The sequence below is a fragment of the Dendrobates tinctorius genome, unplaced genomic scaffold (genome assembly GCF_039654945.1).
Source record: "Dendrobates tinctorius isolate UK_male_01 unplaced genomic scaffold, ASM3965494v1 ptg000086l, whole genome shotgun sequence".
Lineage (NCBI taxonomy): Eukaryota > Metazoa > Chordata > Amphibia > Anura > Dendrobatidae > Dendrobates > Dendrobates tinctorius.
In genome coordinates, this window is record NW_027361754.1 from 68,748,447 (window position 1) to 68,892,625 (window position 144,179).

The following is a 144,179-nucleotide window of genomic DNA, read 5'->3' on the forward strand; positions in this document are numbered from 1 at the left end:
CCCCTTAACCCTTTAAATTTTTCACTCATTGTTTCATTGCAGCCATTTCGTAAACTCAAAAAAGCTCATTTTTTTTCTCATTAATGTATACTCTGCACCCCATCTTGACTTAAAAAAAAGAAATGAAGAAATTTTAGCAAATTTATTAATCCCTTCACGACCCAGCCTATTTTGACCTTAATGACCTGGCCATTTTTTGCAATTCTGACCAGTGTCCCTTTACGAGGTAATAACTCAGGAATGCTTCAACGCATCCTAGCGATTCTGAGATTGTTTTTCTGTGACATATTGGGCTTCATGTTAATGGTAAACTTAAGTCAATAATTTTTGCGTTTATTTGTGAAAAAATTGGAAATTTGGCAAAAATTTAGAAAATTTTGCAATTTTCAAATTTTTAATTTTTATTGTGTTAAACCAGAGAGTTATGTGACACAAAATAGTTACTAAATAACATTTCCCAAATGTCTACTTTACATCACCACAATTTTGGAAACAATTTTTCTTTTTACTAGGAAGTTATAAGGGTTAAAAGTTGACCAGCGTTTTCTCACTTTTACAGCAAAATTTACAAAACCATTTTTTTAAGGGACCACATCACATTTGGAGTGACTTTGAGGGGTCTATATGGCAGAAAATACCCAAAAATGATACCATTCTAAAAACTGCACCCCTCAAGCTACTCAAAACTACATTCAAGAAGATTATTAACCCTTCAGGTGCTTCACAGGAACTAAAGCAACATGGAAGGAAAAAAATGGACATTTTAATTTTTCCAACAAAAATGTTCTTTTAGCATCAATTTTTTCATTTTCACATGGGCAAGAGGATAAAATGGATCCCAAAATTTGTTGTGCATTTTCTCTTGAGTACACCTCATATACCTCATATGTGGTCATAAACCACTGTTTGAGCGCATGGCAGGACTCAGAAGGGAAGGAGCGCCATTTAACTTTTTGAATGGAAAATTGGCTCCAATCGTTAGCGGACACTATGCCGCGTATGGAGAGCCCCTGTGTGCCTAAAAATTGGAGCTCCTCCACAAGTAACCCCATTTTGGAAACTAGACCCCCCAAGGAACTTAACTAGATGCATAGTGAGCACTTTGAACCCCCAGGTGCTTCACAAATTGATCAGTAAAAATGAAAAAGTACTTTTTTTCTCAAAAATTTTCTTTCAGAATTAATTTTTTCATTTTCACATGAGCAAAAGGATAAAATGGATCCTAAAATTTGTTCGGCAATTTCTCCTGAGTACACCGATACCTCATATGTGGTCATAAACCACTGTTTCGGCACACGGCAGGGCTCGGAAGGGAAGGAGCGCCATTTGACTTTTTTAATGGAAAATTAGCTCCAATCATTAGAGGACACTATATCATGTATGGAGAGCCCCTGTGTGCCTAAACATTGGAGCTCCCCAACAAGTGACACCATTTTGGAAGCTAGACCCTCCAAGGACCTTATCTAGATGTATTGTGAGAACTTTCAACCCCAAAGTGTTTCTCTAAAGTTTATAGCGCAGAGCCGTGAAAATAAAAATCATTTTTTTTCCCACAAAACTGATTTTTTAGCCCACAATATTTTATTTTCACAAGGGTAACAGGAAAAATTGGATCCCAAAAGCTGTTGTCCAATTTGTCCATAAAAATGAAAAAGTACTTTCATTTTCACATGGGCAAAAGGATAAAATGGATCCTAAAAGTTGTTGTACAATTTGTTCTGAGTACCCTAGTACCCCAAATGTGAGGGGAACCACTGTTTGGGCACACGACGGGGCTCGAAAGGAAAGTAGTGCCATTTTGCAATGCAGACTTTGATGAATGGTCTGCGGGCATCATGTTGCGTTTGCAGAGCCCATGATGTGCCTAAACAGTAGAAACCCCCACAAGTGACACCATTTTGGAAAGTAGACGCCCAAGAGCTTATCTAGATGTGTGGTGATCACTTTGAACCCCTAAGTGCGTCACAGAATATAACGCAGAACCGTGAAAATAAAAAATCGTTTTTTTCCCACAAAAATGATTTTTAGCCCGCAAAGTTTGATTTTCACAAGGGTAACAGAACAAGTTGGATCCCAAAAGTTGTTGTCCAATTTGTCCAGAGTAACCTAGTACCCCAAATGTGGGGGGGAACCACTATTTGGTCACACGTCGGGGCTCGAAAGGGAAGTAGTGGCGGTTTGGAATGCAGACTTTGATGGAATCGTTTGCAGGCGTCATGTTGAGTTTGCAGAGCCCTTTATGTGCCTAAACAGTAGAAACCCCCCACAAGTGACCCTATTTTGGAAACTAGACCCCCCAAGGAGCTTATCTAGATGTGCAGTGAGCACTTTGAACCCCCTCACAGAAGTTTATAACTCAGAGCTGTGAAAATTAAAAATAATTTTTTTCCACAAAAATGATTTTTTTAGCCACCAGTTTTTTATTTTCCCAAGGGTAACAGGAGAAATTAGACCCCCAAAGTTGTTGTGCAATTTTTTCTGAGTACGCTGATGCACCATATGTTAGGGTAAACCACTGTTTGGGCACACGTCACGGCTCAGAAGGGAGGGAGCACCGTTTGACTTTTTGAAGGCAAAATTGGCTAGAATCAATGGTGGCGCCATGTCGCGTTTGGAGAGCCCCTGATGTGCCTAAACAGTGGAAACCCCTCAATTCCAACCCCAACCCCAACACACCCCTAACCCTAATCCCAACCCTAACCATAACCCTAACCACAAACCTAACCCCAACACACTCCTAACCCTAATCCCAACCCTAACCATAACCATAACCACAATACACCCTTAACTCTAATCCCAACCCTAGCCATAACCCTAACCACAAACCTGACCCCAACACACCCCTATCCACAATCTCAACCCTAACCCTAATTCCAACCCTAACCCTAATTCCAACCCTAACAATGATTCCAACCCTAACGCTAATTCTAACCCTATCCCTAGTGGAAAAATGAAAATAAATACATTTTATTTTTCCCTATTGAAGGGGGTGATAAAGGGAGGGTTTATTTTACTATTTTTTTTTTTCATTTTGATCACTGTGAAAGGGTCTATCACAGTGACCAAAATGAACCAATAGGAAAAATCTTCCTATTGTTGCCAGGTTCCGGCCGGCAGATCTCAGCGGGCACACTGCACATGTTCCCGCCATTTTTTAACCAGAAGAAGATGGCAGCACCCATGGGGGAAGACCTGGAGACGGAGGGACACCGGAAGTGACACCACGAGGTACCGGGGAGGGAGGGGGTGGAATCAGATGGCAGGGGGAGCAGAGGGCAGAAGAGGGGAGCAGAGGACAGGACAGAGGGGAGGAAATACTGACGGCGACAGCAGATCGCAGTCGTCAGTCATTGGTGGCAGCAGATCGCGGTCTCCAGCCATGGCCGATGATATTGCAGCATTGGCCATGGCTGGATTATAATATTTCACCAAGTTTCATTGGTGAAATATTACAATTGCATTCATTGGCTGTTTCACTTTCAACAGCCAATCAGAGCGATCATAGCCACGGGGGGCAAAGCCACCCCCCTGGGGTCAAGTACAGGTCTTCCTGTGCCTGCAGGTTGGGTGACATTTCAGTGACCCCAGTTACCCAACCCACAGGAACGCAATCTCGCCATGATGCCACATAGGCGTCACAGATCGGATTGGCACCAACTTTCATGACGCCTACATGGCGTCACAGGTCGAGAAGGGGTTAAAAAGGCTAAACTGAAATATCACATGGTCATAAGTATTCAGACCCTTTGCTCAGGAACTCATATTTAAGTCACATGCTGTCCATTTCCTTGTGATCCTCTGTCCTGAACTTGGGCTGTGTGGTTGCCCCCAGTTGTCATGGATTTATTATATCCCACCAATTGTCATAAATTTACTATTTACTAGTGGTCATGGGTCATATTACCACCCACAACTTTTGTTTCCACCTTCAGTTCTGGTTTTGGAACTTGTAGCTCTCTGGCACCCCCTTACCCTCAGGTCAGTCAGGGAACTACACCTAGGATAGGTAGTTGCCAGAAAGGCTGCCTCACCATGTACTGGCTATTTGGCACTCTGCAGGGAGGGCAGTATGTATGTCTCCAGATCCAGGGCAGGTAATACACACATGAAACCGTTTCTGTCAGTGCCAGAGTCTCCCAAATCCTCCGAACAGTGTGCTGCCACCAGCTCATCATTCTACGTTAAAATCAATATCAGGTCAGGTGTCAACCCACACAGTAGCGTAATTAGCGTGGAGTTCGTGGCTGTACGTTATAGAGCAACGAGAAACAAGACTAGTAAATTTATAGATTTACTCCAGAAAAGATAGGCAGTGTTTACAAAAATATAAAAGATGTTGCAAAAAGAGACAAGATACAGTATATATAGACAATTACAAAATAAAGTGGATAAAAGTAAGAACTTACACTTATCAGTCCATGGCATGCCATGTGGAGGAGGGGGAGGGGCGCCTTCCCGAAGGGAAAATGGTCTATCAGCACAGCTTCCTAGCTGGCACCCCGGGCAAATAACCCCCCTTTGTCTGGGCCTCTGAGCTTTACACCTTTTCCCAAAACCAAGGGTCTCCCCCTTTGATGACCTCACAGGGTGGGCTGAGCTAAGGAATGTACTCCTTTTTTCAAAAGTTAATAAAAACTTCTGCGGGCCATATCTCGGGTTGTGAGTCTCACACGTATCGGCAGGAGTGTTATAGTTTTTATGACAAAATTAGCTTTCATTTGAGTCTAAACATGCCGTGGTAGTGCGGCACGGTCGGGTAGAAATTTGTTTCTCAGATTCTAGTGGTCGCACAAACCCCACAACGTGGCTGTGAATAGCTTTCCTTATGGAAATTGCAAAAACATAGGTTTCCTGCCTCTATGATTATTTGGCATTATTATATTCAAGTTTGAATAGACAATGGAACATGTGCCTCAAGTCTTTACTTCTGGCTTGATCCGGTCATAGCATGGTCTCACATTACACCAGCTTGTATAGCATGTATAGCAGGAGGGAGGACATTCCACCAGGGAGAAAGAGGGTGGGAGGAAGATAGGGCTGCAGCTTGAGAGGCTCAGTGTTAGAATACATGAACCAACTTGAGATAGGAGCAACAGGGGGTCCTGTATGTGTAACTAGATCAATAGGAAATACTTCATATTTCCTGACACCTCCCCCTTTTGGACTGCTCTATGGAGGCACCTCTGCAGGCTTGCCCCGCCAGGATAACCCATCTGCATTGCCGTGCTTGCTGCCCTTTTTGTGTTTCACTGTAAAGTCGTATTGCTGGAGGGCAAGGCTCCAGTGCAGCAACCCTCTGTTGGTACCAGGCATGGTTTGCAGCCCACTCAGGGGGTTGTGGTCGGTCACCACGGTAAAGGTGCATCCATACAGGTAGGGCTACAAACGTTGCAGGACCTAAACCATGGCCAGGCTCTCCTCTTTGGTGGAATAGGTCACTTCCCTCGACAGAAGCTTCCGATTCAGGTACAACACGGGCTGCTCTTGGTCCCCCGAGTTGACCTGGCTAAGCACAGCACTAGAGATGAGCGACTTTTGGTTTTTTAGGGTTGCGTTTCGTTTCGTGAAACCCGACTTTTCCAAAAGTCGGGTCGAGCAAGATCGTCCGATTATAGGGAAAAGTCGGGGTCGTCCCGAAACACGAAACCCAATGTAAGTCAATGGGGAATAAAAGTCGGCAGTGAGAGGAGGACAGGAAACACACCTACAGTGCCCATTTGAATGCCAAAAGCATCAATTCTTCTTTCTTAAGCTTGTCAACCTTAATTAACTTCATAATACAAGTTACGCACTGAAAAATGGGGGTTATTTGGCTACAAACTGTGGGGGGGGAGGGCTGGCTCCAGGTTTTCATGTGCCCTGGGCGAAAGAGCGCCCCTTTAACACATACCACAACTCATCATGCTCCGATACGGCAGAGAAATAGCGGTATAGTACAATGAAAAATACCTCACTTTTTACATCTCATGACGAGGCCCATCTATTTCTCCATACAGAATCATTGGTCCCATATAATGTTTGAAACAGTATATGATGAGCTCCACATAATGCTACAGTATATGTTGGTCCCCATGGATGAAGCTCCACTGTCTTATGGGCCCAAATAATGCTCCAAACATAATGGGCCCCATTTCTAATGCTCTAGTGTATAATGGGCCCTGTAAATGCTGCTCCAGTGTCTGATGTCCACCTTTGGAATGTTCCAGTGTATGGTGGGCCCCATCTATCATTCTCCAGAGTATAGTGCTCCCCAAAAATTGCTGTCCCAACATTGAAAACAATCAAATAAGTCTCCTCGCTAGGGAATCCCTGTACTTGTCTGGACAGGTGCTGTAGCTTGCTTAACAGCTCGCCAGCCGTTCTCACGCCCAGTATGGATTGCACGTGATTGCACAAAGGTTAGAAAGGGTACCGTATCCCTGGATAACATGTATGGATAGCGTACACATTCAAAATATATGTCTATACAGCATGAGGCAGGCTCAGACGGTGTTAGGCCCAGTATGGATTGCACGTCATTGCACAAAGGTTAGAAAGGGTACCGTATCCCTGGATAACATGTATGGATAGCGTACACATTCAAAATATATGTCTATACAGCATGAGGCAGGCTCAGATGGTGTTAGGCCCAGTATGGATTGCACGTCATTGCACAAAGGTTAGAAAGGGTACCGTATCCCCGGATAACATGTATGGATAGCGTACACATTCAAAATATACACTCACTGGCCACTTTATTAGGTACACCATGCTAGTAACGGGTTGGACCCCCTTTTGCCTTCAGAACTGCCTCAATTCTTCGTGGCAGAGATTCAACAAGGTGCTGGAAGCATTCCTCAGAGATTTTGGACCATATTGACATGATGGCATCACACAGTTGGCGCAGATTTGTCGGCTGCACATCCCTGATGCGAATCTCCCGTTCCACCACATCCCAAAGATGCTCTATTGGATTGAGATCTGGTGACTGAGGAGGCCATTTGAGTACAGTGAACTCATTGTCATGTTCAAGAAACCAATCTGAGATGATTCGAGCTTTATGACATGGCGCATTATCCTGCTGAAAGTAGCCATCAGATGCCTGTTCTTAGCTGAGAGGAGTGGTACCCAGTGTGGTCTTCTGCTGCTGTAGCCCATCTGCCTCAAAGTTCGACGCACTGTGCGTTCAGAGATGCTCTTCTGCCTACCTTGGTTGTAACGGGTGGCAATTTGAGTCACTGTTGCCTTTCTATCAGCTCGAACCAGTATGCCCATTCTCCTCTGACCTCTGGCATCAACAAGGCATTTCCGGCCACAGAACTGCCGCTCACTGGATTTTTTTTCTCTTTCGGACCATTCTCTGTAAACCCTAGAGATGGTTGTGCGTGAAAATCCCAGTAGATCAGCAGTTTCTGAAATACTCAGACCAGCCCTTCTGGCACCAACAATCATGCCACATTCAAAGGCACTCAAATCACCTTTCTTCCCCATACTGATGCTCGGTTTGAACTGCAGGAGATTGTCTTGACCATGTCTACATGCCTAAATGCACTGAGCTGCCGCCATGTGATTGGCTGATTAGAAATTGTCTTAACACACAGTTGGACAGGTGTACCTAATAAAGTGGCCAGTGAGTGTATGTCTATACAGCATGAGGCAGGCTCAGACGGTGTTAGGCCCAGTATGGATTGCACGTCATTGCACAAAGGTTAGAAAGGGTACCGTATCCCTGGATAACATGTATGGATAGCGTACACATTCAAAATATATGTCTATACAGCATGAGGCAGGCTCAGACGGTGTTAGGCCCAGTATGGATTGCACGTCATTGCACAAAGGTTAGAAAGGGTACCGTATCCCCGGATAACATGTATGGATAGCGTACACATTCAAAATATATGTCTATACAGCATGATTCAGGCTCAGACGGTGTTAGGCCCAGTATGGATTGCACGTCATTGCACAAAGGTTAGAAAGGGTACCGTATCCCCGGATAACATGTATGGATAGCGTACACATTCAAAATATATGTCTATACAGCATGAGGCAGGCTCAGACGGTGTTAGGCCCAGTATGGATTGCACGTCATTGCACAAAGGTTAGAAAGGGTACCGTATCCCCGGATAACATGTATGGATAGCGTACACATTCAAAATATATGTCTATACAGCATGAGGCAGGCTCAGACGGTGTTAGGCCCAGTATGGATTGCACGTCATTGCACAAAGGTTAGAAAGGGTACCGTATCCCCGGATAACATGTATGGATAGCGTACACATTCAAAATATATGTCTATACAGCATGAGGCAGGCTCAGACGGTGTTAGGCCCAGTATGGATTGCACGTCATTGCACAAAGGTTAGAAAGGGTACCGTATCCCCGGATAACATGTATGGATAGCGTACACATTCAAAATATATGTCTATACAGCATGAGGCAGGCTCAGACGGTGTTAGGCCCAGTATGGATTGCACGTCATTGCACAAAGGTTAGAAAGGGTACCGTATCCCTGGATAACATGTATGGATAGCGTACACATTCAAAATATATGTCTATACAGCATGAGGCAGGCTCAGACGGTGTTAGGCCCAGTATGGATTGCACGTCATTGCACAAAGGTTAGAAAGGGTACCGTATCCCCGGATAACATGTATGGATAGCGTACACATTCAAAATATATGTCTATACAGCATGAGGCAGGCTCAGACGGTGTTAGGCCCAGTATAGATTGCACGTCATTGCACAAAGGTTAGAAAGGGTACCGTATCCCCGGATAACATGTATGGATAGCGTACACATTCAAAATATATGTCTATACAGCATGAGGCAGGCTCAGACGGTGTTAGGCCCAGTATGGATTGAACGTCATTGCACAAAGGTTAGAAAGGTTACCGTATCCCCGGATAACATGTATGGATAGCGTACACATTCAAAATATATGTCTATACAGCATGAGGCAGGCTCAGACGGTGTTAGGCCCAGTATGGATTGCACGTCATTGCACAAAGGTTAGAAAGGGTACCGTATCCCTGGATAACATGTATGGATAGCGTACACATTCAAAATATATGTCTATACAGCATGAGGTAGGCTCAGACGGTGTTAGGCCCAGTATGGATTGCACGTCATTGCACAAAGGTTAGAAAGGGTACCGTATCCCCGGATAACATGTATGGATAGCGTACACATTCAAAATATATGTCTATACAGCATGAGGCAGGCTCAGACGGTGTTAGACCCAGTATGGATTGCACGTCATTGCACAAAGGTTAGAAAGGGTACCGTATCCCCGGATAACATGTATGGATAGCGTACACATTCAAAATATATGTCTATACAGCATGAGGCAGGCTCAGACGGTGTTAGGCCCAGTATGGATTGCACGTCATTGCACAAAGGTTAGAAAGGGTACCGTATCCCTGGATAACATGTATGGATAGCGTACACATTCAAAATATATGTCTATACAGCATGAGGCAGGCTCAGACGGTGTAAGGCCCAGTATGGATTGCACGTCATTGCACAAAGGTTAGAAAGGGTACCGTATCCCCGGATAACATGTATGGATAGCGTACACATTCAAAATATATGTCTCAGGAGGCAGGCTCAGACGGTGTCAGGCACAGTATAGATTTGACGGCCCAGATTACACAGCGGAGGAGCAGGGAGAGGTAAAGATTGCAAATGCTGGGGCCCTGCCCAAGCAAGGGGGGCCCACTCGTGGGCGTCGGTACTGGCACTGGGCCCCTCATAGTACAGCGGTGTGTCTGACAGCGGGTGTGCACCACCGCCGTCAGAGACACTTGATTGCACTATGAGGGACCCTGTGCCAGTGCCCGCGCCCAAGAATCGGCCTACCCACCTGTCCAGGGCAACGGCACTCGCACGGTGTCATGCGGTAGGTGGTGACCCCGGCCATGGGGGGGGAGGCAGCACAGTTAGGGAGTTTTAGAAAGTGGCATATGTTGATGTTGAACATTCAGCTGATGCAAAAGGCGAAATAGGTGAAGTACCAGGAAGAGGTGGACCAAAGCAAGCCATTTTTCTGTCACCCTATGTGTCATCAGGGGAAGGTGGGACAAAATCCTTGGAAACCCATGCGTGGTTCATTTTAATGAAGGTTAGATCATCCACATTTTGGGTTGACAGACGGGTCCTTTTTTCTGTAAGGATTGATCCAGCTGCACTGAAGACTCTTTCCGATAGCACACTTGCAGCTGGGCAAGCGAGCTCCTGTAAGGCATATTGTGCCAATTCAGGCCAGGTGTCCAGTTTAGCGGCCCAATAGTCAAAGGGGAATGACCTGTGTGGGAGAACATCGATATGGGAGGAAAAGTAGTTTGTAACCATAGTTGACAACTGCTGTCTCCTGTCACTTTCCATCGATGCAGTATTACCAGTTGTGTGAGCGGTATTTGAAAAATCAGTCCACAACATTGTCATGAAACCCCTGTCTCCAACGCCACTTCTGCTGTGTGCACCACGAACACCTCTGCCAAGCTGCCCCCGGCCCGTACGGCTCGTGTGAGAACCATCACCGCTGCTGTGTGCTGGGAATGCCTCAAGCAACCGATTTACCAGAGTTGCTTGTTTATTAGCCAATATTAGGTCAAGGTTCTCCTGTGGCATGATGTTTTGTAATTTGCCTTTATAGCGTGGATCCAGGATGCTGGCCAACCAGTAGTCGTCATCGTTCATCATTTTGGCAATGCGGGGGTCCCTTTTTAGGATCCGCAAGGCATAATCTGACATGTGGGCCAATGTTCCCGGTGTCAATGATGCACTGCGAGTGCTGGGTGGAGGAGCACTTTCTGGCAAATCCACATCCCTCCAGTCACGCAAAAACCCTGTACCAGACCTTGCCACGCCAACATTTTCACTTGCCCCACGAGATGCATCCTCCTCCCCTAAGTAATCATCCCCATCATCCTCCTCCTCCTCCTCCTCTTCTTCCTCCACTTCGTCCAGGAGAGGTCCCTGAGCAGACAATGGCTGAATGTCATCAAGGATTCCCTCCTCCTCTTCCTCCTCATCAACATTGGCTGCAGACGCCTGCTCCTTAAGGTGCGTCAAAGTTTGCATGAGCAGACGCATAAGTGGGATGCTCATGCTTAGGATGGCGTCGTCTGCGCTTACCAGCCGTGTGCATTCCTCAAAACACTGAAGGACTTTACAAAGGTCTTTCAGCTTCGACCACTGCACGCCTGTCAACTCCATGTCTGCTCTCAAAGTGCCTGGCCGTGTATCCTCCCACAAATGCATTATGGCCTGCCTCTGCTCGCACAGCCGCTCCACCATGTGCAGGGTGGAATTCCACCTTGTTGCAATGTCGATAATGAGGCGGTGGTTGGGAAGGTGGAGCAATCGCTGCAGCTTCTGCATCCGAACGGAGTGTACAGGCGACCGGCGGATGTGCGCGCACAGTCTTCGCACCTTCTGGAGCAGGGCTGTTAACTCCGGATAATTTTTGAGGAAGCACTGCACCACCAGGTTCAATGTGTGAGCCAAGCAAGGTATGTGGCTGAGTTTTGAAAGGGCTATGGCTGCCACAAAATTACGGCTGTTATCACTAACTACCTTGCCTGCCTCAAGATGTACACTGCCCAGCCATGACTCAGTTTGTCGCTTCAAGTACTCGGCCAGCACCTCGGCGGTGTGTCTGTCGCCCAAACACATCATCTGCAACACAGCCTGCTGACGCTTTCCACTAGCTGCTCGATAGGGGGACACATCGTGTGCAACAGTGGCAGCTGCAGATGGAGTGCTCGTACGACTGCGCTCTGTGGACGAGCTTTCGCTTCTGGAGGAGGAGGAGGGTCGAACGCCTACAGCCAACTGTTTCCTATACCGTGGGCTAGGCAGCACTGTCCCACCACCGCTGTCCCCTGTGGACCCTGCATCCACCACATTAACCCAGTGCGCAGTGATGGACACGTAACGGCCCTGGCCATGCCGACTGGACCATGCATCAGTTGTGAGGTGCACCTTTCCGCTCACTGACTGCTTGAGTGCATGGACAATGCGGTCTTTCACATGATGGTGGAGGGCTGGGATGGCTTTGCGAGAGAAGAAGTGGCGACTGGGTAGGTCATAGCGTGGTACTGCATAGGCCATGAGTTCGCGGAAAGCTGTGCTTTCCACCAACCGAAAGGGCATCATCTCAAACGAGATTAGTTTGGCAATGTGGGCGTTCAAACCCAGTGTACGCGGATGAGAGACTGAGTACTTTCTTGACCTACTCATAGTGTCTGGGAGGGTGAGCTGGACTTGAGAGCTGCATATGGTGGAAGTAGCGGTGGACAGGGTGGACTGAGAGAGGGTTGATGATGGTGATGGAGTTGGTGTTCTTTCTGATGGCCTAGAATCAGTCTTTTGTTGATATAACAGTGGGATTCCCTGACTGCTGTGGCATTGCAACGACACCTCAACATTTGCTGCTGTGCTAACCGGTGGGCTTACAGTGGGGGAAACAATGTAGCGTTGCTGACTACCTTCGTTGTGATCAGTTGCACATGTGGCACTTGAGGTTTGGTGTTGTGTCCACGCTTGCAAGTGCATGCTGGTTAAATGTCTAAGCATGCAACTGGTATTCAAATTTTTCAGATTTTTCCCTCGGCTAAAGGTCTTTGCGCACTTCTTACAGATAACCTTGGCCTTATCATGAGGATTTTGTTCAAAAAAGTGCCACACTGCACTCTTCCTACTTTGGCAGACATTTTGCGGCCTAGCACGCTGTGATCTTTTGACCCTCTGGACAAGCTGTCCAGCAACTCTTTTGATGTTTGGAACCTGTCTTTGGAGTGCTCCGGGCCTGCCAGATAACAGCTGTTGCGATGTCGATGTCTGCTGTGGATGCTCCTCATCTGAGCTATTGGAAGCAGCACCCTCTTCCCCCAATGGATGCCAATCTGGGTCAACAACTGGGTCATCCATCACCTCCTCTTCTATGTCATGTGCACCTTTCTCTGTGTCACCGTGTATGGTGGTATAGTGTGCGGGAAGGGGCACCTGAGTCTCATCAGGGTCAAAATCTGGCTCTGTACACTGCGAGGACAATGTAGTGCTCTGAGTGAATGTACCAGCAGAATCATCCATCAGCGGCTGTGCATCAGTGCACTCCATGTCAGATTCGTCTTGGCCTGGGTAATTCACCATTTCACTTGATAATCCAGGCATGGTATGTGAAAACAGCTCCATGGAGTAATCAGTAGTATGGCCTGCGTCATCCTTCAATCTTGGTTGGGGTGAAGGACACAAAGGAAAGGTGTGGTTCATGAACATGAGCCTCCAATGACGACTCAGTGCTTTTACTTTTTACAACTGAAGAAGAGGAGGCGATAGAGCTGGAGGCTGAGTCAGCAATGTAAGACAAAACTTTTTCCTGATGCTCTGCCTTTAAAAGCGGTTTGCCAACTCCTAGAAAACTAAGCGTTCGAGGCCTTATGTAGCCAGACGATGACGCAGGGTCAGCACCTCCTGCATTCGGTCCTATTTTGCTCTTGCCACTACCATCAGATCCACCACCAACACCATCATTACCAGCTGCCAACCCCCGCCCAATTCCACTGCCTCTTCCACCAGCCTTCCTCATTTTTGGTAGAAATGTAGACAAAATCCAACAAACTATATAGTAATGTAAAACAAGGTAAAAGGTGTCTATAGGACAGGGGAGATTTAGAATTTCTGCACACACTTGTGGACAGTGGACACTTTTGGATTGTGTGAGGCCCACTGATATCTGAGCGCTATGTGACACGCTCGATGGCACAGCTGCCTGTGACCAAAGTGACGAGAGGATAATGGAGATTTTGAATCTCTGCGTACACTTTTGGACACTGGACACTTGTGGATTGTGTGAGGCCCACTGATATCTGAGCGCTATGTGACACGCTCGATGGCACAGCTGCCTGTGACCAAAGTGACGAGAGGATAATGGAGATTTTGAATCTCTGCGTACACTTTTGGACACTGGACACTTGTAGATTGTGTGAGGCCCACTGATATCTGAGCGCTATGTGACACGCTCGATGGCACAGCTGCCTGTGACCAAAGTGACGAGAGGATAATGGAGATTTTGAATCTCTGCGTACACTTTTGGACACTGGACACTTGTGGATTGTGTGAGGCCCACTGATATCTGAGCGCTATGTGACACGCTCGATGGCACAGCTGCCTGTGACCAAAGTGACGAGAGGATAATGGAGATTTTGATTCTCTGCGTACACTTTTGGACACTGAACACTTGTGGATTGTGTGAGGCCCACTGATATCTGAGCGCTATGTGATACGCTCGATGGCACAGCTGCCTGTGACCAAAGTGACGAGAGGATAATGGAGATTTTGAATCTCTGCGTACACTTTTGGACACTGGACACTTGTGGATTGTGTGAGGCCCACTGATATCTGAGCGCTATGTGACACGCTCGATGGCACAGCTGCCTGTGACCAAAGTGACGAGAGGATAATGGAGATTTTGAATCTCTGCGTACACTTTTGGACACTGGACACTTGTGGATTGTGTGAGGCCCACTGATATCTGAGCGCTATGTGACACGCTCGATGGCACAGCTGCCTGTGACCAAAGTGACGAGAGGATAATGGAGATTTTGAATCTCTGCGTACACTTTTGGACACTGGACACTTGTGGATTGTGTGAGGCCCACTGATATCTGAGCGCTATGTGACACGCTCGATGGCACAGCTGCCTGTGACCAAAGTGACGAGAGGATAATGGAGATTTTGATTCTCTGCGTACACTTTTGGACACTGGACACTTGTAGATTGTGTGAGGCCCACTGATATCTGAGCGCTATGTGACATGCTCGATGGCACAGCTGCCTGTGACCAAAGTGACGAGAGGATAATGGAGATTTTGAATCTCTGCGTACACTTTTGGACACTGGACACTTGTGGATTGTGTGAGGCCCACTGATATCTGAGCGCTATGTGACACGCTCGATGGCACAGCTGCCTGTGACCAAAGTGACGAGAGGATAATGAAGATTTTGAATCTCTGCGTACACTTTTGGACACTGGACACTTGTGGATTGTGTGAGGCCCACTGATATCTGAGCGCTATGTGACACGCTCGATGGCACAGCTGCCTGTGACCAAAGTGACGAGAGGATAATGGAGATTTTGAATTTCTGCGTACACTTTTGGACACTGGATACTTGTAGATTGTGTGAGGCCCACTGATATCTGAGCGCTATGTGACATGCTCGATGGCACAGTTGCCTGTGACCAAAGTGACGAGAGGATAATGGAGATTTTGAATCTCTGCGTACACTTTTGGACACTGGACACTTGTGGATTGTGTGAGGCCCACTGATATCTGAGCGCTATGTGACACGCTCGATGGCACAGCTGCCTGTGACCAAAGTGACGAGAGGATAATGGAGATTTTGAATCTCTGCGTACACTTTTGGACACTGGACACTTGTGGATTGTGTGAGGCCCACTGATATCTGAGCGCTATGTGACACGCTCGATGGCACAGCTGCCTGTGACCAAAGTGACGAGAGGATAATGGAGATTTTGAATCTCTGCATACACTTTTGGACACTGGACACTTGTGGATTGTGTGAGGCCCACTGATATCTGAGCGCTATGTGACACGCTCGATGGCACAGCTGCCTGTGACCAAAGTGACGAGAGGATAATGGAGATTTTGAATCTCTGCGTACACTTTTGGACACTGGACACTTGTAGATTGTGTGAGGCCCACTGATATCTGAGCGCTATGTGACACGCTCGATGGCACAGCTGCCTGTGACCAAAGTGACGAGAGGATAATGGAGATTTTGAATCTCTGCGTAGACTTTTGGACACTGGACACTTGTAGATTGTGTGAGGCCCACTGATATCTGAGCGCTATGTGACACGCTCGATGGCACAGCTGCCTGTGACCAAAGTGACGAGAGGATAATGGAGATTTTGAATCTCTGCGTACACTTTTGGACACTGGACACTTGTGGATTGTGTGAGGCCCACTGATATCTGAGCGCTATGTGACACGCTCGATGGCACAGCTGCCTGTGACCAAAGTGACGAGAGGATAATGGAGATTTTGATTCTCTGCGTACACTTTTGGACACTGGACACTTGTGGATTGTGTGAGGCCCACTGATATCTGAGCGCTATGTGACACGCTCGATGGCACAGCTGCCTGTGACCAAAGTGACGAGAGGATAATGGAGATTTTGATTCTCTGCGTACACTTTTGGACACTGGACACTTGTGGATTGTGTGAGGCCCACTGATATCTGAGCGCTATGTGACACGCTCGATGGCACAGCTGCCTGTGACCAAAGTGACGAGAGGATAATGGAGATTTTGAATCTCTGCGTACACTTTTGGACACTGGACACTTGTGGATTGTGTGAGGCCCACTGATATCTGAGCGCTATGTGACACGCTCGATGGCACAGCTGTGACAAAAGTGACTAGAGGATAAGGGAGATTGGATTGCTTTTAAAAAAGCAGTTTGCGGAGCAGTGGGTAAACAGCAATGCCAGCGTGTCAGGAAGCCTTAGAAGACAGCCCAACAACCAACACCACTGATACACCACAATATAGCCTCCCCTTGCACTGCACACACAGTGACTTGTGTGTTGTGCAGGCCAAATCGCTAGCAGCAGAAGCAGTTCTTTTGTCTTCTTCCCTGCCTAACGCTCTCCCTACAGAATCAGCAGCAACCTCTCCCTATACTAAGATCGGCAGAAGTAAGATGGCGGTCGGCGTGCACGCCCTTTTATACCCCCTGTGACGCCCACCAAAGCAAGTCAATCACTTGCATGCCCTTCTGAAAGATGGTGGTGACCCGTGCCTAGGTCATCACATTGCCCACAGTGTCCGTGGATCCTGATTGGCTGAAAAAGAGCGCAAAACAAACTTTTGAAACGCGACTTTGGCGCGTAAATCGCCGTCCTCGTGGCCGACCTCATCCTAGGGTCGGGTTTCGTTTCATGAAACCCGACTTTGCCAAAAGTCGGCGACTTTTGAATTTTTTCGACCCGTTTCGCTCAACTCTACACAGCACCAATGCCAAACTCACTTTCATCCGTCTGTGCCAAGAACATCTGGCTGCTGTCGACTGCCCTTACCACATGGGAGCTGCTCAGAGCTGTTTTAAAAGCCCTAAAAGCCACCTTATAGTCATCTGTCCAGTCGACTGTATTGGGTAGCTTTTTCCTGGTGAGGTCCGTCAAGGGCTTCGCAAGGCTGCTATAGTTTTGAACAAAGCACCTATAGTACCCTGCATTGCCCAGGAAGGATATCACCTGCTTCTTAGTCCTGGGGGTGGTCCAGGACAAGATAGCATCCACTTTTCCAGGCTCTGGCCTCATAGAACCCCCGCCTAGCCGGTGCTTCATGTAGTGGACCTCTGTCATGCCCATCTGGCACTTTCCCAGCTTGATAGTCAGGCCTGCTTGGTGGATGTGCCTGAGCACCACCTGGAGATGCTGAAGGTGTTCCTCCCAGGTGGAACCGAAGATGGCAATGTCATCCAGGTACGCCAACATGCACCTCTCCAGTCACTGAAGCAGGTGGTTGACCATCTGCTGGAATGTGGCAGGGACATTCTTCATGACAAAAGGCATGACCGTGGACTCGTATAGTCCAAACAGGGTGACAAAGGCGGACTTTTCCTGTGCCTCAGGGCTCAGGGGAATCAGCCGATATCCCCGACTCAGATCCATAATGGATAGCTAGCGCGCGCCAGCTAACCGCTCAAGCAGCTCCTCAATGCATGGCATTGGATGCGCATCACATTGTGATGGCATTGAGCCCCCTGTAGTCCACACAGAATCGGGAGGTCCGATTCTTCTTTGGCACCAGGACTACAGGTGAGGTCCACGCGCTCTTGAATCACCCCCAGCTGCAACATCTCATTGATCTCCTGGCACATGACATGCTGCACCTCGTCAGAGAGATTCGATAGGGTGTCCGCCGTAGATTGGCATGATTCCCGGTGTCCATTTCGTGGACCGCTACCTCAGTCCTTCCGTGTCAGTTGGTAAACACAGCCCGGAAGGGTTCCGGCGTGGCTCACAGCTGCGACCGCCGGGGTGCGGATAGCAAGGCGCTTACCACCACGTCCTCTATGGACCCACTGACCTTAACTTGGGACGGCATGTCCAGGAGGGGGTCTTCTCCCCCGTCCTCTGGCAGGTTGCAGACTGGTAGGACACAGGCTCCACGTTCTTGATGAGCCTTCATATTGACGTGGAAGGCCTTGCGCCTACCCCGAGTATGGTCAAAAGTGACCACGTAAGTGACTGGGTTGAGCTGTTGGTGTACGATGTACGGGCCTTCCCAGGCTGCCTGAAGCTTAACCTTTGGTACCAGCATCCACACCTGACCCATCTGGTAGGTCCATTCCCAGGTGTTCTGGTCATACCAGGGCTTCAGGTCAGCCTGAGCCTGTGCCATGTTTTCATGCACCAACTGTGTCAAGGTCTGCATCTTGTCACGGAAGCACATGATATACTCCATGATGGACAATTCTGAAGGGCTTGGCTCTTCTTCCCAGGATTCCCTTACCAACCCAAGGGGTCCCCGGACTCGCCTGCCATACAGGAGCTCGAAGGGAGAGAACGTCGCCAAGGCCTGCGGAACCTCTCGGTAATCGAATAGCAGGTGTGGGAGGTACCGCTCCCAGTCGCGTCCTTGGGTCTCAACCAGCATTCTTGGCACCTGTTTGAGGAAACAAGTGCTACTGTAAGCCGCTGTTCCCTGGCAGCTGGTGCTGAACGCAGCTGTCATTCTTCTCTCCTGCTCTGCCGGCATCAGCAAGCAGGAGAGAATGAATGAATGATAACCCTACGTGGGGTTCCCCTCTGTTTGTGAACCAATCCGGCGAAACTCACAGCTGGGGGCTGCTATTCTCAGGCTGGTAAAGGGCCATTGATCTTGGCCCCCCAGCCAAAAAACAGCAGCCCGCAGCTGCCCAGAAAAGGCGCATCTATTAGATGCGCCTATTCTGAAGCTTTGTCGGGTTCTTTCCACTTGCCTTGTAGCTTTGGCAAAAGAGGTTAATTAGGGGTTAATGTCACCTTGCTATCTCCAGTACCATTTTTTCCTGTACCGGAAATATCAGGACGTGTGAAACCGGCCTTATCCTAACTAACGGTCTTTCACCGTCTTAGAATATAGAGAGATTCCAGCAATTTTTTTTTTAATTACAATTTATTGATACATATTATTTAAAAATATACATAGAAAAAAGAGAAAAGACAAAACAGGCTAAAAAACATTGTGGGAATAAAACTCCAAAAAGAGGATGTGTAAAAATCAACAGTAAGGCTGAGCCTCTAATGCATTATATAGTAAATCTCATGTTAGTTTGATGCCAAAGAATCCTTTAGAACTAAGATGACATTTGAAAAACTATGATCTTCGTTGTATGTATACTTGTGAGCATACAGTTGTGGCCAAAAGTATTGACACCCCTGCAATTCTGTCAGATAATACTCAGTTTCTTCCTGAAAATGATAGCAAACACAAATTCTTTGGTATTATTATCTTCATTTAATTTGTCTTAAATGAAAAAACACAAAAGACAATGAAGCAAAAAGCAAAACATTGATCATTTCACACAAAACTCCAAAAATGGGCCAGACAAAAGTATTTGCACCCTCAGCCTAATACTTGGTTGCACAACCTTTAGCCAAAATAACTGCGACCAACCGCTTCCCGTAACCATCAATGAGTTTCTTACAATGCTCTGCTGGAATTTTAGACCATTCTTCTTTGGCAAACTGCTCCAGGTCCCTGATATTTGAAGGGTGCCTTCTCCAAACTGCCATTTTTAGATCTCTCCACAGGTATTCTATGGGATTCAGGTCTGGACTCATTGCTGGCCACCTTAGAAGTCTCCAGTGCTTTCTCGCAAACCATTTTCTAGTGCTTTTTGAAGTGTGTTTTGGGTCATTGTCCTGCTGGAAGACCCATGACCTCTGAGGGAGACCCAGCTTTCTCACACTGGGCCCTACATTATGCTGCAAAATTTGTTGGTAGTCTTCTGTCTTCATAATGCCATGCACACAGTCAAGCAGTCCAGTGCCAGAGGCAGCAAAGCAATCCCAAAACATCAGGGAACCTCCGCCATGTTTGACTGTAGGGACCGTGTTCTTTTCTTTGAATGCCTCTTTTTTTCTCCTGTAAACTCTTTGTTGATGCCTTTGCCCATAAAGCTCTACTTTTGTCTCATCTGACCAGAGAACATTCTTCCAAAATGTTTTAGGCTTTTTCAGGTAAGTTTTGGCAAACTCCAGCCTGGCTTTTTTATGTCTCGGGGTAAGAAGTGGGGTCTTCCTGGGTCTCCTACCATACAGTCCCTTTTCATTCAGACGCCGACGGATAGTACGGGTTGACACTGTTGTACCCTCTGACTGCAGGGCAGCTTGAACTTGTTTGGATGTTAGTCGAGGTTCTTTATCCAACATCCGCACAATCTTGCGTTGAAATCTCTTGTCAATTTTTCTTTTCCGACCACATCTAGGAAGGTTAGCCACAGTGCCATGGGCTTTAAACTTCTTGATGACACTGTGCACGGTTGACACAGGAACATTCAGGTCTTTGGAGATGGACTTGTAGCCTTGGGATTGCTCATGCTTCCTCACAATTTGGTTTCTCAAGTCCTCAGACAGTTCTTTGGTCTTCTTTCTTTTCTCCATGCTCAATGTGATACACACAAGGACACAGGACAGAGGTTGAGTCAACTTTAATCCATGTCAACTGGCTGCAAGTGTGATTTAGTTATTGCCAACACCTGTTAGGTGCCACAGGTAAGTTACAGGTGCTGTTAATTACACAAATTAGAGAAGCATCACATGATTTTTCGAACAGTGCCAATACTTTTGTCCACCCTCTTTTTTATGTTTGGTGTGGAATTATATCCAATTTAGCTTTAGGACAATTCTTTTTGTGTTTTTTTCATTTAAGACAAATTAAATGAAGATAATAATACCAAAGAATTTGTGTTTGCAATCATTTTCAGGAAGAAACTGAGTATTATCTGACAGAATTGCAGGGGTGTCAACACTTTTGGCCACAACTGTATATTGAACTATTTCCCTTCATGTATGCCAGTGCAAAAGGTTGTTCATAATTAATTGTCTTCAATCAGACTCCTTTCTTTTGCACTAAGCATTAGTTGCACTATGCACTTGTTACACTCTGCACTTTTCTGGAGCCTGTGATGAAACATATAAAAAAAATTTTCCTTTTTGAATGGACAAAAGTTTGCATTCTGGCACCAAAAAGGGGATATATTGAAGATCATTGGCTATGTCCTAGTATATTATTTTGGGACTCTTTGGCATCAAACTAACATGAGATTTACTATATAATGCATTAGAGGCTCAGCCTTACTGTTGATTTTTACACAACCTCTTTTTGGTGGTTTATTCCCACCCTGTTTTTTTTAGGTTTTTTTGGTCTCTCTTTTTGTCTTTTCTCTTTTTTCTATGTATATTTTTAAATAATATGTATCAATAAATTGTCATTTTAAAAAAAATTGCTGGAATCTCTCTGTATTCTAAGGGTCTGTGAACACGTTGCGGATTTTGCTTCGGTGAACAGTACCATTGTTTACAATGTAAAACAAAAAATGCTGTGCACATGCTGCAGATTTTTCCACGCAGATTTGCTGCAGATTTGAATCCGCAGCATGTCAATACTTTTTGCGGAATCCACAGCGTTTTTACAACTGCTTTATTACAGAAATACGCAGGTGTAAAAACGCAGGTGGAATCCACACAAAATCTGCAGAAAATCCACAGGAAATCTGCACTAAATCTGCAGGTAAAACGCAAGTCATTTTACCTGCGGATTTAGCAAAATCCATGCGGAAAAATCGGCAGCAGAATCCGCAACGTGTGCACATACCCTAAGGTAGTAAAAGACCATTAGTTAGGATAAATTTGAGGTGTGTATATATATATATATTGCTCAAAAAAATAAAGGGAACACGTCCTAGATATCACTGAATGTCAAATTCCAGTTGCAAATCTTTATTCATTACACATGTAATGCATTGAAAGCAATAAAACATAAAAATGACTTGTAAATTAAAATTAATATCCCATGAAGTGTGATTGACTTGGATTTACATTCTGTTGTTTAAGTTTTCCCTTTATTTTTTGAGCAGTATATATTGTAGGGATGTGACTCGCTCAAGTGCAGTGGGAGACAATCATGAGACAGGTTCTTCCCAAAGTTCATGAGGTTTATTTGCTCCATAAACCATATATCTGCATATCACCAAAATAGCCTCTAGCTTAGGCAAAAAAGAACATAAACGTCCGTGGCTTCAGACTCGGACCGAGAGTCTCAGCACATGCTGGGAGGTGTAGTCCTCCCCATATACAACTAATATACCCAGGCCAGGGCAATGTCTAGAGCAGCGCTCCATCTGCAGCCGCAGACACAGGAAGGCTTCTCCTTCCTTAGCACACAGGCCACTCTCTGTAGTGTCCCACCTGGACACAGGGAAGTCTGTCCACAATCTGACAGACTCCCTCTCACTCCCCACATGTGCTAAACACCTCAATTACATAGCCCTGTAACCACACCCACAGGTGATCACATGGGTATGACCTCACTAAAGGTTCTATTGCACACAGACACACACAGGCTTCCCTGACACACTGTAACAGAAATATCAGCAGTACCTCTGCTGATCAATACTCGAGCCTGCGTCCCAAGGCCACCCACCTTGAGACACATAATGGTCATTTGGGACCCTGCTCCTGTTACCACACTGAATGTGCCTGTACACCCGTCCTGGGACACGCACACAACGCCCCCTAGTGGACATGGTGGTCACTACACCACATACCTCCCCCCTCTGTTCAAACTTGTGGGGTTGAACACATGACATCACCCAGGAATCTTGAGACCGGGCACCCATGTCACCTTGCCCTACAAGTCGAGAGGACCATCTCCTTCTGTTTCGGTAGTCATACTGCATCATATTTACGTTAGGCCTCCCCCGCCCCCAGCGGTCAGTATCTCGGCCTTGGGCTTTGGCCTTCCCGTCAACGTCCATCAGTGTGACCAGACACTCTTTAGTCTCCACCTGTCTGCAGTGCGCTCCGTCACCTGACCTTTCTCTCACTGGCCGGCTCTCCCAGTTCGTACGGTCATGAGTCCCACGTCCAGTTGGGCTAACTGGCTGGTCTGAGTCTGACCCTCTGTCGCTATGTCCACCACCGGGTCTTGTGCCTATGTTACTACGATTAGAACGGCCACTTGCGGACTCTCGACGTTCTTGCCTTCGACTACCTGTCCTTTCATTCCTTGGAGGATCCCTTCGGGTCCTTACACCTTGGGTTGGAGGTGCATGCCACCTGACGTTCTGTATCTGCTTATTCATCTGCAGTCGATCCTGTCTTAGCTGCTCTATCTCCTTCAGGTACGCTACCCGATATTCCAGGAGCATGCGGAGGTTCCCAATGCTTTCCACTGAACCAACCAAAATGACAGGAACCATGTCATCTTCAACAGCGATTTGGTTTTCACCAGCAGGTGGGATCCTCATTCTCTTCACACTGGATCGATTCACCATCTCCTGCATCACCTTTCCAAGTCTGCCAACGACTTTCCCCACGAGATTTCCGGGTACCGGAATTATGTCTTCCACAAAGCCCAGCTGACTTTGAGCTTCCCTTGCAAGCTCCAGACGTCGAGCGGCTTTCCTATTACGCTGCACGAGCATCTGATCGTGCCGAGACATTGTAGGTGCATCTCCTTCAGGACAGCCACCCTTCTCTCTGTGTCTTCCGTTTCTGCCAGTATCACCAACTGGTCTGTTTCTGGTGCCCAGCTCACACTATAGGCCTTTACTGCCTTTTTAAAGGTCTCATGCACACCTTTGCTGGCACACGCTTCTCGCACGTCTTCGGGTACCTCCATCACGCCCTTGAAGGTCATGGACTTGCTCTCATCCTGGACAGATGGCTCTTGGTTCCCCACGGACACTTCCCTCAAGGTATCTGCCAAGACCGGGTGACTGTCTTGTGCAGCTCTTGGCTCACTATCTTCCTGAGATTTACAGTCCTCAGTACCCTTTTCCAAGATGGGCTTTGGCAGTTCTGCCTTGCTATCAGTCGGGCACGGCCGCTGTACATCTTCGCCCATCCACTTCTTCTCCTGTAGAAGACCTTTTACTACTCCACTGAGTTCTTGCAGAACTTTATCACGCTCCTCTGCCAGGTAGCGACGCTGATCCTCTCTCCTGAGAATCTCCTGTTGATGCTTCTCTTGGGCCTCTCTGAGCACCTCCATATCTTCTAACAGGGTCTTGTTCATGGTTTTACACGCTGACAGGTGACCTCTAAGCTCAGAGACTTCCTTCTCCAGCTCATCCACTCTGTGCTCAGCTGCTTGACTTAGGACTCTTTCCCTTTCGACATGTTCTGTTACAGTCTCCTTTATCAGCTGTATCTCATGATCTTGTTCTCTTTTGGACAGCACCTGTCTCACCACTACCTCTTTAATTATATCATCAAAGGGTACCACTGGGTCAGTCACACCAGTCGAGTGAACCCTCCAGTTACCGTCAAGCACCAATGTGTCTAGTCCAGTCGTCTCATCTCCCAGCCCACCATCTCTCTTATCACGAGACGTCAGGTCCGTAAGTTGGGCAGATGTCCTTCTTCCGGTCAGTTCTACCTCTGACCTGTCCACGTCAGGAGCCGTCACTATCTCAGTGTCTGCTGGCCCCACAGTCGAAGCATCTCCATCGTCCGACCAAACGTCATCAAATAAAACAAAGTCCCTGCCCCTCTCACAGGCATAGACTAAGTCCCGTGGTATCCCTCCCCCTTGGCACTCACCACCTTTGGTCCCCTCAAACACTACTGTCTACTGCGTAGTTCACCGTGACCCCGTGTTTGCAGGGAACCTTGACGTTTTTCTCGGACAGAGAGAAAACGAGAGGAGTTCCTGTCAGAGTCACCTGACTCTCTGAGTCCAGCCGACCAAAGGCTCCTTCCCGATGCAGCATCACTGTACACATCTGTGACCCGTCATTACTACCCGGAAAGGATATTCCACATTCTGATAAAGACCTGCACATACACTGTGGTACTCCAAACATACCCACTGAGTCACCCAGTGCTGTCATTTCTTCCAACTTGGCCCCTTTCGGGACCACCACCCCACTTTGGGTTGCCGCCCCCTCCCGGGACTCTACCCCTTTTTGGGTTACCACCCCAATTTGGGTCACTGCCCCCTTTTGGGACTCCGCCCCCTTTTGGGCTACCACCCCAATTTGGGCCACCGCCCCCTTTTGGGACTCCACCCCTTTTCGGGCTACCACCCCGATTTGGGCCACCGCCCCCTTTTGGGACTCCACCCCTTTTCGGGATCTCCCCATGTCTGTCCTGCAGAACCTCTTAGGCCACAGTTCACACAGTACAGTTTATGCCTTGTTCTGGTACTGGCCCTTTAAGCATGCTACCGCACCAATTCCTTCTGGCACTGCCTCAGCTCCTGCCGTCGCTCACAAGCAGCTGCTGGTGTCTCTGAAGCTCCTGCTGCGCCGTCTTCGTGGACGCGCCGATCCACTGGAAGTCGCTTGTCACCCTCAAAGATAAAAAAAACCACAAAAGCGCGCCCATAGGGCCTTACCAGTGCAGGTATAATGGGTATAACGACATAATACAGAGTACTCACCCTTAATAGTTGTGTAAAGCCACAACTACGGTATCCGCTTAGACATATGTAATAAAGCTGCAGCAGGATGGTGTAGACAGACAGCGTCTGCTACCAATGCTCAAAGAGGAAAAACACCAGGTTCCTGTGCTGCGAGACCTTCGTGACCCCACTGAGCCACAGCAAGCACCGTCTCCGCCTGAGACCGTCCAACACACAGGGCGCACCGGGTGCTATTCAGGGAGCAGCCCTCCTCCCAGGGTTTCCCAACACACCGGTCTCACCAGGTCCAGGGGCTCAGCGGGTGCTCTTCAGGACATCCGTCTCCGCCTGAGACTGCCCAACACACGCCTCACCAGGTCCAAGGTCATACCACGTGCTTCAGGGCTCTTCCCAACACTGACCCTCCAGGACCTTGCTCACTGAACCCTCCAGGTACACAGTCTCTCACTGACCCTGGTCAGTGCAACACAGACTCCTGTCTGTTACCTACTGGTGTCAGCCCCACAGGTTCCTGGACGCCTCTTCTCCTCAGAGGTATCCCACAAATATTAATAAGGTCACTTTCTCTGACCTTGGTCAGTATTACTCACAGTTGTCAGACCGTCTGCTCTCCTGGCTCAGAATCGCCAGCACTGCCACACGTGCTTCTGGGAATCACTGCCCGCAGTCTGTCACCAATTGTAGGGATGTGACTCGCTCAAGTGCAGCGGGAGACAATCATGAGACAGGTTCTTCCCAAAGTTCATGAGGTTTATTTGCTCCATAAAACATATATCTGCATATCACCAAAATAGCCTCTAGCTTAGGCAAAAAAGAACATAAACGTCCGTGGCTTCAGACTCGGACCAAGAGTCTCAGCACATGCTGGGAGGTGTAGTCCTCCCCATATACAACTAATATACCCAGGCCAGGGCAATGTCCAGAGCAGCGCTCCATCTGCAGCCGCAGACACAGGAAGGCTTCTCCTTCCTTAGCACACAGGCCACTCTCTGTAGTGTCCCACCTGGACACAGGGAAGTCTGTCCACAATCTGACAGACTCCCTCTCACTCCCCACATGTGCTAAACACCTCAATTACATAGCCCTGTAACCACACCCACAGGTGATCACATGGCTATGACCTCACTAAAGGTTCTATTGCACACAGACACACACAGGCTTCCCTGACACACTGTAACAGAAATATCAGCAGTACCTCTGCTGATCAATACTCGAGCCTGCATCCCAAGGCCACCCACCTTGAGACACATAATGGTCATTTAGGACCCTGCTCCTGTTACCACACTGAATGTGCCTGTACACCCGTCCTGGGACACCCACACAGCGCCCCCTAGCGGACATAGTGGTCACTACACCACAATATATATATTCACTCACAGGTGCCTCTCACAAAATTAGAATATCATCAAAAAGTTGATTTATTTCAGTTCTTCAATACAAAAAGTGAAACTCATATTATATATCATTACAAACACAAACAGAGTGATCTGTTTCAAGTGTTCATTTCTGCTAATGTTGATGATTATGGCTTACAGCCAATGAAAACCCAAAAGTCATTATCTCAGTAAATTAGAATACTTTATAACACCAGCTTGAAAAATGATTTGAAAATCCAAAATGTTGGCCTACTGAAATGTATGCTCAGTAAATGCACTCACTACTTGGTCGGGGCTCCTTTTGCATCAATTACTGCATCAATTCGGCGTGGCATGGAGGTGATCAGCCTGTGGCACTGCTGAGGTGTTATGGAAGCCTAGGTTGCTTTGTTAGCAGCCTTCAGCTCGTCTGCATTGTTGAGTCTGGTGTCTCTCATCTTCCTCTTGACAATACCCGATAGATTCTCTATGGAGTTAAGGTCAGGCGAGTTTGCTGGCCAATCAAACACAGTGATACTGTTGTTTTTAAACCAAGTATTGGTACTTTTGGCAGTGTGGACAGGTGCCAAGTCCTGCTGCAGAATGACATTTCCATCTCCAAAAATCTTGTCGGCAGAGGGAAGCATGAAGTGCTCTAAAACTTCCTGGTAGACGGCTGCGCTGACTTCGGTCTTGTTAAAACACAGTGGACCTACACCAGCAGATGACATGGCTCCCCAAACCATCACTGATTGTGGAAACTTCACATTAGACCTCAAACAGCTTGGATTGTGGCCTCTCCACTCTTCCTCCAGACTCTGGGGCCTTGGACCACTGAGCAGCAGTCCAGTTCTTTTTCTTCTTGGCCCAGGTAAGACGCTTCTGGCGTTGTCTATTGGTCATGAGAGGCTTGACTAAGAGACATTTTTAAATGCTTAGGAAGCCTTTGCAGGTCTTTTTTGTTAATTATTCTAATTTACTGTGATGCCAAAGGAGCCCCAACCAAGTATTGAGCACATTTACTGAAATTACATCTCAGTAGGCCAAAATTTCGGATTTTAAAATCATTTTTTCAAGCTGGGGTTATAAAGAATTCTAATTAACTGAGATAAAGACCTTTGGGTTTTAATTGTCTGTAAGCCATAATCATAATAATAATAATAATACATTTTATTTCTATAGCGCCGACATATTCCGCAGCACTTTACATTTCAGAGGAGATTTGTACAGACGATAGACATTACAGCATAACAATAATCACATAGATCATAACAGATACCAAGAGGAATGAGGGCGCTGCTCGCAAGCTTACAGTCTATGAGGGAAAAACGGGAGACACGAAAGTTGGGTGGTAACAATTGCCCTGATTGTTCCTACCAGCCATAATTTTAAGTGCTTAACAGTACAGACACAGAGGGCTAATGGATGCATAAAGCATGTGGGAACATGATACCGGGAACCTGGTTATGGTAAAACTTTTGACTGTGCCACACAGGGATAGATTAGGTTAAAGGGGTTGTCCAGGCTTTTAACATAATCTCAGTGCATATCTGGGCTGCAGAATGCTGACAATAAGTAATTTACCTTCTGTGGCCAGTTTGCAGGGTTTGCTAGATATCATCTCTTGCTTGTAAAAAACGTCCAGGGGGGGGTGTTCTGGCATTGAAATGAGAACTGGTCGTTTCCTCCTACTCTACTAAAAACATGCCCTCTATAGCAACAACCCAAACCCTCCATAGCAACAGGCCCTCCCCGACCACATGAACAAGCCTATCCCTCCTCACACAATAACAAATCCTGCCCCTCTAGCAGCCTCAGTGCAGAGAGCAGAACCACCCAGCTGCTCCACCCCCAGACACACACTGAACAGTGATCTATGGAAAGTGAAACTAGTGAAGAGGAAATGACCTGTTCTCATTTCAATGCCAGAACACACCCCCCCTGGACGTTTTTCTTACAAGTAAGAGATGATATCTTGGAAACCCTGTAAACTGTCCCTGAAAAAATCCCCCCCAAAGACAAAAAATGTTTTAATAATAATAATAAAAAAAAAAAATGTATCTGCAAACTGATGTATACAGTGTATGGGATAATAGTGCATTAGCAAAGGCAGTTGCAAATAAAGGGGGTAAGATATCAATCAGAACAGATACACAATCATTTAAATGTTCTTAAGCAGCATTAATGTACATTTCTCACATCACAAAATGCTGCTATTGCCTCTAATCCCCAACAACACATTTTTCATATTTCATCATGCCCAAAACAATGAGCCATTGATCGCTCAGGCTCAAAATTGCACTGTCCCAAAAAAAAAAAAAAAATCAGCAAATTAACAAATATGTAAGAACTTAGCTCATGGCCACTGAAAAATCACCTCAATATATATAGTAGGCGGGGTGATAGTACTTTGACAAAGGCAGTTTCAAATAACGGGGGTAAGGTATCAATCAAAACAGATATACAACTATCTGAGTATTCTTAAACAGCATTAATAAACATTTCTCAAATCACCAACCGCTGCTATTACCTCTAATCCCCCATAACAGCATATTTTCATATTGCTTCATGCCCAAAAACAATAAGCCATTGATCACCCGGCTCAAATTGCACTATCCCCAAGTATTAAATCAACAAAATTGACAAATATGTAAGAACTTAGCTCATGGCCAATGAAAAATCGCCTCGACGCGTTTCCCTCCCGTAAAAGGAGTTCATCAGGAGGCCCATGATGTATTATGAATGCTCCCTCCGAGCATCAGATGTCATGCCTGGTTGATTGATACCTGCAACCACGCATGACATCTGATGCTCGGAGGGAGCATTCATAATTAGTGTTGAGCATTCCGATACCGCAAGTATCGGGTATCGGCCGATACTTGCTGTATCGGAATTCCGATACCGACTTCCGATATTTTTTCAATATCGGAATTCGGCATCGGAATCGGAAGTTCAGTTGATTGACGGCCTGACGTCATCATGATGCGCGGTGTGTGCGCATCATGATGCGCCGTCATTTCGGGCCTTCCGGGGGTCTCTGCCGGCCTGCCGGGGGGCTGTGCCGGCCTGCCGGGGGGCTGTGTGGACTGCCCGGGGTCTGTACCGGCCTGCCGGGGGGCTGTGCCGGCCTGCCGGTGGTCTGTGCACCCTGTGGGGGTCTGTACCGGCCTGCCGGGGGGCTGTGCCGGCCTGCCGGGGGGCTGTGCTGATGTCCGGGGGTCTGTGCAAGCATCGTCCGATGGGACTACAAGTCCCATCGGGCGATGCCTGCTACCATGACAGTGATTGACACATTAGCCAATGATGGGACAGTAGTAGTCCCATCATCCGGCTAATGTGTTAAATGTTAAAAAAAAAAAAAAAATACTACATACATACTACATGCATGCTACATACATGCTACATGCATGCTACATACATACTACATATATACTACATACATACTACATACATACTACATGCATGCTACATACATACTACATATATACTACATACATACTACATACATGCTACATACATGCTGCATGCTACATACATACTACATACATACTACATGCATGCTACATACATACTACATGCATACTACATACATACTACATGCATGCTACATACATACTACATGCATGCTACATACATACTACATATATACTACATACATACATACATACTACATACATACTACATGCATGCTACATACATACTACATGCTACATACATACCACCTATATACTACATACATACTACATACATGCTACATACATACTGCATGCTACATACATACTACATGCATACTACATACATACTACATGCATGCTACATACATACTACATGCATGCTACATACATACTACATATATACTACATACATACTACATACATGCTACATACATACTGCATGCTACATACATACTACATGCTACATACATACTGCATGCTACATACATACTACATGCATACTACATACATACTACATGCATGCTACATACATACTACATGCATGCTACATACATACTACATATATACTACATACATACTACATACATGCTACATACATACTGCATGCTACATACATACTACATACATACTACATACATACTACATGCATGCTACATACATACTACATGCTACATACATACCACATATATACTACATTCATACAATACATACATAGACATACAGTACATATAACATAGAGTAACATACTTACCAATACTTGTCACATTGTTCCCCGAAGCCATTGTCTTTTCCGGGATAAATATTAACATAACAAACCACAAAAATACTCACCCACGATCCGAAGCAGTCCACGAGTGTGTCCCACGACGATCTTGGGTAGAGAACTGCAGCATCAGATGATGCTGCCGTTCTCTACGGGCTGCAGGAATCCAATGACGGAAGGTAGGTATCCTTCCGCACTGTATTCCTCCGCCACTTAAAAAAAAAAAGTCCCTAGTCTCACTTTATGCCATTGCTGTGTGGGAAATTCCCACACAGCAATGGCATAAAGTGAGACTAGGGACTTTTTTTTTTTAAGTGGCGGAGGAATACAGTGCGGAAGGATACCTACCTTCCGTCATTGGATTCCTGCAGCCCGTAGAGAACGGCAGCATCATCTGATGCTGCAGTTCTCTACCCAAGATCGTCGTGGGACACACTCGTGGACTGCTTCGGATCGTGGGTGAGTATTTTTGTGGTTTGTTATGTTAATATTTATCCCGGAAAAGACAATGGCTTCGGGGAACAATGTGACAAGTATTGGTAAGTATGTTACTCTATGTTATATGTACTGTATGTCTATGTATGTATTGTATGAATGTATTGTATGTATGTAGTATATATGTGGTATGTATGTAGCATGTAGTATGTATGTAGCATGCATGTAGTATGTATGTAGTATGTATGTAGCATGCATGTAGCATGCATGTAGTATGTATGTAGTATGTATGTAGTATATATGTAGTATGTATGTAGTATGTATGTAGTATATATGTAGCATGTATGTAGTATGTATGTAGCATGCATGTAGCATGCAGTATGTATGTAGCATGCATGTAGTATATATGTAGTATGTATGTAGTATGTAGCATGCATGTAGTATATATGTAGTATGTATGTAGTATATATGTAGTATGTATGTAGCATGTATGTAGTATGTATGTAGCATGCATGTAGCATGCAGTATGTATGTAGCATGCATGTAGTATATATGTAGTATGTATGTAGTATGTAGCATGCATGTAGTATATATGTAGCATGCATGTAGTATATATGTAGTATGTAGCATGTAGTATGTATGTAGCATGCAGTATGTATGTAGCATGCATGTAGTATATATGTAGCATGCATGTAGTATATATGTAGTATGTAGCATGTAGTATGTATGTAGCATGCAGTATGTATGTAGCATGCATGTAGTATATATGTAGTATGTATGTTGCATGTAGTATTTATGTAGCATGTATGTAGTATGTTGTATGTATGTAGCATGTAATTTTTTTTTTTTTTTTTTTTTTTTTACATTCAACACATTAGCCGGATGATGGGACTACTACTGTCCCATCATTGGCTAATGTGTCAATCACTGTCATGGTAGCAGGCATCGCCCGATGGGACTTGTAGTCCCATCGGACGATGCCTGCACAGACCCCCGGAGCCTGCACAGACCACCGGCAGGCCGGCACAGCCCCCCGGCAGGCCGGCACAGCCCCCCGGCAGGCCGGCACAGCCCCCCGGAGCCTGCACAGCCCCCCGGCAGGCCGGCACAGCCCCCCGGCAGGCCGGCACAGCCCCCCGGGGCCTGCACAGACCACCGGCAGGCCGGTACAGACCACCGGAGCCTGCACAGACCCCCTGGCAGGCCGGCACAGCCCCCCGAAAGGCCCGTACAGACCCCAGAGAGGCTGTACAAGGGCAGGAAAGGGTTTTTCTTATTCCGATACCGGAAGTCCCATAGACTTGAATGGGACTTCCGGTATCGGAATCGGCGATACCGATACTTTTTTTAAAGATCGGCCGATACCATCCGATACGATACTTTGAAGTATCGGACGGTATCGCTCAACTCTATTCATAATACATCGTGGGCCTCCTGATGAACTCCTTTTATGGGAGGGAAACGCGTTGAGGCGGTTTTTCATTGGCCATGAGCTAAGTTCTCACATATTTGTCAATTTTGTTGATTTAATACTTGGGGATAGTGCAATTTGAGCCGGGTGATCAATGGCTTATTGTTTTTGGGCATGAAGCAATATGAAAATATGCTGTTATGGGGGATTAGAGGTAATAGCAGCGGTTGGTGATTTGAGAAATGTTTATTAATGCTGTTTAAGAATACTCAGATGGTTGTATATCTGTTTTGATTGATACCTTACCCCCGTTATTTGAAACTGCCTTTGTCAAAGTACTATCACCCCGCCTACTATATATATTGAGGTGATTTTTCAGTGGCCATGAGCTAAGTTCTTACATATTTGTTAATTTGCTGATTTTTTTTTTTTTTTTTTTGGGACAGTGCAATTTTGAGCCTGAGCGATCAATGGCTCATTGTTTTGGGCATGATGCAATATGAAAAATGTGTTGTTGGGGATTAGAGGCAATAGCAGCATTTTGTGATGTGAGAAATGTACATTAATGCTGCTTAAGAACATTTAAATGATTGTGTATCTGTTCTGATTGATATCTTACCCCCTTTACTTGCAACTGCCTTTGCTACTGCACTATTATCCCATACACTGTATACATCAGTTTGCAGATACATTTTTTTTTTATTATTATTATTATTATTATTATTATTATTATTAAAACATTTTTTGTCTTTGGGGGGGATTTTTTCAGGGATAATTCTAAGTTATTACCCCTGTCTCCCTTGGCCATATGTTCTGACACCCTCTTTCCTCTTTCTGGGTGAGAAGTGTAGGGGTCAGTAAGGGTCAGCCCACGTGGAGCGGGGGCACCACAGTAACGTAGGGTGTAAAAGCTCCGCTGTCAGGCAGGGAGACACCTAAATAGGGTTATTTAGACCCCTTTTCCTCCCAAAGCAAATGTTTACAAATCTGCCAAAAATTAGAGTTTTTTCCAGTTACTATTCCTTATATTTTTGTCTTGGTGGTTTGTGGCAAGGGGTTATTATCTATTATATTTTTGTCCCCGGCCATCTGTTGTACTCCAAGCTGATGTCATTTAGATAGGAGTCAACAGGGTGATTAGGGAGAGCCGCCGAGGAGCGGGGGCGCCATTTGCGTATCAAGAGGGTGCCAACCTCCGCTGTCAGGTAGGAGAGAGATATAGGGCCCTATAGGGACAAATAGGTTTGTGACCCTCTACCTGACATTGGAACGACTCTCTAGTGTTTGTGGCTGGATTTTGAAAATCAGCAATAAGCCTATTTTTGTTTGCCTGTTTTTTGAAGTTTTGAAAACTTTTTAATGATTGGTTAATAAAGTATCTTTTAAGGATTGATTTTTTTGTATATGAGCCATTGAATAATTAATCCAGAATTATATTTAAACCCTGTAAACTGGCCACAGAAGGTAAATTACTTATTGTCAACATTCTGCAGCCCAGATATGCACTGAGATTATGTGAAAAGCCCGGACAACCCCTTTAATGTCTTGAGGGGGTAGGCCAGTCTGAATAAATGCATTTTCAGGGCACGCTTAAAATTGTGGGGATTGGGGACTAATCGTATTGACCTGGGAAGTACATTCAAAAGAATTGGTGCAGCATGTGTATTGTCTTTGAGACCGGAGTGGGAGGTTCTGATTATTGAGGATGCCAACCTCAGGTCATTAGCGGAATGGAGGACACGGGTAGGGTGGTAGACAGAGACGAGGGAGATGTAGGGTGGTGCTGAGCCATGGAGAGCTTTGTGGGTGAGGGTAATAAGTTTGTACTGGATTCTGGAGTGTAATGACTGGCACAAGGTAGAGGCATCGGTGTAACGAATGATGAGGAATATGATCCTGGCTGCAGCATTCAAGACAGCTTGGAGGGGGGAGAGTTTGGTAAGAGGGAGACAGATTAGTAGAGAGTTACAATAGTCAAGACGAGAATGAATAAGAGAAACAGTAAGAGTTTTTGCAGAGTCAAAAGTAAGAAAAGGTCGAATTCTAGAAATGTTTTTGAGGTGCAGATAACAAGAGCGAGCCAGTGATCGAATGTGGGGGGCAAAGGAAAGCTCAGAATCAAGTATGACCCCAAGACAGCGGGCATGTTGCTGGGGAGTAATAGTGGATCCACACACAGAAATGGCAATGTCGGGCATAGATACATTAGTGGAGGGAGGAAACACAAGGAGTTCAGTCTTTGACAGGTTCAGTTTCAGATATAGGGAGGACATGATGTTAGACACAGCGTTTAGACAATCACTGGTGTTTTCTAGAAAGGCTGGCGTGATCATCAACATTAACAGAAATAAACACTTGAAATAGATCACTCTGAATGTAATGACTCTATCTAATATATGAGTTTCACTTTTTGTATTGAAGAACTAAAATAAATTAATTTTTGATGATATTCTAATTTTGTGAGAAGCATCTGTATATTTTTATTTTTTATTTTCTTTAACATTTATAGGCAACATTGCATTCTGCTGATGTCTTTGTTCAAAAACTTTTTTAAAAAAAGCACCCAAACAAAGGAGAAAAAATGCTATGCACACTGAAAAGAAAAAGAAGCAGATCTGAACTGGCACATTTTCCAGAAACGCAAATACATAGTTCCTCCTCCCTGTTGGGTGTCACGTGATTGCTGAACCATTTCTACATTTCTCCTCCATACTCTCAGCTCTAACGGGGAGGAAATCTCAGGGTAAGTCTTCAGATCACAGCTATGTTACTAATGATCTATAGAGCCTGGACTCCAGACTGATATGTTGTGCGAAACTACTGTCAGGACAGGAGAGAATTAATTCTCCTTGTGTGATCAGATCACTAAACTGACACATTGTAACCAGCTCTATATGGCCTGTACACTCAGGGTGTTATCATCCACTGACAGTAAGCAGGGATCTTGGTAAAGGGGAGAAACTAAAAACTAAGTGTAATGGACAGCTACAGATGAGATCCTTAATAACCAGACACTTTATAGTAAAGTTATTCATGTTTTGGCTAAAGCTAGAACTTTTATTTCCAATTCTATTGATTGCCCAAGCGGATCAGTCACCGGATTTCACAATACAAAGTGCAGACATTATTAACCTCTTCCTACTATGGCCAGTAGTTTTTTACTTTTTTACTCTTGTTTTCCAAGTGCTATACATTTTCTATTTTTTTGCTTTTTTGCATGTTAAGCTGCAGTTTTGTACTCCATCACTTAATTTACCCTATAATCTACTAGGCTACGAGAAAAACGGGAAAAAGGATTCTGAGGCTCCATTCAGACGTCTGTTTTTTACTGATAGCACTTGTACCTATAACAGTCTATGGCTCAGTTCACATGTCAGATTTTTTCGTCGTCCGTTCAAAATCGCGGAGGCATGTTCGATATTGATCCAAGCGTCATATCAAAATTGTCAATGCAAGACTATGGGTTTGTAAAAAAACCTGACAGCATATGGACGCCATCCGCTTACTCTCCACTTTTCACCTACGGATAGGAAAAAAAAAAGTTTCTCCACCTTCTTCTACCTATTAGTAAAAAAAACTGATCAAACTCTGCCAAAACTTGGGCAGTTTTTCTGGTATGTCAAAAATACTGACGCCTGAATGAGTCCGTAGGTGGAATAGAAAAGCAAAAATAATTCCGGTATTATTGCTCTGGTTTCGTATTTATAACTGTATGATAAAAATGATTTGATAACTTTATTCTGTTGGTCAGTAAATATTTTGAGGCCTGCTGGCAAATGAGGTGAAATATGGGACCATCCCGATCGGGTACACCTTGTCGCGGTGGGATGGTTTTTACGTTCTTTTGGTCAAAATATTATCAACTAAGTACCCTATGTTATAAATATATGTACTATTACTATTTATTTACTGCAGGATATTTGCTTGCTGTTTTTATCCTAGGTTTTGACAGTTTTATTCTATAGCTCTTTGGTACTGTTTATCACATATGTTTTTTTGCATTTTTGTTGTGGCATGTTTTTAAACCTATAGCCTTACTGTTTAAATTGTAAACTTTAAGAGATTTTCTATATAAACATTAAGAAAATATATATTTTTTTAAATACTATGTAACTCATCTGTCGGTTTTTTAATAGTCATGTCTACAGTGGTACCAGATGCGGGAGGGGTCGTGGTTATCTCTCAAGTGAGACCACAAAATAATCAAGGAAATGGACTTGAAGAAGGAGAGACCTGCGATGCTCCAGCCAGCATGCCCAAACCAGTCGTTACATTTTACAGTGGCGAACCCGAAGTTCTGGGGGTAGGTCCATGTCATATAGCTGTTAGAGACGAGCAGGTCATAGTTGCATAGTAAGGTAGAAAAAAAAAGACATACAGGTGTGAAAGAGAGTTTACCCCCTTCCTGATTTCCTATTCTTTTGCATGTTTGTTGCACTTAAATGTTTCAGATCACCAAGCAAAGGTAAATATTAGGCAAAAATGACACAAGTAATCACAAAATGCAACTTTTAACCCCTTAGTGACAGCCAATTTGCTGCTTAATGACCATGCCAATTTTTACAATTCTGGCCACTGTCACTTTATGAGGTAATAACTGGATCCCAGTGATTCTGACATTGTTTTCTCGTGACATATTCTACTTCATGATAGTGGTAAAATTTCTTCGATATGACTTGGGTTTATTTATAAAAAAAACGGAAATATGGCGAAAATTTTTAAAATTTTGCAATTTTCAAACTTTTCATTTTTTTGCCCCTAAATCAGAGAGATATGTCACACAAAATACTTAATAAATAGCATTTCCCACATGTCTACTTTACATCAGCAAAATTTTGGGAACAAATTTTTTTTTGTTAGGACGTTAGAAGGGTTAAAAGTTGACCAGTGATTTCTCATTTTTATAACACAATTTACAAAACCATTTTTTAGGGACCACATCACATTTGAAGTCACTTTGAGGGGTGTACATGACAGAAAAAAACCCAAAATTGACACCATTCTAAAAACTGCACCCCTCAAGGTGCTCAAAACCACATTCAAGAACTTTATTAACCCTTTACGTGCTTCACAGGAATTGAAGCAATGTGAAAGGAAAAAAATCAACATTTAACTTTTTTTTTACAAACATTTTACTTCAGAACCAATATTTTTTTTATTTTCACAAGTGTAAAAAGAGCAAATGTACCACAAAATTTGTTGTACAATTTCTCCTAAATATGTCGATACCCATTATGTGGGGGTAAACCTCTGTTTTGGCGCACGGTAGGGCTTGGAACAGAATGAGTGCCGTTTGACTTTTTCAATGCAGAATTGGCTGGAATTGAGATCGGACGCCATGTCGCCTTTGGAGAGTCCCTGATGTGCCTAAACAATGGAAACCCCCAACAATTGACCCCATTTTGGAAACTAGACCCCTTAAGGAACTTATCTAGATGTGTGGTGAGCACTTTGAACCCCCAAGTGCTTCACAGAGTTTATAATGCAGAGCCGTGAAAATAAAAAATAATTTTTTTTCCAGAAAAGTGATTCCTTAAGCCCGCTATTTTTTATTTTCACAAGGGTAAAAGGAGAAATTGGACCAGAAAAGTTGTTGTGCAATTTGTCCTGAGTACACTGATACCCCATATGTGGGGGGATCCACTGTTTGGGTGTATGACAGAGCTTAGAAGGGAAGGAGCGCCGTTTTGGAATGCAGACTTTGATGGAATGGTCTGCGAACGTCATGTTGCGTTTGCAGAGCCGCTGATGTGCCCAAAATAGTAGAAACCACCCACAAGTGACCCAGTTTTGGAAACTAGACTCCCCAAGGAGCTTATCTAGATGTGTTGTGAGAACTTTAAACCCCCAAGTGTTTCACTAAAGTTTATAACGCAGAGTCATGAAAATAAAAAAATCATTTTTTTTCCTCAAAAATGATTTTTTAGCCCACAATTTTTTATTTTACTAGGGTAACAGGAGAAATTAGACCCCAAAAGTTGTTGTCCAATTTGTCCTGAGTACCCTGGTACTGGTACCCCATATGTGGGGGGAACCACTGTTTGGGCACAAGTCGGGGCTCGAAAGGGAAGTAGTGACGTTTTGGAATGCAGACTTTGTTGGAATGGTCTGCGGGCGTCATGTTACATTTGCAGAGCCCTTGATGTGCCTAAACAGTAGAAACTCCCTACAATTGACCCCATTTTGGAAACAAGACCACCCAAGGAACTTATCTAGATGTGTGGTGAGCACTTTGAACCCCTAAGTGCTTCACAGAAGTCTATAACGCAGAGCCGTTAAAATAAAAAATAATTTTCTTTTCCACAAAAATGATTTTTTTTAGCCCCCAATTTTTTATTTTCCCAAGGGTAACAGGAGAAATTAGACATCCAAAGTTGGTGTGCAATTTGTCCTGAGTATGCTGATGCTCCATATATTGGGGTGAACCATAACCCTAACCACAACACACCCCTAACCCTAATCCCAACCCTAACCACAACCCTAACAACAAACCTGACCCCAACACACCCCTATCCCTAATCCCTAACCCTAATCCCAACCCTAATCCCTAACCCTAATCCTAACCCCTAATCCTTACCCTAACAAGAATCCTTACCCTAACCCTAATCCCAACCCTACCCCTAATCCCAACCCTAATCCCAACCCTAACCCTAATTCCAACCTTAACTCTAATTCCAACCCTAACCCCAGCCCTAATTCCAACCGTAATCCTAATTCCAACCCTAACTTTAGCCTAACTTTAACCCTAATGGGAAAATTAAAATAAATATATTTTCTTTATTTCATTTTTCCCTAACTATGGAGGTGATAAATGGGGGGTTTATTTACTATTTTTTTAAAATTTTGATCACTGTGATAGGGTCTATCACAGTAACCAAAATGGACAAATAGGAAAATTCTTCCTATTGTTGCTGGGTGCCGTCTGGCAGATCTCGGCGGGTGCACTGCGCATGCGCCCACCATTTTCTTGCCGGAAGAAGATGGTGGCACCCATGGAGGGAAGCATGAGGGCTGAGGAGCACCGGGAGGTACCTGGGGGATCGGGGACCCTATTTCTCTCTCCTCTGATGTGCGACCGATCACATCAGAGGAGAGAGAAATTAAAATGCACATTGACTTATTTTTTTGCGGTCGCCGTTATACGGGTAATAATGGTGATCGCAAAACCAGGGTCAGTAAAAACCGACCCGAATCATGTTCTCTGGGGTCTTGACTACCCACAGCAGCCGAGACACTGGAGAAAATCCGACTCTAGGGGGCACTATACACTTTATTAACGGCGCTGTGGTTTAAGTATCCTTAACTACCACCGTTAAAAGGCATATTGGTGGCCGTTAAGGGGTTAAATTAAGGTCTTTATTATTAAGAGAAAAAAAAATCCAAACCTACAGGGCCCTGTTTGAAAAAGTGATTGCTGCCCCCCCTTAAACATAAATTAACTGTGGTTTATTACAACTTTGGGAAGCTGAGTTCAAATTCCCTAGCCAAACCTGTTTTCAATCAAGAAATCACTTAAATAGGACCTGCCTGACAAAGTGAAGTAGACCAAAGGATCTTCAAAAGCTAGACATCATGCCATGATCCAAAGAAATTCTGGAACAAATGAGAAACAAAGTAATTGAGATCCATCAGCCATTTCTAAAGATTTGGGACTCTGGCGAACCACAGTGAGAGCCATTATCCAGAAATGGTGAAAGCTAGGAATGGTGGTGAACCTTCCCAGGAGTGGCCAGCTGACTAAAATTACCCCAAGACCATAGAGACAACTTTTCCAAGAGGTCAAAAAAGATGCCGCAACAGCATCCAAAGAACTGCAGGCCTCACTTGCATCAGTTGAGGTCAGTGTTCGTGACTCCACCTTAAGAAAGAGATTAAGCAAAAATGACAGGCATGGAAGAGTTCCAAGATGAAAACCACTGCTGAGCACTAAGTACATAAAGGCTCATTTCAGTTTTGTCAGAAAACATATTGATGATCCCCCAGACTTTTGGGAGAATACACTGTGGACTGACGAGACAAAAGCTGAAGGTGTAAGTTCCATTATATCTGGCATAGAAGTAATGCAGCATTTCAGAAAAGGAACATCATACCAACAGTAAAATATGTTGGTGGTAGTGTGATGGTATGGGACTGTTTTGCTGCTTCAGGACCTGGAAGACTTGCTGTGGTAAATGGAACCATGAGTTCTGCTGTCTGCCAAACAATCCTGAAGGAGAATATCCATCCATCTGTTCATGAACTCAAGCTGAAGCAAACTTGGGTTATGCAGCAGGACAATGGTCCAAAACAGACCAGCAAGTCCATCTCTGAATTGTTTAATAAAAGCAAAAGTAAGACTTTAGAGTGGTCTAGTCAAAGTCCTGACCTTAATCCAATTGAGATGCTGGGGCATGACCTTAAAAAGGTGGTTCATGCTCAGAAACCCTGCAATGTGGCTGAATTACAACAATTCTGAACAGATGAGTGGTCCAAGATTCCTCCAGAGTGCTGGAAAAGACTCACTGCAAATGCTTGATTACAGTTGTTGCTGCTAAGGGTGGCCCAACCAGTTTTTAGGTTTAGGGGCAATCACTATTTCACACAGGGCCCTTTAGGTTTGGATTTCTTTTTTCCTTAATAATAAAGACCTTTATTTAAAAACTGCATTTTGTGTTTACTTGTGTTAACTTTGTCTAATATTTAAACTTGTTTGGTGATCTGCAACATTTAAGTGTGACAAACATGCAAAAGAATAGGAAATCAGGAAGGGTCAAACACTTTTCCACACAACTGTATATACATTAAGTTTAACGAAAGATTAGGAGAGGATATTGAAAAAAGGAAAAGGGTATAAGAACAACCATAATGCATGAACCAATCTGTCCTATAAGAGCAAAGCTTCCTTCTTCATCTAGAGTAGAGTTGAGCGACTTTTGGTTTTTTAGGGTCGAGTTTAGTTTCGTGAAACCCGACTTTTCCAAAAGTCGGGTCGAGCAAGATCGTCCGATTATAGGGAAAAGTCGGGGTCGTCCCGAAACACGAAACCCAATGTAAGTCAATGGGGAATAAAAGTCGGCAGTGAGAGGAGGACAGGAAACACACCTACAGTGCTCATTTGAATGCCAAAAGCATCAATTCTTCTTACTTAAGCTTGTCAACCTTAATTAACTTCATAATACAAGTTACGCACTGAAAAATGGGGGTTATTTGGCTAAAGTTGTGGGGGGGAGGGCTGGCTGCAGGTTTTCATGTGCCCTGGGCGAAAGAGCGCCCCTTTAACACATACCACGACTCATCATGCTCCGATACGGCAGAGAAATAGCGGTATAGTACAATGAAAAATACTTCACTTTTTACATCTCATGACAAGGCCCATCTATTTCTCCATACAGAATCATTGGTCCCATATAATGTTTGAAACAGTATATGATGAGCTCCACATAATGCTACAGTATATGTTGGTCCCCATGGATGAAGCTCCACTGTCTTATGGGCCCAAATAATGCTCCAAACATAATGGGCCCCATTTCTAATGCTCTAGTGTATAATGGGCCCTGTAAATGCTGCTCCAGTGTCTGATGTCCACCTTTGGAATGTTCCAGTGTATGGTGGGCCCCATCTATCATTCTCCAGAGTATAGTGCTCCCCAAAAATTGCTGTCCCAACATTGAAAACAATCAAATAAGTCTCCTCGCTAGGGAATCCCTGTACTAGTCTGGACTCCTCGTCGTCCCCATCTTCCATCTCACTGCACAGTATTTCAACCTTGCAAGTGCTGTGATCCTGAGCAAGCAGGGGGGCACACTCGTTGGCGACGGCACTGGCACAGGGCCTCTGATAGTACGGTGGTGTGTCTGATGGCGGGTGGGCCGAACCTGCACTTTCATCTGCAGCTTCCTCTTTGTCACCGTGTAAGATGGAACTGTATATGGGAAGGGTAACCTGAGTTTCATCAGGGTCAGATTCAGGCCGTGTAGTGTGCGAGGGGAATGTAGTGGTCTGGGTCAATGTACCAGCAGATTCATCGAGCAGTGGCTGGGCATCAGTGCACTTGTGTCTCCCCCAGGAGTACGGTCGCCACAGTGGCATTACCTTCTTCCTAGGGAGTGTGATGTCATGCTTGGGAGCAACGAACGATCTCTCTAGCAGGTTAACTGTTTGGGCGGCGTTATTCCCACGAGTCATGACCCTCCAAACAGCGTTCATGAAGGCAAAGTGTTTGTTTTACGTGGGCAGTATGGTTGCAAAGCTGAACCTTAAAGGAATGTCCAGAAGGGCACCACCAGGAGTGGAGCCTACGGTTAAATTCGACTCCACCTGGGAAACCTCAACCATGCCAGCTACAGAACAGATGCACACATTGCAAGCTTAATTCCGTTAACGAACGAGACTCCGTCATGCCCCGCGGTCCGAGTCCGGCTTACTAGAGGGACACGTGAGGCTCTGGAACATGAGATTGGCCAATAACTGGTGTGTCATGCCCTTACATGTTCGTGGCTGCATGTGCGCTACACTGAAAAGGCCAGCGTTTGTCGCTTACAGGTGCAGATAACCCGCTGAACAACGTCAGTGATGGGGATCACTGATTACAATTATTACCCGCGAACAATGATTTCCCAGTAAGTGCAGGTCAACTGCAGTTCCGGAATTAGGCCTAACCGTCATTCCTGAAAAAATGAAAAACTTACGTGTGCAAACCACAGGTGCTGTAGCTTGCTTAACAGCTCACCAGCCGTTCTCACGCCCAGTATGGATTGCACGTGATTGCACAAAGGTTAGAAAGGGTACCGTATCCCCGGATAACATGTATGGATAGCGTACACATTCAAAATATATGTCTCAGGAGGTAGGCTCAGACGGTGTTAGGCCCAGTATGGATTGCACGTGATTGCACAAAGGTTAGAAAGGGTACCGTATCCCCAGATAACATGTATGGATAGCGTACACATTCAAAATATATGTCTCAGGAGGCAGGCTCAGACGGTGTTAGGCCCAGTATGGATTGCACGTGATTGCACAAAGGTTAGAAAGGGTACCGTATCCCCGGATAACATGTATGGATAGCGTACACATTCAAAATATATGTCTCAGGAGGCAGGCTCAGACAGTGTTAGGCCCAGTATGGATTGCACGTGATTGCACAAAGGTTAGAAAGGGTACCGTATCCCCAGATAACATGTATGGATAGCGTACACATTCAAAATATATGTCTCAGGAGGCAGGCTCAGACAGTGTTAGGCCCAGTATGGATTGCACGTGATTGCACAAAGGTTAGAAAGGGTACCGTATCTCAAGATAACATGTATGGATAGCGTACACATTCAAAATATATGTCTCAGGAGGCAGGCTCAGACGGTGTTAGGCCCAGTATGGATTGCACGTGATTGCACAAAGGTTAGAAAGGGTACCGTATCCCCGGATAACATGTTTGGATAGCGTATGCATTCAAAATATATGTCTCAGGAGGCAGGCTCAGACGGTGTTAGGCCCAGTATGGATTGCACGTGATTGCACAAAGGTTAGAAAGGGTACCGTATCCCCGGATAACATGTATGGATAGCGTACACATTCAAAATATATGTCTCAGGAGGCAGGCTCAGACGGTGTTAGGCCCAGTATGGATTGCACGTGATTGCACAAAGGTTAGAAAGGGTACCGTATCCCCGGATAACATGTATGGATAGCGTACACATTCAAAATATATGTCTCAGGAGGCAGGCTCAGACGGTGTTAGGCCCAGTATGGATTGCACGTGATTGCACAAAGGTTAGAAAGGGTACCGTATCCCCGGATAACATGTATGGATAGCGTACACATTCAAAATATATGTCTCAGGAGGCAGGCTCAGACGGTGTTAGGCCCAGTATGGATTGCACGTGATTGCACAAAGGTTAGAAAGGGTACCGTATCCCCGGATAACATGTATGGATAGCGTACACATTCAAAATATATGTCTCAGGAGGCAGGCTCAGACGGTGTTAGGCCCAGTATGGATTGCACGTGATTGCACAAAGGTTAGAAAGGGTACCGTATCCCCAGATAACATGTATGGATAGCGTACACATTCAAAATATATGTCTCAGGAGGCAGGCTCAGACGGTGTTAGGCCCAGTATGGATTGCACGTGATTGCACAAAGGTTAGAAAGGGTACCGTATCCCCGGATAACATGTATGGATAGCGTACACATTCAAAATATATGTCTCAGGAGGCAGGCTCAGACGGTGTTAGGCCCAGTATGGATTGCACGTGATTGCACAAAGGTTAGAAAGGGTACCGTATCCCCGGATAACATGTATGGATAGCGTACACATTCAAAATATATGTCTCAGGAGGCAGGCTCAGACGGTGTTAGGCCCAGTATGGATTGCACGTGATTGCACAAAGGTTAGAAAGGGTACCGTATCCCCGGATAACATGTATGGATAGCGTACACATTCAAAATATATGTCTCAGGAGGCAGGCTCAGACGGTGTCAGGCACAGTATGGATTTGACGGCCCAGATTACACAGTGGAGGAGCAGGGAGAGGTAAAGATTGCAAATGCTGGGGCCCTGCCCAAGCAAGGGGGGCCCACTCGAGGGCGTCGGTACTGGCACTGGGCCCCTCATAGTACAGCGGTGTGTCTGACGGCGGGTGTGCACCACCACCGTCAGAGACACTTGATTGCACTATGAGGGACCCTATGCCAGTGCCCGCGCCCAAGAGTCGGCCAACCCACCTGTCCAGGGCAACGGCACTCGCACGGTGTCGTGCGCTAGGTGGTGACCCCGGCCATGGGGGGGGAGGCAGCACAGTTAGGGAGTTTTAGAAAGTGGCATATGTTGATGTTGGACATTCAGCTGATGCAAAAGGCGAAATAGGTCAAGTTCCAGGAAGAGGTGGACCAAAGCAAGCCATTTTTCTGTCACCCTATGTGTCATCAGGGGAAGGTGGGACAAAATCCTTGGAAACCCATGCATGGTTCATTTTAATGAAGGTTAGATCATCCACATTTTGGGTTGACAGACGGGTCCTTTTTTCTGTCAGGATTGATCCAGCTGCACTGAAGACTCTTTCCGATAGCACACTTGCAGCTGGGCAAGCGAGCTCCTGTAAGGCATATTGTGCCAATTCAGGCCAGGTGTCCAGTTTAGCGGCCCAATAGTCAAAGGGGAATGACCTGTGTGGGAGAACATCGATATGGGAGGAAAAGTAGTTAGTAACCATGGTTGACAACTGCTGTCTCCTGTCACTTTCCATCGATGCAGTATTACCAGTTGTGTGAGCGGTATTTGAAAAATCAGTCCACAACATTGTCATGAAACCCCTGTCTCCAACGCCACTTCTGCTGTGTGCACCACGAACACCTCTGCCAAGCTGCCCCCGGCCCGTACGGCTCGTTGTGAGAACCATCACCGCTGCTGTGTGCTGGGAATGCCTCAAGCAACCGATTTACCAGAGTTGCTTGTTTATTAGCCAATATTAGGTCAAGGTTCTCCTTTGGCATGATGTTTTGTAATTTGCCTTTATAGCGTGGATCCAGGATGCTGGCCAACCAGTAGTCGTCATCGTTCATCATTTTGGCAATGCGGGGGTCCCTTTTTAGGATCCGCAAGGCATAATCTGACATGTGGGCCAATGTTCCCGGTGTCAATGATGCACTGCGAGTGCTGGTTGGAGGAGCACTTTCTGGCAAATCCACATCCCTCCAGTCACGAACAAACCCTGTACCAGACCTTGCCACGCCAACATTTTCACTTGCCCCACGAGATGCATCCTCCTCCCCTACGTAATCATCCCCATCATCCTCCTCCTCCTCCTCTTCTTCCTCCACCTCGTCCAGGAGAGGTCCCTGAGCAGACAATGGCTGAATGTCATCAAGGATTCCCTGCTCCTCTTCCTCCTCATCAACATTGGCTGCAGATGCCTGCTCCTTAAGGTGCGTCAAAGTTTGCATGAGCAGACGCATAAGTGGGATGCTCATGCTTAGGATGGCGTCGTCTGCGCTTACCAGCCGTGTGCATTCCTCAAAACACTGAAGGACTTTACAGAGGTCTTTCAGCTTCGACCACTGCACACCTGTCAACTCCATGTCTGCTCTCAAAGTGCCTGGCCGTGTATCCTCCCACAAATGCATTATGGCCTGCCTCTGCTCGCACAGCCGCTCCACCATGTGCAGGGTGGAGTTCCACCTTGTTGCAATGTCGATAATGAGGCGGTGGTTGGGAAGGTGGAGCAATCGCTGCAGCTTCTGCATACGAACGGAGTATACAGGCGACCGGCGGATGTGCGCGCACAGTCTTCGCACCTTCTGGAGCAGGGCTGTTAACTCCGGATAATTTTTGAGGAAGCACTGCACCACCAGGTTCAAGGTGTGAGCCAAGCAAGGTATGTGGCTGAGTTTTGAAAGGGCTATGGCTGCCACAAAATTACGGCCGTTATCACTAACTACCTTGCCTGCCTCAAGATGTACACTGCCCAGCCATGACTCAGTTTGTCGCTTCAAGTACTCGGCCAGCACCTCGGCGGTATGTCTGTCGCCCAAACACATCATCTGCAACACAGCCTGCTGATGCTTTCCACTAGCTGCTCGATAGGGGGACACATCGTGTGCAACAGTGGCAGCTGCAGATGGAGTGCTCGTACGACTGCGCTCTGTGGACGAGCTTTCGCTTCTGGAGGAGGAGAAGGAGGAGGAGGAGGGTGGAACGCCTACAGCCAACTGTTTCCTATACCGTGGGCTAGGCAGCACTGTCCCACCACCGCTGTCCCCTGTGGACCCTGCATCCACCACATTAACCCAGTGCGCAGTGATGGACACGTAACGGCCCTGGCCATGCCGACTGGACCATGCATCAGTTGTGTCGGCCGGCTCGCGTCTCGGCGGTGCGCCGACTTCCGGGTCACGTGGGGCCCCACGTGTTTCCGGCTTTCGGCTGCCCGTGTGAGCGCGATCCGGCGGACGTGACGTCACCGGGGGGCCGCGCGGCCGCAATGATGGTTCTGGTATGGATTGTATTTAAATTCAGACCCAGCACCTTAAGCCTTATTCCCCCTGATGAAGGCACGCCGAAACGCGCGTTGGGGTTGGTAGGTCGGTCCGAGAGGGTTGCCTCTTGCCTACAAGGTACCTGTATTCTTATATATTTTGTTTATTATTGGTGGCATTCACCCCTTGTATGTTGTGTGATCCTGTTTCGGGGATGGTATATTTGCCAGCATGGGTACCTGGCATGTATTAACTGTTGGCATATTATCATGAGTGATTGATATATTCACAATACCCTGCTGTTCATTGCTACTCCCCTGCGACATACCTACCTGGGTTTTCTGTATGTGGTTGTTATAGCCTTTTTCCATCATTCAGCCCTTTTACATGCATGTTTGTCTGTATATATGTGTATACATATTTTTATATATACCAATAAAATTGTTTTTATTTAGCGTTTGACCTTTTGACTGTATTTGCCTTTTGTCTGTGAGTTCACATTGCAGTTGGTCTTCTTTTGTCCTCATTATGGTGGTTATGTGAGATTGTGGCTGTGTCCATTATAATACTTTTTCATCCTCTCATCCACTATGTTCATTGGACTACTTTCTTATCAGTTGTGAGGTGCACCTTTCCGCTCACTGACTGCTTGAGTGCATGGACAATGCGGTCTTTCACATGATGGTGGAGGGCTGGGATGGCTTTGCGAGAGAAGAAGTGGCGACTGGGTAGGTCTTAGCGTGGTACTGCATAGGCCATGAGTTCACGGAAAGCTGTTCTTTCCACCAACCGAAAGGGCATCATCTCAAACGAGATTAGTTTGGCAATGTGGGCGTTCAAACCCAGTGTACGCGGATGAGAGACTGAGTACTTTCTTGACCTACTCATAGTGTCTGGGAGGGTGAGCTGGACTTGAGAGCTGCATATGGTGGAAGTAGCGGTGGACAGGGCGGACTGAGAGAGGGTTGATGATGGTGATGGAGTTGGTGTTCTTTCTGATGGCCTAGAATCAGTCTTTCGTTGATATAACAGTGGGATTCCCTGACTGCTGTGGCCTTGCAACGACACCTCAACATTTGCTGCTGTGCTAACCGGTGGGCTTACAGTGGGGGAAACAATGTAGCGTTGATGACTACCTTCGTTGTGATCAGTTGCACATGTGGCACTTGAGGTTTGGTGTTGTGTCCACGCTTGCAAGTGCATGCTGGTTAAATGTCTAAGCATGCAACTGGTATTCAAATTTTTCAGATTTTTCCCTCGGCTAAAGGTCTTTGCGCACTTCTTACAGATAACCTTGGCCTGATCATGAGGATTTTGTTCAAAAAAGTGCCACACTGCACTCTTTCTACTTTGGCAGACATTTTGCGGCCTAGCACGCTGTGATCTTTTGACCCTCTGGACAAGCTGTCCAGCTACTCTTTTGATGTTTGGAACCTGTCTTTGGAGTGCTCCGGGCCTGCCAGATAACAGCTGTTGCGATGTCGATGTCTGCTGTGGATGCTCCTCATCTGAGCTATTGGAAGCAGCACCCTCTTCCCCCAATGGATGCCAATCTGGGTCAACAACTGGGTCATCCATCACCTCCTCTTCTATGTCATGTGCACCTTCCTCTGTGTCACCGTGTACGGTGGTATAGTGTGCGGGAAGGGGCACCTGAGTCTCATCAGGGTCAGAATCTGGCTCTGTACACTGCGAGGACAATGTAGTGCTCTGAGTGAATGTACCAGCAGAATCATCCATCAGCGGCTGTGCATCAGTGCACTCCATGTCAGATTCATCTTGGCCTGGGTAATTCACCATTTCACTTGATAATCCAGGCATGGTATGTGAAAACAGCTCCATGGAGTAATCAGTAGTATGGCCTGCGTCATCCTTCAATCTTGGTTGGGGTGAAGGACACAAGGAAAGGTGTGGTTCATGAACATGAGCCTCCAATGACAACTCAGTGCTTTTACTTTTTACAACTGAAGAAGAGGAGGCGATAGAGCTGGAGGCTGAGTCAGCAATGTAAGACAAAAGTTTTTCCTGATGCTCTGGCTTTAAAAGCGGTTTGCCAACTCCTAGAAAACTAAGCGTTCGAGGCCTTACAGTATGTAGCCAGACGATGACGCAGGCTCAACACCTCCTGCATTCGGTCCTATTTTGCTCTTGCCACTACCATCAGATCCACCACCAACACCATCATTACCAGCTGCCAACCCCTGCCCAATTCCACGGCCTCTTCCACCAGCCTTCCTCATTTTTGGTAGAAATGTAGACAAAATCCAACAAACTATATAGTATGTAAAACAAGGTACAAGGTGTCTATAGGACAGGGGAGATTTTGAATTTCTGCACACACTTTTGGACACTGGACACTTTTGGATTGTGTGAGGCCCACTGATATCTGAGCGCTATGTGACAGGCTCGATGGCACAGCTGTGACCTAAGTGACTAGAGAATAAGTGAGATTTTGAATCTCTGCACACACTTTTGGACACTGGACACTTTTGGATTGTGTGAGGCCCACTGATATCTGAGCGCTATGTGACAGGCTTGATGGCACAGCTGTGACCTAAGTGACTAGAGGATAAGTGAGATTTTGAATCTCTGCACACACTTTTGGACACTGGACACTTTTGGATTGTGTGAGGCCCAATGAATATCTGAGCGCTATGTGACAGGCTCGATGGCACAGCTGTGACCTAAGTGACTAGAGGATAAGTGAGATTTTGAATCTCTGCACACACTTTTGGACACTGGACACTTTTGGATTGTGTGAGGCCCACTGATATCTGAGCGCTATGTGACAGGCTTGATGGCACAGCTGTGACCTAAGTGACTAGAGGATAAGTGAGATTTTGAATCTCTGCTCACACTTTTGGACACTGGACACTTTTGGATTGTGTGAGGCCCAATGAATATCTGAGCGCTATGTGACAGGCTCGATGGCACAGCTGTGACCTAAGTGACTAGAGGATAAGTGAGATTTTGAATCTCTGCACACACTTTTGGACACTGGACACTTTTGGATTGTGTGAGGCCCAATGAATATCTGAGCGCTATGTGACAGGCTCGATGGCATAGCTGTGACCTAAGTGACTAGAGGATAAGTGAGATTTTGAATCTCTGCACACACTTTTGGACACTGGACACTTTTGGATTGTGTGAGGCCCACTGATATCTGAGCGCTATGTGACAGGCTTGATGGCACAGCTGTGACCTAAGTGACTAGAGAATAAGTGAGATTTTGAATCTCTGCACACACTTTTGGACACTGGACACTTTTGGATTGTGTGAGGCCCACTGATATCTGAGCGCTATGTGACAGGCTTGATGGCACAGCTGTGACCTAAGTGACTAGAGGATAAGTGAGATTTTGAATCTCTGCACACACTTTTGGACACTGGACACTTTTGGATTGTGTGAGGCCCAATGAATATCTGAGCGCTATGTGACAGGCTCGATGGCACAGCTGTGACCTAAGTGACTAGAGGATAAGTGAGATTTTGAATCTCTGCACACACTTTTGGACACTGGACACTTTTGGATTGTGTGAGGCCCACTGATATCTGAGCGCTATGTGACAGGCTTGATGGCACAGCTGTGACCTAAGTGACTAGAGTATAAGTGAGATTTTGAATCTCTGCACACACTTTTGGACACTGGACACTTTTGGATTGTGTGAGGCCCAATGAATATCTGAGCGCTATGTGACAGGCTCGATGGCACAGCTGTGACCTAAGTGACTAGAGGATAAGTGAGATTTTGAATCTCTGCACACACTTTTGGACACTGGACACTTTTGGATTGTGTGAGGCCCAATGAATATCTGAGCGCTATGTGACAGGCTCGATGGCACAGCTGTGACCTAAGTGACTAGAGGATAAGTGAGATTTTGAATCTCTGCACACACTTTTGGACACTGGACACTTTTGGATTGTGTGAGGCCCACTGATATCTGAGCGCTATGTGACAGGCTTGATGGCACAGCTGTGACCTAAGTGACTAGAGGATAAGTGAGATTTTGAATCTCTGCACACACTTTTGGATACTGGACACTTTTGGATTGTGTGAGGCCCACTGATATCTGAGCGCTATGTGACAGGCTTGATGGCACAGCTGTGACCTAAGTGACTAGAGGATAAGTGAGATTTTGAATCTCTGCACACACTTTTGGACACTGGACACTTTTGGATTGTGTGAGGCCCAATGAATATCTGAGCGCTATGTGACAGGCTTGATGGCACAGCTGTGACCTAAGTGACTAGAGGATAAGTGAGATTTTGAATCTCTGCACACACTTTTGGACACTGGACACTTTTGGATTGTGTGAGGCCCAATGAATATCTGAGCGCTATGTGACAGGCTCGATGGCACAGCTGTGACCTAAGTGACTAGAGGATAAGTGAGATTTTGAATCTCTGCACACACTTTTGGACACTGGACACTTTTGGATTGTGTGAGGCCCACTGATATCTGAGCGCTATGTGACAGGCTTGATGGCACAGCTGTGACCTAAGTGACTAGAGGATAAGTGAGATTTTGAATCTCTGCACACACTTTTGGACACTGGACACTTTTGGATTGTGTGAGGCCCAATGAATATCTGAGCGCTATGTGACAGGCTCGATGGCACAGCTGTGACCTAAGTGACTAGAGGATAAGTGAGATTTTGAATCTCTGCACACACTTTTGGACACTGGACACTTTTGGATTGTGTGAGGCCCAATGAATATCTGAGCGCTATGTGACAGGCTCGATGGCACAGCTGTGACCTAAGTGACTAGAGGATAAGTGAGATTTTGAATCTCTGCACACACTTTTGGACACTGGACACTTTTGGATTGTGTGAGGCCCACTGATATCTGAGCGCTATGTGACAGGCTTGATGGCACAGCTGTGACCTAAGTGACTAGAGTATAAGTGAGATTTTGAATCTCTGCACACACTTTTGGACACTGGACACTTTTGGATTGTGTGAGGCCCAATGAATATCTGAGCGCTATGTGACAGGCTCGATGGCACAGCTGTGACCTAAGTGACTAGAGGATAAGTGAGATTTTGAATCTCTGCACACACTTTTGGACACTGGACACTTTTGGATTGTGTGAGGCCCAATGAATATCTGAGCGCTATGTGACAGGCTCGATGGCACAGCTGTGACCTAAGTGACTAGAGGATAAGTGAGATTTTGAATCTCTGCACACACTTTTGGACACTGGACACTTTTGGATTGTGTGAGGCCCACTGATATCTGAGCGCTATGTGACAGGCTTGATGGCACAGCTGTGACCTAAGTGACTAGAGGATAAGTGAGATTTTGAATCTCTGCACACACTTTTGGATACTGGACACTTTTGGATTGTGTGAGGCCCACTGATATCTGAGCGCTATGTGACAGGCTTGATGGCACAGCTGTGACCTAAGTGACTAGAGGATAAGTGAGATTTTGAATCTCTGCACACACTTTTGGACACTGGACACTTTTGGATTGTGTGAGGCCCAATGAATATCTGAGCGCTATGTGACAGGCTTGATGGCACAGCTGTGACCTAAGTGACTAGAGGATAAGTGAGATTTTGAATCTCTGCACACACTTTTGGACACTGGACACTTTTGGATTGTGTGAGGCCCAATGAATATCTGAGCGCTATGTGACAGGCTCGATGGCACAGCTGTGACCTAAGTGACTAGAGGATAAGTGAGATTTTGAATCTCTGCACACACTTTTGGACACTGGACACTTTTGGATTGTGTGAGGCCCACTGATATCTGAGCGCTATGTGACAGGCTTGATGGCACAGCTGTGACCTAAGTGACTAGAGGATAAGTGAGATTTTGAATCTCTGCACACACTTTTGGACACTGGACACTTTTGGATTGTGTGAGGCCCAATGAATATCTGAGCGCTATGTGACAGGCTCGATGGCACAGCTGTGACCTAAGTGACTAGAGGATAAGTGAGATTTTGAATCTCTGCACACACTTTTGGACACTGGACACTTTTGGATTGTGTGAGGCCCAATGAATATCTGAGCGCTATGTGACAGGCTCGATGGCACAGCTGTGACCTAAGTGACTAGAGGATAAGTGAGATTTTGAATCTCTGCACACACTTTTGGACACTGGACACTTTTGGATTGTGTGAGGCCCACTGATATCTGAGCGCTATGTGACAGGCTTGATGGCACAGCTGTGACCTAAGTGACTAGAGGATAAGTGAGATTTTGAATCTCTGCACACACTTTTGGACACTGGACACTTTTGGATTGTGTGAGGCCCAATGAATATCTGAGCGCTATGTGACAGGCTCGATGGCACAGCTGTGACCTAAGTGACTAGAGGATAAGTGAGATTTTGAATCTCTGCACACACTTTTGGACACTGGACGCTTTTGGATTGTGTGAGGCCCACTGATATCTGAGCGCTATGTGACAGGCTTGATGGCACAGCTGTGACCTAAATGACTAGAGGATAAGTGAGATTTTGAATCTCTGCACACACTTTTGGACACTGGACACTTTTGGATTGTGTGAGGCCCAATGAATATCTGAGCGCTATGTGACAGGCTCGATGGCACAGCTGTGACCTAAGTGACTAGAGGATAAGTGAGATTTTGAATCTCTGCACACACTTTTGGACACTGGACACTTTTGGATTGTGTGAGGCCCAATGAATATCTGAGCGCTATGTGACAGGCTCGATGGCACAGCTGTGACCTAAGTGACTAGAGGATAAGTGAGATTTTGGATCTCTTCACACACTTTTGGACACTGGACACTTTTGGATTGTGTGAGGCCCACTGATATCTGAGCACTATGTGACAGGCTTGTTGGCACAGCTGTGACCTAAGTGACTAGAGGATAAGTGAGATTTTGAATCTCTGCACACACTTTTGGACACTGGACACTTTTGGATTGTGTGAGGCCCAATGAATATCTGAGCGCTATGTGACAGGCTCGATGGCACAGCTGTGACCTAAGTGACTAGAGGATAAGTGAGATTTTGAATCTCTGCACACACTTTTGGACACTGGACACTTTTGGATTGTGTGAGGCCCACTGATATCTGAGCGCTATGTGACAGGCTTGATGGCACAGCTGTGACCTATGTGACTAGAGGATAAGTGAGATTTTGAATCTCTGCACACACTTTTGGACACTGGACACTTTTGGATTGTGTGAGGCCCAATGAATATCTGAGCGCTATGTGACAGGCTCGATGGCACAGCTGTGACCAAAGTGACTAGAGGATAAGGGAGATTGGATTGCTTTTAAAAAAGCAGTTTGCGGAGCAGTGGGTAAACAGCAATGCCAGCCTGTCAGGAAGCCTTAAAAGGCAGCCCAACAACCAACACCACTGATACACCACTATATAGCCTCCCCTTGCACTGCACACAGTGACTGGTGTGTTGTGCAGGCCAAATTGCTATCAGCAGCAGAAGCAGTTTTTTTTTCTTCTCAGCAGGACAAAAAAAAAAATTGGGATTGCTTTTAAAAAAGCAGTTTGAGGCCCAATGAATATCTGAGCGCTATGTGACAGGCTCGATGGCACAGCTGTGACCAAAGTGACTAGAGGATAAGGGAGATTGGATTGCTTTTAAAAAAGCAGTTTGCGGAGCAGTGGGTAAACAGCAATGCCAGCCTGTCAGGAAGCCTTAGAAGGCAGCCCAACAACCAACACCACTGATACACCACTATATAGCCTCCCCTTGCACTGCACACACAGTGACTGGTGTGTTGTGCAGGCCAAATCGCTAGCAGCAGAAGCAGTTTTTTGGTCTTCTTCCCTGCCTAACGCTCTCCCTACAGAATCAGCAGCAACCTCTCCCTATACTGAGATCAGCAGAAGTAAGATGGCGGTCGGCGTGCACGCCCTTTTATACCCCCTGTGACGCCCACCAAAGCAAGCCAATCACTTGCATGCCCTTCTGAAAGATGGTGGTGACCCGTGCCTATGTCATCACGTTGCCCACAGTGTCCGTGGATCCTGATTGGCTGAAAAAGAGCGCAAAACAAACTTTTGAAACGCGACTCTGGCGCGTAAGTCGCCAACCTCGTGGCCGACCTCATCCTAGGGTCGGGTTTCGTTTCATGAAACCCGACTTTGACAAAAGTCGGCGACTTTTGAATTTTTTCGACCCGTTTCGCTCAACTCTAATCTAGAGTATTGATCAGACTTGATCAACCTTTAGAACAAGAATTTCATAACATTTGTGTAAACGTTTATGTGATTTTATTCTGAGAACTCATGCAGACCTTCTTTGCAACCTCAACTAGAGATGAGCGACTTTGCCTTTTTTCGGGTCGAGTCGGGTTTCATGAAACCCGACTTTGTCAAAAGTCGGGTCAAACAAAATCGGCCAACTACAGTTGTGGCCAAAAGTATTGACACTCCTGCAATTCTGTCAGATAATACTCGGTTTCTTCCTGAAAATGATTGCAATCACAAATTCTTCGGTATTATTATCTTCATTTAATTTGTCTTAAATGAAAAAACACAAAAGAGAATGAAGCAAAAAGCAAAACATTGATCATTTCACACAAAACTCCAAAAATGGGCCAGACAAAAGTATTGGCACCCTCAGCCTAATATTTGGTTGCACAACCTTTACCCAAAATAACTGCGACCAACCGCTTCCAGTAACCATTAATGAGTTTCTTACAATGCTCTGCTGGAATTTTAGACCATTCTTCTTTGGCAAACTGCTCCAGGTCCCTGATATTTGAAGGGTGCCCTCTCCAAACTGCCATTTTTAGATCTCTCCACAGGTGTTCTATGGGATACAGGTCTGGACTCATTGCTTTTTGAAGTGTGTTTTGGGTCATTGTCCTGCTGGAAGACCCATGACCTCTGAGGGAGACACAGCTTTCTCACACTGGGCCCTACATTATGCTGCAAAATTTATTGGTAGTCTTCAGACTTCATAATGCCATGCACACAGTCAAGCAGTCCAGTGCCAGAGGCAGCAAAGCAACCCCAAATCATCAGGGAACCGCCGCCATGTTTAACTGTAGGGACCGTGTTTTTTTCTTTGAATGCTTCTTTTTTTCTCCTGTAAACTCTATGTTGATGCCTTTGCCCAAAAAGCTCTACTTTTGTCTCATCTGACCAGAGAACATTCTTCCAAAACGTTTTAGGCTTTTTCAGGTAAGTTTTGGCAAACTCCAGCCTGGCTTTTTTATGTCTCGGGGTAAGAAGTGGGGTCTTCCTGGGTCTCCTACCATACAGTCCCTTTTCATTCAGATGCCGACGGATAGTATGGGTTGACGCTGTTGTACCCTCGGACTGCAGGGCAGCTTGAACTTGTTTGGATGTTAGTCGAGGTTCTGTATCCAACATCCGCACAATCTTGCGTTGAAATCTCTTGTCAATTTTTCTTTTCCGTCCACATCTAGAGAGGTTAGCCACAGTGCCATGGACTTTAAACTTCTTGATGACACTGCGCACGGTAGACACAGGAACATTCTTGTCTTTGGAGATGGAATTGTAGCCTTGAGATTGCTCATGCTTCCTCACAATTTGGTTTCTCAAGTCCTCAGACAGTTCTTTGGTCTTCTTTCTTTTCTCCATGCTCAATGTGGTACACAGGACAGAGGTTGAGTCAACTTTAATCCATGTCAACTGGCTGCAAGTGTGATTTAGCTATTGCCAACACCTGTTAGGTGCCTCAGGTAAGTTACAGGTGCTGTTAATTACACAAATTAGAGAAGCATCACATTATTTTTCAAACAGTGCCAATACTTTTGTCCACCCTCTTTTTTATGTTTGGTGTGGAATTATATCCAATTTGGCTTTAGGACAATTCTTTTTGTGTTTTTTCATTTATGACAAATTAAATGAAGATAATAATACCAAAGAATTTGTGTTTGCAATCATTTTCAGGAAGAAACTGAGTATTATCTGACAGAATTGCAGGGGTGTCAATACTTTTGGCCACCACTGTATAGGGAAAAGTCGGGGTCCGACTGAAAACATGAAACCCAATGCAAATCAATGGGGAAGCAAAGTCGGCAGGGAGTGGAGGACAGTAAACACACCTACAGTGCCCATTTCAATGCCAATGACATCAATTCTTATTACTTAAGCTTGTCAACCTTAATTTACTTTATAATAATAGTTACGCATTGAAAACTGGGGGTTATTTGGCTAAAGTTGTGGGGGGGTAGGGCTGGCGCAAGGTTTTCGTATGCCCTGGGCCAATGAGTGTCAGTGCGCCCTTTTAACCCATACCACAATTCATAATGCTCCGATACGGCACAGAAATATAGGTATAGTACAGTGAAAAATACTTCACTGCTTAAATGACATGACTGATATTATCTATTTTAAATTCTACAATAGCTCAACAGCTGACAGTATAGTATTCCATACAGTATTATGGCCACCACCTAGTGCGCCATACAGAATAATGAGCCCCATGTATTTCTCCATACAGAATAATTGGTCCCATATAATGTTCCATACAGTATATGATGAGCTCCATATAATGCTACAGTATATGTTGGTCCCCATGGATGATGCTCCACTGTCTTATGGGTCCAAATAATGCTCCATATATAATGGGCCCCATTCTAATGCTCCAATGTATAATGGGCCCCGTAAATGCTGCTCCAGTGTCTGATGTCCCCCATTTGGAATGCTCCAGTATATGTTGGTCCCCATGGACGATGCTCCAGTGTGTTATGGGCCCAAATAATGCTCCATATATAATGGGCCCCATTTCTAATGCTCCAGTGTATAATGGGCCCTGTAAATGCTGCTCCAGTGTCTGATGTCCCCCATTTGGAATGCTCCTGTATGTGATGGGCCAAATGGATGATGCTCCAGTGTACGATGGACCCCATATATCATTCTCCAGTGTATAATAGAGTTCCCCAAAAAAATGCTCCCAACATTTAAAAAAATTAAATACCTCTCCTCGCTGGGCACTGCTGTACTCTGGACTCCTCAGCATTGCCATCTTTAAGGTCTCTGCACTTGTACTGTTTCGGTATACAGACATGATGTCAAAGCGCTCTCTAACCTGAATGTCACTGTTTGGAAACGCGGAAGATGTCACGGCGATGGAGCAGGGAGAGGTAAATATTGCAAGTGCTGTGACCCTGAGCAAGCATAGGGGGGCCCACTTGTGTGCGACAGCACTGGCACAGGGCCCCTCATATTACGACGGTATGTCTGACGGCGAGTGGGCCCTCCCACCGGCAGAGATATTTTTGCATGCTATGAGGGGCCCTGTGCCACTGCCGTCGCCCACGAGTAGGACCCTCCACCTGCTCAGGGAACCGGGACTTTTATCTGCACCTTCCTCTGTGTCACCGTGTAAGGTGGTATAGTATGCGGGAAGGGGCACCTGAGTTTCATCAGTGTCACATTCTGGCTCTATAGAGTGTGAGAAGAATGTAGTTCTGTGGGTGAATGTACCAGTGGAATCATCTAGCAGTGGCTGTGCATCAATGCACTCCATCTCCGATTCATGTTGGACTGGGGAATTCAGGATTTCACTTGATAAAACAGGCATGGCATGTGAAAAGAGTTCCATGGAGTAATCTGAATTGTGGGCTGCCGCATCCTGCACTTTGGGTGGGGGTGAAGGAGACAAGGAAAGGGGTGGTTCCTGACCCGAAGCCGGCACTGACGACTCAGTGCTTGCATTTTTGTTAACTTCAGAAGAGGAGGTGATAGAGCTGGAGGCTGTTTTGGCAATGTAAGGCAAAACCAGTTCCTGATGCTTCGGCTTTAAAAGAAGTTTACCTACTCCCAGAAAAGGGAGCCTTAAAGGCCTTCTTGTGCCAGACGATGATGCAGACTCAACACCTCCTGCCTTAGCTGCTATTGTGCTTTTGGCACTAACAGCAGATGCACCACCACCATCAGTACCAACTGGCCACCCACACCCACGTCCGCGGCCTCTTCCACCATACTTAATAATTTTTGTGAAAATGGACTCCAACCACAAGCAGATATATGGTACTGTATCAGAAGCGGACAGCTCTATACAGTCTAGGGATAACTGTAAATCTCCATATGTATTTCATGAGTCAGACACAGATGGTCACAGGCTCAGTATGGATTAGACAATAATATAAAATTTTGCAAAAGGGTACAGTATCACTAGATACAAGATATATATAGTATAGTTTAAACATACTGAATATCTGTATACATTTCAGGAGGCAAACACAGATGCTCTCAGGCCCAGTATGGATCCGACAACAAAATAGAACATTGAGAGAGGGTACTATGGTGCCCCTGAGGGTACGGTCGCCACAGAGGTACTGCACCTCATCCAAAGGTGTGGTATCCCACCCTCAGGTAAGGAGGGATCACCACTCAGGACTCCTAACACTGCACTCAACACACACACTAGTTAGTCAGGGCATCTGGGTGTACCCGGCGGGAGGATGGCCTCATCCCAGACTGACTAGGAAAGGGTGTTGGGGGTTAGTGTGGAAGGTAGGTACAGTGGGAGGAGCTTAGGTAGTGAAGTGATTGTGGCCATCCAATGAGAGAGAGCAAGGTGACAGTTGGTGGGTGTAGCTAGTCTGAGGTAAATGGATCTTTCTAGAGAGATGTCAGTCAGTGACAGGACAGAGTAAGAGCAGGATTGCTGTGAGAGGGCTGAGGGTCAGAGAAGAGCGAAATATCTTGTCCAAGCTCCTAGACTGGAAGGAAGGGGTCCTTGGGGCACAGGAAGTGCAATAAGCTACCTGTGAAGCCCGTTTCTGGAGAAGGAAGGACCAGGCCTCGTTCGGGAAGGTGGCTCCTGGAAGTAGTGGAGAAATACAGGGCTCAGCTAGGAAGACGGAGGCTGAGGTAGCTTTAAGTGCCTCAGTCGCAGCCGCATTCAAAAATCAAAAAGGCAGCAGTTGGAAAAAAGGACCCCGGGGCCCAACCCACGTCGCCCGGTGTGATCCGTGGCTTGGGACACTGTTTGCGAAGGCGCACAGCAGGAAGAAAAGGACAGATCAGTGCAGAGACATGGCCTAGAAAGGATACACAAGGAGGAATTTTGAACAGGTGTTCCTGATCTACCTTGGAGTTTGCCAGACCCCTCCCTCGGAGGACACAGTACCAAGCGGGTCATCTTGTGCACAAAACTTTTGAGGAAAAACTCAGAAACTGCACCCAACTGTGTCCTTGTTGTCTTTTACAACTCGCCTGTTACACACGCTACACTCACCATCACCGTCAATGGCTCACAAGCACCATCTCAACTGACCTGTGATACAGCTGTGCCCGTGTAGAGCTTCATCATCTTGGATGCTTTAACACCGTCCCAGAGGATATGCATTGCAGCGTTGGCTACCCTAGCCGAGTACCACGGGTGGCGTCATGATCCCCTTTTCCAAATTATTTATCATCTGAACTGTCATCTTCTTTATTGGACACCCAGGGCCACGTACTGGGTCCCAATCACCACCGTGACATACTTCACCCTTAAAAGAGCCTGAAAGGCCCGGTACTGAGTAACCCCCGGCCCTGCGTGGTGTTTCATTTTAACACCAGATACCAGGGATGTATAGTATAGTTTCAACATTCTAAATCTACGTTTATATTTTTGGAGGCAGAAACAGACGCTGTCAGTCCCAGTATGCATTAGCCAAGAATATAAAAAGTAGAAAAAAGGTACTGTTTCACCAGATACAAGGTAGCTATAGTATTGTTTAAACATTGCAAATCTCCCTATTTATTTCAGGAGGCAGACACAGACGCTCTCAGGGTCAGTATGGATTACACAATATAAATAGCAGTAAAGGGTAATGGATCAGAAGCATACAGCTGTATACGGTGTAGGGGGCATTGTAAATCTCAGTATATATTTCCAGAGTCAGAAACAGACTGTCACTGGCTCAGTATGGATTAGATCACAATATAAAAAGCATTAAATGGGTAAGGTATCACAAGCGTACAGCTGTATACAGTGTTGGGGTAATCTTAAATGTACACATATATTTCTGGAGTTACAGACAGACGTTCACAGGCTCAGTATGGATTACACAAGAATATAAAAATGAGAAAAAGGGAAATGTATTCAAAACGTACACCATTATACAGTGTTGGGGTACTTTTAAATCTTCGTATATATTTCAGTCTCAATAAGCCAGTCCAGACTCTCCGCTACAAGAAGCTAGATGTATAAAAGTACATCTAGATGGAAAGTCAAGTGATTTCAGAAAAGTTTGAATTGCTAATCACGGGAAAACCTCCCGGGAGAATTAGCAGAGGAGATGCTGACCCTCAATTACTTTTACTGTGGATACAGCTAAAAGGAAATTAGTGAAGAAAGGGTTGCTGTATCGCAGTAGCGTTGATCCCATCACCATTACTTGTCTCCATCACATTGTGATCACAGGGAGAGCTGTAGACATGGTCCTCACTGCCTATCATGATCTGTCTGGTCACTTTGGAGTGCAAAACACAGAAGCCACAGGCCATAGGGGATTCTATTGGATTGCCATGAGAGGAGACTTTGAAAAATGGTGGCAGGAAGGTCACACGTCTATGACTATGAAAAATGTGAAAGGTGACTGATCATAATGCACCACTGCAGCTGATTGTGAGTTGACGTCCATTACAAATGGTAGCCATTGATCATCTGAAAAAGAGGCCAGCAGGACAGGACATAGCTACATCTTAACCTTCATCGATCAGTACACCAAATTTGTAGTGGCCATCCCTGTGAAGGATTTAACTGGCCAGACTACACAGCGGTAGAGCAGGGAGAGGTAAGCATTGCAAGTGCTGTGTCCCTGAGCAAGCAGGGTGGTCCCAGTCATGGGCGGTGGTACTGGCACAGGGCCCCTCATAGTACGGCAGTGTGTCTGACGGCGAGTGGGTCCCCCCACCGTCAGAGACACTTTATTGTACTATGAGAGGCCCTTTGCCAGTGCCGTCGCCCAAGGGTGGCACACACACCTGTTCAGGGCAACAGCACTTGCCCGTGTGCGCCAGGTGGTGACATCAGTCCTGGGGGGGGCAGCACAGTTAGGGAGGTTTAAAAAATTGCATATGTTTATATGTAGGCTGGACTTTCAGCAGCTGCAAATGGAGGAATTGGAGATGTCCGAGGAATAGGAGGACAAAAGCGAGCCTTTTTTTCTGCCAACCTATGTGCTATCAGGGGAAGGTGGGACACAATCCTTGGAAACCCATGCATGGTTCATTTTAATGAAGGTTAGATCATCCTCATTTTGGGCCGACAGACGGGTCCTTTTTTCAGTCAGGATTGATCCAGCAGCACTGAAGACTCTTTCGGATAGCACACTAGCAGTAGGGCAAGCGAGCTCCTGTAAGGCATATTGTGCCAATTCAGGCCATGTGTCCAGTTTTGAGGCCCAATAATCAAAGGGGAATGACCTGTGAGGGAGAACCTCGATATGGGAGGAGAAGTAGTTTGTAACCATAGTTGAAAACTGCTGTCTCCTGTCACTTGCAATCTATTGTGTATTAGCTGTCGTCTGAGTGGTACTTGAGAAATCAGACCATAACATGGTCAAGAAACCCCTGTCTCCAACGCCAGTTTGGCTGTGTGCACCAGCAACACCTTTTCCATTTTGACCACTACGGCTCGTGGGTAGAGTTGAGCGATACCGTCCGATACTTCAAAGTATCGTATCGGATGGTATCGGCCGATCTTTAAAAAAAGTATCGGTATCGCCGATTCCGATACCGGAAGTCCCATTCAAGTCTATGGGACTTCCGGTATCGGAATAAGAAAAACCCTTTCCTGCCCTTGTACAGCCTCTCTGGGGTCTGTACGGGCCTTTCGGGGGGCTGTGCCGGCCTGCCAGGGGGTCTGTGCAGGCTCCGGTGGTCTGTGCCGGCCTGCCGGTGGTCTGTGCAGGCTCCGGGGGGCTGTGCCGGCCTGCCGGGGGGCTGTGCCGGCCTGCCGGGGGGCTGTGCAGGCTCCGGGGGTCTGTGCAGGCATCGTCCGATGGGACTACAAGTCCCATCGGGCGATGCCTGCTACCATGACAGTGATTGACACATTAGCCAATGATGGGACAGTAGTAGTCCCATCATCTGGCTAATGTGTTAAATGTAAAAAAAAAAAAAAAAAAAAAAAATTACATGCTACATACATACAACATGCATACTACATACATGCTACATTCATACTACATACTACATACATGCTACATTCATACTACATAAATACTACATGCAACATACATACTACATATATACTACATGCATGCTACATACATACTGCATGCTACATACATACCACATATATACTACATACATACTACATGCATGCTACATGCATGCTACATACATAACACATATATACTACATGCATGCTACATACATACTACATGCTACATACTACATATATACTACATGCATGCTACATACTACATGCTACATACATACTACATATATACTACATGCATGCTACATACATACTGCATGCTACATGCATGCTACATACATACTACATACATGCTACATACATACTACATACATACTACATACATGCTACATGCATGCTACATACATACCACATATATACTACATGCATGCTACATACATACTACATGCATGCTACATACATACTACATGCTACATACATACTACATATATACTACATGCATGCTACATACATACTACATGCTACATACATACTACATATATACTACATGCATGCTACATACATACTACATGCTACATACATACTACATATATACTACATGCATGCTACATACATACTACATGCTACATACATACTACATATATACTACATGCATGCTACATACTACATGCTACATACATACTACATATATACTACATGCATGCTACATACATACTACATGCATGCTACATACATACTACATGCTACATACATACCACATATATACTACATACATACAATACATTCATACAATACATACATAGACATACAGTACATATAACATAGAGTAACATACTTACCAATACTTGTCACATTGTTCCCCGAAGCCATTGTCTTTTCCGGGATAAATATTAACATAACAAACCACAAAAATACTCACCCACGATCCGAAGCAGTCCACGAGTGTGTCCCACGACGATCTTGGGTAGAGAACTGCAGCATCAGATGATGCTGCCGTTCTCTACGGGCTGCAGGAATCCAATGACGGAAGGTAGGTATCCTTCCGCACTGTATTCCTCCGCCACTTAAAAAAAAAAAGTCCCTAGTCTCACTTTATGCCATTGCTGTGTGGCCACAGCAATGGCATAAAGTGAGACTAGGGACTTTTTTTTTTTTAAGTGGCGGAGGAATACAGTGCGGAAGGATACCTACCTTCCGTCATTGGATTCCTGCAGCCCGTAGAGAACGGCAGCATCATCTGATGCTGCCGTTCTCTACCCAAGATCGTCGTGGGACACACTCGTGGACTGCTTCGGATCGTGGGTGAGTATTTTTGTGGTTTGTTATGTTAATATTTATCCCGGAAAAGACAATGGCTTCGGGGAACAATGTGACAAGTATTGGTAAGTATGTTACTCTATGTTATATGTACTGTATGTCTATGTATGTATTGTATGAATGTATTGTATGTATGTAGTATATATGTGGTATGTATGTAGCATGTAGTATGTATGTAGCATGCATGTAGCATGCATGTAGTATGTATGTAGCATGCATGTAGTATGTATGTAGCATGCATGTAGTATGTATGTAGTATGTATGTAGTATGTATGTAGCATGCAGTATGTATGTAGCATGTATGTAGTATATATGTAGTATGTATGTAGCATGTAGTATGTATGTAGCATGCATGTAGTATATATGTAGTATGTATGTAGCATGCATGTAGTATGTATGTAGCATGTATGTAGTATGTATGTAGTATATATGTAGTATGTATGTAGCATGCATGTAGTATGTATGTAGTATGTATGTAGTATGTATGTAGCATGCAGTATGTATGTAGCTTGTATGTAGTATGTATGTAGTATATATGTAGTATGTATGTAGCATGCATGTAGTATGTATGTAGTATGTATGTAGCATGCAGTATGTATGTAGCATGTATGTAGTATGTATGTAGTATATATGTAGTATGTATGTAGCATGCATGTAGCATGTATGTAGCATGCATGTAGTATGTATGTAGTATTTTTTTTTTTTTTTTTTTTTACATTTAACACATTAGCCGGATGATGGGACTACTACTGTCCCATCATTGGCTAATGTGTCAATCACTGTCATGGTAGCAGGCATCGCCCGATGGGACTTGTAGTCCCATCGGACGATGCTTGCACAGACCCCCGGACATCAGCACAGCCCCCCGGCAGGCCGGTACAGACCCCCACAGGGTGCACAGCCCCCCGGCAGGCCGGTACAGACCCCCACAGGGTGCACAGCCCCCCGGCAGGCCGGTACAGACCCCGGGCAGTCCACACAGCCCCCCGGCAGGCCGGCACAGCCCCCCGGCAGGCCGGCAGAGACCCCCGGAAGGCCCGAAATGACGGCGCATCATGATGCGCACACACCGCGCATCATGATGACGTCAGGCCGTCAATCAACTGAACTTCCGATTCCGATGCCGAATTCCGATATTGAAAAAATATCGGAAGTCGGTATCGGAATTCCGATACAGCAAGTATCGGCCGATACCCGATACTTGCGGTATCGGAATGCTCAACACTACTCGTGGGAGAACCAGCTCCGCTGCTGTGTGCTGGGAATGCCTCAAACAAATGGTTTACCAGAGTTGCTTGTTTGTTAGCCAATATTACCTCTAGGTTCTCCTGTGACATGGTGTTGTGTAGTTTGTCTTTATAGCGTGGATCGAGGATGCTGGCCAACCAGTAGTCATCATCCCTCATCATTTTGGCAATGCGGAGGTCCCTTTTTAGGATCCGCAAGGCATAATCACACATGTGGGCCAATGTTCCAGGTGTCAATGCTGCACTGCCAGTGGTGGGTGGAGGAGCACTTTCTGGCAAATCCACATGCCTCCTGTCATGCACAAACCCTGTACCTGACCTTGGCACGCCCACATTTTCTCTTACCCCCTGATAAGCATCCTCATCCCCAAAATAATCATCCCCCTTATCCTCCTCCTCATCTTCCTATTCTTCCTCCTCCTCATCCATGACAGTTCCCTGACCAGACAATGGCTGACTGTCATCCAGCCTTCCCTCCTCATCCTCCTCCTCCTGTTGCTCCTCCGCTGCAGATGCTTGATCCTTAATGTGCATCAAAGTTTGCATGAGCAGACGCATAAGTGGTATGCTCATGCTTATGATGGCGTCGTCTGCGCTTACCACCCGTGTGTATTCCTCAAAACACTGAAGGACTTTACAGAGGTCTTTCCGCTTTGACCACTGCACACCCGACAACTCCATGTCTGCCCTCAAACTGCCTGCCCGTGTATCCTCCCACAAATGCATTACAGCCTGCCTCTGTTCGCACAGCCTCTCAACCATGTCCATAGTGGAGTTCCATCTTGTAGCAACGTCTATGATGAGGCGGTGCTTGGGGAGATGGAGTGATCGCTGCAGCTTCTGCATACCACTGGAGTGTATGGGTGAGCGACGGATGTGCGAGCACAGTCTTTGCACCTTATGGAGCAGGGCTGTTAACTCAGGATAATTATTTAGGAAGCACTGCACCACCAGGTTCAAGGTGTGTGTGTGAGATTTGCAAGGGCTATGGCTGCCACAAAATTCTGCCCATTATCACTGACTACTTTGCCTGGCTCAAGATGTTGACTGCCCAGCCATGACTCAGTTTGTCGATGCAAGTAGTAGGCCAGCACCTCCACGGTGTGCCTGCTGTCGCCCAAAGACATCATTTTTAAAACAGCCTGCTGCCGCTTACCATTTGCTGTTTGATAGTGGGACACCTCATGTGCAGCACTGACAGATGTGGATGGAGTGCTTGTGTGACTGTGCTCTGTCGACAAGCTTTCGCTTCTGGAGGAGGAGGAGGAGGGTCGAACGCCTACAGCCAACTGTTTCCTATACCGTGGGCTAGGCAGCACTGTTCCACTGCCGCTGTCCCCTGTGGAGCCTGCATCCACCACATTAACCCAGTGCGCAGTGATGGACACGTAACAGCCCTGGCCATGCCTACTGGACCATGCTTCTGTTGTGAGGTGCACCTTTCCACTCACTGATTGTTTTAGTGCATGGATAATGCGATCTTTCACATGCCGGTGGAGGGCTGGGATGGCTTTGCGAGAAAAGAAGTGCCGACTGGGTATGTCATTGCGTGGGACAGCGTAGGCCATGAGCTCTCGGAAAGCTTCGCTTTCTACCAAACGGAAGAGTATTATCTCTAATGAGATCAGTTTGGCAATGTAGGCATTCAAAGCCAGTGTACGTGGATGAGAGGATGAGTACTTTCTTGTCCTACTCAGAGTGTCTGGTAGGGTGAGCTGGACTTGAGAGCTGCATATGGGGGAACTAGCGTTGGACCGGATGGACTGAGAAGGGGTTGGTGATGGTGAGGGTGTTGATGGCCTAGATTCAGTGTTTCCTTGCGAAAATATTGTGATTACCTGACTGCTTTGGCCTAGTGACGACACCTCACCATTTCTTGATGGTGGTGTGCTTAGCGGTGGCCTTACAGTGGGTGAAGCGATGGAGTGTTGCCGGCTACCTTCAGTCAGAGCAGGTGCACATGTGCTACCTGAGGTTTTGTAGTCCATCCACGCTTGCAAGTCCATGTTGGTTAAATGTCTAAGCATGCAACTGGTATTCAAATTTCTTAGATTTTTCCCTCTGCTAAAGGTCCTTTGGCACTTCTTACAGATAACCTTTGCTTCATAAGTAGGATTTTGTTCAAAAAAATGCCGCACTGCACTCTTCCTACTATGGTACAAATTTTCAGGGCTTGCACGCTTTGCTAATTTGACCATCTGGCCAAGCTGTCCTGCAACTCTTTTAGTTTTTTAACAAGCTTTTTGACAGCTACGGCCCTGCCGGATAACCGCTGCTGCGATGACGATGCCTGCTGCGGATCCTTTCCTGTTCATACCTATTTTCACCGGCACCCTCTTTACCCCAATGGATGCCAATCCGGGTCAACAACTGGATCATCCACGACCTCGTCTTCAATGTCATCTGCACCTTCCTCTGTACCTTCCTCTGTGTCACCGTGTAAGGTGGTGTAGTATGCCGGAAGGGGCACCTGAGTTTCATCAGGGTCTGATTCTGGCTCAGTAGACTGCGAGGGCAATGTAGTGCTGTGGGTGAATGTACCAGCATAATCATCTAGCAATGGCTGTGCATCACTGCGCTCCATGTCAGATTCATCTTGGACTGGGGAATTCAGGATTTGACTTGATAACCCAGGCATGGTATGTGAAAAGAGCTCTGTTGTGAGTTCATTTTCCCCTTCGTTACTGAGGCCAGAGGAACTCCCTCTTCTGGTAAAGAAAGGTAGTGAGCCTGATTATCAAACACCTGAGGCTGATGATGATGACTGGCTGAGTGGAGTTACTGACTGGATATAAGGCTGCTGACGCCCTTCTGCCCTGCGGGTGATTTCTCTGTGGGATCCTTGGAGACCAGTCTGAATTCCTGCTCCTCTAAAGCTAAGTTTGCTGCTCGGCCTTTTGCATTTGTGCTTTGACTTTGTTTTGCTTTGTTTTTCTGGATTTCTGCCATTCCCTGCTGGGGTGTGCTGAATTCCTTTAGCTCTGTCTTCTGAAAATACCTGAGTTCTGATTTAGTTTTTGAAGGGCCTTTTTCATATCAGCTTGTTGGCTTATGTCTTTGATAGGATTTTGGCAGATTGCAGACAGCAGCCTTCCTGTCCTTTCCTATCTAGGTAGTTTTGGGCCCCGTCTTTGCTCAGTCTATCTTTCTGTCTGTGTTAGTGTTTTCATCTTGCTTCACCGTCATTATATGTTGGGGGCTGCCTATTGCTTTGGGGTCTGCTCTGGGGCAGTTTAGATTTCCCCTTTCTTTCTTTAGGCCTAGTTAATTCTCCGGCTGTGATCGAGGGGTCTAGGGCATCGTAGGAACCCCCCACGGCTACTGCTAGTTGTGTTGATAGGTTCAGGGGTCTGCAATCTGATAGTTGCCAACTTCTCTGGTTTTCTGGACTCAGCTTGTATTTCTGCTTTTGCCTCCTACGGTGACTCTTCATAACAGAATCACCCGCCATACAGCAGATCCTAGGGTACTCAATAGCAGGAAAGAATTGTAAAAAAAAAAAAAAAAAAAGGTGTGTATATTTTTTCCTCTATATCTCTGAGGCCGTAGGGGGAATTTTTTTCTCTCTCAATGGAGATAAAGCAATTGTCTGATCGTGTGGAGCAGCTCGCTGCGGAAGTGCAGGGAATTTCCACCTACCTTGCTCATTCACATGCTGCTGAACCAAAGATACCTACACCTGATGTATTTTTTGGGGATCGGTCTAAATTTTTGAATTTCAAAAATAATTGTAAATTATTTTTTGCCTTGAAGCCTAACTCGTCAGGGAGCTCCGCGCAGCAGGTTAAAATTGGCATCTCTTTGCTGCGTGGCGATCCCCAGGATTGGGCGTTTTCTTTGAAACCAGATGATCCTATTCTGACTAATGTGAACGCATTTTTTCAGGCCTTGGGGTTGTTGTATGACAAACCTAATGCCATTGATCAGGCTTAAAAGACCCTGCTGGCATTGAACCAGGGTCGTGATTCTGCAGAATTGTACTGTCAAAAATTCCGAAAGTGGGCAGTACTTACTACCTGGAATGATAATGCCTTGGCTGCTCTCTTTCAGAAGGGGTTGTCAGAAGCCGTAAAAGATACTATGGTGGGATTTCCTGTTCCCTCTGGTCTTGACGATTCTATGTCATTAGCCATTCAGGTTGATCGGCGTTTGCGCGAACGCAAAGCTGCACGAGAGGTTTTGCCACCTGTTGATCAAATGTCTGAACCTATGCAATGTGATAGAGTTTTTCCAGAGAGCAGCGTCAGGAGTTCAGAAGGCATAATAAGTTGTGTTTTTTCTGTGGAGATGCCTCGCATATTATTTCTGTCTGTCCTAAATGAGAGAAACGCTTTGCACACACGTTTTCTGTTGGGGGTGTTCAACCTAAGTTTCTTCTGGCTATTACTCTGATCTGCTCCCTGTCCACATTTTCCGCCAAGGCTTTTGTGGATTCGGGAGCAGCGCTAAACCTAATGGACTTGGATTTTGCTAAACGTTGTGGATTTCCGATGACACCTCTGCAGACGCCTATCCCTTTGAGGGGGATTGATGCTACTCCTTTGGCTAAAAATAAACCTCAGTTTTGGACCCAGGTGGTAATGCGGGTCGCCCCAGACCATCAAGAAAATTGCAGATTTTTGGTGTTGCATAATCTGCATGATACTATTGTTCTGGGGTTTCCCTGGTTACAAATTCATAATCCAGTTTTGGATTGGAAATCTGTGTCTGTGGTGAGTTGGGGTTGTCGGTGTGCCTTTAGTGAGGCTCCGGTGTTTTCCACCTCTCCTCAGTCGCATGATGTTCCTGATTATTTGGCGGACTTTTATGATGTATTTAGTGAGAATGAGTCTGCGTCTCTGCCTCCTCATAGGAGTTATGACTGTGCAATTGAACTGAGCCCGGGGTGTAAATTTCCCAAGGGTCGGCTCTTCAATTTATCTGTACCCGAGCACGAGGCTATGCGATCCTATATTAAGGAGGCGTTGGAGAAGGGTCATATTAGACCATCCTCGTCACCCTTAGGTGCCGTTTTTTTTTTGTAGCCAAAAAGGATGGATCATTAAGACCTTGTATTGATTATCGTGCCCTCAACAAAATTACTGTTAAATATCAGTATCCGTTACCCCTGATTTCTGATCTATTCTCCAGAGTTAAAGGTGCTTGCTGGTTTACCAAGCTTGACCTCAGGGGGGCGTATAATCTTATTCGCATTAAGCATGGGGACGAATGGAAGACGGCGTTTAATACTCCGGAGGGACATTTTGAGTACCTGGTGATGCCTTTTGGGCTCACTAATGCCCCTTCTGTCTTCCAGTGCTTCATGAACGATATTTTCCGAGATTTTGTCGATAAATTTTTGATTATCTATCTGGATGATATTTTGATCTTCTCCAAGGATTGGGATTCCCATGTGGAACATATTCGGACTATGTTCCGGATCTTGAGGGAGAATTCCCTGTATGTCAAAGGATCTAAATGCCTTTTTGGGGTACAGAGGATTTCTTTTTTGGGATTTATTTTGTCCCCGTCAACTATTGAAATGGACCTGGCCAAGGTACAGGCCATTTACGATTGGGTTCAGCCCACTTCTTTGAAGGCCCTCCAGAAGTTTTTGGGTTTTGCTAATTTTTATCGGAAATTTATAGCAAAATTTTCTAGTATTGCCAAGCCATTGACTGATTTGACTAAGAAGGGTGCTGATGTGTTAAATTGGTCTCCGGAGGCTGTTTCTTCCTTTCAGGAGCTGAAGCGAAGATTCACCTCCTCCCCGGTTTTGCGGCAACCTGATGTCTTACTTCCATTCCAGGTAGAGGTGGATGCTTCTGAGATTGGTGCAGGAGCTGTTTTGTCCCAAAAGGATCCTGTAACATCTAAAATGAATCCCTTGTCTTTCTTTTCCCAAAAGTTCTCTCCATCTGAACGTAACTATGATGTGGGGAATAGGGAACTGTTGGCCATGAAATGGGCATTTGAGGAGTGGAGACATTGGTTGGAGGGAGCTAAGCATCAAGTCGTGGTCCTCACTGACCAAAAGAATTTGATTTACCTAGAGTCGGCTAAGCGCTTGAACCCTAGACAGGCTAGGTGGGCCTTGTTTTTTACACGTTTTGATTTTGTGGTTTCTTTTCTTCCTGGAACGAAGAATGTCAAGGCAGACGCCCTCTCTAGGAGCTTCTTTGCTGATTCTCCTGTGGTGACCAAGCCTGCTACCATCTTAGGCGAAGGGGTAGTTCTTTCTGCCATCTCGCCCGATTTGAGACGTGCTCTGGAAGAGTTCCAGGAGGACAAACCTAAGCGTTGTCCCAGTAGAAAGTTGTATGTTCCTGACCAGTGGAAGAAGAGAGTGATGTCTGAAGTTCATTGCTCTGCTTTGGCTGGTCATCCAGGTATTTTTGGTACTAGAGATCTGGTGAGTCGTTCTTTTTGGTGGCCTTCCTTGTCTCGTGATGTCAGGAATTTTGTGCAGTCCTGTGGGACGTGCTCCCGGTCTAAATCGTGTTCTCGCTCTAGTGGGTTGTTGATGCCTTTGCCTGTCCCCAAGAGGCCATGGACCCATATTTCAATGGATTTCATCTCTGATATGCCTGCCTCTCAAAGGATGACTGTTATTTGGGTGATTTGTGATAGGTTCTCTAAGATGGTTCATCTTGTACCACTCCCTAAGTTGCCGTCTTCCTCTGAGTTGGTGCCCCTGTTTTTACAACAGGTGGTTCGTTTGCACGGGATTCCTGAGAACATTGTATCTGACAGAGGAGTCCAGTTTGTGTCTAGATTTTGGAGAACTTTCTGTTCCAGGCTGGGAATTCAGTTGTCCTTCTCCTCTGCTTTTCACCCTCAGACTAATGGGCAGACAGAGAGAACAAACCAGACCTTGGAGTCATATTTGAGATGTTTTATTTCTGCTGATCAGGATGATTGGGTTTCATTTTTGCCTTTGGCCGAATTTGCTTTAAATAATAGAGCTAGTTCTGCCACTTTGATGTCACCTTTTTTTTGTAACTTTGGGTTTCATCCTCGATTTTCTTCAGGGCAGGTGGAGCCCTCTGCCTGCCCAGGTGTTGACACTGTGGTGGAGAGAATGCACCAGATCTGGGACCAAGTGGTGGATAAGTTATCTCTCTCCCAGGAAAAGGCCCAGCGGTTTTCCAACCGACATAGGACCATTGGTCCCCAGTTTAAGGTTGGTGATATGGTGTGGTTATCATCAAAAAATATTGCTATGAAGGTGGCTTCTCCTAAGTTTAAGCCTAGATTTATTGGACCTTACAAGATTGTGGAGATTATTAATCCGGTCTCTTTTCGTTTGGCTCTTCCTGTCACATTTAAAATCCATAATGTGTTCCATAAATCTTGGTTGAAGAGGTTTGTTGAACCTGTTGTTCCGGGGGTGGCACCTCCAGACCCTGTATTGGTTGAAGGTAACATGGAATATGAGGTAGAGAAAGTACTGGATTCCCGTCTGGCTAGATGGAGACTTCTCATGCCAAAAGATTGGTGCGTGCCTTTCATCGGGCTCACCCTGATCGCCCTGGTGGCATAGTTGAGGGTTCAGTGACCCCTCCTCAAGGGGGAGGTACTGTTGTGAGTTCATTTTCCCCTTTGTTACTGAGGCCCGAGGAACTCCCTCTTCTGGTAAAGAAAGGTAGTGAGCCTGATTATCAAACACCTGAGGCTGATGATGATGACTGGCTGAGTGGAGTTACTGACTGGATATAAGGCTGGCGATGCCCTTCTGCCCTGCGGGTGATTTCTCTGTGGTATCCTTGGAGACCAGTCTGAATTCCTGCTCCTATAAAGCTAAGTTTGCTGCTCGGCCTTTTGCATTTGTGCTTTGACTTTGTTTTGCTTTGTTTTTCTGGATTTCTGCCATTCCCTGCTGGGGTGTGCTGAATTCCTTTAGCTCTGTCTTCTGAAAATACCTGAGTGCTGATTTAGTTTTTGAAGCCTAGCTGCTTCAGGGCCTTTTTCATATCAGCTTGTTGGCTTATGTCTTTGATAGGGTTTTGGCAGATTGCAGACAGCAGCCTTCCTGTCCTTTCCTATCTAGGTAGTTTTGGGCCCCGTCTTTGCTCAGTCTATCTTTCTGTCTGTGTTAGTGTTTTCATCTTGCTTCACCGTCATTATATGTTGGGGGCTGCCTATTGCTTTGGGGTCTGCTCTGGGGCAGTTTAGATTTCCCCTTTCTTTCTTTAGGCCTAGTTAATTCTCCGGCTGTGATCGAGGGGTCTAGGGCATCGTAGGAACCCCCCACGGTTACTGCTAGTTGTGTTGATAGGTTCAGGGGTCTGCAATCTGATAGTTGCCAACTTCTCTGGTTTTCTGGACTTAGCTTGTATTTCTGCTTTTGCCTCCTACGGTGACTCTTCATAACAGAGCTCCATGGAGTAATCTGAAGTGTGTGCTGCAGCATCCTTCTCTTTTGGTGTGGGTGAAGGACACAAGGGAAGGTGTTGTTCCTGACCAGAAGCCTGCACTGATGACTGTGCTTGCAGTTGTTGTAACTTCAGAAGAGGACGCAATAGAGCTGGAGGCTGTTTCGGCAATGTATGTCAAAACCTGCTCCTGAAGCTCCGGCTTTAAAAGCGGTTTACTTACTCCCAGAAAAGGGAAACTTAAAGGCCTTCTTGTGCCAGACGATAACACAGGTTCAACACCTCCTGCCTTAGCTGCTATTGTGCTTTTCCCAGAACCAGCTGATGCACCACTACCACCATCAGTACCAGCTGCGCCTCCCCGCCCACGTCCGCGGCCTCTTCCACCATACTTCCTCATGTTTGGGAAAATGTATCAAAAAGACCAGCAGAGAAATGGTACTGTATGAGGAGCGTACAGCTATGTAAGGTGTATGTAAAAAGTGAAATCTCCATATATATTTTGTGAGTCACAGACGCTCACCAAGTATGCATTTGACCGTAATCCAACAAGCAGATATATGGTACTGTATCAGAAGTGTACAGCTGTATACATTGTTGATGAAAATGTCAATCTCCATATAGGTATTTACAGAGTGTCACACACACATGCTGACTATGTGTAGATGTGACCGTAATAAGAACACCAGATATCCGACACTGTTTGATAATCGGACAGCAGTCAATATGGTGTATGGAGAAATGGAAATGTCTGTATATGTATTTACGAAGTGTCACACACACGCTGACTCTGTGTAGATGTGCACTGACCGTAATAAGAACACTAGATAACCAATACTGTTTGATAATCGGACAGCAGTCAATGCGGTGTATGGAGAAATGGAAATGTCCATATATGTATTTACGGAGTGTCACACACACGCTGACTCTGTGGAGATGTGACTGTAATAACTAAGAACACCAGATATCCGATACTGTTTGAGAATCGGACAGCAGTCAATATGTTGTATGGAGAAATGGAAATGTCTGTATATGTGTTTACGGAGTGTCACACACACACGCTGACTCTGTGTAGATGTGCACTGACCGTAATAAGAACACCAGATATCTGATACTGTTTGATAATCGGACAGCAGTCAGTACAGTGTAGGGAGAAATGGAAATGTCCGTATATGTATTTACGGAGTGTCACGCACACACGCTGACTCTGTGTAGATGTGCACTGACCGTAATAAGAACACCAGATATCCGATACTGTTTGAGAATCGGACACCTCTATACGGTGTATGTATGAAAAAATGTTAATCTCCGTGTATTTTTTTACGGAGTCACACACATATAGCATGTATTTGTCCATAATACCAGCCCGTACACGGTAGTGTGTGAGGAGCGTACACCTCTATACGGTGTGTGAAAAAATTTACGCTCAGTATCTACTGTGCAGAAAAAAAGGAATAGAAGGAGTTTTGCTTTTAAAAAAGCAGTCTGCACAGCAGTGTGCAAACAGCAATGCGGCTATCAGGGAGCCTTATAAGGCAGTCTAATCACCAACAGAGCTGCTGCACAAAAAAGTGTGAAAAAATGAGCGCTTGCTAACTGTGCAGAGAAAAGGAAAAAAATATTTTTGCTTTTAAAAAAGCACTCTGCACAGCAGTGTGCAAACAGCAATGCAGCTATCAGGGAGCCTTATAAGGCAGCCTAATAACCAACAGAACTACTGCACACAAATATATCCTCCCCTGTCACTGCACACTATACTGATGTGTTTTACAGTGACAATCGCTATCAGCAGAAGGAATTTTTTTTTCTTTTTCCCTGCCTAAACACTCTCTCTATTGAGAACGATCAGCAGCAAGCTCTCCTTATGCTAAGATCAGCAGAAGTAAGATGGCGTTCGGCGGTCACGGCCTTTTATAGGCAATGTGACGTCACACAAAGCCAGCCAATCACTTGCATGCCCTTCTCTAACATGGTGGGGGCCGCTGCCGACGTAATTGCGTTGCCCACAGTGTGCGTCCTTGATGATTGGCTGAGAAAAGGCGCTGGAAGGATTGTGGGAAACGCGACTTTGGCATTCGAGTCGGCAACCTCATGACCAACCTCACACTATGGTCTGCTTTCGATTGGCGAAAACCGACTTTAACAAAAGTCAGCGGATTCTGAATTTGGCCGACCCGTTTCACTCAACTGTAACCTCAAACATTCCCGTTGTGAGCAGCTCCTCAGTGAGGCTGGTCGACAAGTTAATAGTTCTCATGATAAAAAAAAAAGGTTTAAACTCTTCTGAAATTATTTTTTTTTACCAGGCACAAGCAATGTCACCTTATCTTTAGACAGGGTTTTACATATAACAGCTTTTGAGCATACTTTTTGTAGAAGTCATGTAAGTGATTGTTCGTCTCTTCCTTCTAAAGAGTAAATCAATTTCATTCTTTTAATCGTTCCTCATAACTAAGATTTTGTATGCCCCTTATTAGTTTTGTGGCACTTCTCGTTTTCGAAATCCAGAGCACCTTTTTATGAACTGATACCCAGATCTGAACTCCACATTCCAGATGACATTGCACTATTACTTTATAAACTGTTAGTATTAAGCTCCTGTCTCATGAGTCCATGCCTTGTTTAATACTGCTGGTCTTAGAAACTGCTGATTGAATTGACATTGCATGCTGTTATTTAGTCTTTTATCGACAAGTGCAACCAGATCCTTCTCTACAAGAGTCTCCTAGTTTTACTCCCAGTAGAACACATGATGCCCACAGGTTATTGGCACCAATGTGTATAACTTTACATTTATCCACATTAATCCTCCTCCGTTAAATGAATGCTCAAACACTCAGTTTGTCCAAGCTCGTAACTTATGAAAATTTTGCAGAAAATTCACAAAATTACATAGCTTGGTATCAGCTACAAAAATAAAACAGTAATAATCCCGTCTTCTAAATCATTAATAAAAATGTTGAATAACAGAGGAGCCAACACTGAATCTTGGTGCCACCCCTCATAACCAGAGACCATTCAAAGTCATTCTTTACAACTCTCAGGATGTGATATTTAAGTCTATTTTCAATCCAATTCCAAATCTTATTTGCTAAACCCATAGACCTTAATTTACCCATTAGGTGTCCTTGCAGGACAGTGTCAATTGTCTTTGCAAAGTCCCTATCCCTAATCTTGCCATCATTATAAACACATCCCTCTCTAACCCATCTACTCCTTTATTTTCTGTTTTGTCCTCCCACACTCAACCCTAGTTCACATACTCTGTTGCCCCTGTTAGAATAATTTTCCCCAGCTCAGTAGACTGCCTTCCACTCTGGTGTAATTTATCGGCAAAATACAGATTGTACCACATTAAGAAGTCAGCCCAGTGCTCTACAACCCCAAATCCTTCTGCACTGCACCAAGACTTAAGCCATGCATTTAGCTCCCTAAGCTACTGCTGTGTCTCCTGTGCTGTGCGTGCAGCGTAATTCTGTAACTTCTTCTTACTAGAGTCATTTTTCATTTTTGCACTTTTCTTCCCTCTTTTTTCAAGTTCCATAATGTTTTCACTTTTCCATCTATATAGCCATATTAATAGGCTCACTAGGTGAAGTGGATCCACCAAGCTCAAGGTCCGGGAGGACACACGGGCGTCAAAGCAGCAAATCGGCGGGGTATGCAGGACACAGACAGCAGAGGCACCTCAGACCATAAGCAGGTAGGCAGGATGTAGGAAACTGCAGGCAAGCAAAGTGAAGGAAACCTAAGGCAGACAGAAGACAACAGAAATCCTCAGGCAGGTGGAGGACGTCAGGAAACTTCAGGCAGACAGAAGACATTAAAAAACCTCATGCAGTCGGAGGACATCAAGAAACCTCAGGCAGCAGGAGGATGTCAGGAAACCTCAGGCAGTCAGAGGATGTCAGGAAACCTCAGGCAGGCTGGTGGAGTGCCGATAAGGTGTGTAACAAAACTGAAGTCTAGCAGCACAGAAGTGTTAATACAATACTAAGACTCAGGAGTGTGTCTCAGTGAGCCTTGTCTAGGCTCGGGCTGATGCTCACGTGGGAGCATGCCGGACCATCTGCAAAGCCCAACGTGGAGCACAACACAATTTAGTGGACTGGGGTGAGGGAAGTAAAGCATGGATCTGAGACAGATGCGTAACACATATGAGGGCTTGCTGCCTGCTTCTCCTGACCCATTTTTCTAGCCTCCATGTCCACCTCTTAGTAATTGCTTGCTCAGTGAGCAGCATGCTTGCCTCTAAATTGTCAGTTGTCCAGAGTTTAATTTTGTTCCTCCATATCGCTAATACAAGCTTCCAGGCGAGCAGTATGCCTGCATTTCTATCTCCACAGTATTCATGCTGAGATTCCTGCTACAGTTGTGTGTACAAATGGCAGACTGCACTGAAAGAAACCTCCAATCTTGCTATTCCTTATAGACAGAAGCACAGTAAAGAATAATAAAATGTAGAGAAAGGTTGAGCACTTACAGGTTTTTAACTCCTGCTCTTAACTCCTATTTTGTAACTTTACTTATTCACAAGCCACTTAGTTCCGCAAGCCCACCTATTATTACAGTTTACAAAAATGAGAAGTACATGTGAAAATAGAGAAACTTTCTAACATATAATATTCCGTGCATTCCTTACATGACAGCAGTCTGCACCTTTCTATTCCATACTTGCTGGTTGTGCACAGTAGCTTCTCCTGACCCTCAAAATTAATGTTCAACTTCCAACTGTAACTATAAATCAGGGAGGAGGACGTACAGCACCGCTCCGACATCACATCTGAGAAAGCCTGTCATGGCGACTTTTAACTTATATAATTTTTTACACTTTACCATTGTAAATTGATCTTGACTTTACTTCCAGATACCCAGCAGCCTCTGATATCTAGCAATCCAACATGTGCACTTTAATTTCAACTTTTTTATCTCCTAAAGATATAATATATAAAAAATATATAAAACCTGCGTTATAAATATTTTACCATTTTTTGACTACAGCTTCTATGCAGATTTATAAGTCTCCATGGTAACAGACAACAAACAATTCTTACGAAGTCGGATCCTATAGTCATATTCCCTTCTATCTGCCTGTCACTTTTTCCCAACCTATGTTTTAGGTATCTAATAATTTTTCTTTAGTGTATCTTGTTCGTCTCCTACAGTTAAACTATTAATGAATGAAGTTTCCCTCTCTTATTTTGCAGACAACACAGATTTTTACAGGAATTGTCCTCATCTCCTTTGACATTATGATGATAATAGTCAGTAGTTACTTTGGAGCTTTATTCTATAGCGGTGTCCCCATATGGGCTGGAATTTTGGTAAGATATTTACAGTTAAAGCAGTGTTGTATTTCCTTTGGTTCTTGCTGCTTTTTAGCTTAGATGCAAGAGCCGTGATCGGTGACTACAGCATAAATCCCTTGTCTACAGGGAGTCCGTGGTGGTCTGAGACACAGCTTCGGTGTCAGCATTGGCTCTGGTTGCTTTTCTCTCCCTCTCTAATGAATGAAGCTCTGATAGTTTGGTATTAACTCCTTCCTGACTTGCTTGCCCCCACCCTTTTTTTCCCAAAAGCAAAAAACTTACTAATTTTCTTGATCCGTAATATAAAATAAATGTTATGTTGATATCATGTTTTTCTAGTTTATTATTTCCGGATCACTGTCAGTGGCTGCTTCTGTAAAACCAACAGTTGGAAAGGTAAGAAGGGCTATTAACAGTAACCTAAAGAAAAGTATTAAACAGAGTTGTCAATGTTTGGGGATAAAAAAGTGTTTGCACTCAAATATATGTATTTGGGTCTAAATGTTTGAATTAATTTTTCATTAAAAAAAATTTGCACTGTTTGCCTCCTACAGCCTCCTTGTTGAACTGGTTATTGTCAGCTTTTAAATTAGTCAACGCAGAATCATTCATTGAGCCTACTACGATGGTCTGATAGAGTTGGCGAATAAGCCTCCTTACATTGGCATGCCACAAGGAGAAACGTTACCCCTTAGACCTCAATTCAGAACCTCTTATCTAGCCAAATCAGTTCTCATACTTTGCACTGATGAGGGGCCATACCCCAAAACACTGTCTACAAATTGAGATTTTGATTTGGCCTTTATCTTTACCCCTTATGCCCCAAGGGTGGTTTGCACGTTAATGACCAGGCCAATTTTTACAATTCTGACCACTGTCCCTTTATGAGGTAATAACTCTGAAACGCTTCCATGGGTCCCAGTGATTCTGACATTGTTTTCTCGTGACATATTGTACTTCATGTTAGTGGTAAAATTTCATTCAAATAACTTGCGTTTATTTGTGAAAAAAGCAGAAATTTGGCGAAAATTTAGAAAATTTCGCAATTTTCCAACTTTGAATTTTTATGCCCTTAAGTCACAGAGATATAGCACACAAAAAACTGAATAAGTAACATTTCCCACATGTTTACTTTACATCAGCACAATTTTGAAACCAAAATTTTTTTTTGTTAGGAAGTTATAAGGGTTAAAAGTTGACCAGCGATTTCTCATTTTTGCAACACCATTTTATTTTTACGGACCACATCACATTTGAAGCCACTTTGAGGGGTCTATATGATAGAAAATACCCAAAAGTGACACAATTCTAAAAACTGCACCCCTTAAGGTGCTCAAAACCACATTCAAGAAGTTTATTAACCCTTTAGGTGCGTCACAGGAATTTTTTGAATATTTAAAAAAAAATGAACATTTAACTTTTTTCACTAAAAAAATACTTCAGGTTCAATTTTTTTTAATTTATCAAGGGTAACAGGAGAAATTGGACTGCAAAAGTTATTGTGCAATTTGTCCTGAGTACGCCGATACCTGATATGTGGGGGGGAACCACTGTTTCGGCGCATGGCAGACCTCAGCAGGGAAAGAGCGCCATTTGACTTTTTCAATGCAAAATTGGCTGGAATTCAGATCGGACGCCATGTCGTGTTTGGAGAGCCCCTGATGTACCTAAACAGTGGAAACCCCCCCAAGTGACCCCATTTTGGAAACTAGACCCCCCAAGGAACTTATCTAGATATGTGGTGAGAACTTTGAACCCACAAGGGCTTCACAGAAGTTTATAACGTACAGCGGTACAATTAAAAAATCATATTTTTTCCACAAAAATGATCTTTTCACCCACAATTTTTATTTTTCCAAGGGTAATAGGTCCCTAAAAGTTATTGTGCAATTTGTCCTGAGTACACTGATACCCCATATGTGGGTGTAAATGACTATTTGGGCGCATGGCAGAGCTCGGAAGGGAAGCAGCGCCATTTGACGTTTTTGGCTGGAATTGAGATCGGACACCATGTCGCGTTTGGAAAGCCCCTGATGTACCAAAACAGTAGAAACCCCCCACAAATGACACCATTTTGGAAGCTAGACCCCCCCAAGGAACTTATCTAGATGTGTGGTGAGAACTTTGAACCCACAAGGGCTTCACAGAAGTTTATAACATACAGCCGTACAATTGAAAAATCATATTTTTTCCACAAAAATGATCTTTTCACCCTCAATTCTTATTTTTCCAAGGGTAACAGGACCCTAAAAGATATTGTGCAATTTGTCCTGAGTGCGCTGATACCCCACATGTGGGGGTAAACCACTATTTGGGCGCATGGCAGAGCTCGGAAGGGAAGCAGCGCCATTTGACGTTTTTGGCTGGAATTGAGATCGGACACCATGTCGCGTTTGGAAAGCCCCTGATGTACCAAAACAGTAGAAACCCCCCATAAATGACACCATTTTGGAAACTAGACCCCCCAAGGAACTTATCTAGATGTGTGGTGAGCACTTTGAACCCCCAAGTACTTCACAGAAGTTTATAACGCCCATGCATGAAAATACAAAAATCGTATTTTTTCCACAAACATGATCTTTTAGTCACCAAGTTTTTTCATTTTCCCAAGGGTACAAGGAGAAATTGGACCCCAAAAGTTGTTGTCCAATTTGTCCTGAGTACGCTGATACCTCATATGTGGGAGAAAACTACTGTATGGGCACACGTCGGGGCTCGGAAGGGAAGTAGTGACGTTTTGGAATGCAGACTTTGATGGATTGGTCTGCAGGTGTCATGTGCGTTTGGAGAGCCCCTGATGTACCTAAACTATTGAAACTCCCCACAAGTGACCCCATTTTGGAAACTAGACCCCCCCACGGAACTTATCTAGATGTGTGGTGAGCACTTTGAACCCCCAAGTGCTTCACAGAAGTTTATAACGCCTGGGCGTGAAAATAAAAAAATCATTTTTTTCCACAAAAATGATATTTTTGCCCCCAATATTTTATTTTCCTAAGGGCAACAGGAGAAATTGGACCCCAAAAGTTGTTTTGCAATTTGTCCTGAGTATGCTGATACCCTATATGTGGGGGTAAAACACTGTTTGGGTGCATGGCAGAGCTTGGAAGGGAAGGAGCACCATTTGACTTTTTCAATGCAGAATTGGCTGGAATTGAGATCAGACACCATGTTGCATTTGGAGAGCACCTGATGTGCCCAAACAGTGGAAACCCCCAATTATAACTCCAACCCTAACCCCAACACACCCCTAACCCTAATCTGAGCCCTAACCCTAGCCCTAACCCTAGCCCTAACCCTAACCCTAACCCTAACCCTAACGGGAAAATGGAAATAAATACTTTTTTTAATTTTATTATTTTTCCCTAACTAAGGGGGTGATAACGGGGGGTTTGATTTACTATTTATGGCGGTTTTTATGTTTGGCGGCTGTCGCACGCTAAAAGACGCTTTTTATTGTAAAAATAGTTTTTGCATCACCACATATTGAGAGCTATAATTTTTCCGTATTTTGACCCACCGAGTCATGTGAGGTCTTATTCTTTGCGGGACGAGTTGACATTTTTATCGGTACCATTTTTGGGCACGTGACATTTTTTGATCGCTTTTTATTCCGATTTTTGGGACGCAGAATGAACAAAAACCAGCGTTTCATGAATTTCTTTTGGGGGGGTGCGTTTACACTGTTCCGCGTGCGGTAAAATTGATAAAGCGCTTTTATTCTTCGCGTCGGTATGGTTACAGCGATACCTCATTTAGGTCGTTTTTTATGTTTTGTCGGTTTTTTGCAATGAAAACAATTTTATATAAAAAATAATTATTTTTGCATCACTTTATTCTGCGAGCTATAACTTTTTTATTTTTTTGCGGATGATGCTGTTTGGCGGCTCTTTTTTGCGGGACAAGATGACGTTTTCAGCGGTACCATGGATATTTATATGCGTCTTTTTGATCGCGCGTTATTGCACTTTTTATTCGGTGGTATGATAATAAATCATTATCTTTTGCTTCGTTTTTTATTTTTATTTTTTAAGGGGTTCGCTAAAGGGGTTAACTAATTGGACAGTTTTATAGGGCGGGTCGCTACGGACGCGGCGATACCAAATATGTGTACTTTTATTGTTTTTTTTTTTTATTTTCAAAAAATGAATTTATTGGGGAATATTTTTTTTTTTTACTAATTTATTTAGCGATTTTTTTAAAATTATTTTTACCCTTTTTTTTTTTTTTTTACTTTATTACATAGTCCCAGGTGGGACATCACTGTCCTGTGACAGATCGCTGATCTGTCACATCACAGATCACTGTGACAGATCAGCAATCTGTCACAGGCAGTTCTGCAGACTTCCTCATGCCTGTGCTTTGCAGGCAGTCAGGAAGTCAGCTCCCAACAGGCCCCCGAAGGCCCCGTCGCCATCTTGGACCCGGGGGCCTGTAGGGAAAGAGCCCCCCCCGCAGCAGCGCTGCACATTGCGCTGCCGTGGGGGGCTCAGGGAAGCATGGAGGGAGCCCCCTCCCTGCCGAAGCTTCCCTTTAACTCCCGGTACACCGCGATCGTGTTTGATCGCGGTGTACAAGGGTTCAACGTGTCGGGGGCGGTCCGTGACCGCCCCTGACACATTGTGCCGGGTGTCAGCTGTGATAATCAGCTGACACCCGGCCGCGATCAGCGGCGCTCACCACGTGGGCGCCGCTTATCGCATTAGATGTACTATCCCGTTCTTGGGAATTAAGTCCCAGGGCACATGGACGGGATAGTACGTCTAATGACAGAAAGGGGTTAAGTAGTATTGCAAGGCTCGTTAAAGGGTCGATAGTGACTTGTATGATTGCTTCTTCCAACAGGTGGCTCTATAGAGTTCAAGTCCTCTTCCTCTCTGAAGAGGCAGTTTTCATAATAACTATTTTATGACTTTTTATGAGCTTCACTCTCCTGATTTATCACCACAAACAACACCAAAGTTGAATATACAGGAAAACAAAAAGCTTGTAAAAGCCAGACAGTGCAAAATTTTTAATGAGACCCAATTGTAAAAATTATTTTAAGCCCCAAATATATGCATTTAGGTGAAAAAAAAATCACAAAAGATGACAAATCACTTAATTTTGTAAAAACGGTTGAAAGTGTTAAAGTGCAGTCAATTTCTTATATTTACAAGCACTATTTGATAGTGCCCATTTATGAAGAGGAGGATTACCCTTTAAAATGACATAAGAATATGGGTGGCTACGAGCAAACACTTTTATTCACTTACAACCCCCTTTTATTCCTATCCATAATTTCCTTAAAAAGCTATACCCAACTGGACTGACTGCTGGAGGTCTGAAATAGCTGCTAATTAGCACCTGTACACCACCAATGGGCAAACAATGGTTCAACTGGCAGCCATCTCTCCCATACACAGGAGAGATCGCTCCTTCGAATGCTCTTGTGTTTCCTCTAGCTGTTGTTAGACATGTCTGGAGTTACATCATCTCAGGGAGAACAAAAGGATTGGCAGTCTGAAATCATACACAATGGATCCTTAACCATCCCATCTATCAATTATAATGGGCTCTCATACACATTAGACAATTGGCCGAAATGTCAACATTAGTCTCATGTATATGAGGGGCTCTAAAATGAGCATTCATTTTGCATAAGATTTTCAAATCAGATTTCAGTTTTTTCCAGCAGTCCAATAGACAATAGATGGATCACACCTCAAAGAACAATAAGTTATAATTTGCCCAGCATGGAATAACCTTTTAAAAACACAACCTAATCAATGTTTTATTGTGTTTTAGGTAACGTCAAGCTTGGTCATGCACATTATCACTTCTCTAGCTGCAGCTTGTGGAATTATAATTGCTACAATTGAGCTTATCGTGGTACCACATATATCCCCACCGGTCCTGCACTGGACATATTGTGCATATTACAAAAGTGATACCCAATGTTTAGGAGCCTTTTATGGTTTGGTAAGAATCATGTTCATGTTATTCTAATAAAGGGAACCTGTCATGTGATTTGTTTTTAGTAGGATACTAATAGTATCATGAAATAGGACTTGGGCAGCACATTCCGAATAGGTATCATTTATTGCTGTAGCTTTTCCGGTTTTCTTGCTGTAAGCACCAGAGAATTTTTCAGCCGGCTAGTCAAGCGTATGCAAATCCAAAATTTAATATGCACTGCACTCCACTCCCGTAAAAAAATTTAAGTATTTAATTATGCACCTCTATCTGGACCTGTATCGCCCTTCATCTGTGTTTTCTGGTCAGACAGGTGTGGAGGTTAAACCTGAGATGTCTATATCCAGACCTGGTTGGCCTTTATCTGCGCTTGCTCTTTCTGGCTCCATGGGAGTGATTCAGAAATGTTTCAGGTACAGATTGCATTCAATATGGTCTTGCTTTTAATACATTTAGGAGGCCGCAATGGCACAGAGAATATAAAAAACGTAGAGTAGGACTGCCCCACATGAGATTGCCTTGGCGCAGCGGGGTGGCTCAAATGATTGATCAATTTTTTGCCAAATATCTCATTTTGAATACAGTTAGAAATTAATATGTGCATATGCACTTTATGTATTGCGTTCTGACCACAAGCAGCGCTGGCTTCTTTCCTTTTTTTTAATCCCAGTGCCTATTTATTAGAATCATGCCGCTGAGCAGCAGAGTACATAGAAATCAGTAAGGTCCCATAGTAAAAGTCCAATCAGAGCACAGATCTCAACTTTTAAAGAAGGTGAGAGGGACGTGTATTGAAGCACTTAGTTATTTTGCACCCTACTGAAGCCCCTTAGTGTTGTCACTCAATACAATGCGCCTTCCAACTTTGAGAATAATGCCCCCCAAAATGCCCCAATACAGTTTGATAACACCACAGATCATCCAACAGAGTATGATATCCCCACATTCCTCCACCCACACAGCATGATACCCAAACACTGAATAGTGGTCACCACAGTCCCCCATACAGTGTGATGTCCCCCACAACAATCACACAGTATTATAGTCATCAAAGCCCTCTACACAGTACAATGGCCCCCTCAACCATCACACGGTATTATGTCACCACAGCCCTCCACACAGTACAAGGGCCCCCTCAACCATCACACGGTATTATAGTCACCACAGCCCCCTTCCAGTATGTTGCCCCCCCACAACCATCACACGGTATTATAGTCACCACAGCACTCCACACAGTACGATGTGCCCCACAACCATCTCACAGCTTTATAGTCACCACAGCCCCCCATTCATTATGATGTCCCCCCACAACCACCGCAAGGTATTATAATCGCCACAGCCTCCCCATACAGTATGATGTCCTCCACAGCATCACATGGTATTATAGTCACCATAGGCCCCCACACAGAATGGTCACCAAGCTCTCCATACAGTTCAAAGACCCACACACAGCATGATGTTCCTACAGGCCCCACAGTATGATGACCTTACCACAAATATTATGTTTCCCCATCTCCCAACTTTCAGACACAATAATATAGAGTGGGTTTGGAAAGTATTCAGACCCCTTAAAATTTTTCACTCTTTCATTGCAGCCATTTGGTAAATTCAAAAAAGTTCATTTTTTTCTCATTAATGTACACTCTGCACCCCATCTGGACTGAAAAAAACAGAAATGTAGAAATTTTTGCAAATTTATTAAAAAAGAAAAACCGATATATCACATGGTCATAAGTATTCAGACCCTTTGCTCAGACACTCATATTTAAGTCACATGCTGTCCATTTCCTTGTGATCCTCCTTGAGATGGTTCTACTCCTTCATTGGAGTCCAGCTGTGTTTAATTAAACTGATAGGACTTGATTTGGAAAGGCACACACCTGTCTGTATAAGACCTCACAGCTCACAGTTCATGTCATACCAAATAAGAATCATGAGGTTAAAGGAACTGGCCAATGAGCTCAGAGACAGAATTGTGGGAAGGCACAGATCTGGCCAAGGTTACCAAAGAATTTCTGCAGTACTCAAGGTTCCTAAGAGCACAGTGGCCTCCATAATCCTTAAATGGAAGAAGTTTGGGAATAACAGAAGTCTGCCTAGATCTGGCCGTCCAGCCAAACTGAGCAATCGTGGATGAAGAGCCTTGGTGAGAGAGGTAATGAAGAATCCCAAGATAACTGTGGCTGAGCTCCACAGATGCAGTAGGGAGATGGGAGAAAGTTCCACAAAGTCAACTGTCACTGCAGCCCTCCACCAGTCGGGTCTTTATGGCAGTGTGGCCACATGAAGGACTCCCAGACTATGAGAAATAAGATTCTCTGGTCTGATGAGACAAAGATAGACCTTTTTGGTGCTAAATCTAAGCGGTATGTGTGGAGAAAACCAGGCACTGCTCATCACTTGCCTAATACAATCCCAACAGTGAAACATGGTGGTGGCAGTATCATGCTATTGGGGGTGTTTTTCAACTGAAAGGACAGGACAACTGGTTGCCATTTAAGGAAACATGAATGCAGCCAAGTACAGAGATATCCTGGATGAAAACTTCTTCCAGAGTGCTCTGGACCTCAGACTTGGCCGAAGGCTCACCTTCCAACAAGACAATGACCCTAAGCACACAGCTAAAATAACAAAAGAGTGGCTCCAGAAAAACTTTGTGAACATTCTTGACTGGCCCAGCAAGAGTCCGCCCTGACCTAAACCCAATTGAGCATCTCTGGAGAGACCTGAAAATGGCTGTCCACCAATATTCACCATCCAATTTGACGGAACTGGAGAGGATCAGCAAGGAAGAATGGCAGAGGATCCCCAAATTCAGGTGTGAAAAACTTGTTGCATCATTCCCAAGAAGACTCATGGCTGTACTAGCTCAAAGGGTGCTTCAACTCAATACTGAGCAAAGGGTCTGAATACTTATGACCCTGTGATATTTCTGTTATTCTTTTTTAATAAATTTGAAAAAATTCCTGCATTTCTGTTTTTTCAGTCAAGATGGGGTGCATAGTGTACACGACTTACACAATCACCAATATACCAAGGGTTAAATACAACCAACTTACTGAAAAAACAAACCCTATTTAAAATATAACTTTTAATAAGTGTACGTTAAAAAATTATTATAAACCGATATCCCCTATACATATAGCATGCCTTACAAAAAAACTGGGCTGCTGAAATTGCTGGACAATCACAATCCCTTTCAAATAAACCACTACCAGCCAATTTGGTCCGCCAGCACAAATCACTGGTCAGAACAAGCTCTGCATAGACAGAAATAATATTGCAGAGTTCAGCCCAAAAGAAAAAGAAAAAAACCTCACCAAGAAAAAAGGAGAGCATGAAAAAGATATATACAGTATATTAAAAGTGTCAATTAGTGCTATACACTGGTATCAGTTACACTCAGCCCATATGTAGAAGATAGTGAACTGGACCTATATGCAATCCTGTCTGAACGCCTACCTAGATGCGGAGGTTGGAATCCTAAGATTTACGAGAATGGCGCCCTCGCTCGTGCGACGGCTATCCCTGTTCTTCTAGATGACCCTATAAAACGTTAAGTCAGCAATAGAGGGCCAGATGGCCTGTATCCACTCGTAAACTGGTTTCTCAAGTCTTCATGGATGCAAAAATATATTTTTATTCAATCAAGAAAAAATGTGTGAGAAAAGGAGGAAAGTCCAGACACCATAGATTATTTACCAACACTCCCTTTCACAGATCGATTTTTACCTGAGTGCTCTCTTCAGTGTAGCACTGTAGTCACAGTACCCTCATTGTCCCCATATAAACGTTACCATTAACCTTCGTCCGGCTGAGTAGGTACAATTGTACCTATTCCGTTTTAAAATTGCAATAACTTTTTTTTCGAAAAGCCGTAGAGGGCTGAAATTTCGTGACATCTCTGCAGTTTTGGTCCAGAATATATTGGCCAAATTTCAATAAAATATCTCCACCCCCTTCCGAGATAAGGGGTCGAGATATTTTTGCATCCATAACAAGCTGCATAGGTACAAATGTACCCTCATATATTTTGAATGAAGGTAATGCAAGGAAAAAAGAATAATTTTTTTTTAATGATAATGCTATTTTATTATTATAAACAAGTAAAAAAACTGTTCATTTACATTATAAAAGAAAATGTAAGAAACTTTTTTTATTGATTTTCTTTGCAAGTAATGCATGTTGTCTTTGCTACCGAGTGTTCATCGCAAATGGGTTTCACACAAACCACACAAGACTTTCTAGTCTTGCGTTGTTTTCGCCTCAGGTCTCGTCAGACATAGCAACTACCAACAACAGGGGAGGGTCCACGACTACCATGAGGTATTTGAGGGCCAGCTGCTGCTTGCGATGCTACCAGAATGCATCGTCCAAGCACCATTTCTACTGCACCTCGAAGAAAATGGTTTCTCATCATCATTCGGTTTCTACTATGATCTTCAATTGCAGGCATACACAGCTGATTTGCGAGATCTTTCAGGAACTTTCTTCGTTGATCCTTTGTCCTGAAGCTTGGATTGTGTTCTCTGTAGATGATGTAGGATGCAAACCCAGTGACGTCAATCTTATTGTAGAAAAATGCCAGAGGCCAACGTAATGTTCGTCGTTTCACAGTGTACTCTCCCAACATTTTATCCATAACATCAACTCCGCCTTTTGTTTTGATGTAGTATTTTATTATCTCTGGCTTGGCTGCTAGTGTCTCTTCAACCTCTCCCGTCATGTGCATAGATGATAGAAGCACGACTGATTTGTTCTTCTTTGGTACATATGAACAGACTGTTGCATCATGATTGTAGGCAAAATTTGTCGAGTTTACAGGCCTTTCTTTGGCAGGCTGCATGTTGCTAGGTAGGAACCTTTTGTTTTTTCTCACTGTACCAACTATTGTCATGTTCCAGGAGTTCAATACCTTAGCTAGTTCCATGGTTGTAAAGAAGTTATCGGTGGTGACATTTCTTCCAGAGCCTTTATACGAGCTCACTAGGTCCAATACTGTTCGTTCACCAATGTTTACTTGTCGAGGACCATCAGTTGGTTTCCCAGTGTAGAGCTGACCTTGTAATGGGTAGGCGTTTGACGAGTCACAAGCACAGAAAATCTTTATGCCATATTTAGCTGGTTTTGAAGGTATGTACTGGGTAAATTTAGTATGGCCTCTAAATGGAAATAATTACTCGTCGACGGTGATACAATTATATGGCTTGTAGGCTCTCTTCAGATTTCTGTTCAGCATTGTCCTGATGTCCTGTATGGGTGCAGCTTTATCTGTTTGCACACGTTCTGCACGTGTATTTTCGTTGTCAAATCTGATAAATCTGAGTATCATCTTGAAGCGGTCACGAGACATGGCTGCACGTATAAGAGGCAGAGCAACAACATTCCACATTTCCTCCAGATTCTCTTTGTTGTCTCTGTGCACACCAGCAGCAATCAGTATGCCCAAAAATGCATGGAGTTCAGTTTCAGTAAATTGCTTTAATGTTTTTTGTGGTGGCCGTTCAGAAGAATCAGGAAAACGTTGTACCAGTTCGTTGTTGTAAGCATCACAAACTCTCTTGGCCTTTCGATTAGTTTCTCGCAATATGATGTCACACATCTCCGGAGTCATGATTGACTTGAAAATCTCTTTTGCTGTATACAGGTTGCTGATTGCTGCAGGGCCACCTCTTTGTCATAGGACATTACGAGATTTTGTTTGTGCATTTGGCGGTGGATCACTACACCATTGAGTTTTATCCTTAGCAGTCCAAATGTCGCCTGCACTTTGAGGCACAGACTCATCCTCAACACTTTCGTCTGAGTCGTATTCTTTTTCCTGCTCTATTACCATTTCTTGTTCAATGTCTGAATCTTCTTCAGTAACATCCACTTGTGGTACATAGTTTTCATCATCAGATGCAACATATGGTTCTTCCTCGTGCTCAGAATCAGATTCTTCTAGCATTCGCATTATTTCGTCAGACGTAAATCTGTAAATATCAAAAAATGAAAAATAAATAATTTTCCGAAATACTACACAATACTACATTATTGGCTTTTCACAAAATGATACTAACCTGCAAACACGTTTTCTTGGATTATGGCGGAATCTAGATCCAGCATCACTATCACTCATGATGACTTGGTAGATGAATTTTGGCTTCGTAATTTAGTTCAGTAACACGTGGCAAGTAGAATGAAACTCGATTCTAAAGTGCAGATAAAAAAGTAAATTATTTCTAGTGATAATTATTTATAAATGTCATTTATATATTATGTAAACCGTATACGGTTTCAGAATTTTCATTCCATCTTCGACTGTTTTTTCGACCAATAGGAAAATTGTAACAGAGCCACCATCTTTATTTTGTGCTGAATATAAGTAAAACATCGTAAAACAATATGTAGATACTAATTATTATCCATTTTTCGTATAAAATTCATACCTATAGTGGTAAGTTTCATACAAAATATATGTAAGCCAAGTCCAGGCTCAAAGACAATTTCTGACTGTTCTGTCCCCACATAAGGCGAATGAAGGTATAACTGGCTGTTAGATGCTGTGAGACTTTCCTACCTTCGTATCCAAGAAATTGAAGACTTCACAAGCCTAGAAATGTGTGTGCTCACAGCAATGAGATGAACAGCAAAATGGCTACTGAGAGGAGGGAGGCAGGAAGAGAAGTAGAAGCCACTCCCAGTTTGAATCAACTTAATTGACAGCAACATAAGTGAGCAGTAACAACACTGGCCAATAGATATCAGCATAACATTTGTAGCTGAATGAACTTTAGTTTCTGAAACCAAGTAAAGGAGAAAGTCTTCCCACAGTGGAGGTATATATGAAGGTACAATTGTACCTCTGCAGCCTGTTAACGTTGTAAAATTATGCAGCCTGACGAAGGTTAAAAACAATGGTCATATAAGTATAAGACAGATAATATTTACATTAATTCACCAAGCTATTGCATTACAAATTTATTTCTACACATGTGGTGCTATATCCAAATGATATCCTCTTTGAAAAGAAGGGTTCTCAAAGCGTCATATTATATCAAAGAACCAGATGCTCTCATATAGCAAGTTCATGATAATAAATGCACATGCCAATCTAATTTAGCTGTATGGGAATGAAGTTTCATAGAAAGTATCCAATACCCAAATTACCAAACTGCACACCATTTCCCCGTTAAACTCATATCAGCTATTCTCATTAGTAATTCTCATAAAGTTTTATACTCATCTGTGACCATAGGATGTTACAATAGGATAGTTGAAAAGCCCATAGCGATAAAGTATCTCAACTGGGGTCCACACACTCTCAACGCGTTTCCCCCTTCAGCGGGTTCATCAGGATTGATCAATGACGATCTGGCAGTGGAATGTTATTCCATTGATGAGGCTACGATACTTTATCGCTATGGACCTGTGCTGAGGTCACAGGAGGGGAGGAGTCTGGTCACAAGGTCAGGAGCCTCCGTGTATGCTGGACTCTGCTGTGCTGGTTGTCATGGTGCTGGGTGAGGGTAAGTTTATGTGTGGGGTCAGGAGGGATTTACAGGGTTGATGTAGCAGAGTCGTGTGTGTACGAGGTGTACGGAGAGAAGCCGCGTGTGTATGAAGTGTATGGAGCGGAGCTGTGTGTGTATGAGGTGAATGGAGAGGAGCCGTGTGTGTACGGAGCGGAGCCGCGCATGTGCAAGGTATATGGAGCGGAGCCGTGCGTGTACGAGGTGTACGGAGCGGAGCCGCGCGTGTACGAGGTGTACGGAGCGGAGTCGCACATGTACGAGGTGTACGGAGAGGAGCCGCGTGTGTATGAGGTGTGCAGAGAGGAGCCATGTGTGTACAAGGTGTGTGGAGCCACACATGTACGATGTGTGCAGAGCGGACCCGCGCGAGTGCGAGGTGTACGGAGCGGAGATGTGCGTGTATTTTGACATGGGGGGCCCCATTTGAAAGTTCGCACCGGGGCCCATAACTTTGTAGTTATGCCACTGCCCAAGGATGTCTGCTTCTCCAGAGCTGTTAAGTGTCGGTGTCGTGTTGCCAGTATTAATGTCTGGCTTTTGCTTCTGTTTCCTTCTAAACTTGAAAAGAATAAAATAAAAACTAACAGATTCATCTGCATTGTAGGTATATAAGCAAAATGATTGAATAAAATTCTCCTGTTTTTTTTTTCTTTTTTAGGATGTCTATTATGGCTTCTTATCATTAAATATAATATTTTTTGTGCTGATGTTTTGCACCTCTATATCCACAAGTGTGTTTGCCTGCAGAACTGTCTGCCGTTCATCTTTTCAAGAAATAGTAAGTTGTTTATTCTATAGTCTATTTTGGGCAAAAAAAAAATGGCACAACCTTGGTCAGTCATTCACATTGGTACTCTGTGGCAGCTGGACTAATAATAATATAATAATCTTTATATAGCACTGACATATTCCACAGCATTTTACAGTTTGCACATATTATCATCGCTGTCCCCAATGGGGCTCACAATCTAAATTCCCTATCAGTATGTCTTTGGGTGAAATCGGACAACCCCCACACAAACATGTGGAGAACATACAAACTCCTTGCAGATGTTGTTCTTGGTGGGATTTGAACCCAGGACTCCTGCGCTGCTAGGCTACAGTGCTAACCACTGAGCCACCGTGCTGCCCAGGACTAGAGCAGTTTGTTCTTTCTTGGTCAGGTCTTGTGAATATTTTTGCTAAACTCACAACTTTTGTCACCAAAAGGAATTGGCGCAACTTCCACCAATGTTAATTGAAAAGTTAGGTCTCATGCACACAAGTGACCACCTCACATATCCCTCATACGAGTCACCGCCTCTTTAAAACTACGGAATGGGTGAAAGAGGGTGTCTCTACTTTGGTAGGGTCACGAGGTAAAATTTTCTCCTGACCCACAGACTAGTCACCGTTTGACACTCTTGTGCATTCCAAGTCCTAAAAGTAAAGGAAAATATATGATCATCAATAAAAACTAAATATGCTAAATGCTGTTTCTAGTTGTTAACACAATGAATTTTCTACATTGTAAACTAAAAAAGTACCTAAACTTTATTTAATTATTCATCAGTCCTTGCAAAGTTATGAATCTTTATAATGTACCCCTTGTTTCCTTTTTTCTCAATCTCCACGCTGAAAAAGCTGTTTTATCTGCCTTGTTCCTGCACTGAGTGAAGCTGTTTTGAACTGCAAGTTTAGAAAATTTTTGTACTTCTGTGTCAGCTTCTCTGTTCCCCTCCCTCTTGGTCAGACTCTCAGCAAGAGGGATAGTAAATTGTCTAAGCAGGATAGGGGCAACAGAACAAAATCTTACACTGGTGTACAGATATCTGCTCGACCTTCAGTCTAAACCTGCTCTCAGTGCATGAAATAGGCAGATAAAGCAACCCTTTCAGTTTGAGAGAGAAGGAAGAAAGATAAGGTTATGCAGTACATTATAATGTGTCAGAACTTCTGAAAGACTAAACAATAATTTCTAAATTACTTTCTTGCCTTCATAAAGAGAATTAAAGATTGTTCTATGTCTGTTATACAAAAATGTCTTTTGTTTCAGAGTGTGGTCATCTATCAAACCACGTCCTCATCCGAATCTGATACCACCAGAGATGTCCCTCCTGACTCCACAGCAGCCTTCGCATCTGCCTCAGTGACACAGACATGAAATCGTTGGTCCTTGTGATAAACTAGTGACAAAAAGAATACAAAGCAAATGGCGGGATCCTTATAGGCAACCTGTGACTATGGAGTATTTTTAGTTTCTGCGCAATGCATCACTTCCCAAACATTTCATTAGTATGCAATTGTATGGTATATATGTCATCAAACCATCAATTACCATATGTATACACAGTATATATATATATATATATATACTGTAAATAATTGTTGATTTGATGAAATATGTATTATATATAGATATATTTAAAATACAGCCGGGGGTAGACACATCAGCACATTCCGTACTCGCTGTGTTGTCGACTGCTTCTTCCCTGGTGCGTCCCACATTATTCCTGGAGTTCAAAGGAATGGAGGCAGAGCCCAGGATAACTTCAAACAATAAAGATTTATTCTCTTCAGGACACAGCACATCCAATACACCTTTAGCACACTTGATACGGTACCAGCAATACATTTTCTTCAACTTTCCCTAGCTTCTTCTGCTACACCAGAATGGACCACAAAGTTACAACGGGAGGAGGAGCCCGGTGAAAACGGCACTTCAACCTATCTCCCTGGAACTGATTTCAGTCCAGATACAGAAATAATCATCTTCTAGGTCGTCCACCCCCTTTAAGTTATCCTGCCCGCGCACTCGCTGGTGGCCCACTCGACTACTTCTTCAGCAACCAAATTTCTGCTGACACTTCATCAGTAACTTCTTCACTGACTTCTTCACTATGTTGCTGCAGATACCATACACTTTCTCTTCTCTGCTGAATTCTCCCACATCTACTATGGATGGTTAGGGACTCCACTTCACATGTTGTGTGGCAGCTATGCAGCTCAGGCACAAGACCATCTGAACAGCACCAGGGGTCTACCCCAGACTGACTAATCTCCTACAGCTCAGGCCACAAGGCCAGCTGAGCACACCAGGGTCTACCCCTGACTGACAATAACCAGGAAATCTGTCCAGCTAATTCCCAGCTACCACTTCTACAATTAATCTCTAAAGTGTCCTACAACTGTGCTCTATTTTGCTGTGCACTCAGTGCCCCATCTAGTGTCCTTTTACCCAACTGCACTGTCCTCAACTTATATATAATACACAGATACATAAATACGTCAATTATATATACATGACACATACAAATATGGCAATCATATACAGGAAACTAGTAGCAACAACATCTACAGGGCTAGGCCCTGACCCTCTTACATATACACATATACACACACTATCTCCAACATGTACTATGTTTTGCACAGTATAATTTCTAAGCATTGAGATGTAATAAATAAACTGTAGAGAGTAGATCTCCAGGCTCACCCATTTCTCTTATTTTATGTGCAGTAGTTCTCTAAGGGTCTGTGCACACGGTGCGGTTTCTACTGCGGATCCGCTGCGGATTTGCCGCTGCGGATCTGCAGCAGAACTGCAGGTGATGTACTGTACCATTATACCCTATGTAAAAAAAAACCGCTGTGCACATGTTGCGGATTTTTCCGCTTGGTTTTTGTGCGGAAAAAAGCAGCATGTCACTTCTTTTGCGTGGTTTTGCTGCAGTTTTCCACCTGCTCCATTCTACAAATCCGCAGGTGGAAAACCGCAGTAGAAAACCGCACAAAAACGGCAGTAAAATCGCAAAAAAAAGGAAGAAATCCGCAGGAAAAATGCAGGTCATTTGACCTGCGGATTTAGTAAAATCCACGCGGAAAAGTCCACGGCAGGATCCGCACCGTGTGCACATAGACTAATTATTATTCATTTTCCAAGTAACAATTTCCTATTTAGCATGTGCTGCCAATCTGAAGAACTTGAACTGCAGTGTAAAGCATGGGGGAGAGATAAAGCTGTTGCCTGAGCCTTAGATAAGTTGTTGAGTGGTCAATTTGAACAAGTGGAGCAATAGGGTAAGGAATTTTTCACATGTCCGTGTGAAAAAACAGAGCCGGTATAGTGTACGGTCCCTGTGTTCGTTTTACCATCAGCCTTTTTCACGGATAGATAAATAAATTACAAAGCTTCTCTAAAGGCCCCTTTACATTTAGAGATGCACCAGCGATCCCGACAATGATATCAGGATTGCTGGTGCATCGCTAAATGGTCGCTAGTGAGCTGCCACACAGGCAGATCTCACAGCGATGCAGCAGCGATACAGCGGTCGTTACTTACCTTTCAGACGCGGCGATCCTGACGTCCTCCCGTCCGCGTCCACGCATCGCTCGTCGGTGCCAGCAGGAAGCGCCCGACGAGAAATGGAGCTGCGCGATCTCGTGCGATCAGCGACAGAGAGCAGGGGAGCCGGTCGGAGGTAAGTATCACACATAGCGATATCGCTGCTGCGTCACCAAGTCAGTGATGCATTAGCCATATTGCTAGCGATATCGCTATGTGTAAAACCCCCTTTATACTTTGCAATCTTAAAGACAGAGAACACATGGATTATTATCCATGGTATTGATTAAAATGAGGCCAAATGGGATTATGTGCAATTTACTAAGATGATGACATCAGCTATGGGATTAAACCTAGAAATTGAGTTGAAGGGTGCCAACCTCTGCAGTTAGTCAGAGTCACACTAGACCTAACATAGGGTAATTTTTCCATCTTCCACTATAATAAATAGTAATAATAATCATTTTATTTCTATAGCGCCAACATATTCCGCAGCACTTTACATTATAGAGGGGACTTTTACAGACAATAGACATTGCAGCATAACAATAATCACATAGATCATAACAGATACCAAGAGGAATGAGGGCCTTGCTCGCAAGCTTACAATCTAACATCTACATAACAGATAAGACACAGTTGTTGTCATCTACATTAGAGAGGGTAATAGAATTAGGTGAGAGGTACCTAGCGGTGTCATGATCCGCCTATACAATAGTTAACTCTCAAAAATGGAACTTTTGTCTTTCCTACCTCAAAACCTTCCTACCATCGAGATAGACACGTGGTCAAAATTGTTGGTACCCCTCGTTTAATGACAGAAAAACCCACAATGGTGACAGAAATAACTTGAATCTGACAAAAGTAATAATAAATCAAAAATCTATGAAAATGAACAAATGAAAGTCACACATTGCTTTTCAATCATGCTTGTACAGAATTTTTTAAAACTAAAACTCATGAAATAGGCCTGGGCAGGAATGATGGTACCCTTAACTTAATATTTTGTTGCACAACCTTTTGAGGCAATCATTGCAATCAAACGATTCCTGTAACTGTCAATGAGACTTCTGCACCTCTCGACAGGTATTTTGGCCCACTCCTCAAGAGCAAACTGCTCTAGGTGTCTCAAGTTTGAAGGTTGCCTTTTCCAGACGGCATGTTTCAGCTCTTTCCAAAGGTACTCAATAGGATTTAGGTCAGGGCTTATAGAAGGCCACTTCAGAATAGTCCAATGTTTTCCTCTTTGCCATTCTTGGGTGTTTTTAGCTGTGTGTTTTGGGTCATTATCCAGTTGCAGGACCCATGACCTGAGACTGATACCAAACTTTCTGAAACTGGGCAGCACATTTCTCTCTAGAATCCCTTGATAGTCTTGAGATTTCATTGTACCCTGCACAGATTCTAGACAACCTGTGCCATATGCAGCAAAGCAGCCCCAGAATATAACAGAGCCTCCTCCATGTTTCACAGTAGGGACAGTGTTCTTTTCTTGATATGCTTCATTTTTCCATCTGAGCTGATGTGCCTTGCCAAAAAGTTCCATTGTTGTCTTATCTGTCCACAGGACATTCTCCCAGAAGCTTTGCGGCTTGTCAACATGCAGTTTGGCAAATTCTAGTCTGGCTTTTTTATGATTTTTTTTCAACAATGGTGTCCTTGACCGCAGGTCTGGAAATGAAGAGGCTGCATCCCCTGTTCCCAGGGGGAAGCTTGAGTCAGGCGGACCTTCCCCTTTTCCCTGAGGGAAGCCTGAGCCAGTGGGACATTCCTGCAGACCCAGGAGGGCGGGGAGAGAGGGAGAGAGTGTGAGCAGCAGCAGGGGATAAAAAAGAAAAGCGCGCGCAACAGGTCAGTTTGGCACGAATGCAGAGCAGCGCGCAGAGCAGCGAGCGGCGCTCTCTGCTGCCCCTTCCCCCACAACAGAGTACCAGTGCTGTGACAGGCCGGATAGAGAGAGCCCTGTGGTGTAGTGACCACTGTGTCCGCTAGGGGGCGCTGTGTGGATGTCCGAGGAGAGAGGATGAATGGCAGAGTCATGAATGACCATTATGCACCTCAAGGTGGGTGGCCTTGAGATGGAGACTGATGTGTGTGTTGATCAGCAGTGATACTGCTGACGTGTTGTGTCAATGTGTCAGGAAGAAGTCTCCAGGTAACTGGGGAGACGAGCGGCCCCAGTTACCTACAAACCCACCCAGGGGTGTGTTTAAGAACGCTATTCCAAAGTGTGTGAATGGTTCAAGGAACTGTGATGAGGTCATAGCCATGTGAACCAGGGGGCGTGGCTATGGACCATATAAGGTGGCCAGGGTAGGTCACATGTGGTGAATGCAGGGACCTGGTTGGTCCGGTGTGGAAGGTCTCGCTGGGAGATGTGTCTCCTGGCTAACAGCATGAGAAGTGGCTGTGTGCAATGGCTGCACGTGCCTGGTGATTCCCTGGAGGGAATGGACGACTGCAGCATGCTAAAGGAACCAGGAGAGACCCTGACGTGGGTGAGATAACTGAGGCTAGAGAGCCTGCATATGCATAACCTGTGTGACCACGGGGATAACAGAGCTGAACTCTGTAATGGACGCTATGCTGATTGCTGTTTTCTGTTGCTTTGATGGTTTATGATGCTGAATAAACCGAAGGGACTATGATTGTTTTATGGAAAACCCGTGCCGGATCTGGTTTTGTGGCGGCTAAGCGAGTATCCCCTACTTGAATAACAGCTCTACCTCACAGCCCCCATCGCCTTCAAAGCAGAGTCATGCACAAAGAGCAGAACCGTGCACACAGAGCAGAGCCGAGCTATCAGTGCCAAAGTAGAGAGAAGGGACAGGCGTGCTGAAGCAACCAGAGAGAGAAGTGCTCCATCCTGGGAGCACCAGCATTACTCAGGCCAGTGTCCGTGCTGCAGCCCGATGACTGCAAAGAGAAAGTTCAGGGTGCCGGTGACCACCAGAGAGAAGTTGCCCACCAGTGCAGAATGAAGAGGAAAGTGCAGCGCACTCAGTAGCGACCAGAGAACAAGGTGCCGTATGCTTCATGTCCATGGGTATAGTACACGTGCCACATAAGAGTAACCAACCACATACTGGACTGACACTTGCACCCTGGCATTGCCAGCGAACATTTTCCTGGACACTTGTGACCTGACTTCAACAGTGAACATAGTTGCAGAGCCACGTTGGTCTCTTAGAGGATTGTGGCCCGTACCTCTGTTAGCAACTGAAGTTTATGGACTAGGCCCAGTGGAAGGTACCAGAGACCAACCACTGCCGCCAGAAGACGGGGCACTGATGCCCACAGGACTTTTCTCCAAAAGACACCGCGCCAGCTGTTGCCGGCATCAGTGAGTTCTCAGAAGGAGTTACACTTGGAGGAACTCCTGACACAAGTGCTTCACAAGAACTGCTGTTATCTGAACCGTTGTTCTGCTTACAATATCCTTTGCCATCTAAACTGTTAAATCCCTTGTTTAACCCTTTACCTCCCAACATCCTTTTCCATTTATACTGTTTAATCCTTTACCTCTCTGCGTGGAGTATTCCCCTGCTATTAAACTTGTTAACCCTTGCTCTGCCTCCTGTCTGTTACTGCATCCCGCGCACCTGCTTGAATCCTCCTTGGTCGTCTCCCATGAAGTCCTCTTTAGCTCATACAACGACGGATGGTTCGATCTGACACTGATGTTCCTTGAGCTTGAAGTTCACTTTTAATTTGTTTAGAAGTTTTTCTGGGCTCTTTTGTTACCATTCGTATTATCTGTCTCTGTGATTTGTCATCAATTTTCCTCCCGCGGCCACGTCCAGGGAGGTTGGCTGAATAATATGTGCAGCTGTGGTCACAGGAATATCAAGCTGCTTTTACCTTTAACATGTTTGCCTATAATTTTCTTTCTAATCTTCAGAGACAACTCTTTCCTTCGCTTCCTCTGGTCCATGTTGAGTGTGATACACACCATGTCACCAAACAGCACAGTGAGTATCTGTAGCCCTCTATACAGGCTCGCTCACTGATTCCAAGATTGTAGACACCTTTGATACTAATTAGTGGACACACCTTGATTTAACATGTCCCTTTTGTCACATTGTTTTTAGGGGTACCATCATTTCTGTCCAGGCCTATTTCATGAGTTTTATTTTTTTAAATTCTGTGAAAGCATGGTGGAAAAGCAATGTCTGACTTTCATTTGTTCATTTTCATAGATTTTTTATTTATTATTACTTTTGTCAGATTCAAGTTATTTCTGTGACCATTGTGTTTTTTTTCTCTTTGCTTCATTGAGGGACACAGGAACCATGGGGGTATGCTGCTGCCAGTAGGAGGCTAACACTATACACATAAAAAAGTTAGCTCCTACTCTGCAGTATACACCCCACCGACTGGCACTAAATTAATCAGTTTCAGCTTAGTGTCAGTAGGAGGTGGACACGAGTCTTTCATTAGACCCATATCTACCTAATGTGCATAGTTTCTTTTCAGTCTTCCGGAGGGATACAGTGTGAACTGTCACTACTGTACTCCCATGCAGAGACTATGAGTACGGCATGTACTGCCACCCCGTATCCTACCCACTCGCCCACCAGAGCCTGTCAGTGTGAGGAGACGCGGATGTCCCACAACGCTGGGTTTTCAGACGTCCGATCTTCACAGATGGGGAGGTACATTCTCTCTCCCCCCCCTCCCCTTCCGCCTGTCAGTGTGAGGAGACGCGGATGTCCCACAACGCTGGATTTTCGGACGTCCGATCTTCACAGATGGGGAGGTACCTTCTCTCTCTCCCCCCTCCCCTTCCCAGGTGCTGGCGAGGACCCGAGTACAGAAGAAGTTAAGAAGATGAGAAGATCAAGGAAGAGGATTTAAAAAAAAAATTTCCTTTGTTTTAAAAGAGGGCATTAGGGGTCTTTCCCCTTTAATTCCAATGGTTTCCAGCACCGGGCATACCTTTTGCGGCATTTTCGGGGCCACCGCGCCACTCCCCCATGCTCCGGCGGTCACTAGCTGTAATCTAGGTCCCGGCTTCTCTCGGGCCTAGTTAAAGCGTTAGCTCTGCCCCACCCTCCTCTCAGCTCTTCAAGCGGGCTTTTTTCCCGTCTTCCTCTTTTTGCGCACGGTGGTTAGCTCTGCCCACTACTCCACAGCTTCTCCAGTCTGCCTGATCGCCACCATCTTGCTCCCCCGGACTGGTGGCTAGCCCAGCCCTCTTCCAGCCTCTGAGAGCGGGATCTTTCTCTACAGCACACGCTTTCACCAGTTGGGTCCCCTGCATCCTCCTTAAGGTCGCCGTCTTCCAGCTGGTGCATCCGGATGGCATTTTCTCCAGCCAGGACCTACGTTTTGTCTACTTATCACAGCTACAGCCTGGGAACAGACTACAGGACACTACATCTACTGTGAGTAGCTCTGCTCTGCAGACTGACACTCCCCTCTGCATCGCTCCTGTCCCCTAACCTTCTGGCATCAGTTTGTAGGTCTGCTCATGATGCCTAATCCTAAAGGAGAGCGTTCTAGTCCTCCTGCTTCCTCTTTGTCCTGTACTCTTGTAAGACACTTTGCGTGCTCTTCTTGCAAATGCAAGCTCCCTTCAGATCAGTCTTCTCCTCTCTGTCAGGGCTACAGCAACCCCACTGTACCCACCACCCAGGATTCCCTTAATACCCCAGGCGTGACCGAGACCCCTATCCCAGGGTGGGCTTCCTTTCTGTCGCAGTCTGTGGCGGATCTCACCAAAGTGTTGCAGACTCTGGTGTCCATGCTGAACAGATTGCCCCTTCCGGTTCCTGCAGTTGCTAGTTGGTCACAGGATTCTCTGTCTGGCTTTTCCAACACAGGCCGCAAGAGATCCAGACAGGAGTGCCGTTCTAGGTCCACTTCTCGCTCCATCTCTCCCCCTGAACTTTCACGGTGAGATCCCTCTTCCAGATCCGCCTCTTCCGAATCAGGAGTTTTTTGGACACATTTTCAGAGGATGATTCGGACCTAGATTCAGACCAGGCCTCTAACATGAGAGATATGGTCCAGAGCCTTATTGTCGCAGTCAACAAGACCTTTACCATCACGGATACCTCTACGGAACCCGCAGATCAAGTGGTTTCATTTAGATGGTCTAAAACACCTTCCAAGGTCTTCACCCCACACAGTGAATTTGTGGGGGTACTTGGCCGAGAAAGGGAGAACCCTACCAGATGCTTTCAAAGAGAGAAGCGCCTCGGCATCCTATATCCCTTCTCCCCTGAGCTCAACGCTAACTGGACTGCTTCCCCAGCGGTGGACCCGCCAGTCTCCAGACTGTTCACCAACACGATCCTCCCGCTTTCTAATGCAGCATCCCTCAAGGATTCCAACAATAGGATTATAGAATAGTTGGCAAAGTCAGCCTTTGAAGCGGCTGCTTCTACATTATGCCCGGTCTTTGCCTCTACCTGGGTCTCAAAGGCCATAGCTAAATGGGCCAAACAGCTTCGTCAGGGCATCCTTGCTGGAGCTCATCTGGGGGAGCTAGCCGACCTTGCAGACCAGATTTCCTATGCAGGGAAATATTTGGTATCTGCCTCCCTGGATGCCACGTCTTGTGCAGCTCATGCGCCAGCAATATGGTAGCCACCCGGTGGAATATTTGGCTCAAGGCATGGCAGGCAGACTTGTCGTCAAAAAAGTCTCTTACCAGCCTCCCTTTGCAGGGGTTTGGCTCCATGTTGGACCAAATTATTAAGGCGGCCACAGAGGGAACGAGTTCCCTCCTTCCCCATTCCAAACCTCGTCGGCCTCCCCTGAAGCAGCAGTTTCGCTCCTTTAGGCCGTTTCACAACGACGGAGGATTCTTCCAACCAGCACAGGCCACAGACTCGCCAGGTTAGAAAAGAGGCTTTCTTTAAGCCCACCCCTTCCTGGCATTCCCAAAACTCCCACAGTAGGTCCACCAGGCCCAGACCTGGCAGATCTTGACTCGTGCCAAGAATCCAGTGTATCTCCAAGGCTAGGCGTCGTCTCCTGTTTTTCAGGGATGTTTGGCTCACCTCGGTGGAGAATGCATGGGTCAGGGAGGTGGTATCCTCAGGATACAAAATAGAGTTTGCTTTGCAGCCCCGAGATCGATTCTTTATATCCCATCCTCCAAGAGATCCTGCTTTGGTTCTGGGTTTCTTTGCGTCCATCGTGTCATGATCTGTATATGAATTCTGGTTTAATACTACAGGGGCTACTGCTTTTGGCCTCTCTCTGGTTCTGTGAGGGCTTTAAATAGCCTCATTTGGGCTCTGTCAGTTGTCAGTGATACTTTTGACCTCGGCTTTGTTCCTGAGCCCTGTGTATCTGTGGATACTGTCTGCCTGTGTATGTTTGCTCACGTATGACCTGGTCCATTCCTCTTTCTGATATTGCTGTCTGCCTCTATACTTGTTTTGCCTCTCTGTTATGACCTTTGCTTGTCCCTGACCATCCGTTCCATTGCTCCTACCTGTACCGCGCTGCTATCTCAGGTTTCCAGACTCTGCTTTGTGACTGACCTCGTACCTGTCTTGCCCCTCCTGTACCGTGCCATCTCCTGGCTTAGACCGGTGCCTGCCCGACTACTGTCTGGGCATCTCTAGCCCAAGCACCAGTCTCCGGAGTGCTGGGGCTTGTCTCCGCCCCCAGACACTCCCCAGCAGCAGGTCCTGTTTACCTGAAGCATGTATCTCCACCACAGCTGTCCCACTCCACAGGTATCTTTGAGCATAGTTTGTTCAACTCAGGACATGCGCAATGGCTCAGTTCAGGGGTTATCGTTCCTGTCCCAGAACGGGAACGCTTCACAAGTTTCTATTCAAACCTGTTTGTAGTGCTGAAGAAGAGCGGCACGGTTTGGCCCATCCTGGATCTGAAGTTATTGAACAGAAGGGTCCGCCTGCAACATTTCAGGATGGAGTCCCTCCTTTCAGTAATTGCTTCCATGGAGGCGCAGGAATTCCTGTGCTCTATAGACATCCAAGACGACTACCTCCATGTTCCAATTTTCCCAGCACATTAGAGGTTCCTGCGTTTCAAGGTATAGCAGGACTATTTCCAGTTTGTCGCCCTGCCGTTCCATCTTCCGACTGCTCCCAGGGTTTTCATAAAAGACATGGCGGCATTGATGGTCTTTTTAGAATCAGGGTCCTAATGCTCATTCCATACCTCAACGACATCCTAATCAAGGCTCCATCAATCTCTCAGGCCCAGGAGAGTCTGACCATCGTCCTCGACTCCCTGTCCCGTTTTGGGTGGCTAGTCAACAGAACAAAGTCCTGCTTTGTTTCGGCTCAATGCCTCATTTTCTTAGGCATGCTACTGGACACCCGTCAGAAGAGGGTTTTTCTTCCCGAGGAGAAGAGAGCAATCCTCCAGCAGGGAGTTCGCTTTCTGCCAGACCCTCGGCTTCCTTCCTTCCATTCAGCAATGAAGGTCCTTGGGAGAATGGTGGGAGCATCGGAAGCGATCCCTTTTGCGCGATTCCTCCCAAAACAACTTGAGCAGGCCATCCTTTCACAGTGGGACAGGTCTGTACTGTCTCAGGATCGTCTGATTTGTCTCTCTTACTGAGTGAAACAGTCTCTCAACTAGTGGCTGTCATCCCCTCTCATCCTCCAGGGCCAGTCCTTCCTTCTAGTCAATTGGCAGGTGGTGACGACAGACGCCAGCCTTCTTGGCTGGGGTGCGGTTTTTCACCATCTGATGAACCAAGGGCGTTGGTCAGCACAGGAGTCCTCTCTGCCGATCAACATCCTCAAGATAAGGGCCATCCTTCTGTCCCTCCGTCACTGGGAAACACTTCTCAGGGGTCTGCCATTCAGAATTCAAATGGACAATGCCACGGCAGTGGCATATGTCAATCACCAGGGAGGGACCTTGGAGTCCCTTGGCGATGGCTCAGGTATCGAAAGTTCTCCTCTGGGCAGAGGTGACTGTTCCGGCGATATCCGCAGTGCATATCTCCGATGTGGACAACTGGTCCACTGATTTTCTCAGCCACGAGGGTCTCGCAGCAGGAGAGTGGTCCCGGCATCAGGAGGTCTTCCATCAGATTTGCCTTCGATGGGGAACTTCGGACGTGGACCTCATGGTGTCCTGGCTGAACAGGAAGGTTCCACGGTTCGTCTACAGGTCTCTCGATTCTCTCGCTGTGGGCGCCGATGCTCTGGCCATTCCATGGTCATAGCTTGTGCTTCCCTATCTGTTTCCTCCCCTTCCCCTTCTTCCCAGGCTGTTGAAGAACATCAAAGCGGAGGGGATGCCGGTCATTCTGATCACACCGGATTGGCCCAGAGGGTCCTGGTTTGGAGTGATCGTCAATATTCTTGCAGACACCCCCTGGAGGTTTCCAAACAGACCGGATCTTCTGTCCCAAGGACTGATCTGCCACCAGAGTTCTCGGTCGCTCAATTTAACTGCGTGGCTGTTGAAACCTCGGTTCTGAGAGCATCCGGATTTTCTGGTCAGGTGATACACACCATGATCCAGGCTAGGAAGCCGTCGTCTTCCAGGGTCTATTATCGGAACTGGAAAGCCTATTTAGGCTAGTGCGAGTCTAATGACATTCCGCCGATGTCCTTGTCTCTCCCTTCCATTTTGGCTTTTCTCCAGTCAGGACTTGACGCTGACCTTGCCCTTAGTTCTCTAAAGGGTCAGGTATCAATCCTTTCCATTATTTTCCATAAGTCCATAGCTTCCCGCTCTCAGATCAGAACATTTCTTTAAGGAGTGGCACCATACCAGACTCCCATAGACCCCTGGGACCTCAGTCTTGTTCTGGGGTTCTCCCTTTGAACCTCTCCGAGAGGTCTTCCTGTCCGTTCTGTCCTGGAAGGTGGCATTTCTTGTGGTCATCACCTCCATTAGGCACGTCTCGGAGTTAGCAGCTCTTTCCTGTCACCCACCTTTCTTGGTTCTTAACCAAGATAAGGTGGTTTTGCGGCCTCTGCCTTCTTTCCTTCCCAAGGTGGTGTCCACCTTTCACTTGAATGAGGATATTGTCCTCCCTTCCTTTTGTCCTGTTCCGGCTCATTCTCTGGAGCGTTCCCTGAACAGGCTAGACCTTTTCAGGGCGGTGAGGACCTATCTGGCTAGGACCACCCCCTTTAGAAAGACGACCTTCTATTCGTCAAGCCAGCTGCAATTTCAGAGGCTTAGGCCTCTTTCACACATCCAGCTTTTGTAATCCGGCACGATGCGGCGAAATTTTTAATAACCGGATCCAGCACCGGATCCGGTTTTGACCCATAAGCTTTCATGGTCGCTGCATCGTGCCGGATGGTTATGCGTCATGTCCGGTTGTTGCCGGACCCGGCAAAAATTAGCCGTCCGTCATCTGCAAAAAACATTCTCTGCAACGTTTTTTGTCAGCGCCGGACCGGCTTTTTCCACAGCGCATGCCCGGACTCTGTGAATGTTAACCCCACAAGTGCCCGGCAAGAGAGAGATTCTCTCGCCTGGACACTGAGTGTTAACCCCACATGTCTCTCTCTCTCTCTCCACCCCCCTCTCCCCTCCCCTCCCCTCCCTTTCAGCAGCTGTCTCTCTCAGCGGCTGCCTCTGTCCACCGGTGTATATGTTCCTCCTGCGGCTCCTTTAAATCATGTCCGAGCCGTATCAGACGCCGCATACACATCCGGTGTCTCGGCTGCAGGCCGGATCCGGCGGCCCGGCTTTTCGCCGCACGCCGCCGGACCCCACACACCGGATGTGTGAAAGTAGCCTTACATGGTCAAGAACAGAGTGCTTACCTCTGAGATTATGGCTCACTCTACCCTGGGCAGTGCACCATGGGGCATCCGCCCTACAACTTTTTAAGGCGGAAACATGGTCTTCCATTCACATGTTTGCCAAATTTGATAAGGTCCATACCTATGCTTTGGCAGATGCCAGCCTAGGCAGAAGGTTTTGCAGGCCGCAGTGGTGAGTTCTCCAACCTGAATGGAGTTTTCTGCTGTTTCCCTCCCAGGGACTGCTTTGGGACATCCTATGGTTCCTGTGTCCCCCAATGAAGCAATAGAGAAAACAGGATTTTTCATTGCTTACCATAAAATCTGTTTCGCGGAGTCTTCATTGGGGGACACAACACCCTCCCATGTTTAACAACTCTTGTTCTTTCTTCTGTGTGCTATTGTTAGAGTTTGAGTTGTCTGTTTGTTTGTTCCTTTCTATCTTGTTTATTCTCCTACTGCTTTCTCGCTGATTAATTTAGTGCCAGTCAGTGGGGTGTATACTGCAGAGGAGGAGCTAACTTTTTTATGTGCATAGTGTCAGCCTCCTAGTGGCAGCAGCATACACCCATGGTTCCTGTGTCCCCCAATGAAGACTCAGAGAAACAGATTTTACGGTAAACAACCAAAAATTCTGTTTTCTGTCATTAAACGAGGGGTATCAACAATTTTAACCATGTGTATATATTCAGCCTTATCTTTAAGTGACCCATGAGGTTATCCCAACCCTTTCCTGGTTCCCCATAGAGACTTCTAGAGAGAGATAGGGAGAGTCAACATACGAGTGCGGGCACCATTGCGCAGGAGTGGGAATAGACAGCCTTTATAATAGGATATATGTCCAAATTCCCTGATACTGCCTGTTTGAGTGACAAGTGACTTTGGCCATGACATGTATATTTGCTTTTGTTGCTGAACCTTGATTCTACTGACGTATCAATTTTAACTACACTAATTAAAAGTGATCTTTTAATATAAGTACTAATATTGGAAAGTAGGGGTAAGCCAGTGATACATAAAAATTTTCTTACGCTAGTTTATTGAGAATCGGTGGGAGACAATGGACCCCAAAATTTGTTATGCAATTTTTCCTGATTACACCAATACACCATATGTGGTGGGAAACTACTGTTTAGATGCATGGCAGTGCTTGGTTTTTGTGATCGTCCTGTCTTTGCTGTTTGGGGAACCAGTCCTGGGAAATGTTGACCTGGGACAATAAGGGCACAATCAGTTTCTACTACTACTGGTGTAGTAGGGTTGGGTGTTATGAATGAGTCACCGTAGGAGGCAAAAACAAAAACAGAAATACTAGCTAAGTCCTGAAAACCAGAGAAGTTGGCAGCTATCGGATTGCAGACCCCTGAACCTATCAACAACAACTAGCAGTAGCCGTGGGGGGTTCCTACGGTGCCCTAGACCCCTCAATCACAGCGGGAGAACTAAATAGCCTAAAGACAGAAAGGGAAATCTAAACTGCCCCAGAGCAGACCCCAAAGCAATAGGCAGCCCCCAACATATAATGACGGTGAAGCAAGATCAAAAAACACTCACACAGATAGAAAGATAGGCTGAGCAAATGATGGGGCCCAAGCTAACTAAATAGGACAGGATAGAAAAGCTGCTGTCTGCAATCCGCCAAAACCCTATCGAAACAAGAGCCAACAGACTGATAGGGAAAAAAGCCCTGAAGACGCTAGGCTTCAAAAAGACTATATCAGTACTCAGGTATTTTCTGAAGACAGAGCAAAAAGGAATTCAGCTCACTCCAGCAGGGAATGGCAGAAATCCAGAAAAACAAGGCAAAACAAAACCAAAACACAAATGCAAAAAGCAGAGCAGAAAACTTAGCTTTTGAGGAGCAGGAATCAGACTGGTCTCCTAGAATCCCTCAGGGAAATCACCAGCAAGGCAGAAGGGCGTCGGCTGCCTTATATCCAGTCAGCAATTCCCGTCAGCCAGCCATCATCATCCAGCTCAGGTGCTTGGTAATCAGCCTCACTACCTTCCTTCACCAGAAGAGGGAGTTCATCAGACCTCAATGGTGAAGGGGAAAATTAACTCACAACAGTTGGGGAAGTTGTCCTGAACCCCTAACCATGTCCCAATGTAAAATGTACAGTATATAATGTATATTTAATACTGCTATGTATAGTCATATATAAAGCTTCGTAATGTCGTTAAGATGAGTATTGTATGCCACCCTAAAATGTGTAAATAATGTTCCTATATATGTGTTTTATACAGGGAGAGTGCAGTATTAGTAAATGGCCACTAGATGGAGATAGAGAGTATAATATAGGATTTAGGCTTAGCAATAGTGTAGATAGTTAATGTAGGAGGGGTCACTTAGGTTAGAAGAAGGGATTTTCCTGGGTTTTGAGCAGAAGGCGCTGAGCGCCCATAGGGCTCAGATGGGCTTAAGTGTCCTTGTATGGAATAGATACCCCGCAACGTTGAAGTACATGCCCAGCTATCCAGGGTTCAGGGGAAAAGATCATACAGCAGCAGCTCCCACAGAAAGAGCAGCAACACAAAGGAAGAAAGCAAACAAAACACAGAGAGGTCACAGCAGAAGTGTGCAGAAAGGTCACTCCCAATGTGGCGGATCACCTCCTGGGCTGAATCTCTACTGACCAGGGTGAAACGGGCAGGGGACCACTTTACTGAGGTGACGCTGAACGTGGAGGACTCTGAGGGGCCATCTGGGACGTGCCGTCCTATGCAATTATTAAGAGATTCAGGGAAGAGAGAAGAGAAAGATGAAAGGATGTGCTGCGTGAACTGTGAATGAAATGCCATGTCAGAACTGGACTGTGTTCTGAAGCAATAAAAATTGTTCAGTTAAGATTTGCGCTGGACTGTATGTTTATTCAACCGAAATCTGTGGCTACCAAAACTCCATAGGGATGGCGTGGATTCTACTAGCACCATGAGTACAGATTGTGTCATGCAGAATAAGAGACAACCTATTTATGTCAAAAGAGGCCAGGCCATACAAAGCCAGTTAAGCTCAATCACGAGTACTGCCCTGGCTGACTCCTACACTGGGACCCTCACCTTACTGAGTGCCAAACATTAGGGTCTTAATAACTACCTCCTGAAACTGAAGGAAGGTCCCCATATTGCCTGCAGATCGAAACAGCACAAAAGCATTGTACAGTGCCAGCTGTACAATGTGCCAGCTTTCTATACCACAATTTTACTTTTCGCATGGCACTGTATGGTTTGAGAACCTGATCTGAGAGATCTACACCCCCACGTACCGATTGTAATCCAGGATACAATCTGGCTTTGGGACTTATGTTGTGGTACGTCTGACAGTGACAAGGGAGCTGTTGTCCCGGTGCATGGTGGCCAAAATAAGGACATCCCTTTTGTCGCTATACTTAACCACCAGCATGTTGTTGCTGCATTGGGCTCTGCTTTTGCCTTTCTGAGCAGTTTCCCAATTAGTGGCTTAGGGAGGCCTCTCTGATTTTTTTCGCACAGTGCTGAATCCAGCTGTATCTCTGACACAGAGGGTCTTGAAGAGTGGGATTCTGGTGTAAAAGTTATCTATATAGAGGTGATAACTCTTATCTAGCTGTGGGTGCAGCAATTCCCACACAATTTGTCACAGTCACCCCCAGGACAGGGGGCATTCAGGGCGGTTAATGTGGGTGTCCTTCCCCTCGTAGACCCTAAATCTGTGGGTGTACCCTGAGGTACTCTCACACAGCTTGTACAGGTTAATTTCATACCTAGCCCTCTTACTGGTCAAGTACTGTTGGAATTTTAGCCTACTGGTGAAATGAACCATAGATTCATCTAGCAATGTTCCTTTGGGGTGTGTGCATCTCAGCAAATGTTCTACTGAAGTGTTCAGCTACTGGCCGAATTTTATATAGACAATCAAAGTTTGGATTGCCTTGTTGGAGGTCCCTCCTCACTGGAGTAAGAGAAATAGAGGAATGTGGGATCTTGCTCACTGCCTGAATCTGTGTCAGAGGCAAGGAAAGCATATGCCTCCTCTGCTGAATAGCGTCTTCATGACGAATGGGCCATTTTTATTTTATTCTTCTAACCAGGAGGGTTTTGTGTGTGTAAGTGGTGCTTTTACATGTGTACTGTGTGGGGCTTATGTAAAGGGTATTATTTGCTATTAAATTTACTCTAAAAAGTAGATAGAAAAGTAAAATTTTTGGAAGAAACAGAAAAAAATGAAAAGAAAAATCAGTAGAAGTGTAAAAAAAAGTTTGTATAAAATAATTATAATGACATTCACTACACTACCTCTCTGTCAATCCCTTCACTGGCTCCTCATTGGCCAGTGACTGTAGTTCAAAACCCTCTCTATGACATAAAAAGCCATCCACAACCAGTCCCCTCCATACATCTGTGACCTTATCTCCCAGTACACAAACTCCAATCCTCACAAGATCTCCTTCTCTACTCTCCTCTTATCACAATCACATTTCTTAAACAGATCCCCTCTACTCTGGAACTCTCTACCACAACATATGAGACTGTTAGGCATCAGGTTCCTGCCTCTGCAAAGGAGGAATCCCGACCCTTGCCTTCTGCGGTCTCCCATTCAGTTCCAGCTGCAGTGAAGCCTGATCAGCAAAGGTGGCGATCCCAGTGTCTTGCTCAAGCTAGAGATGTTGGGTAAGTTGCTGCTGCTTTCCCTAGTTCAGCTATAGCAGCCTACACTAGTCAGCGGCGAGCAGCTCCAGAGTCTAAGTCCCTTTTGCAGCCCACTGAGCATGCCCGTGGGACAACCTCTCATTGGAGGTTGGAGGTCACGTGCTCAGGTCCTCAAGCAGCTCAGATTGGACCATTAGGAAGGTCCCGGAAGGACGCTGCTATAAAAGGGTTGCATGGTCGCTCGGTCATGCGCTAGTATAGACTCATTATTTTTATTGGTCTTTGTGATGATGGATGCTGTGAATAGCAACGAAGATATACAAGGAAGGAATCCAGAGGAGGGAATCCATTGTTTCTAGGAACATGCTCGGAATCTTCATACAAGGACAAGACCACGTTGCACAGAGCTTCCAGGAAGACGTTATATCATCTTGCAAAGAACTGCAGGGGGCTCCCGGGAAGGAACTGAGACACCAACTTTACTGTGAGTGTTAACCCCATGTATGCACATGTTAGGGATTAGGATAGGCTGCAATAGATAGAGCAAGGTACCGTGTGGCCGGTGTAGCAGAGGCCAGGTAGGCTATAGTTAGAGTAGCAGCATACTGTACTTTATTGTATTGTTTTGACTTTTGGAAAAATACACTGATCTGTAATAGTTGGTGCACAGTGCCATTTGACGGCCCAGCTAGAGAATATCACATTTGTAAATTGTTTTATGTCATTGCATACCCCTGTTTACACCTTCCCAACACTGCATTCCTTGCCTGTAAATAAATTAACCTTTTGTTGTTTGCACCTCATCTTGCGTACTGTAGACTCCCTGCATTGTGGTGGTCTCTCAGGCCATCGCTTCACCAGCATCAGCAGGGGTAACAAAGCTACCAGCCTTACCACCACCAGCATGATCAGGCACATGGCAGCAAAGCATCTGACTTTGTGGGCCCAACCCCAGGCTCCAGGAACAGTGTCTGCGGATGACACCACTGCTTCTTCCACTGTTGTGCGGGCAAGCCAATTCCCTGTCCACGGTGCATGTGAAGATGCCTCCTGCCCTGCACCTGCCGCTGCCCACAGTCAAATAGCACCATCTTCAAGCACGTCCAGGTCCTTGTCCCAGCGCAGCCTTCAGTTGTCCATACCCCAGTCACTGGAACATAAGCGGAAAAACGCAGCCAACGCCCCACAGGCCACAGTACTCAATTCTCATATTTCTCATCTGCTTGCACTTGAAATGTTGCCTTTTAGGCTCGTGGAGATGGAAGCTTTCCGCAACCTGATGGCGGCAGCCGTCCCAATTTACTCTGTCCCCAGCCGCCACTATTTCTCCCGCTGTGCCGTCTGTTATGAATGAGTGACCGTAGGAGGCAAAAGCAGAAATACAAGCTAAGACCAGAAAACCAGAGAAGTTGGCAACTATCAGATTGCAGACCCCTGAACCTATCAACACAACTAGCAGTAGCCGTGGGGGGTTCCTACGATGCCCTAGACCCCTCGATCACAGCCGGAGAATTACATAGGCCTAAAGAAAGAAAGGGGAAATCTAAACTGCCCCAGAGCAGACCCCAAAGCAATAGGCAGCCCCCAACATATAATGACGGTGAAGCAAGATGAAAATACTAACACAGACAGAAAGATAGACTGAGCAAAGACGGGGCCCCAAAACTACCTAGATAGGAAAGGACAGGAAGGCTGCTGTCTGCAATCTGCCAAAACCCTATCAAAGACATAAGCCAACAAGCTGATATGAAAAAGGCCCTGAAGCAGCTAGGCTTCAAAAACTAAATCAGCACTCAGGTATTTTCAGAAGACAGAGCTAAATGAATTCAGCACACCCCAGCAGGGAATGGCAGAAATCCAGAAAAACAAAGCAAAACAAAGTCAAAGCTCCAAAGCAAAAGGCCGAGCAGCAAACTTAGCTTTAGAGGAGCAGGAATTCAGACTGGTCTCCAAGGATCCCACAGAGAAATCACCCGGCAGCCTTATATCCAGTCAGTAACTCCACTCAGCCAGTCATCATCATCAGCCTCAGGTGTTTGATAATCAGGCTCACTACCTTTCTTTACCAGAAGAGGGAGATCCTCGGGCCTCAGCAATGAAGGGGAAAATGAACTCACAACAGTACCTCCCCCTTGAGGAGGGGTCACCGAACCCTCAACTACGCCACCAGGGCGATCAGGGTGAGCCCGATGAAAGGCACGCACCAATCTTTTGGCATGAATATCAGAGGCAGAGACCCAGGAATTATCCTCCTGACCATAACCCTTCCACTTAACCAAATACTGGAGTCTCCGTCTAGCCAGACGGGAATCCAGTACTTTCTCTACCTCATATTCCATGTTACCTTCAACCAATACAGGGTCTGGAGGTGCCACCCCCGGAACAACAGGTTCAACAAACCTCTTCAACAAAGATTTATGGAACACATTATGGATTTTAAATGTGACAGGAAGAACCAAACGAAAAGAGACCGGATTAATAATCTCCACAATCTTGTAAGGTCCAATAAATCTAGGCTTAAACTTAGGAGAAGCCACCTTCATACCAATATTTTTTGATGATAACCACACCATATCACCAACCTTAAACTGGGGACCAATGGTAATATGTCGATTGGAAAACCGCTGGGCCTTTTCCTGGGAGAGAGATAACTTATCCACCACTTGGTCCCAGATCTGGTGCATTCTCTCCACCACAGTGTCAACACCGGGGCAGGCAGAGGGCTCCACCTGCCCTGAAGAAAATCGAGGATGAAACCCAAAGTTACAAAAAAAAGGTGACATCAAAGTGGCAGAACTAGCTCTATTATTTAAAGCAAATTCGGCCAAGGGCAAAAATGAAACCCAATCATCCTGATCAGCAGAAATAAAACATCTCAAATATGACTCCAAGGTCTGGTTTGTTCTCTCTGTCTGCCCATTGGTCTGAGGGTGAAAAGCAGAGGAGAAGGACAACTGCATTCCCAGCCTGGAACAGAAAGTTCTCCAAAATCTAGACATAAACTGGACTCCCCTGTCAGATACAATGTTCTCAGGAATCCCGTGCAAACGAACCACCTGTTGTAAAAACAGGGGCACCAACTCAGAGGAAGACGGCAACTTAGGGAGTGGTACAAGATGAACCATCTTAGAGAACCTATCACAAATCACCCAAATAACAGTCATCCTCTGAGAGACAGGCATATCAGAGATGAAATCCATTGAAATATGGGTCCATGGCCTCTTGGGGACAGGCAAAGGCATCAACAACCCACTAGAGCGAGAACACGATTTAGACCGGGAGCACTTCCCACAGGACTGCACAAAATTCCTGACATCACGAGACAAGGAGGGCCACCAAAAAAACCGACTCACCAGATCTCTAGTACCAAAAATACCTGGATGAAAAGCCAAAGCAGAGCAATGAACTTCAGACATCACTCTCTTCTTCCACTGGTCAGGAACATACAACTTTCCACTGGGACAACGCTCAGGTTTGTCCTCCTGGAACTCTTCCAGCGCACGTCTCAAATCGGGCGAGATGGCAGAAAGAACTACCCCTTCGCCTAAGATGGTAGCAGGCTTGGTCACCACAGGAGAATCAGCAAAGAAGCTCCTAGAGAGGGCGTCTGCCTTGACATTCTTTGTTCCAGGAAGAAAGGAAACCACAAAATCAAAACGTGTAAAAAACAAGGCCCACCTAGCCTGTCTAGGGTTCAAGCGCTTAGCCGACTCTAGGTAAATCAAATTCTTGTGGTCAGTGAGGACCACGACTTGATGGTTAGCTCCCTCCAACCAATGTCTCCACTCCTCAAATGCCCATTTCATGGCCAACAGTTCCCTATTCCCCACATCATAGTTACGTTCAGATGGAGAGAACTTTCGGGAAAAGAAAGCACAGGGATTCATTTTAGATGTTACAGGATCCTTTTGGGACAAAACAGCTCCTGCACCAATCTCAGAAGCATCCACCTCTACCTGGAATGGAAGTGAGACATCAGGTTGCCGCAAAACCGGGGCGGAGGTGAATCTTCGCTTCAGCTCCTGAAAGGAAGAAACAGCCTCCGGAGACCAATTTAACACATCAGCACCCTTTTTAGTCAAATCAGTCAATGGCTTGGCAATACTAGAAAATTTTGCTATAAATTTCCGATAAAAATTAGCAAAACCCAAAAACTTCTGGAGGGCCTTCAAAGAAGTGGGCTGAACCCAATCGTGAATGGCCTGTACCTTGGCCGGGTCCATTTCAATAGTTGACGGGGACAAAATAAATCCCAAAAAAGAAATCCTCTGTACTCCAAAAATGCATTTAGATCCTTTGACATACAGGGAATTCTCCCTCAAGATCCGGAACACAGTCCGAATATGTTCCACATGAGAATCCCAATCCTTGGAGAAGATCAAAATATCATCCAGATAGATAATCACAAATTTATTGACAAAATCTCGGAAAATATCGCTCATGAAGCACTGGAAGACAGAAGGGGCATTAGTGAGCCCAAAAGGCATCACCAGGTACTCAAAATGTCCCTCTGGAGTATTAAACGCTGTCTTCCATTCATCCCCATGCTTAATGCGAATAAGATTATACGCCCCCTGAGGTCAAGCTTGGTAAACCAGCAAGCACCTTTAACTCTGGAGAATAGATCAGAAATCAGGGGTAACGGATACTGATATTTAACAGTAATTTTGTTGAGGGCACGATAATCAATACGAGGTCTTAATGATCCATCCTTTTTGGCTACAAAAAAAAACCCGGCACCTAAGGGTGACGAGGATGGTCTAATAAATATGACCCTTCTCCAACGCCTCCTTAATATAGGATCGCATAGCCTCGTGCTTGGGTACAGATAAATTGAAGAGCCGACCCTTGGGAAATTTACACCCCGGGCTCAGTTCAATTGCACAGTCATAACTCCTATGAGGAGGCAGAGACGCAGACTCATTCTCACTAAATACATCATAAAAGTCCGCCAAATAATCAGGAACATCATGCGACTAAGGAGAGGTGGAAAACACCGGAGCCTCACTAAAGGCACACCGACAACCCCAACTCACCACAGACACAGATTTCCAATCCAAAACTGGATTATGAATCTGTAACCAGGGAAACCCCAGAACAATAGTATCATGCAGATTATGCAACACCAAAAATCTGCAATTTTCTTGATGGTCTGGGGCGACCCGCATTACCACCTGGGTCCAAAACTGGGGTTTATTTTTAGCCAAAGGAGTAGCATCAATCCCCCTCAAAGGGATAGGCGTCTGCAGAGGTGTCATCGGAAATCCACAACGTTTAGCAAAATCCAAGTCCTTTAGGTTTAGGGCTGCTCCCGAATCCACAAAAGCCTTGGCGGAAAATGTGGACAGGGAGCAGATCAGAGTAATAGCCAGAAGAAACTTAGGTTGAACACCCCCAACAGAAAACGTGTGTGCAAAGCGTTTCTCTCGTTTAGGACAGACAGAAATAATATGCGAGGCATCTCCACAGAAAAACACAACTTATTACGCCTTCTGAACTCCTGACGCTGCTCTCTGGAAAAAACTCTATCACATTGCATAGGTTCAGACATTTGTTCAACAAGTGGCAACACCTCTCGTGCAGCTTTGCGTTCGCGCAAACGCCGATCAACCTGAATGGCTAATGACATAGAATCGTCAAGACCAGAGGGAACAGGAAATCCCACCATAGTATCTTTTACGGCTTCTGACAACCCCTTCCGAAAGAGAGCAGCCAAGGCATTATCATTCCAGGTAGTAAGTACTGCCCACTTTCGGAATTTTTGACAGTATAATTCTGCAGAATCACGACCCTGGCTCAATGCCAGCAGGGTCTTTTCAGCCTGATCAATGGCATTAGGTTCGTCATACAACAACCCCAAAGCTTGAAAGAATGTGTTCACATTAGTCAGAATAGGATCATCTGGTTTCAAAGAAAACGCCCAATCCTGGGGATCGCCACGCAGCAAAGAGATGACAATTTTAACCTGCTGCGCGGAGCTCCCTGACGAGTTAGGCTTCAAGGCAAAAAATAATTTACAATTATTTTTGAAATTCAAAAATTTAGACCGATCCCCAAAAAATACATCAGGTGTAGGAATCTTTGGTTCAGCAGCATGTGAATGAGCAAGGTAGGTGGAAATTCCCCGCACTTCCGCAGCGAGCTGCTCCACACGATCAGACAATTGCTTTATCTCCATTGAGAGAAAAAAAAAATCCCCCTACGGCCTCAGAGATATAGAGGAAAAAATATACACACTTTTTTTTTTTTTTTTTTTTTACAATTCTTTCCTGCTATTGAGTACCCTAGGATTTCCGGTATGGCGGGTGATTCTGTTATGAATGAGTGACCATAGGAGGCAAAAGCAGAAATACAAGCTAAGTCCAGAAAACCAGAGAAGTTGGCAACTATCAGATTGCAGACCCCTGAACCTATCAACACAACTAGCAGTAGCCGTGGGGGGTTCCTACGATGCCCTAGACCCCTCGATCACAGCCGGAGAATTACATAGGCCTAAAGAAAGAAAGGGGAAATCTAAACTGCCCCAGAGCAGACCCCAAAGCAATAGGCAGCCCCCAACATATAATGACGGTGAAGCAAGATGAAAATACTAACACAGACAGAAAGATAGACTGAGCAAAGACGGGGCCCCAAAACTACCTAGATAGGAAAGGACAGGAAGGCTGCTGTCTGCAATCTGCCAAAACCCTATCAAAGACATAAGCCAACAAGCTGATATGAAAAAGGCCCTGAAGCAGCTAGACTTCAAAAGCTAAATCAGCACTCAGGTATTTTCAGAAGACAGAGCTAAATGAATTCAGCACACCCTAGCAGGGAATGGCAGAAATCCAGAAAAACAAAGCAAAACAAAGTCAAAGCACCAAAGCAAAAGGCCGAGCAGCAAACTTAGCTTTAGAGGAGCAGGAATTCAGACTGGTCTCCAAGGATCCCACAGAGAAATCACCCGCAGGGCAGAAGGGCGTCGGCAGCCTTATATCCAGTCAGTAACTCCACTCAGCTTGTCATCATCATCAGCCTCAGGTGTTTGATAATCAGGCTCACTACCTTTCTTTACCAGAAGAGGGAGTTCCTCGGGCCTCAGTAATGAAGGGGAAAATGAACTCACAACAGCCGTCCCAGCATTACACAAGCACGTGTCCCACAACATTACCCATGCCGTCAACAATGCAGTTAATGGGAAAGTACAACTAACCACTGACACATGGACAAGTTCTTGTGGCTGAGGACGGTACATCTTGCTGACAGCACATTGGGTTAACATAGTGGTATAGTGGAAGCCGTTATCCAGTCTGTCACGCACGGTAAGGGAAAACCAAGTGTAACATAAATGGAAATTGGGAAGGGGGCCCAGACACTAAGGACAGGACTCATAGGCTAGATCTAATCTCTCCGTACAACTCCCCCCGAGTCCCTATATTGGTTCCTTACCAGTCGCCGAACCAGAACCTGAGGCCCTGAATCTCCCTGGGACCTAGTCCTGAATAGGGAACGGGGAGGAGATGCGCAATAGGCAGTCTCCGCTAAGCTAAAGACGGTAAGGTGAGACAAACAGGGGAACACTTAGCTGAATCGCCAGATACAAATACCAGAAGAGGGATTCCAGACACCAAACTGGATCACTCTGAGGAGGTCCAACACTCTAGCAAGCAGAAGAGGAAATCAAGCTATTACCAGCACTGGGTCACAGCTGCCACTAACTAAATAGATCCAGACTTCTCAGGTAGGAGGAGGTCGATGCTGGGTCCTAGATGCAGATGGTTCAGGGAGCAGTCTGTATGGACAGGCGCTCAGACCTTCTGAGGCCTGACGCAGGATGATAGCCTGTCACCTCCAAAGCGCTCGTGACAGTACCCCCCCTCCTACGAGTGGCCTGCGGACACTCAGGACCCGGTTTCTCAGGATGTGAGGTATGGAATGCCCTAACCAACCTGGGGGCATTCACCTCTGACGCTGACACCCACGTCCTTTCCTCTGGACCATAACCCCTCCAGTGCACCAAGTACTGTAAGGAACGACGAAGGAGACGAGAATCAACCATCCTAGAAATATCAATCTTCAAATTGCCATCTACCAAAATTGGGGGGGGGGCGGTGGGGATGAGGACTCAATGGGGTTCACACATTCCTTTAGAAGAGATTTATGAAAAACATTATGGATTTTGAGAGCTTGAGGAAGCTCCAGACGAAATGCCGCTGGGTTTATGACAGCCGATATTCTGTAAGGACCAATAAACCTGGGTCCCAACTTCCAAGAAGGAACCTTCAACTTCCAAGAAGGAGCCTTCAACTTAATATTCCTAGTGGACAACCACACAAAGTCATTCACATTCAGGTCCAGACCTGGCACACGTCTCCTGTCAGCCATATGTTTGTACTTGTCCCCCATAATTCTCAAATTCTTCAGGACGCCCTGTCACACGAAAGAGAGCGACAACGCGAAATGCTCCTCCTCCAGAACTCCTGAATCCCCTCCCCCATTAAAGGTACCAAACTGTGGATGATAGCCATACGCACTGAAAAGCGGTGACCTGCCAGTGGACCCTTGACAGTGATTATTAATTGCTAATGGTAAATAAGATGACCAATTCTCTTGATTTTCAGAAATGAAACACCTGAGGTATGTCTCCAAATTCTGGTTGACCCCCTCTGTCTGCCCATTCGACTGGGGATGAAAGGCCGAAGAGAAGGATAGCTGTACGCCAGTCGAGAACAGAATGCCCGCCAGAACTTGGAAACAAATTGAGTTCCCTGATCAGACACGACATCGGATGGAACCTCGTGAAGTTTTACGATCTCATTAATGAAAACCTGGGCCAGAGTCTTGCCATTAGGAAGTGCTGGTAATGCGACGAAACGGACCATTTTACTAAATCTATCCACGACCACCAACACCACCAATTTACCCGCAGATACTGGTAGGTCCATGATGAAATCCATGGATAGATATGTCCAAGGCCTGGAGGGAATGGGTAATGGGAGGAGAGTACCAGATGGGTGCGTATGCGATACCTTACAGCGAGCTCAAGTACTGCTTGCGGACACCTGTTCCACCACATCTGGTTGCAACTCAGGCCACCAAAAACGACGAGAGAGAAGGTCCGCAGTTGCTTTACCCCCTGGATGCCCTGCTAACACCGAGTTGTGGTGTTCGTTAATAACCTTGTGGCACAGATTGGGCGGTACAAATAGCTTCCCTGAAGGACAGGAGACAGGGGCGTCCCCCTGTGCCTCCAACACCTCAGGCTCCAGTTCAGGATAAAGTGCTGAAACAACTACCCCCTTCTACAATATCGGTACTGAACTCTCTTGGTCTCCCCCACCCGGGAAGCTCCTAGACAGAGCATCCGCCTTAACATTTTTGACCCCAGAGCGAAAAGTGACCGAGAAATTGAACCTCGTAAAAAACAATGACCACCTAGCTTGTCTCGGGTTCAGACACTTGGCCGACTGCAGATTTTTGTGATCAGTAATAACTGTATGAGGATGGGCAGCCCCCTCCAGCCAATGTTGCCATTCTTCCAATGCCAATTTAATTGCCAACAGCTCCCTGTTGCCCACATCAAAGTTCCTCTCGGCCGAGGACAATTTTTTCGAAAAGAATGCATATGGGTGCCATTTACCAGGAGACGGACCCTGAGACAACACAGCCCCCACTCCCACCTCTGATGCATCAACCTCTACAATAAAAGGCTGAGAGGCATCGGGTTGACTGAGTATGGGTGCCTTGGCAAAAGTTTTTAGGGAGGAAAAAGCATTCAGAGTGGCCTCTGACCAATTAGAACAATCCGACCCCTTCCTTGTCATGTCAGTAAGGGGTTTAACAATTGCTGAGTAATTCCGAATGAATTTTCGGTAAAAATTTGTAAAGCCCAGAAAACGCTGCAAGTCCATCAGGTTCTCAGGACGGTCCCAGTCCAGGACAGCACGCACCTTCTCCAGATCCAATCGAAAACCTGAACATGACAACAAATATCCCAAAAACTGTATCTCCTGTACAGCAAAAACACATTTCTCCAGTTTGGCGTACAGGTTGTTATCTCTTAAAATCTGTAAAACCTGTTTAACATGCCCCTGATGTGTCTCAAAATCTGGCGAATAAATCAAAATGTCATCTAAATAGACCACCACAAACCTGCCCACCAAGTGATGAAAAATGTCGATGATGATGTGCTGGAAAACTGCAGGGGCAGTAGTGAGACCAAATGGCATAACCAGGCTCTCAAAATGCTCCTCAGGGGTGTTGAAGGCAGTTTTCCATTCTTCCCCCTCTCTGATCCTAACCAGATTGTAAGCCCCCCTTAAGTCCAACTTGGAGAACACTTTAGCTCCCACCACCTGACTGAACAAATCTGGATTCAGAGGCAGAGGGTATGGGTCTCGGATGGTGACTTGATTTAAATCTCGGAAATCTACACAGGGACGTAACCCGCCATCCTTCTTCACAAAGAAGAACCCCACTGCAACGGGCGAAGATGAGGGTCTGATGTGTCCTTTCTCCAGACGTTCGGCAATGAACGCCTTCATAGCCTGTCTCTCAGGGCCAGAAAGATTATACAGTCTGGATTTGGGCAGTTTTGCTCCGGGGATCAGGTTAATGGGACAATCGTATGCACGATGCGGGAGTAGTTCCTGACTTCCCCTCTCCGAAAAGACATCCTCAAAGCCCTTCAGAAATCCCGGCAAGATTTCAGCAGAGACTGCAGACAGGGAAACATTCAGACAGTTCTCCTGACAGTAATCTCCCCATTCAATGATTTCCCTGGCTTGCCAATCCACCACCGGATTATGTATGACCAGCCAGGGTACGCCCAAAACATAGCATGGAATTATTTCAGAATGAGTTGCCCCACCCGCAGTTTTATATTATGAACAATTTGTGTGAGAGTCTTCTGTGCAAGTGGAGCTGAATCAATGGCGAAAATGGGAATAGGCTTCGCTAATGTACAGCAATCAAGACCATGAGTTCTCACAAACTCGGCGTCCACCATACTGACTCCAGCTTCACTGTCAACAAACACCGAAGTGTTCTCGGCCTTGTTCTCTAGCACCACCTCTGCTGACAGGACAAATCGGGTACTGCAAGCAAAAGAAAAATGCATGGCCTGCTTATCTAACTCCAGACCACCAAAGGCTAACTGAGTACCCTTTTGCCTTGGTACTAAAGGGCAGGCTCCAATAAAATTACCCTTTTTCCCGCAGAAAAAACAAACACCTTTTTTTTTGCGACTCTCAGCGGAGAAGTACGGGGTGGCAGCCCCCCCTAACTGCATGGGTTCTACCTCCTCCCCCAACACAGGTTCACCGCCCGGCTGATCCCCAGACACAGGGGAACGACTCCCACCAGAGGGACCTGGGGAAAGTAGTTTTACCCACCGATCCCGAAGGCGTCTATCCACATGTAAAGCAAGAGAAATAGCCATCTCCAATGACACAGGAGCCTCATACATAGCCAAAACATCTTTTAGTTTTTCAGAAAGACCATCACAAAATTGGCCCTTAAGAGCCGCATCCTTTCAGAAAGACCATCACAAAATTGGCCCTTAAGAGCCGCATCGTTCCATTTTGTGTCAGTTGCCCACCTACGGAATTCAGAGCTGTATGACTCTACTGACAGGTTTCCCTGCAGGAGGCGGCGAAGTCTAGACTCCGCCAGGGTCATTCGGTCAGGGTTGTCATAAATGAGGGCCAGGGCCCCAAAAAAATCCCTCCACAGACTGGAGACACACAGAGTCCTGTGGTAAGGAAAAAGCCCAGGATTGTGAATCTCCCTGCAATAAAGAAATCACAATCCCAACTTTTTGCTCTTCACTGCCAGATGAGTAGGGACGAAGTTTTAAATACAATTTGCAGGCCTCTTTAAACACAAAAAACTTGTTCTTGCCTCCTGAAAATCTGTCAGGGAGAGCAATCTTAGGTTCAGGCCGACCCGGCCCAGCAGCAGAGGCCCCAACACTGGTGACCTGCAGCTGCTGCTGCTGCAGAACCTCCTGACGGAGATAAGTCACTTCCAGAGACAGACAGCATAGTCGCTCAGCCAACTCAGTGACTGCATCCATCTCTAAAGGGAGAGAGAGAAAAAAACCCAAACCAAAAAAAAACACAAAATGAACAAAGCACATGCACAAATGAACCATGTGTCAGTTTTCTTTTTCCTCTAAATGGTGCGGCGGGTAATAATGTCACGCACGGTAAGGGAAAACCAAGTGTAACATAAAGGGAAGTGGGGAATGGGGCCCAGACACTAAGGAAGGGATTTGGAGAGCCCTAGGCTAGATCTAATCTCTCCCTACAACTCCTACCGAGTCCCTATATTGGTTCCTCACCAATCGCTGAACCGGAACCTGAGGCCCTGAATCTCCCTGGGGCCTAGCCCTGAATAGGGAATGGGAGGGAGATGCGCGCTAGGCATTCTCTGCTAAGCTAGAGACGGTAAGGTGAGACAAACAGGGGAACACTTAGCTGAATCGCCAGATACGGATACCAGAAGAGGGATTCCAGACACCAAACTGGAGCACTCTGATGAGGTCCAACACTCTAGCAAGCAGAAGTGGAAATGAAGCTATTACCCGCACTGGGCCACAGCTGAGCCACTAACTAAATAGATCCAGACTTCCAGGGCAGGAGGAGGTCGACGCTGGGTCCTAGAGGCAGATGGTTCAGGGAGCAGTCTGTATGGACAGGCGCTCAGACCTTCTGAGGCCTGATGCAGGGTGATAGCTTGTCACCACTGAGGCGTGGGGTAATCTCACAAACAATGCAATCTTCTCTAAGATGATGAGGGAGTACCTTGCTGACTGTACCAACGTCCTCTGTGATTCCTCTGTGCCCTTTAATTATTGGGTATCCAAGCTGGACACATGGCATGAGCTGGCTCTCTACGCCTTGGAGGTCCTGGCCTGCCCTGCCGCTAGCGTTTTGTCCGAGCGTGTTTTTAGTGCTGCTGGTGGCATTATCACTGATAAGCGCATTCGCCTTTCTACGGAAAATGCAGACAGACTGACTCTTATAAAAACGAACAAGGGATGGATTGGGCCTGACTTCTCGACACCACCAAATGATGACAGCGAAGCATAAACTCCAAAGTAGTGTTTTTTTGGGAGGTGTATTCCCATGCACCTCTTCACAACCAAACATGGATAAACGCTTCCTGATTTTGGCTATTTGGTGTCCTCCCCCTCCTTCTCCTCATCCTCACCATCCACCACCACTTGAACACCAGAGTGAACGTATGCAGTCTTGCTCCGGCCACTCTATGTTTTGGCAAGGGTGTTATGATGCCCGTCACCAAAATACAAAAATATGTACACCCTAAAGGGGAAATGATTGCCAGCCCAAACACTAAATGTATGGGCATTCCAAGTCTAGTAGACCCGCTCCTAGAAATTGGGCCTATTTTTTAATCAGGCCTTCCTCCAAGTCTCATCATCCATCGTCACTAGATAAAAAGGGCTTACGTGTTCTGTGCAGCTACAGCCAGTGTTGAAATCCTAACAAGGGTGGGTGGTTATGCTGTGCGTAAAATACTTGTTCTGAAAGAGGTTGAGATGTACCCCAGAGGGGAAATATTTGCCAGCCCATACACTAAGCTTATGGGCATTCCAAGTCTAGGAGACCCGCTCCTAGAAATTGAGCCTATTTTTTAATCAGGCCTTCCTCCAAGTCTCATCTTCCACTGCCACTAGATCAAAAGGGTTTACGTGTTCTGTGCAGCTACAGCCAGTGTCAAAATCCTAACAAGGGTGGGGGATTTTGCTGGGCGGTAAATACTACTTGTTATGGAAAAGGTTGATATGTACCCCACAGGCCATGCAGTCAATGCATAAAACAGAATGGGAGTACAAAATGAATAATGTGAAGTGGATTTTCCTGGGCCCATCCAGTATGTGGATTCAATGGTTTATTGGGGTGCAGATGACTTGGCAGCAGGGCAGGCCTTACTGTCAATGCAGAAGAAAACAGAATGGGAGTACAAAATGAATAATGTGAAGTGAATTTTCCTGTGCCCATCCAGTATGTGGGTTCAAAGGCTTATTGGGGTGCATATGACTTGGCAGCAGGGCAGGCCTTGCTGTCAATGCATAAGAAAACATAATGGGAGTACAAAATGAATAATGTGAAGTGGATTTTCCTGGCCCTATCCAGTGTGTGGTTTCAAAGGCTTATTGGGGTGCACATGACTTGGCAGCAGTGCAGGCCTTGCAGTCAATGCAGAAGAAAACAGAATGGTAGTCCAAAATGAATAATGTGAAGTTGATTTTCCTGTGCCCATCCAGTACCTGAATAAAGGAAGGAATCTCCAGCGCTGGACTTCAGTTAAAAATTAATCATTTATTGTAAATTCTTAAAATCGAACAGAAAAAAGAAAATTATATTCTTATGATATTTTTTTCATTAGTTTTTATTTTTTCCTGTTTTTCCGACAAGTTTTCGTTTCAGCTCCACATTAGGCTGAGTGTTTAGCAAGAGTTAACTGGTAGGGATACTCCCTATTTTCATTAATTCTTTTGTCCAACACCTGTGATTTACCAGTCTTTGTACTATTTGTAATCGTCAGTATTGGTCTAGTGTGAACCATGAGTAAGACCCTCTAGGTCGAAACGCGTTGGTTGGAGACCACCAGAGACCCCATCTGCCTGTATGTCCTTATCCATACTTTTTTCTGTTCGATTTTAAGAATTTACAATAAATGATTAATTTTTAACTGAAGTCCAGCGCTGGAGATTCCTTCCTTTATTTTGTTTCACTCAACACCCTTGATCAAGGTGACTCCGTGCGCAGGAGGATTATGGATCGTAACCGAGACTGGTGAGCTGACCTCCCTTCATTTTCCCTATCCTTCTATAACTACATCCATTACCTGGGTTCAAAGGCATATTGGGGTGAATATGACTTGGTAGCAGGGTAGGCCTTGCATTCAATGCAACATTTTTTATGGAAGCCCTCCTGGACATCTCGTGAAAGGGGTATTGGGGTGCGTCATAATTCTTGGCAACCAATCCACTCACTGCATAGACTATAACAGTTTAGGAGGCCCACTGTTTAATAATGGCCCTTTAAGAAGATTAATGCCGCCTGATGCCCCGGTAAAAATAGGCTCTGTGACTTTGAGTCCCTCATTCATAAATGAAGCAAGATGTGTCTGCTTATGTGTCACACACCACATGGCCAGCTAGGGTTGTTAAATGTTACAATGACAATTCCCAGTGAATGCATTTGTATTGATTGAAAGCAATGTGAAAGTTGAAAAACGCTGCGTCTGAACATAGCCCAAGTGGTGGAGAAACATTTTGGTCTGGGGTTAATTATTTGGCCTTATATACAAGTCATTAACCTGAGGATATACCTTTACATATTTCCCAGCAAAATCCATTTTGGTTTAGTTTTGGTATGTTTTTTGGTGTACCGGTAAAAATGGCATGAAACTCTGACAACATTGATTAAAGCTGTGAACTAGGAGTCAGGAATGCTTCCAGGGGTGATCCCCATGATGTCCCAGGGTCATTTGAGCAGTGTTTCCATCATTTTCAGACGTTTTTAGACCTTAAAAGGACCCCCGGGGGGATCGCGGTAAAAATGCTCGGGTTTCCCATAGACTTACATTGGGCTTGTTGTTCTATCCGAGTACCCTTCCTGAGTATTCTAATTTGCTCGACCCGAGCAACGAGCACCTGAGCATTTTAGTGCTCGCTCATCACTACTCATTAGCACTGATGTTCATTCCCCTAATGCGGGGTGCAAAAAAAAAAAAAAAATCGAATGTCATTACCACTGTGACGTCTGGCTAGTCTACTTACAGTCATATGTTAAAGTTTGAGCACCCCTATTAATGTTAACCTTTTTTCTTTATAACAATTTTGGTTTTTGCAACAGCTATTTCAGTTTCATATATCTAATAACTGATGGACTCAGTTATATTTCTGGATTCAAATGAGGTTTATTGTACTAACAAAAAAAAGGGGAATCTGCATTTAAACAAAATTTGACCGGTGCAAAAGTATGGGCATCTCAACATAAAAGTGACATTAATATTTCGTAGATCCTCCTTTTGCAAAAATAACAGCCTCTAGTCGCTTCCTGTAGCTATTAATGAGTTCCTGGATCCTGGATGAAGGTATTTGTGACCATTCCTGTTTACAAAACAATTCCAGTTCAGTTAAGTTTGATGGTCGCCGAACATGGACAGCCTGCTTTAAATCATCCCACAGATGTTCAATGATATTCAGGTCTGGGGACTGGGATGGCCATTTCAGAACATTGTAATTGTTCCTGTGCATGAATGCCTGAGTAGATTTGGAGCGGTGTTTTGGATCATTGTCTTGCTGAAATATCCATCCCCTGCGTAACTTCAACTTCGTCACTGATTCTTGCACATTATTGTGCAAGAATCTGCTGATACTGAGTTGAATCCATGCAACCCTCAACTTTAACAAGATTCCCGTGGGATTTTACTGTGGGTAGCAAGTGTTTTTCTTGGAATGCTGTGTTTTTTAGCCTCCATTCATAACGCCTTTTTGTATGACCAAACAACTCAATCTTTGTTTCATCAGTCCACAGGACCTTCTTCCAAAATGTAACTGGCTTGTCCAAATGTGCTTTTGCATACCTCAAGCGACTCTGTTTGTGGCGTGCTTGCAGAAACAGCTTCTTTCGCATCACTCTCCCATACAGCTTCTCCTTGTGCAAAGTGCGCTGTATTGTTGACCGATGCACAGTGACACCATCTGCAGCAAGATGATGCTGCAGGTCTTTGGAGGTGGTCTGTGGATTGTCCTTGACTGTTCTCACCATTCTTCTTCTCTGCCTTTCTGATATTTTTCTTGGCCTGCCACTTCTGGGCTTAACAAGAACAAGACCTGTGTTCTTCCATTTCCTTACTATGTTCCTCACAGTGGAAACTGACAGGTTAAATCTCTGAGACAACTTTTTGTATCCTTCCCCTGAAAAGCTATGTTGAATAATCTTTGTTTTCAGATCATTTGAGAGTTGTTTTGAGGATCCCATGATGCCACTCTTCATAGGAGAATCAAATAGGAGAACTACTTGCAAGTGGCCACCTTAAATACCTTTTCTCATGATTTGATACACCTGGCTATGAAGTTCAAAGCTCAGTGAGGTTACAAAACCAATTTAGTGCTTCAGGAAGTCAGTAAAAAGTAGTTAGGAGTGTTCAAATCAAGAAAATGATAAGGGTTACCATACTTTTGCACCGGTCAAATTTTGTTTAAATGCAGATTGCACATTTTCTGTTAGTACAATAAACCTCATTTGAATCCAGAAATATAACTGAGTCCATCAGTTATTAGATATATGAAACTAAAATACCTGTTGCAAAAACCAAAATTGTTATAAAGAAAAAAGGTTAACATTAATAGGGGTGCCCAAACTTTAACATATGACTGTATAGGAAAAAAAGAACACAAGGGACAGCAATCAAACAAACGTTGCAAAATAAACAGTGAGTAATTGATACAAAGAATAAAATGAAAAAAATAAAAAATCAGAGCACCAAAATAAGCGTTTAGTGAAGTAAAGAGGCTAAAGATAACAGATTAACTAGAAAAACCTGCATAAAACATGTACGGCCAAGAGAAGTATAATTATAAATTTATTGAAATAAATATAGATAAAAGACAAATGTTTCAAATAGGGGAAACACTAGAGGGCGACAAACACAGCAGAAGGAAATGGTAGATGGGATTGAATACCTTCAATGTAGATATACTGTATGAACAACAAAAAATATATTAAATAAATGAGAAAAGGAAAAGATGGCAGCGGAAAAACAGTCATAGGCAGCAAAATAAATAAGACAGAGGTCGGTAAATAAAAGGCACATATGTAAAGATCAGTAAATGAATCAAAAATCAAAATTCATCTTTACCTATGTGTTCCTCCTGCTGAAATGGTGCCAGCGCATTGATGCTAGCCCCAATGTGCGTTTCGGTGTGACGCAGACCTTGAGGATTGCACTGGCCATCAATGATTTTTCTCTCTTTCAGGCATTACACAACCGCTCTGCACACCAGATCTGAGAAAAAAATGGCACACAGAGCAACGATCATCATTTTAAAATTTACTCTTTTGGTGCCAATTGGCTGATCAATAGTTAATGACAAATCGGTGCTTCTCACAGACCTGTAACTTCTTCTTTAAGAGTCTCCTCTGTCCTCCACTCATTACCTGTATTAGTGGCACCAGTTTGAACTTGTCGGTATAAAAGACACCTGTCCACAACCTCAAACAGTCACACTCCACTATGATGTAGACCAAAGAGCTGTCGAAGGACACCAGAAACAAAATTGTAGCCCTGCACCAGACTGGGAAGACTGAATCTGCAACAGCTTGGTGTGAAGAAATCAACTGTGGGAGCAATAATAAGAAAATGGAAGACATACAAGACCACTAATAATCTCCCTCGATCTGGCGCTCCAAGCCAGATCTCGCCCCATGGTGTCAAAATGATCACAAGAATGGTCAGCTAAAATCCCAGAACCATACGGGGGGACCAACTGAATGACCTGCATAGAGCTGGGACCACAGTAACAAAGGCTACCATCAGTAACACACTATGCTGCCAGGGACTCAGATCCTGCAGTACCAGACGTGTCCCCCTGCTTAAGCCAGTACATGTCCAGGCCTGTCTGAAGATTGCTAGAGAGCATTTGGATTATCCAGGAGAAGAGTATTAGGAGAATGTCATATGGTCCGATGAAACCAAAGTAGAACTGTTTGGTAGAAACAAAACTCGTCAGGTTTGGAGGAGACAGAATGCTGAGTTGCATGCAAAGAACACCATACATACTGTGAAGCATGGGGGTGGCAACATCATGCTTTGGGGCTGTTTCTCTGCAAAGAGACCAGGACGACTGATCTATGTACATGAAAGAATGAATGGGGCCATGTATTGTGAGATTTTGAGTGCAAGGCTCATTCCATCAGCAAGGGCACTGAAGATGAAATGTGAATGGGTCTTTCAGCATGATAATGATCCCAAGCACACCACCAGGGCAATGAAGGAGTGGCTTCGTAAGAAGCATATGAAGGTCCTGAAGTGGCCTAGCCAGTCTCCAGATCTCATCTCCATAGAAAACAATTGGAGGGATTTGAAAGTCTGTGTTGCCCAGCTACAGACCCAAAACATCACTGCTCTAGAGGAGATCTGCATGGAGGAATGGGCAAACATACCACGAACAGTGTGTGCCAACCTTGTGAAGACTTACACGAAACATTTGACCTCTGTCATTGCCAACAAAGGATATTATGAATAGGTCACCGAGGAGGATAGCAGGCCCAGGCTAAGCCACAGAAAACCAGAGAGGTTGGTAACTAAGCGGATTGCAGACCCCTGATCCTGTCCACACAACTAGCAGTAGCCGTGGCGCGTACCTACGATGATCCTAGACGCCTCGGCACAGCCGGAGAGCTAACTAAGCCTAAAGCAAGAAAGGGGAAATCTAAACTGCCCCGGAGCAGGCCCCAAAGAAATAGATAGTCCCCAAACATATATTGTCAGTGAGACAAGATGAAAACACAAACGCAGGCAGAAAAATAGACTGCACAACGATGGGGCCCACACTGACTAGACAGGACAGGAAAGGAAAGACACTGTCTGCAATCACGCAAAAAAACATGCAAAAGTCCAACACGTCTGATGCACAAAAAACACTGAAGTCGCACGACTTTGCCCCCACTATATCAGCACTCTGGTATATTTTGAAAGCAAAGCAAAAAGAGACCAATATAACAGGGGACAAAGCAAACTGGCACAAGCAGTAACATACGGGCGGTGATTCAGCACAGCCCCAGCCGGCGCTGGCTGACCCGCACAAAGCAGAGATAGACAAAACCAGATCAAATGCAAACAAAGTAGCAAATGAACCACTTAGCTGAACATGCAGGGACAGAGCAGAAGACATCTGACCTCAGGAGGCACAGGAAGAAAATCACCAGCAGGGATAGAGGGAGTCGGCGTCTTAAATTCCAATCTGAAACCCCAGATCTCCAATCGTCTTCCTCATTATCAGGTAGCAAGCCTCTGTCAATAAGATAAGCTCCACTACCTCCAGTAACCACCAGAAGGAGCCCAGAAAGAGAACTCGCAACCCCTCTGTCAATCTGACCAGCTCCACTACCTTCAGTAATCACCAGAGGGAAGCCAGAGAGAGAATTCACAACAAAAGGATATATAACAAAATATTGAGATGAACTTTTGTTAATGACCATATACTTATTTTCCACCATAATTTGCAAAATAAATAAATCAGACAAGGTGATTCTCTGGATTTGTTTTCTCATTTTGACTCTCATAGTTGTGGTCTACCTATGATGTCAATTACAGGCCTCTCTCATCTTTTTAAGAGGGAGAACTTGCACAATTTATGTCTGACTAAATACTTTTTTACCCACTGTATATACAGTATATATATCAGTCACAGATATTTGTGTATATAATCTCTTCACTGGCTCCCATCCCCTCAGCGTATCCAATCCAAATGGCTAATATTGACCTACAAGGCCATCTACAACTTGTCTCCTCTATACATCTCTGAACTAATCTCCCGATACCTTAACTCACGTAATCTCCGGTCCTCCCAAGACCTCCTTCTCTCCTCCACACTTATTCGCTCCTCACCCAACCGCCTCCAAGACTTCTCCCGAATAGCCCCCATCCACTGGAATTCCCTGCCCCAACATGTTCAGCTATCAACCACACTCGGATCCTTCAGACGGAACCTGAAAACCCACCTCATCAGGAAAGCTTACAGCCTGCAATGATCCCCGCTGCCTCCTCACCACCACTGGAGCTACCACCTCACCATCACTGGAGCTGCTGCAACCCCCCAACCTACTGTCTCCTTCCCCACCATCCTGTAGCATGTAAGCCCGAAAGGGTAGGGTCCTTTCTCCCCTTTATATCAGTCTGTCATTGTTAGTTTGTTTACTGTAAGTGATATCTGTAATTTGTATGTAACCCCTTCTCATGTACGGCACCATGGAACCAATGGTGCTTTATAAATAAATAATAATAATAACAGTATACTCTCACACAGCACCAATCACAGTATGTCACATTGATTTTTTTTTTCACAACATTATTGTAAAGTGCTGTGATTGGCTGATCAATACTGACCAGCCAATCACAGCGATCACTAATGCAGGTGGGGTGGTAGCGCCCACCGGGGCAATGGGAAGGGATGGGCTGCAGCCATCTTACCTCCATCACTGTGCAATGTACCGCTGTGACCGTAATTTGCAGCACTGTCCGTGTAGTATGGCAGCTTGCGGGAACACACTTCCCATGGCACCATACTGTACAGCAGATGTTGTAAAGGGGTTAAACACCAGCCATTTCAGGCGACATTCCCACGTTGAGGTTTTGGTGAGTTTTTGATTTTGCAGAAGTTCTGCACCTATTAAGTAAATTTGCTTACTTATATTTTAATCTGCATTTTTTTACATTAGTTCTTATCACGTTTTTGATGCTTTTTTGTCTCTGTTTAGTAGGTTATGTCATAAATAAAGCTGCTCTGTTATTGATACTTCCTGTTATTTAGCTTTGGCAAAACGTTGACATACTTAGGCGTGGATTATATGCGTTTTTGATATATTTCCACTGCAGAAACGCACTAGAAACACATGGGCGTTTTTTACCTGCAGATTTTCAGCATCTAATACAAGTCTATGGGGAAAATCCGCACAGAAAACAGCGTACCCACAAGAGAAATTGACATGTTGCGGATTTGAAACACACACTGAAGATGAGTTCACGCTGAGTAATAATGATGCACAGTGAGCAGGAGATTTCTAGAAATCCATCCACTTTTCTGGAACTGTAAGATGCTTTTGACTCACCCAAAAATACGTAAATCGGCATCAAAAACTCACCAAAAACTCTTAATAGGAACGTAGCCTTATAGCATTGTTATGCATGTGTTAGTTAAAGGACTAGAACTTTATTATTTTTCAATCTATTGGTTGTCAAAATAGATCTGTCACTAGATTTTACAATCCAAAACTACAGACATTATATAATTTACTACATTATCTACCGAAAAAAGGAAAACAATAAGGTGGGAAATTAAATAGAAAATGAAAAAAATCAGAATTCTGCTTTTATTGCTAAGGTTTTATTTTTCGTTGGCATTCACTGTATGGTAAAAATGACCCGGTAACTTTATTTTACTGGTCCTTGTTTTTAAAGAATAAAAAAAAAAAATTGTTGGCTTCTGTCTCCATATTCTGAGAGCCGGAGCTTTTTATTTTTCCGCCCGTAGAGCTGTATTTGGACTTATTTTTTGAAAGGCAAGCTGTAGTTTTCTCTAGTGTCTTTGTAGAGTACATAAGACTATATTGGTCAATGGTCACATATTTTTGGGAGATGTGGGGAGGTCGGTCTGACGGACGGATCTGCCTAAGGAGAGAGGCAGAGTAGCAGCGCAGTGTAGGCTGAGATATAGAGCCAGGGGCGACATTTGGCTGTTTGACCATTAGATGGCAGTGGGGAGCGTAGGAGAGTGGAAAAAAGCAGGGATCACCAGAAAATATTAGAAAAATATTTTTCTATCTACTGGCTAACACGGTACAAAGATATACATCTTTTATTGGACAACCATCAACATCACCATATAAAAACACTTAAAAGTCATAAAACATGACAAGACATACACAAGGCTCATAATAGAGCCTACAAGAACATCCCCCACATAATAAGAGAGAGGCTAAACAGTTTAATATAGTATGTAAACCAATAATAGGTAATGGACACAGATTATAAATTCATATGGTACACTAATGAGGGTTTAAAGATCAAAGTGTAAATAATATCACCATCCCCTATCTATAGCAACAGTGAAAATAAGTATTTGCCCGTAAAGGTAGTACATCAAGATACCATGGCGGTGTGCAAAGGCATCTGAGATATTCACAGAACAAATAGTGAGCAATGAAATCGATAACACACAATTTGCAAAAAATGCCCTGAAAAGTGACCAATGAGTTAATTGCGATAATCACAGTATAGGGAAATACCATGGAGTTTTGTCCATAACAATAGATAAACCGTGGTTCTAATGAATGCTAGCCATATCCAGCAATACAGCGACAGTGCGGCATGAAATTAAAGACAGGCTAAGAAAAGTCCTAGATAGATGGAGACCATACCCCGCATCACCTAGAAATAGAGAGATGCAATGTACTCCTGCCCGCATTATCCTGGTAACCTACATACATGGGGGAGCTTGTGGAGTGACCGACGCGTGTCGCCACCGCAAGGTGGCTTCGTCAGGGGTTGAAGAGTATGTGCAATGGAAGTCCTATATATATATTCCATAATAAACATAATAGATTGCAGTTGTGGCAAATTACCTGATCAGCCGCATTGGATGGAAAACATGAGGGTGCGCCGTCAGACGGAGACCAGAGGCATGACCCGTGACACAACTATACTTCCGGGTAAATGCACGTGAGTTCATTAGAAGTGCCCAACATGGCAAATCTTACTGCGCATATGCAGGAGAGGTAGTTGTCACAGTAACCAAAACACGCTAGTATTAAAGAAGGTCACATTCTCGTACAATTATAGCATGCAGATTCATTAAACATATGTGACATAGCAATTCACCAATGCACAAGTGCAGGAAGAAGGTTATCACAAAAATTATAAACGCTATTACGTTGAAAGATCCAATACCCACATAATATTAAATGCACGTGAGTTCATTAGAAGTGGCCAACATGGCAAAAACCACTGCGCATGTACAGGGGAGAAGGTTGACACAGTAACTAAAAGATGCCAGTATTAAAGGTGATCACATTCTCATATAAAAGTAGCGCGCAAAATTCATGTCTTACTGCAAGGTATTTTTTCACATTTGTCATTCTGTGCTCTCTGTTTGTGTTTCAGTCAGGGTGGTGTGAACATTGTCCAACAGACTTGTTCACATTTGTGCATGTCACATGTGTGTTTTTAATCCAGTTTTTTTCGTGCTTATGCATGATTTGGGATATCCCCACCCCTCCCTTGTGTGACATGCACATAAGGAGCTGTCTTGCATCACGTGCCCATACTAGAAAGCGCCTGTCTTAATCCTGCTCATTTAGACACTGTTCATATGTTCAGGTTTTAAATACATTAGATAGGGACTGCTTCGATATGGGTTACCTTGACGAGGTGGAGCAGCTTGGCATACATTTTTTTGCAAAAAAAGTATCGACTAAATACCCTGTATTTGTTATTACCTTTTATCAGCACTTGCTGACTACTGTCATATGTCTTACTGCAAGGTATTTTTGCACAATTGTCATTCTGTGCTCTCTGTTTGTGTTTCAGTCAGGGTGGTGTGAACATTGTCCAACAGACTTGTTCACATTTGTGCATGTCACATGTGTGTTTTTAATCCAGTTTTTTTCGTGCTTATGCATGATTTGAGAGACCCCACCCCTCTCTTGTGTGACATGCACATAAGGAGCTGTCTTGCACCACATGCCCTTACTAGAAAGCGCCTGTCTTAATCCTGCTCATTTAGACACTGTTCATATGTTCAGGTTTTAAATACATTAGATAGGGACTGCTTCGATACGGGTTACCTTGACGAGGTGGAGCAGCTTGGCATACTTTTTTTGCAAAAAAACGTATCGACTAAATACCCTGTATTTGTTATTACCTTTTATCAGCACTTGCTGACTACTGTCATATGTCTTACTGCAAGGTATTTTTGCACATTTGTCATTCTGTACTCTCTGTTTGTGCTTCTTTGGTCAGTAGCTTTTCTACTTTTTTTCCAGTGTATGCTCTTACTGACTGCAGGAGGATCCCTACTTTCTATTTGGTAGTGCCCTCCTTGGTTTCATTATTACATCGAGCGTAGGAGAGTGGTTATGTAACTGCCATGGGTCAAGGTCACTGCCATTGGTTAAAGGTTACTGTCAGGTGATAGTGGGTGGAGCTGCTGGGACTGGAGAGTATAAGAGGTCAGGGAAGTTTCTGGAAGTTCCAGTCAGCCATGGGAGCTCACTAGAGAGGAGAGTTTGCTGTAGGTAGAAAGACGGAAAAGGCCTACAGAGAGCTACTGACAGTGGAGATGGTCACGAGGGGTGAAGTGGCTGCAGACAGAGACAGACTGAGTGTCAGGTGGACGGCGTACTCTAAAGGGTGAAACGCTGTGGTGAAAGTGCTTAGGGCAGCCACAGCGGGGAAGAGCCATAGAGGACTCCATGAATGGTGACAAACTAAGAAGAGAAGGTACCCGGGTCTGTGTGTAAAAGTGAATTGTGGTCAAATCCTGTGATGAAGTACGATGGCCGTCCGAAAAGCGGCCGATAAAATCTGAACTGTTGGACACAACCCTTGTCTCAGTCTCATGTCTGCCGGTGCCACGAAGTGGGTCACCCCCCACTCCTGTTGGATCAGCACCACCTAATCGCCTCCGTCAGCCCGACCCTACATTTGGCGTAGTCGGCAGGATCGTTGCTGCCAATACAACATCTTCAGCGGCAAGCCTGCCACCAAGTAACAAAGGCCCCCAAGCTGTGTGAGGTGAAGAATTGTATTTTTTTTTCTTTCGTTTCCTGAGGATTACAATTTGAACCTGCGCTTTGGATTGCTGGCTGCTAATAAGATAAATTGATACAGCACAGAAAGAGGACTTGAAAATCCACCAATAATATAAAACAGCAAAAGAGCAAAGAGGTTTACCCGTCCAGGCCTCCAGACAAATGCACTATCAGGATGCAGTGGACCCATATAATTAAGATGGAAACACAGGTGCAAGAATACCGATAAAACAACCTCTCACAGCCTACCAATACATGGAGGGGGCGGCTGCCTGGGTATGTTAATGCACAACAAAACACTTGTATGCGGTGCTGTTCACACTATGGCCATGCACATCATCCAGGCCAGCCTAGTAGTGACACCCTTCAATTAGCTCAGGCGGGCTGGCCCAGCGCTATCAAAATGCATGCCATGTGGACAGACACTGCAGTTTACAAGACCAAATGGGCCCAACTGCACCCTGAATAAAAAGTGCAAAAAAAACACATTAAAAAAATGTGGATGGGTCGCCCTCACACACCCAGGGCAGCGGGGGTACTCGGTACCGGGCCGGTGTCAAGGCGGGAATGTGTCACAGCAGCGGTGACCCGGTCTGTGGCCCTGGGCGCCCAATATCAATGGCGGTGATGTTAATGGTGTTAAAGTTTATTAGAATAGTTTGTGACACCACCCGTGGTGTTTGGCAAGTAAGATGTTGAGCCAACGCTGCATGCAGATCCGCTGGGACTGATGGTGTGGTGCAGCAAAGATGGTGTAGCTCCCCACAGGTGGAGCTGTAGTCCCAGGGCAGTGTAGGTGCAATGGCTGAGCAAAGGTGCAGAATGGTATGGAGGCTGGTACCCAGGTGTAGTGGTGCGGGAATAACTGGAGGACACCCGAGTATGCGGTTCCAAAGCTTTACTCACTGTTTGCAGTTCACTCAACTGCCTCCATACCGTGTTCTCCAGGTCAGGGCTCCAGTCAACCTCCAGGCAGGATAGGATTCTCCCTTCCACACTCCGCCAACATGTACCTTACTGAACGACTCCTCCAATGCGCCTTTAGGTGCGAAGCACTCCAGTACTTAGTTACCGTGGAATGCCTCTCTCTAGGTATTCCTAGTCTTTACTTGTATGACAGACAGCTGTAGCCTGCTTCGGGGACTCCTCACTGCATCCCGGCTCTCTATTCAGTTGCTGTTGTGTCCCAAGTCTATGATGGGAGCAAGGCGTTAGCGGCTCACTACTCCTCCAGTGTCTGTTGCCGGACATAAAGATCCAATCAACCTCGGGGACCGGGCCCCGGCCTTTGCGCTCTCTGGACTGGAAGGGTTCTCTATCTTTCTTCAACCAGCTTTCCACCGTCCTTCTATTCTCCTTCGTTCCGATCTGTCCGATCACTCTTATGGAATCTGTAGTCTCCAGTCTACGTCTCTTTATCCTTCTCTTCCTTCCCTAGGGAGCTTGTTCCACTAAGACCAGTCCTCAGCCTCTCCTGACTGACTGCCTTCCTCCGCCTTAAGCTCCTCTCAGGCTGACCTGCTGTCAGCCTGCTCTCTCTCTCTCAGACCCTCGTCTGACTGACCTCCTTCTCTGGGACTCACCCCAGAGAGACCTGAAATCCTACTCCTTCCCTCTCTTTTATATATAACTCCACCCGCCTCCCCAGCACCTCTCGTGTTACGAAGCCATGGACCACAAAAGGCACCCTATGACCTTTCCAGCATAAAGCATGGATGGGTCCCTGCTGAACTATCCTGTGTGTGGGGTGCAGGTTTTGGAATGCAGAAAGGAGTTCCCAGCCTACCTGGATGGTGGGGCACTACTCCTTAGGAGAAGGTGCAGTACCTCTGTGGCGACTGAAGCCTCAGGGGTGCCACATACCCCCCATTAAACACAGCACGTCCGTGGGCTGTAAGACAACAAAAGGTACAATACAGGAACACACAAAAAATTTTAAATGCTATTCAACAATACTTAACTAATCTTCCTAATGTAGTAGGCACATTTCTTAAACGTTACAAACAGGTTAACTTCCTATCTTAGTATCAAAAATTTACTTAAGTGCAATTCTTAATTCAAAGTGGTATACTCAACACTTTTTCTTTAGTACATTTCCTATCAATTATTCTCTTTTTCTTTCTTTCTTCTACTGGACGCAAGACACTGACCATCTACTCTTGGCCTGTCACCTGTCACTTTCAATTCTTCAGTCTTTATTCAATTCTCACATTCTATCTCAAAACTTTTCTAATTCCTTGTATCAAATATTCTATAAAAGACATTTGCTTTTCACAAGACACAACATTATCAAATACGTTATCATAAAACATTCAAAGATTCTTGCAAAGTGCTGAACACTGCTCCCATCCGGGCTTTCTTGCAGTGTCCCTTGAGGTAGACATCATTCTTCGAAAAGTGTCCATGCAAAAACATTATCTTCGCAAAGTGTCTTTATATGTAAAACCAAGAAAGGGCACCTAAAGAGGTGCAACTATTTACAATAAAAGTTTTTGGATCAATCAGCGTCTATGATCTCCACAGTTCCATTTCAAAAACAACGCTGCCAATCAAAAACTGGGCAATATGATGAACAAAAAGGCAAAGGCACAACTGGTGCAACAAACCCTCCTGGGTAACAAGATTTAGTAAAATTAAAATTCTTCTACTGGTGATCCCCTCCTGGGGATCTGGAAGCTGAACTGGAATTGTTCTCAGAGGTGGTATCTTCGTCTCGTTGACTACTTGCTAGCCGCATACACTCATTCTCCCATAGAGAGGGATAGGGACTGGTGGGGCCCAGGGAAATGGCCATGGAGATTTCTACTGTCTGCGGGGATATAATAATAATAATAATCTTTATTTATATAGCGCCAACATATTCCGCAGCGCTTTACAGTTGAACAGTTTCAAACACAACAGTCATAAGTAACAACGTTAACAATACAATAATTAAAGCGAAATAAGACGACCCTGCTCGTGGAGCTTACAATCTACAATGAGGTGGGGGAGATACAAAGCACAGGTTTGTATTTACAATGATGTATTTACAATGACGGTCCAGCCATCTTCAGGGGGTGGGGGTTAGATGGAGATAGTGAATGGGCTACACACACACAAACATGACTTTGATTACTGAATGTGATAGGCCGCTCTGAACAAATGTGTTTTGAGCGAGCGCCTAAAACTATGCAAATTGTGGATGGTCCTAATATCTTGGGGTAGAGCATTCCAGAGGATTGGCGCAGCACGGGAGAAGTCTTGGAGTCGGGAGTGGGAGGTACGGATTAGGGCAGAGGTTAGTCGAAAGTCATTTGCAGAGCGCAGCGGTCGGTTAGGCCGATAGACAGAAATGAGGGAGGAGATGTAAGGGGGTGCCGCACTGTGGAGAGCTTTGTGGGTGAGAACAAGTACTTTGAATTGTACCCTGTAATGAATTGGCAGCCAGTGTAACGACTGGCGAAGAGCGGATGCGTCTGAGTAACGATTAGCCAGATGGACAACCCTGGCTGCTGCATTAAGGATAGACTGGAGAGGGGAGAGTCGAGTGAGAGGGAGGCCAATTAATAGAGCATTACAGTAGTCCAGGCGGGAGTGGATCAGGGCGACAGTGAGAGTTTTTGTTGTTTCCATGGTGAGAAAAGGGCGGATTCTAGAGATGTTCTTTAGGTGTAAGCGGCATGAGCGGGCAAGAGATTGTATATGGGAAGTGAAGGAGAGATCGGAGTCAAACATAACACCCAGACAGTGCGCCTGCTGTCGGGGTGTTATTATGGTGCCACCCAGGAGGGATATGGGTCCCTCCAGTTCCATAGGAAGTTCAGGAGATGGTGCCGCAGCCTGAGGCCGCCAGCCAGGAATAACTTGATCATCCCCCCCATAGGCACTGCAGCCGGGGATCGTTGGCGAAGGTCAGTGGACCTGTTCCTATCTGTGGGTTCCGCTCCCAAAACCAGGGTCAGACCGAGGGTAGCTATCATACCTGGTGTTTCCAGCTGCGGTTCCAGCTCCGGTTCCTGGTGGTAGATGGTAGCAGCCGCAACTCCTGGAGTGACTGGTGGAGTAGGCCGCAGTTGGATCCGTGCCGGGACCAGGCCGGTCTCAGCTGGGGTTGATGGCGGAGGCCGGTGCCACCGCGCCCGGTCCAGGCGGAGACCAGGTCCCGGTCCTCCATTCTGTTCCAGAGCCCTCATGTATCTCCTCCAGACGGGGCTCACCCAATGACAGTATCGGTTGTGAGGCGGTGGCGGACGCAGCTGAGGATGAATCAGCGGTCGCAGCCTCCGCAGGGGCGGCCTAGAGGTGAGTGGCTTCTCCCCCCTTGTTCTTCTGTCTTCTCATCTGCTTTCATCATGGCATTCTGGCGTTCTTCCTCTTGCTCCGCCCTTCTGCTCGCCACTGGCTTTCTCTGCCCCTCCTTCCGGGGGTGGCGTCTTCTTCCAGCGCCTCCATACCAAGCCAGTATACGAACCCCTCGGGGGGGTGGGCCATGCATCGGTCACATAGTAATTCAGGCAGGGACGGCCCAAGACTCTTCGCGGTCTTTTCTTAGGACCTCCCATCTCTTCACGCCCTTCTTCTCCGCGCCAGCGGCCATTTCTAATGTCCATTTTACAGTCCATTAAATTTGGTCTTCTGCACATTTTCAAAAGTTGTAAATCCAAGGCACACAGAACCCGATGGCATCGGGTCTCGTCATCCTGTTCATGACGCCAAAATTGGGTTGCCCTCGCACACCCAGGGCAGCGGGGGTACTCGGTACCGGGCCGGTGTCAAGGCGGGAATGTGTCACAGCAGCGGTGACCCGGTCCGTGGCCCTGGGCGCCCAATGTCAATGGCAGTGATGTTAATGGTGTTAAAGTTTATTAGAATAGTTTGTGACGCCACCCGTGGTGTTTGGCAAGTAAGATGTTGAGCCAACTCTGCATGCAGATCCGCTGGGACTGATGGTGTGGTGCAGCAAAGATGGTGTAGCTCCCCACAGGTGGAGCTGTAGTCCCAGGGCAGTGTAGGTGCAATGGATGAGCAGAGGCGCAGAATGGTATGGAGGCTGGTACCCAGGTGTAGTGGTGCGGGAATAACTGGAGGACATCCGAGTATGCGGTTCCAAAGCTTTACTCACTGTTTGCAGTTCACTCCGTACCGTGTTCTCCAGGTCAGGGCTCCAGCCAACCTCCAGGCAGGATAGGATTC

At 45.3% G+C, this 144,179-nt stretch overlaps 1 protein-coding gene across 1 annotated transcript; it reads left to right on the top strand.

The window, feature by feature from the left end:
- The first annotated feature begins 35,743 nt into the window (after window positions 1-35,743).
- LOC141097981 (membrane-spanning 4-domains subfamily A member 4A-like) lies at window positions 35,744-97,254 on the top strand. Its single transcript, XM_073585552.1, has 7 exons — window positions 35,744-35,809; window positions 37,203-37,369; window positions 80,222-80,338; window positions 80,663-80,719; window positions 86,111-86,284; window positions 94,454-94,573; window positions 95,831-97,254. Exons 2-7 carry the CDS (start codon window positions 37,205-37,207, stop codon window positions 95,936-95,938), a joined length of 741 nt encoding a protein of 246 aa, XP_073441653.1. The 5' UTR covers window positions 35,744-35,809; window positions 37,203-37,204; the 3' UTR covers window positions 95,939-97,254.
- Window positions 97,255-144,179: the final 46,925 nt, after the last annotated feature.

Bases quoted from the DNA above. Each gene is read 5' to 3' on its own strand.
- LOC141097981 (XM_073585552.1), top strand. From the start codon at position 37,205: ATGTCTACAGTGGTACCAGATGCGGGAGGGGTCGTGGTTATCTCTCAA. The intron at 80,720-86,110 runs GTAAGAAGGGCT...ATTGTGTTTTAG, and splicing joins TAAAACCAACAGTTGGAAAG to GTAACGTCAAGCTTGGTCAT. The intron at 86,285-94,453 runs GTAAGAATCATG...TTTCTTTTTTAG, and splicing joins TAGGAGCCTTTTATGGTTTG to GATGTCTATTATGGCTTCTT.